This window comes from Limanda limanda, chromosome 13, assembly GCF_963576545.1.
Source record: "Limanda limanda chromosome 13, fLimLim1.1, whole genome shotgun sequence".
Taxonomy (NCBI): Eukaryota; Metazoa; Chordata; class Actinopteri; order Pleuronectiformes; family Pleuronectidae; genus Limanda; species Limanda limanda.
The window spans coordinates 9,635,613-9,779,791 of record NC_083648.1 but is presented as its reverse complement, the minus strand read 5'-3'; the positions used below and the strand labels follow the sequence as shown (position 1 = coordinate 9,779,791).

The 144,179-nt window shown below is 42.3% G+C and overlaps 4 protein-coding genes across 7 annotated transcripts; 2 read left to right on the top strand and 2 right to left on the bottom strand.

Annotated features, from left to right (window-relative positions):
• Window positions 1–18,675: 18,675 nt before the first annotated feature.
• gata6 (GATA binding protein 6) lies at window positions 18,676–26,027 on the top strand. Of its 2 annotated transcripts, XM_061083754.1 has the most exons (8): window positions 18,676–18,755; window positions 19,198–19,262; window positions 19,377–20,292; window positions 20,862–21,028; window positions 21,828–21,953; window positions 22,070–22,157; window positions 22,266–22,363; window positions 22,820–26,027. In XM_061083754.1, exons 2-8 carry the CDS (start codon window positions 19,212–19,214, stop codon window positions 22,979–22,981), a joined length of 1,608 nt encoding a protein of 535 aa, XP_060939737.1. In that variant the 5' UTR covers window positions 18,676–18,755; window positions 19,198–19,211; the 3' UTR covers window positions 22,982–26,027. The 2 variants fall into 2 exon arrangements, with proteins under 2 accessions (XP_060939737.1, XP_060939738.1); XM_061083755.1 differs by lacking the exon at window positions 19,198–19,262.
• A 30,824-nt stretch (window positions 26,028–56,851) lies between these two features.
• Window positions 56,852–77,651, top strand: cables1 (Cdk5 and Abl enzyme substrate 1). 3 transcript variants are annotated; one of them, XM_061084744.1, is made up of 10 exons: window positions 56,852–57,570; window positions 65,212–65,283; window positions 65,437–65,529; window positions 66,791–66,868; window positions 70,463–70,568; window positions 71,149–71,305; window positions 71,454–71,557; window positions 74,605–74,711; window positions 74,815–75,022; window positions 75,878–77,651. In XM_061084744.1, exons 1-10 carry the CDS (start codon window positions 56,966–56,968, stop codon window positions 76,016–76,018), a joined length of 1,671 nt encoding a protein of 556 aa, XP_060940727.1. In that variant the 5' UTR covers window positions 56,852–56,965; the 3' UTR covers window positions 76,019–77,651. The 3 variants fall into 3 exon arrangements, with proteins under 3 accessions (XP_060940727.1, XP_060940728.1, XP_060940729.1); XM_061084745.1 differs by lacking the exon at window positions 65,212–65,283; XM_061084746.1 differs by lacking the exon at window positions 66,791–66,868.
• A 2,511-nt stretch (window positions 77,652–80,162) lies between these two features.
• On the bottom strand, window positions 80,163–95,901 carry npc1 (Niemann-Pick disease, type C1). The gene is made up of 25 exons (XM_061084047.1): window positions 95,764–95,901; window positions 93,777–93,905; window positions 93,532–93,638; window positions 92,255–92,400; window positions 91,859–92,026; window positions 91,473–91,722; window positions 91,246–91,328; window positions 90,791–91,161; window positions 89,929–90,155; window positions 89,250–89,350; window positions 88,803–88,905; window positions 88,530–88,719; window positions 88,143–88,325; window positions 87,858–87,972; window positions 87,514–87,641; window positions 87,178–87,312; window positions 86,946–87,035; window positions 86,523–86,713; window positions 86,225–86,340; window positions 85,821–85,950; window positions 85,510–85,695; window positions 84,760–84,991; window positions 84,266–84,379; window positions 83,468–83,630; window positions 80,163–83,367 (listed from the first exon to the last, which is right to left on the bottom strand). The coding sequence occupies exons 1-25, from the start codon at window positions 95,839–95,841 to the stop codon at window positions 83,285–83,287; spliced, it is 3,819 nt and encodes a 1,272-aa protein (XP_060940030.1). The 5' UTR covers window positions 95,842–95,901; the 3' UTR covers window positions 80,163–83,284.
• A 2,004-nt stretch (window positions 95,902–97,905) lies between these two features.
• egfra (epidermal growth factor receptor a (erythroblastic leukemia viral (v-erb-b) oncogene homolog, avian)) lies at window positions 97,906–138,251 on the bottom strand. Its single transcript, XM_061084804.1, has 28 exons — window positions 138,061–138,251; window positions 117,280–117,431; window positions 116,372–116,558; window positions 116,129–116,260; window positions 115,947–116,015; window positions 115,362–115,480; window positions 114,825–114,966; window positions 114,045–114,161; window positions 113,357–113,483; window positions 113,178–113,251; window positions 113,002–113,089; window positions 112,717–112,916; window positions 112,453–112,585; window positions 111,901–111,991; window positions 110,910–111,067; window positions 109,755–109,793; window positions 109,517–109,661; window positions 109,148–109,270; window positions 108,199–108,297; window positions 106,628–106,813; window positions 106,018–106,173; window positions 104,876–104,951; window positions 103,896–104,042; window positions 103,441–103,538; window positions 103,183–103,350; window positions 101,292–101,339; window positions 101,094–101,187; window positions 97,906–100,247 (listed from the first exon to the last, which is right to left on the bottom strand). Exons 1-28 carry the CDS (start codon window positions 138,137–138,139, stop codon window positions 99,910–99,912), a joined length of 3,585 nt encoding a protein of 1,194 aa, XP_060940787.1. The 5' UTR covers window positions 138,140–138,251; the 3' UTR covers window positions 97,906–99,909.
• Between the last annotated feature and the right edge of the window lie 5,928 nt (window positions 138,252–144,179).

The window sequence follows — 144,179 nt, the reverse complement described above, 5'->3', positions numbered from 1 at the left end:
TTTATTGTCTCCGTTTATGGAGCAGCTGAGCAAAGTGCGATGTGGGATGTCTGGACAGACTCTATGAGGACCACAGCAGAGAGGGGGGGTAGGGTGTTTTTGATCATGTCTCATTTAGGGACAGATTTGAGGAATTGGAGGCAGTGAACTGTTGGTTTTAGCCAAACCGGGGACAAACCCTGGCTCGTTGACATTCAGCAGACGAGTTGTGGATTTGATTCAAAGTTACTCTGGGAATTTCAGCTCATAAGACTCATTGGTAAAAACCCATTTAAGTCATTCATCTCTAAACGTGGTGTAACCATGTGTGTTGTTGTGTGTTTGCTGGATGTACCTGGGAGCCGCAGCCCCACCTCCCACAGTAAAGCCATAAACTCAGCCGGCCTCTCTCACAGATTTTCTCCTCAAAACACGCAGCGCCCCCTGACATGCTGATTGCTTTATTGATATTGATCAGGGCAAAGTGTCAAACCACTCGTCCATCACCCTCCCAGTGGTGGGCGATTGTTATTTATGCATTTTCTGCATGTGGAGGGCGAGTGTTAACACAAACAGCCCGGCGACCGGAGCCGACTGCAGCCGGTCGGTGTGAGACGAGCATTTTAATAAAAAGAAAAAAGCCCCCAAAAATAACCTTAATTGTATTTTTTGCTATTTTGATTTGTTATGTCACATCCTTTATTTTTTTTTTGTCATTAAATAATAATTTATTGCGTTTTATCATTTTTATCATATTGCATATTTTTATTGTGCAAACATAAAGCCATGTGCATGTGTTGTGCAAGTCGTCCACTTCTCCTTACACAACTAATCCCAGTTCAACGTTTAGGGTTTTATTGCATCAACTTCATTCTGTTGTTTCTGCTTATTATCACTACAGTTAAGTGACCGTTTGGTTTGAGACGCCCACGGACATTTATCCTTCCTTAAATTTAATTCAATTATGTTTGTTTTTTAAAGGATTTTAACAGTAAAACTCCGCTTTTCTCCGTCTCCGAGCCAAACTGTTTTGTGACTTTTGACCTATTAGCTGTATCCCAGTCAGTGCCGTCCTTATCACCCCGGCATGATTGGAGGCTGGAGCCTGCGAGCCACATTTACAGTGCAAATGTTATCGTTCCAATGACACTTTAAACAGCCTTTATCAATATATAGTCATTCAAGGTTTATGAGCTTTGATAAAATGCCTCCAGCCACGCAGGGTCATTGCAGCGTGTGGATGCAGGAGGTTCACTCTTCGGATACAATAATCACTGCCTTCTGTGGATCTTTGAAAATGCGACAGGAAGAATAAACACCTGGGGAGGACAAAGTGGCCCGAAGTGTAAAAAAACAGATATTGATTTTCTCCTCAGGAAGAGCAGCGTCAGGGCAAACTACAGAGCCAGTCTGCCAGAACCTTATCATCCTATTATCTTTAAAACAGTGGGTTATCATAATTGCTTACTTAATAATTCTATAAAAGCTGTAGAGATGCAACCTTTGCCTGGGCCGTAAACTGTCAAGTGCTTTTGATGCAGAGATTGAACAGATTCCCTGACTGGGCTAAGAAACACAGCGGCCTATTCATTTTATTGGGCAGATTGCAAACACAACCACAGCAGTGATCTCTAGTAGAGAAAAGACGTGTTGAAATCTGAAGTAAGTTGTATTTAAATGGGTGAAATCACACAAAAAGCAAAGTATTTTCACATTTTCGGTGCATTTCTGTGAGAATTAAGCTTTAATCGCTGCCGTCGTAGCCACTGGTGAATTCTTCAAATAATTAACCAATAGCACTGGAGGTCTTTTTTCGACGTGATTGGTTTCACACCACGACGAGTATGCAGAACAATGAGGTAGACGTACTTAATCAACGAGGGTAAACTGCATCACATTCACCACACTCAGCAAAGCAAACAAGGCGGCGTTGATGATTGTGTCGTCCTGCGTTTCTTGCCGGCTCAGGATTTTTTGTTAAAACAAGGCCTCTTCTGGGGGGGGGGGGATCAGTGTATGAGAGTTCAACAGTTTGTAATCCTTGTAAACCCGGAGACAGAGATAACAAGGAATCTCCCCGAAGCCAGAGTTGTCTGAATCCCCACCACCACCCTTCCCTGAGTGCTCCTTTTTTTATTTTTGTTTCTTTCCCTCAATTTCTTTCCGTCACTGGAAGAAAAAAGTGTGTTCTGTGGAGACAGCGAGCGCCACAAAGACACCTTGTGTAGCAAAACAAGCGTCCATCTGACAGGTGCTGGCCTCCGCTGAGCCGGCAGTAACCTTGGAGGGAGTAGACGGGAATGTCGCAGCCCTATCTGAGCTCAGAGGGAAACACTGACTGCAAAGGCCCTTTTTTTTTTTTTGTTCCGAGAGAGAAAAAAATCAATATTCCAGAGTCCATCACACGGGCAGGCATTTTTTTTTTTTTTTCCAGGTGTGTTCCATCTAGGCTATGTGAAATAGGCTCAGAGTGACCCCTGGAAAAAAAGAGTTAATGCCTAACTTATTTATCTTTGGTTTACAGCCGAGGGTTGTACCTCCAAATCAATACGTGATACACAAATATCCCAGGGCTCCATGTTCTAGACAGAGCGGATGACAGGGGCTTGAGAGTTAGACAGCTTCACACCACCTGGCCGAGGGAGACATGTTCTTTCAAAGCTCCCAGTCCAGTGGAAACATTGAGGCCGGAATTTTAAAAAAAACAGTTCTCCAATAGAAAGCAAAAGGCAAATCTAGCAACATGCAACAGTTTCCAGTCCAGTTTTAATTCTTCCCAGGGTGAATTGCCTGGTGGTTGAACGTTTAAAAAATAGTTTGACAGTGATAACACTTTTATATACTTTTATATCTGAACAGTGAATATATACATCTTGCTAGTTATCTTAGCCAACTTCATAGTAAAGCTCCATTTTGTCAAACTATTCCTTCAAAGGACCAGAAGCTTCTAAAAGATTATTAATTCTGTCATAAATTCCCAATATCTCAAACTTTCTCACTCAGCTGCTCATAGTTCATGTTTGAACTAAATGCCATGAAAGTGACGTTAGCATAAAGTGAGAAAGAAATAGTTCAGCACGTAACATCCTTTAACCACAACTTGTCTACACTTTGCTCTTTGAATGGATTATGCAAACAAGATTTATGGTTCTGACCAAGTAGGCCCAATTTTCGGTTAGAGCTAGCTGTTTTCAGTCTTTATGGTATGGCATGCTATGCTAAGCTATGCTAAATCGCTGTAACGTCATTATTTATTTCACAAGTTAATAATTAATCTTCTCGCATAACTCTTGGCAAAAAGGTGAAATTTCTCCAATCAATAACTAAAATTAATTAAATTTTTTATTGGCTTTTTGCTTTGTGTCTCAGTCAGAGAGAGAAGTGAACATATTGATTTTCATGGAGTATTTTCAACCTGTGCTGGAGGAATTTTTTCATAAAGAAAAAAACCCGACAGTCAGTTCAAACCCCTGAAGGTCTCGGCGTGCAGCCTGGGAAAAGCAGCATCTGGTACTTGATAGCATAGCTGCACTATTCTGTGCTGTTATTCCAAACCTCTTGTTTGGGCCGAAACTCGCTTCGTGTTTACAGCAACAAGTTTCAACTTCTCTCTCCTCTGGGTTTTCTGCTCGGCCAGGAACGCTACCAGACAGATAGAATGTCCCATCAGGGTTTCGTTATGGTGAGAGAAAGGAGCGTCCACTTAAAATGCCCCCCCACCCCCCCTTCTCCCCGATAGTAGCTAGTAATCTCTGTCGCCCACGTCCTGGAGACTGATGACGTGAGGCCCCTGATAGGCTGTCTCCAGCGCAGGAGACAGCAGCAGCCGGGCCGACCGAGGCTGCTGGGAGAGAGAGCAGGACTCAAGGCAACGTATACAGGGCGGCCGGGGGGGGGGGGAGGGTGGATGAAGAGAAAGGTGGGTCGGGGAGGTGGTGTGGTGTGGAGGAGGAATGCCAAGGCGGAGAGGTGGGGGGTCATGGAGAAGGTCTCCTGATGAGCAGAGAGACATTTCTCTGCTGGAGACTGTTGCGTGGCCCGACAAAGTTTACTTAACACCAACAACCCCTGGGATCCCGGGTCAGCGGGGGGGGAGGGGAGGGGAGGGGAGGGGAGGGAGGGACCCTTCTCGTCTCCAGCTCGGCGAGTGGGATTGTTGTCACAGCAAAAGATCAGGAAGACACCGAGAAGGTGGAGGGGTCGACTGATCCAATTGACCAGTTCTTGAACATGCCTCCATCTCAGCAGCCATTGTCTTCAAATGAAGTCAGTTTAGAAAGCAAATTAACTTACAACGATTCCCATTGAGTCTAATGGTCGTGGTCAGAGCCGATGATTTGTTGGTAAACGTCTAGAAACTCCAACGTCTGTCGTTAAATGACTCTTGCAGGAAATGCATTCAAATTTAGGCCTGATAAAGAAGTTGTTTATCATCCAGGTTTGATTTCCTGTCACCGTTGCTCATAAACTTTTCTTTTAAATCCCAGATGTTGGAGTAAATTACAAAAACACAGAGGTGTTTTTTCAAAAACTGCTTCTCGACCTAACAAGAATGGTGACACATGAAAACAGAAGTAGTCTCAAAGCCGACTGCTGGAGAAGTCGTCTAAAGCCTGAGATAGATTTTGAGCAGATAAAGTTAATAGCTTTCACACAGAAATGGGAGTTTAGAATAAAACATTTAATATAGGAACTGAAAATATTGAGGTTAAAGTCAAAGACTCTGAGGTTTAAATGAGTATGGTTGTGGAAATGAAAAAACAGACTACTGAGAATTAGGTCTGAGTAAAGTTAAAAGACAAATTTTGAAAAAAAATAGAAACAGATTAAAATAGAAAAAATAGGTAATTCCAAAAGCAATATTAAAAAAATATATATAAATCTCCAACATCATCAAGGAGGATTTTTGATCAACTCGATAAAAAAATCATCAAATTAACTTTATTGGTCGTTCAATTACTAAAAATAAGTATATCTACAAATTGTATATTGTCACCCGAAAGAGAAGTCAACATTTGAACCACAGAACACATAGTATTCCACTGTGTTGCACCTGCTGTGTTACACAGATACAGAGCCACTACTGGCAGAGGCTATCAGGATCACTTCAATATGTCAACAAATCCAAAGTAATCCTGAACGAGCGGCGATAGCCATTTGTTTAATGTAAAGATCGAATCAATTCCTACAAGTTGACAGAGTTGGCTAAGGTCTTTAATGGGACTGGATCTTCCCCTGGGCTCAGGGCGGCAGACGGGATTCCCTCGATGGCAGCCGCTGCCCAGGACTCCCATTAGATTACAGAGGAGATTTATCGAGCTGGCTTCCGCTTTGCAGATAGGACGGTGACAACACTTATCTCCTGATATTCACTTATCAAAAAACAATTTCGAGGGAGAAACAGACATTAGCCTAGATTCTTTTTTTTCTTTTTTGGCACTGCCGACTGCTCCGGCTCGGTCTCCTCAGTACAAGGGTCTGTTTGCACTGTGCACACACACCTCCATCTGCCTGGATAGAGAAGCATTAACATTGCCTTAGTGCTCTGTTGATGTCACTACATTCGCATCAGGCTCTTGGACTTTGAGACTGGAGATCAATGCCGCTCGGACGTGGAGAATACTAAAATAAAAAAAAAAGAGAAGCTCTCTCGAACCAATGGGAGGAGAAGGGAACCTGGAAGCTGAAGCGTCTCAGGGCGTTGGAGGCTTTCTGTGGCTTTAGGTGCTGGTGAGCGTGGTGTGGTTTGGTTGGCCTGGCAGCAGGGATGGGCCTGAGCAGGTGCTGGGAGAGGTCACTACAGGAGATGGAGCCGGTGGGTCACCACAAGGTTAGCCTGACCCGAGCTCGCCGGTATCTATCAAAAGCAGAGGGAGGCATGTGTTTGTGTGTGTGTGTGTCTTTTTTTTTTTGTTTTTTTGTACAGATATGGGGCCTGCCAGTGCACGTTTGCATGTGTGTCCGAGAGAGAGAGAGAGAGAGAGAGAGAGAGAGAGAGAGAGAGAGAGAGAGAGAGAGAGAGAGAGAGAGAGAGAGAGGGGGAGCGGGAGCTGATCCAGAAGCAGCTACAAGACTTTTTCTTTTTTACAACAGTGTTTGTCAAAGATACATTTGTTCTAGAGTGTGAAGCCAGAAGGCCTTGTGTGTGGGAGAGAGAGAGGGAGAGGGAGAGGGAGAGGGAGAGGGAGAGGGAGAGGGAGAGGGAGAGGGAGAGGGAGAGGGAGAGAGAGAGGGAGAGGGAGAGAGAGAGAGAGAGAGAGGGAGAGGGAGAGAGAGAGAGAGAGGAGAAGAATATAGTTAGCAGTAAAGTTGCACACGCCAAATGTTTATGGAGCTAATGGCAGAGTTTGAACTTGAGTTATTAACCTCGTAAACCCCAGATCTTTCTTTTTTCCTGCAGACTTCTCTCACCAGCCACCTGCTGACTGAGGAAACGATGGTTTGTGTAAAAGCGATGTGCCCAACAAGCATTCAGACTATTTGTTCTCTCGGTGGATGATGCCTGTAAAAGGGGCTGCAGGTGCTTGAGCCAGGGGCACAGTGTCTAGGGGCCACGTTAACTATTAACACAGCCATATAATACTGTTACTGATTAGCGCCTCTCGCTCATGAGACTCCCACTGACCTGAGTCACAGGTAGGAAACCCGCAAAGGTGTGTGTTTGTGTGTGCATGCTCCTACAGTGCGGCTTTCACACACACCAGCCTTCACCGTGAGTGGTGTTGGAAAGCAGCCTCCCTTCCAGTCGTAATTCTTTCTCCTTCTTCTCCTTCCTCTCCCTCCCTCTATTCATCCCTCTGTGCTTCCTTCTCTCCTACGCAGACTCTGTGCGCAGTTTCGTCCTCTCCCTCCCTGGATCTTTTTAAACGACCTTCGTGGTGACCTTTATCCTTCCTGCCATAAAACGCAGAGACGTAAAGATGTCTTGTACAAAGTTAAGAGGAACCCTGTTTGACATGTAGTGCTCCAGGTACTTTACTCTGGGGCGAAAGTCCGAGGTGTAGGGGACTCTGATGAATGACTCACATGTACAGCAGCACATGCTGCTACACGATGAGGTAATGTCAAGGTGTTGTTCTGCAGTACGAACACGCAGCGTGATAAGAACTCTGCTCATGCTACATTACACCTTAATGTGTTTAACATAGCGGAGTAAGATGCGTCTCACATCATCTTGTGTTTTTCATAACACAGACAGTGTAGGTCCTTAAAAAGAATTGTTCAAAATTTTGTGAAATAAATTAATTCAATTTCTCTTTGAGAGTACAATGAAAAGAGTGATTCCTCTTTTTGACATCCTGCCGTTAAGTTGAGTGCTTTAGCCAGGAGAGGATTAGCCTAGCTTAGCAAAAAGACTGGAAGCAGAGGCAAACAGCTAGCTTCTCCACAAACAAGACCTTCCTACCAAGCTCTCTAAAGCTCAGTAATAATCTAGAAATTAGTACATAAAGCTTTAAGTACTCAAAAGGCACTTTTGGCAAGAATGAGTGTTATAATATGGGAAATGTATTTAAGTGTGTATTTACAGACGTCAGTATTCATGATTGAAAATCAGCAATTACTATTTATTACAGTAATTGTTAAATGGGAAGTTACATTACATTCCATGTATCATGAACCTCCCAGTAAAGAGAAAAATGTTTAAATGATCACGGCTACAGTCATTAATCACTTAAATGGGTCAAAAAGCTTGTGAGAGAATTTTTCCCACTCAAATAAATGTTTAAATAGTTTGCTCATAGTAATCAAGTAGTCTGCTTACTGTGTTCACGTGACAATATAAGGAAAATCTATATAAATTGTCGCCTATATACTGTCACATGCTCCATTCCCACCCATAGGAAGTTGAAGGCCTAGACCAGTGCGTAACCACCATCCCAGAAATCATTGTGTGTGCGTGTGTGTTTGTGTGTGTGTGTTTGTGTGTGTTTGTGTGTGTATGTGTGTGTGTGTAACAGCAGCAGGTGGCCTATATTACACGAGTGGAGTTTGATGCCTTCACACAGGTCGTGCAGTATCCACCTCTTGTTTGTGCTAAGCTCAACACTAATTGCCTTCTATAGTACCAGTTCCACATTTAACACACAAGTAAGAATCGTATCAATCATCTTTTCTAAAAGCAGTAATGCAAACATGCATTTTGCCCCAAAAAGATTCTGCTTCTTCCTGTGATACGTCAATAAAGATAACCCACCCAACATAACCATATCAATCTTTCCAATGTCAGTAAACTGTAAATAAAGACGTGGTTCTACATTTTCCTTTGTGATGGATTATGACTCATGTCGTGTTGAAAGTATATTTGTATTTTATATGTTTGCTGAATATATTTACTGAAAGAAATTTTAAGTAAGTTAAAAGGTTATTTCACTGAAGTTACAAGTTCCAGTAAACACTTTCTACTTTCTACTGAATGAAAACTTGACAATCTGTGAATTTCAGAAGAATGAAAACACTATTTGTGGAAAAATACATTCTGGTAATAAATTCAGTTCCTAGAAAGGAAATTGCATTCACCTCCTAGAAAGAGATTTCAAACCCTGGTCAGTCGTTGTTAATCTACTGCAGCAGATAAACACAAAAGTCAGAAGAATTTAAAAGACAAAAGTTAAGTATCGTCTTATTCCAACCTTTTTGTTTGAATAATGTCACGTCGTTGTGCTTTAGATAGCAGCTGGAGCTTCAGCGGCTTTATCATGTTGTGTTAATCATGTTGGAAGGATAATATCCCTCAGTCCAGACCTCAAGCCTCAGTGATGTCTGGCTGCCTGGATGCAACATCAAGAGGCTACAAGGTTGTGTTCCTGCAGATCTGTAAACACTGGACTTAGTGGAGCCTAAGCACCTATAGCTGCTGACTGGCTTCTATCACAACACACACACACACGCACACACACACACACACGCACTCAGGCCAGGGTTCGTCTTTGTGTCAGTGGGGATAACGGCGGGGGTCAAGCTAGGGGGCGTCTCGTTTTGAAAAGAAAGATTTGATTGGATTTTGTTTTGTTTGGGACAGACTCAAATTAGATTTTTAAGATTTAAATTCATAGATTGATAAAATTGTCCCTTAACATTTACAGGTGCGCCAGAGTCTTTACATTTTAAAAAAGGGTTACACAACTTCAGTTTCAGATAACAGCATTCTTGAGAAATAACTGCCAATGTGGACGTGACTTTGTCGCTGAGCGGAAGTCGTGCCGGTTCGAGAGCTGAGCCGATGGCCGGTCAGATCGGTCTCGGCCTCCTTTTGTTGAAGCGTACGGTTCGAGTCACAATGAGGGATTTGACTGTACGTGCTGCAGATCCCCCTGATATGGCCTCTCTCTTTATTCAAATAGGAGACCCAGTGGTTGGCGGTCAGGGCTGAAACTGGGCATGTTTGTCAGATACCAGCAGAAGGCCAACACTGCTCCTGTTTCATTTCGCTGCAATATTCACACAAGGAAGTTCTGCATTTGAAACCAATCTGTTACCGTCAGGCAGGAGGGATTGTGACACATTGTTTTTTCTTGACCGAGCCGTGTGTGTTTTCTGCCAACAGGGACACAAACCAGTCTGGGATATTATACTCCCACCATGGGCAAACACGCAAACACGGCGAGCCACTGCTCCGCATGGTACAGTACACACCGTTAGAGCGGGCACAAAGGAAGGCGCGTGATTGGTGTGTTTGACAGCGATCTGATAAAACCATAATTGGAGCATGTAGAATGCATATGTTTTGCAGGCAAACAAAAGCCCTGGTCACGCCATAGAAACTGCCTCTCAGTGTTTTCATTGTCTGGCAACTGACTCAAGCGGAGGAGAGGGCGACAGAAACCTCCAAGTCAGACTGAGAGTGTGTTTAATGTGTGCGGAAGGGGAGCTGTGGTGTGCGGGTGCGCGTGTGTGTGTGTTGAGTGTGTTGAGTGTGTTGAGTGTGCACGGCTGAGACAAGGGGAGGTTGTGCGGTCATGGAAGGACAAACGCCGCGCAAAGGCGGCCATGTCTGCTGGCGCTCCAGACCCATTTGAGTGAAGCTCAAATCTTATCAGATCTCAGAGGGCTTATTTGTTCTTCTAACTGAAAAGCTACAGACGCATTGGAACACGTTTTCCATGTAGAAGGAAACTTTAACCGTAGCTATAGAAGGTCACGGCCCAACTTTTGGCACTTCCTAATTGGAGAAACTGTTATTTTGACACATACATATCTTGTTACCACCTCTGCATTTGGGCTTATGGGCAGTTAACCGTGTGCTCTGTCCACACAATGAGTCTCAGGCCCGAGTGTCACCACCACCACCTCCAAACCTGTCTCTGTTTTGCTATCAGTGACGTCGCCGCGGCCCCAAGGCTGTTTTCTCTCGGCCCGCGGCTCCACACAGCTGATTCAGGGAAAATCACAAAGTGTACTGGAGGCCTGACCTTCTCCCCTGAGACAAAACACATAGAGAGGGGCTGGCTCCACAGGATGGAGACATTGGTGTGGAAACAATAACACGGCAGCTGAATCTACGCGAGTGATGAGGCACTGTTTTCCAGAGACGCAGAGACAGGGAGACGGGCGGCCAGACGTCTTCCACTTGTCGAAATCTCGCGCTTTGTGTTTGATCTCAAATCAATTGTTGTGCGGTGGCGGACGCCAAACTTCAGGACGCAAGCCAGACATGGGATGAAACAATCTGAAACCCAAAAAGTATACAAAACTATATCTTTTAGAGAAATGACCAACAAAATTTGGAGTATCTATGTAGTTTATTTCTTTCAAAATAGTGGATTCGGGAGTTTTGCTTATTTGCTTTCTTTCGAAAGAGTTAAATTAGTCTACATCCACATATGTTTGTTTTAAGATGCATCGATACTGTGATGTTTCTGTTTTTGCTTTTTACAGTACTGAAGAGTTTCCGAGGGCCTGAAACTAAGAAGTTTGGAAATGCTTCTGGTGCCGTTTTGGTTTGAAAACACAGAAACGGAGCCATTTGGAAACAATGACCCAGACGCCCCCATGTTCACTTCCTGGTTGGTTCTTATCAGCCACGACTCAGCGACTCAGTCACAGTTCCAAATCATCGTCAGTCCGAGAAAAGAAATCCCTGCTCGTACTTTTCACCATTGCTGTTTCTTATTCGTATTTTTTGTAACTACGCAACCAAACCCAAAGTAGACAATCTACTTCCTGTTTACACGTAACGCACATGCCCGGTGTACATGAATGATCATGTGCTTTTACTATTTCATGTCGGCTATGTTAGTATGAAGGGGGACAATTACTGATAAGGAGCTAAAACGCTTGTGTGGACGATGATAGCAGAAGCCTATGTAGCATCAGCTAGCTTAGCTTCGTACAAAGACTGTAGAAGAGGGAATCAGCTTCTGTGAATCTATCCAAAGGTAACAGCCAGCTCACCAACTACCATGTTATACCTTTTTTTTCGAATCCATTCAGAGGCAAATTAGCTGTCTGTCTTTCTGTTGATATAACCAAATTAACGGTTGGTTTGAGCTTTATATTTGGCAGCGAGACATAAGAGTGTCAGTGTGTTATTGATTCAATGTTGCAACGAATGATCAAACAAACAGTGAGAGGAGAAAAACCCCTGACTGGTGAGCAGTGTGTTTCTCCTTCGTACAGCAGATATGACCAAAATAGAACGTCCTTGAGTAAAGTTTGGGATTTCTCTGAGATTGTTGGAAACATTTTGTTTTTCACAAGTCAAGAAAATATTTGACATAAAAATATATCTTCAATTCATTTCATGAGCCCTCAGATTTAGCTTGTTAGCTGCTTTAGGCCCGTCTGAAAGTCAGATTATATACAAATGTCTTCAGAGTCTTTTTTACAAAACACATTAGTCATTTTTTAAGAGAACAGAGAGGTCACCCAAAAATAAACCTGCAGCTATAGACTGGACTTTTTCTTATTGTTTTTATTTTATTACATCTGTCATTACTGTAACCCTGTAGTGGTCCCACCGTAAATGGAATTAGTGGCTAAGTGTGTTGAATTGTGCACCTCCGCCTTATCTTGTTTTAATAGCTTTTTAAACACTTGAGTTTTATAGGTGATGGATGGAGACCTTATCTGACTACTGGCTTTTTCCAGGCGGGGTTTCTTTGACGTGAAACCAAAAGTGGCAGAAGTTATCACCACTTGTTGAAATCCCCTAAATGCTGAGGAGATTCGGCACCTGACTTAAAGTAAACTACATAGAGGCTAAGTTACACTTTGAAACATTTGAAATCTCCTGCTCTATGCTTAAATTTGGAAACATAACAAATTTATTTTCGTATATGTGTCATAAAAAGAGGTCACATCTCTTTAATGGAAAAATAACAACACCAGGGGAGCTGTATGTCAACAGTTCATAATGGGATATAAAATAAAAGTAAAAGGACTTAGGTCTTTGATAAATAACTTGAATTCTTCATCAAAATCGTAGCACAGCTTGAAAAGTGTACAAATTTATTTTATTAACAAATGCGGAAAGAGACTCTCCTGCTTATCCGCTTGATTCCACATCCAATATGACTAAGCACATCCTGAAAAAGTGTGCAAATGAATGTGATAATTACACACAGCTCTGCTTTGCTCTGCTAATCCTCCTAATCCCTGACATCACACAGCACCGAGCGCCGCCTCGGTTTGTCCTATCAAAGCTGCCGTGTTTGAATCTGAACTCGACGTGATATCAGAACAAACTGCATCTTGTATCACATCTTAAAGTGTGCACAACAACACTTTTATTCTTTTTTATCTTGGTGCCACTGGGATAGTCCTGCTCGTATCAAAGCTCCTTCAAGGGAGAAGACACACGGCCGAGACAAGAGCATCACAAACCGATACACACCGAGTGTAAGACAACAATATGTGTTATAGCTGATGTGTGATTGGAGTTAAGACAATAGGTCAAATGGACTCAGAGTCCTGTGTCAATGAGATATGACAGCATGGCACCAGGCAGTGATAAACTGGAGCTGCTGGAGACACAAATAATAACCCAGTGTGACACGTGCATGTGCCTCCATCTTTCTCAAGGCACAGCCGAGCCTGAGTCTATGGTGCAGGAGTGTGATTTGTGGATATTCGCCTTCTTGATCTTTATGCCACAAACCTACAGACTTTACCTTTCATTCATCACATGCAGCTGACAGGGAGCGGGGGTGGTGGTCCAGCCTCAAGGCGCCTGCACAAACTCTGCTTCTAGCATTGTGGTTCACACACACACAGTCACACACACTCAGTTTAAGCAGGCAGGTGAGCAGGGCGTTCCGTGTAGTGGGCGAGCCGAGGAAGCAAGGACGCCGCATGTCCAAAATGACAAAGGTTGCTTTTACACCTGTCATGGCCCCGTTTAATCATCTACCACTTCAAACAGGAGAGTCTGACGCTCGAGGCCTCCCAGCAGCCTTTGCTCCAGCAGCTCTGGACAGGCTGCCAGTCAGCAGAGGACGAGGAGACACTGAGCCGCGCAGGTATAAAACTTAACTGGGTCTTCCATAAAAAATGAAGGCAAATAGGTCAACGATCTAAAGCCTCCAGCAGCAGGAACGTGGGACTAATACACAGGAGACAGCAGATTCAAGGATTAGGACAAACTCACTATTTATAAGTACATTTCTATCACAATTACACCAAAGGAAGGAATTTGTGCAATGAGCCTGATGCTTTATTCATAAGTTGTCTTATCTTTTTTTTTTTTGTGGGGACTAAACTGCTCAAGATTCAATCTGTATTTTCTTTGAGATCGTTCTGTATCTCAATAACTTGGGATATGGAAATGTCCAATTGTTATACCTAAGTTATATAATACTTGAATAAATGGGCCCACATATATTACGTAATATTCCATAATCCATTATTGTAAGAGGCCGTCTATTATTCATTCATTCCTTAAGAGTCTATACAAAATGGATACCTTAATTAGAAAGTATGATATTTGTTTTGCTTTTAGAAAATAACTATTGCTTTAAATTGTCCTGTTAATATATATTGAATAGACAGTTACAACCTTAAACTACCGAAATGTTTTATAATGTATTTTTACAGCCTTGTTAAGTAAATTAAATATTTTTTGTCTTGTCGGATACAGGCCCTGGCTTCCACATTTTTTTTAATGTAATAAACATAAAAAATCTTTAGCATTCAATTCACAAAATAAAGAAAACTAACTATTGTGTCACTGTATAATACATATTTAATTCAGCTGCAGTATAAAGATTTTGAATAGTACTTTAAAATAAACCATATGTAGACAGTTACAGGAAATGTATTAACAAGTCAAAGCACAGGAATTTCGCTATAAATCTAAATATAACAGTACAAGCTTTTCTCTCATAAGAATCAAATATGTCCTCAAATCAACATTTAAATGTGAATAAACATTATAATTAAAACGGTATTAAAAAAACGCACTGATTTATTTAAATTTAAATGAAATATTGAAAATACAGTGATGATTAAAGAGATGAATTATGTCTCTTCCCTGCGTTTTTCATGTGTCCAGTCACCTCTCATGAATCATAATGGAGACATCTGCAGTTAAACTTTTTTATTAAGCTGCAGATAAGAGAAATGAAACCTGGATCTCAGAGGCTTCTCCACAGATTCACAGGGAGACTGAGGAGCGATGTGACGTGATTCCTTGTTTCAGGTGACGAGTTTGTAAAAGTTGCTGCTCCATGTTATCTCCGTGTAGCATCATGCATGTCGCAGCAGTGTTGGCTCATCGGGAGCAAGCTGCTGGAGTGCTGCAGATAATCATTATCAAGTCGGTACATAAGGCACTGACACCTGAAGAGGGTCCATCACCAGTCTGTAGCTGCACCTCCTGAAAGAAACAAGATAAAACCACTGGGGCCATGAGAGGGAAATCAATTCACCAACAAGACTGAGACAGTTCAAGTTATTATAATTTATTCATATGCAATAAGCACATACTCATTTGACCTGAATCGTTTTTATTTTGCATCGTGTGGCTGCTGACGAGAGAATGTGTAGCTGATGTTTTTTTTACATTTTAATTGCACTTAACTTGAGGAGTATCTATCTATCTATCTATCTATCTATCTATCTATCTATCTATCTATCTATCTATCTATCTATCTATCTATCTATCTATCTATCTATCTATCTATCTATCTATCTATCTATCTATCTATCTATCTATCTATCTATCTATCTATCTATCTATCTATCTATCTATCTATCTATCTATCTATCTATCTATCTATCTATCTATCTATCTATCTATCTATCTATCTATCTATCTATCTATCTATCTATCTATCTATCTATCTATCTATCTATCTATCATTAGTATTATCTACTTACAATGACAACAATAATAGGCTTATTTTATTGTACCACAATGTATATTGCCATAATATTTTTTTTATGTTATTCAAACAATATTGTGAATAGGACTAAAGACAACATTTTAATGAGTCATAAAAATGGTTATTATTACTGTTATTATTTTTAACAACAACAACAATATAAAAAACAGTCACATTTTAATGTAACACAACGAATATTGCTATAATATTATTCTCATATTATTTTAACAATATTGGGAATGGGACTAAGGGCTTTATTATTATTATTATTATTACTATTATTATAGGTAATTTGCTGGTTTATTACTATTATTATTTACAACTATAACAATAGGCCAATATATTCTAACGAAAATATTGCTATAGTATAATATTTTATAATATTGGGACCTGGTGCTCTATATCATTATCATTATTATTATTGATTAATGATTTACTGTTATTATTATTTTTAATGTTATTGTTATTATTATATTCCACTGTTATTATTATTATTGTTGTGCTGTCAGTCGTGTTAGTGGACAATTAGACGGGAAACAGCTCCGTCTGAATGGGTCTTTCCCAGTTAATCCTGTGATAAAGATAATTAGATTATCGCCCTGCGTCTCTTCACCGGGACGGACAGGCCCGCGGGTCCGCGCTCACTGTGACCGAGGCTGTGGATAAACCGTGGAGACAGGGCGGCGTCCTGCCACTTCTCCTCTCAGGCCCGTGTGTCACAGCCGCAACACTTTGACACGACTGAGAAAACACCTCATTCATCAACCCCGGCCAGAGATAGAGGGGGGGAGGAGGGGGGGTGGAGGTGCAGAAAAACAACTGGATTCTTCTTTTTTTGTGATCCCTGACAACTGCACTGCTCAGTGAGAGGATGGCATGTGGAACAGTAGCACAGCTCTGGTTTACTCCCTCGGATTTAACTAGAAGAAAAAGACACATCTGCAAAACGTCCTTGGGTTTTTCGAGGCAGCCAGATGTTGATCCTGAGTAACACCTGACAACTCATGAGTCTCATGAGAAGAGAGTCTAAATGCCAAGTTGAAACTTCTCAGATTTGCATCCATAGCCGAACCCGAGAGAGACTCACATCAGAGCTGTGCTGCAGACGTCTGGTCGAGCAGCAGCAGCAGCGATAATATGAGAACTAGGCCTGGCTGTGCAGCTGGAGCAGAAATACACACAACAGCATTTTACGCATAAACAACACCAACACATAAACAGGCACAGTTACAGTTACACCGAAAGAGATTCAATAATAAAGTTAGTGTTAACAGCACAGTTTTACTTTCAATTACAAATATTGGAATATATTAATATATATAGGCTGTAGAGTAATATATTAGCTATTGATATCAATCTAGCTCTGCAGCTTCAGGTACAGAATAGAACGTAGTACTACTAATAGCAATAGTAGTAATATTAGTAATATTACTATTGCAGTAGTGGTATTATTATTGAAAGTAGCAGTACGAATATTAGAAGTAGGAGTATTAGCCAGCATGTGCAGTATTAACACTATGAACAGAAGAAGTAGTACACGCAGTATTAACAGTAATTACAATGCAGTTACAGTAGTAGTAGTAATATCAGTAGTAGTGGTTGGTTGTTGCCTAATAACAGTGGTGCTGTGCAGTCCAGTGCTCTGCAGTGCTCAGCTATCTCTACTCCAGACCCAGTGTAAACACACACACACACACACACACACACACACACACACACACACACACACACACACACACACACACACACACACACACAGAGAGAGAGAGAGAGAGAGAGAGAGAGAGAGAGAGAGAGAGAGAGAGAGAGAGAGAGAGAGAGAGAGAGAGAGAGAGAGAGAGAGAGAGAGAGAGAGAGAGAGAGAGAGAGAGAGAGAGAGAGAGAGAGAGAGAGAGAGAGAGAGAGAGAGAGAGAGAGAGAGAGAGAGAGAGAGAGAGATACCTGTCTAATGGTTGTGAGTGTGATGAACCGGGAACTATTAGTCCACCTCTGTGAACGCATACGATGGAAGAGCTGCGAACGAGTGAATGATTCGATTGACACCTCTGGTGACTTTTGATCACTTCACTGAGCGCACATGTATATTCAGCCTGAACCAATCACCCGAGCTTCAAAGCGACGCTGCTCCCAGTTTGTGCCTCCGCATGTTTAATCCTGAATGAAAAGCGTCTGACTTAAATAAACTAATTTGGAGGAGATTCATGGATCAGTGCGCATGAGTCGAGCGAATAAACAAAGAGGAAGAAATCAAGACTTTACACCAGGGCCTTAAATAAACACAAATGAACCCTATGTTTTTGGTTTATTTTGTATTATCTATTAAAAATAAATGTTATTAGTTGTTTAATATCCTAACATCAAAACATGTACTGATCCATATCCATACATCAAAATACATTTAAATGGTTTAGAGATAACACTGAGAAACAGTGTTAGAAAAGCCTAATATTAATTGAAATTATCAGACAGAAATGGAGGAAGTACTCAGATTATTCACCATAATAAAATTAGCGATACAATAGTGTAAATAAAGAGAACAACTTTAAAGTTTATTGCTTTTGATATCTGGGGTATGAGCGATTACAAGAAAAATATATCTAAAGTAAAAGTACATTTCATGCAACAATAATTAGTTATATAATATTAATGTTGTTATTGATGTATTAACTTAGGATTTGGGTTGTGTATCTGAGGTGGAGAAATACAAGTTTGAATTTAATTGAGTAACAACTGATGAATTATGGTTATTTTTAAATTCTCAGCTGCAATATCACGAAATAGAAAAATAGGAACAATTTAACATTCAGAGAAAATACAAGAAAAGAGACAAGTCACCAGAGTCTATATATTAATAATAATGATAATACTACTAATAATACTGACGTGTATATAAAATATATAGTACAATATTATAAGAAGATTTTATTATTACTACTATTATTGTTATAACCGTTACTAGGAGACTATAATCAGTTTTTAAAAAAGGGTAGAAAAATGAAATGGAATAAAATAATGCATAGGTTTTATTTTGAGTCATGTATTATTAGTAAATGATCAGAAATCCCATTTGATGAATTTAAAAAATATAAGACAATTAAAAAAGAGGTGGAGCTCCATCTCTGTCCAGAATCACAGAAACATGATGAAATCTGCATGGTAATAAAACTCTCAAACTTGATCAGGTCTCTCTCTCTTTCTCTCTTTCTTTCTTTATTTCTTCCTCTTTCTTCCCCTCTTTCTCTCTGTTCCTCCGTGTGTGATTGATTGGAGGAGTTCATCAACAGACTCGCACCCCCCCACCTTCCTGATTGGTCGGCCTCCTGCAGCCGCGGCACCAGGCGCCTCCTCTCATAAACCGAGTTGGAGCGCACGGACGTTTCCCCGTTACTTCAGCCAGGAGACGCAGCCACTCGCCTCAGAGGACTCACACTGCGACCTATGGCTCACAACTAGCAGGTACGTGGCGAGAAGACACAAGTTTTTTCCTTCTGTGCCTCCTCTGGTTTCTCTATTCCTCCCTCATGGGAACGCACGGTCGGGTTAATGTGCGTAAATGTGGGACCGACTTTTACGCGTCAAACCGGGGTGTCGTTTTTCTTTATCGCTCGAGTCTGCCCCTCGGTCCTTATCTGTAGCGGGTCTTATCAAATGGTTATCTCTTTTTTTTTGCTGTGAAGACATATTGCGTTTTGTTTTTCCAATCTCTTCTGTGTGTGCGTGTGTGTGTGTGTGGGAGGACAGGGATTTGACACGGATGGATCCAGGCGCTCTCGTACATGCGCTCTTAATGGGAATATGACAGCCACTGTGGACTGAATGGTGTTTGACTGGAGCTAGAGATGATCTTTTAATTTAGTAGATTCTTGATTTATCCTTTTTTTTTATTTTTTAATTTCAGCCTCTCCTCTAAAGATGAAATCACACTGTCTGCCCGAAGTGGACTTGCGTTTTTCCACAACTTTGGCGAGTTTCTGTCTGGATGCATTTTGTTTGCACATTTTCAAACTCGCTCAACTCGAGTGTATTTTCCTCTAATTTCCCAAGTGCTAACATTCCCTTTTCTCCATGTTCTCACAGGGTAGACAACTCCCTGAGCATTTTTTATTAACCACCCCTACGGTGTATGGAAAGTGCTCCTGGATGGAGCTGGGCGAAAACAGCTGGTCCATGGTCAAGCGAGAGGTGTCCAGCAGCCCAGGGTCCCCGGCGGAGCAGAGCTACCTGCCCGGTGACAGCAGGAGGAGCGGCCCCACCTCGGAGGAGCTGAGGACGGCTCCGGGCGAGCTCGACCCGCTGGGCCACCGCCGCTCCGACGGCAGATCACTGCACTCCTACGTTCACTTCGGACACCATAACAACACCCTGAGCGCCGCCGAGGACATCCCGCTGTTTACGGATCTAGACCAGGGCAGCAAGCTGGTCCTGCCCAGCGGGGCGCACAAGGCGAGCCTGCTGCTGGACTCGGCCGACATGTACCAGACGCTGGCCATCGCCGCTGCAGCCCAAAGCCAGACTGGATATGATTCCTCCTCTGGTGGCTACATGCACTCCAACCCCAACTCGCCCGTGTACGTGCCCAGCTCCCGGGTGGGCCCCATGATCCCCAGCCTGTCCTACCTGCAGGCCAGCGGCTCCGCGCAGGGCAGCCACGCCGTCTCCGGTCACTCGGTGTGGTCGCAGTCCGCCCCGGAGAGCCCCTCGTACAGCACCGGGAGCCCGCACACCTCCAGCCGGTTCCACTACCCTCCAAGCCCGCCCATGAATAACGGAACCCCGAGAGACACCGGTTACACTAACACGCTGAACATGAGCAACAGGGACCAGTACGGCCTCTCCCGGCCCCTCGGTGGCTCCTACGCGAGTCCCTACTCTCCCTACGCGACCCCGCAGCTCTCCCAGCTGCCCTCGCCCTGGACCGGGGGTCCCTTCGACAACACCATGCTGCACACCTTGCAGAGCAGAGGTGCGCCCCTGATCCGAGCACCAAACGGAGGTAAGGAAAAATAACCAAAACTGCAAATTACTGGAGGTCATGGCGATGGAAAAGTTTTCATTCTCACAGTCTGAGATGGAGAAATGTTTTGGTAACAGGACCTGATGGAGGCCAGAGGTTATAAAATTCAAAATGACTCTGTTTTGACAAAGTACTCAACCGCAAATATATTCCTTTGTAGAACTTTGGCACAAGGCAGCCTGTTTGTGTCAGAGCTGCGAGAAGAATCAGGCCTGTTTCTGTGCGTAAACCTACGACGACTGGCCAAAACATGAGCATTCAATATAAAAATAAACCCCCATGGGTATGAAAGCAGCAGGATAAATATATGGAATGTTTGTCAGATTTATTTAAGTCGTTATTTGAATACAATGATACAATATGTGTGCTTTAAACCATATTTTTTCTAGACATACATGGAGTCTATGGGTCAGATTTAATTCCCCTTCACTTGACAAAGGATTTACAAAATACTACTTACAAAATAAGGCATATTTCAACGCATTATGATTTAACATTTGTCTGATTTGTTGTTGATTTGTTGTTGATTTGTTGTTGATTTGTTGCAGATATTCTCGATGACATGGGGGAGAGCCGGGAGTGCGTCAACTGCGGCTCCATCTCCACGCCGCTGTGGAGGCGCGACGGCACCGGCCACTTTCTCTGCAACGCCTGCGGCCTGTACAGCAAAATGAATGGGCTGAGCAGGCCCTTAATTAAACCACAGAAACGGACGGTAAGCAAAGGGACCACTTAAACGCTCAATTTCCTGCCTAATGGCTGCAGGTTATCAGCCATGATATCCGTGGTTAGCCATTAAATATTACAGCTCCAGACGATTTAAATCAAACAGATATTATCCCACTTTATCTGTGGTGTATCTTGTTAAATACGCAGAAATGAGCTTATAAAATAAATCACTCATCACATAATAAATGTGAGTTAATGACATCATTCAGCACATGATCCAATTTAAAAGAATCACTCAACAATCGTAGAAATTAAGTTGATACGGGGACCAGAAGAAAATGTGTTAATTTCTTTAAAAATTTGGTTTGAATGGAATCGAAGGCGCTGGTTTAATTGGATTAAAACCACATATGCATACACACAGAGGACAATTGTTAGCGTAATTAATCGGGCACTTAATCAGCCACTCGGGGCCTTTTCATCTTGGGTAATTTAATCTTAACAGGCGACAGAGACAAATCTGTTCCTGGTGCCATTACGCAGCATTACGCACGGCTTTGACCAGGAAAACCCAACGTCACGCATGGACACTCCTTGCAAAGTAACATCCTGTAGAAAGCCGTGTGTAAAAGGCCAGTTACATGGAGATCATAATGGAGCCTTTATTGTTCTTAGGAAATAGGGTGTGAATGGTTGGAGTGTAATGCAACTGGTGGAGTGTGGCTTTCACTTGAAAAACACTCCCCAAATGACTGTGACAAATCCATGAATATCCTTTATTTTTTATTGAAAAAGCTTGAATCTGACTTTGATACTTATGTTTTATGTTTTATGTTTATCTTCAGTCGACGTCAAGAAGAATCGGCCTCTCCTGCGCCAACTGTCAAACCAGCACGACAACTCTGTGGCGCAGAAATGCAGAAGGAGAGCCAGTGTGCAACGCGTGCGGCCTTTACACTAAATTACACGGGGTGAGTGGAGGTTTAATTTCATATTTTTTTCCAATTTCACAAAAGGGATATACACAAATAACCACAGCATCACAGAAAACTAATACATCTTTGTCTCCAAATGATCCAATCTGCAGGTACCTCGGCCGCTCGCCATGAAGAAAGAGGGAATTCAGACGAGAAAAAGAAAACCCAAGACAATGAATAAAGCAAAGGGATCCTCTGGTGAGTGTTTGCTTATTTCTTATTTCTCTGCCTGTAAATAAATATAATCAACAGTTGTCTTTTCCTAAAAAAAACCCTGACCTTAATAATATACTTTATGTTTTATAGGAAATAACAACTCAATCTCTATGACTCCCACATCCACCTCCTCATCCAATTCTGAAGATTGCTCAAAAAACAGCTCTCCCTCCGGACAGGTGTCAGGGGTAAGACTTTAATTTATGCTTTTCTAATTTATGTATTCAAATTGTTCTTTTTGTATTACAGTCAATTATAATTGGACATCTGTATCATATATCATACAAATTATAATTATAATAAAAACATGAAATACATTTTATGGGACTCAATAATTTGAACTTAACTTGACTTAAATTTATTTTAGATGTGGAATACGATGAATCCTCAGGGTTAAATGTTGTGTAATGAAATCCTTGTGGCCTCTGATTCAATGCTTTTTAAGTTTAAATGGTTGACAGCCGTAAAATTCACATTTCTTTGGATGTGATACTATTCTCCTTCATTTGTATCATGCATGTAGCACCTCAATTTAAATAAAATGTGTATCACACTCCACAAGCAGCAGCAGGTGCACTTCTATAGAAGAAGAATTTCTATAGTCAGATTAATAATGCAGTTTTTATTTTGCTCTGTTTCTGCAGGTCAGTTCGTCTGTGCTGTCCAGCTCAGGGGAGGGAACAGGCTCGGCCTCAGCGCTGAAGTACCCGGCACAGGACGGCCTGTACACCAGCGTGGGCTTGACCCAGCCATCAGATGTAGCTTCAGTTCGGGGTGAACCCTGGTGCGCCATGGCTCTAGCTTGAACACCTAAATCTGTGTTTGGGAGGACAGCAATCCCTGGCCCCTTCTGTCTGGATGCTATGTGTTGTGGAAGTATTCCGGGGGCATTGTTTGTTTCCTGATGCAAGAAAGAGTCGGACGTTGGGGAAAAAAGAATCGTGAGACCACTTCAGGTCATGCTGCGAGCTTGAAGATTGGAGTATCTGGGATTTGTTTCCAGATCGGTGTGTGGGGATCTTGTTGCCTTAAAGAAAAATAAAAACCAAAAAGGGAGACTCCAGGCCTGTGATCAACCAGGTGGCCTGCTGCGGACGGTTTCTGGACCTGCCGAGCACTCGATATCTCACCCGTCCGTGGCACAGAACCTGACCCGGGGGTCAAGAAGCAAGGCCATCGTGTACATAACGGATTTCCTCTCTGAAGAAAAGAGCTGTTGATTGGATATCAGTGCTTCATAAAGCGCTGAGCTCTTTTTAAGTACATTTTAGATTTTCCTTTTCTTTCCACAACTGGAATCATGCCACACGTGCCGAAACAACTTTAATGAATCAAAAGAAGAAAGAATATTTATAAATCTTCCAATGTTGAAAACATGGCTATGATTGTTAATAAAGATATCAATATAGAGTAGAAGTTAAACCTTTCTGATGTCTTCTTTTCCTATTTTTATTTCTTTACAAGTGGTTGTTAGTAGCAGTAGTGTTGGATCTGCACATGTTTTCCACTGAAAGCTCTTACTGTATTTGACTGAAACTTGTTTGGTTTAAACAGGGTATAAATGACTGTGTCATCTAGTGTGTTTGTTTAATTCATTGCAAATATCGACTCCTTCAGACTAATTTTTTGATACTTGTCGGCTGTTGGCTGTAGCGTGATGGTACTTCTCTCAAAGCAGGGCTTCGAAAACACTATTTCACATGTGAAGAGGTCGGACGGCTCGCTGGAACAAAGCACACCCAGAATAGCTGTGAGCCAACCTGACATTTATGTTACACGACTGTTGGCTTTGCAACCTGATTCATTATAGACTGTGTAACTTTCACAATACAAGTTTGTACTGTTGCATCAATTTTTATACCACAATCAGAACAGTGTGGAGAGTGAGGTCACCTCTGAACAAATTCATGTTACTTTCGATGACTCGTCCCAGCGAGGATCCAAAGGAATGTAACGACCCAGTAGTAACGTGGCGAGATGTTTAATGAGACAAATAAATAAAGATGCAAACAGTTCATATCACAGTTTATTATTTTTTATTTCTAAATGAAATGGCGAAATCACAGCAGAATGGGTGGCATGCAGAATTCGAAACAATTTGAGAGGTATGTTTGATTCACGCCTCCTCTGGGTCGTGGTGAGGGTGGAGTCTCAAAAAGCCATTCCAGGCCCCAAAACAACCACAGGGAGATTTTTAAAGATGAAGACAATCTATTGAGTTGGATATTGTGTAAAGTTATTTCTTTTTTTTATGTTTTATTTTATTCTTCCAAAACTCACTACATTCAAAAAGGGCATGCCATTCATTTTGATGGAGTTTATTTATTTTTCTGAAATATAATGTTTTTCATTTGTTTGTTTGCTCTATTTTTTTTTTTTTCTTCCTGGAAATTATTTTTATTTAAATTCCGTCCAATAAATTGTTCTGGTGATGCAAAAATGAATTGATGTGTTTTAAACAGAGCATGAGTGTATGTCAGTTTCTATGAGGCGATCACAGCCATGATTTAACACCCAGAAGAGAAACTTTTTAAATCATAAAATTTGTCAAATCAGCTAATTCAAAGCAAATATTTCCTGGAAACACTGAGACAAAAAATAAAAGTCATGCCTCATTTTCACAACATATTTCACCTAAATTTGAAAACACATCAGGACTCAATCATTTCCTGTGTTTTCTTGATGATTTGCCTCCAAACTTTTTTATTGAAGCAAATTTTATTCTTCTTTTTATAAATTTTGACACCAGAGTTTTTCTTTTCTGCCATTTAGCCCCGGTGGGTCTCAGTGCACGGCCCACTTTCCTGTGTCCTCTTGAACCAGCAGCTCAAAGTACCTGTCACAATGTTTACTGTACTTGAGCGGGAATGGCCTGTGAGTAGCAGCACATGAAAAGATTTTTTAGAGATGGTGGAGATTTATGTCTCGGCTTAGCGTTATCTGTCTGCTCTTTGACGTATTGATTCAGCCGGGTTTATTGAGTGTGGAGGAATGTGCTGCTCTCGGCACAAAGGCCACATCCACACTTGTGACGTGAACACTTATTGTTGTTGCTTGTGTTGTTTTGCGGAGGATCAAACTTCTGCATTTAACTGGAATCAGGCAGACGGTGCTATCCGTTTCAGCCATTGAGTCTTCATTGTACTGGTGCAGAGATGGGAAGGTTCGGCATACTTTCGTTTTGCACTAGGTGTTATATAAAACTCAATCTGTGCCCTGAGACCACCGGGCGTTCAGTGCTCCAGCTTCCTGGCAGATAAATGACAAAACCCACTGTCGGATTTGTAAATGAAAACCAGTGTTCAACTCAGAACAGGGCAAAATATTTATAGGTTTCTTAATTTATGATGTGGTCCCACCTTGGCACTGGCTGACTGGTATCCATGGTGCAGCGAGGGAGGACACGTAAACACAACAGAAATCCTCTCTGCAGGCATTGGCTCTCATCTGCAGAGATGTGTTCACAAAGCTGAGGGTCACAACAACCACCAGGTGCACCAGGGGCATACACAGACATTCTGAGAGGCCATTGCTCTTACCTGAAAAAAGCAACAACCCCCCTAACCCTCCCTCCCTTGTGCTAGTGCTAGTTAAACCTGTAGTGCAGATAGGTAAAAGTTTCCTGTAAACTAGCTGAAGCAGGGATATGGTTTTTGTATTGTGAGCCGATTGCAAACCGCAATATTCAAGTGTCGAAAAATAAAATTTCAATAAATAAATTCCGATCATTATGAGTGGACATTGTGTGGGAACTGTTGGGGTTTCTCTATAATTTTATAAACTATGTATAGGGCCTTGAGATAATGTATATTATGATTTGGCGCTGTACAAATAAAATTGAATTGAATTGAATTGTGTTCATCGTGTAAAACAAAAATTTTGAATCTAGAATATATTTATAGAATATACATTTTGCAAATTCAGACTGACGGCAGCAGCAGTTTGGACAGTGTCACATTTTGAGGAGCATCGCTTTGCATCATTCTTTTGTAAATTGATGATATTGACGTTTAATTTGTTCAAACTTTAGCAGCTGTTACGTTTCTCATATTAATGTAGCCATATTGATAATACAAAGTTTTTTTCTCCAGAGGAGCAGCTCAGTCAAAGATTGTAAATGTGCAGTTACAGGCAGCTTCAGCCCCACGCCTTGCACGTCCATGATGTCTCACAAAGAGATACAAGCCACAAGGCGACACTTATAATCTGTGAGAGTGATGGAGGTGCAGCCATGGAACAGAAAAGGGATTCTGTCCACATTAGCTGGAGAAGTTGGGCCGAGCAGATAGGACGGCTGACACAGACACAGACAGCCAGAGAGGGAGAGAGATCTTGATGGCAGCTCAGGGTTGAAAGTCCTCCCAAAGTAAACAGCGCAGGGCTAACCCAACAGCAGCAGCAGACTCCAGGGCCCGGGGCTGTTTGACCACGGGGCCGCGGCGCAGCGTGGCCCAGTGGCTCCCTCAGGAGAGGCCTGTTGATCTTTCCATGCTGCCTTTCAAAGGAGAGCACCGCTGGCCCTGCCTCCGGAAGAGATGCCATCTCTGACTCAGCCCTTTTGGGTTTCCTCGACAGACACGGGGGCACATTCTGGGAGAAGAAAACAAAACAGCTGTAAACACCATGTAACTGTACGGCTTTAATATGTGGAGTGTCACCCATAGATCTCTGATGGAGAGTTTTGTTTGTGAATGTAAATCTTTAATTGCTCTGGAATATGATTGACTCTCCTCCTCTGATTCATAGAAAGCCAAACTGTGCTTTCAGAGCTGTGTCCACAGAGCGTAGTCAGCTTTAGTAAACACAGCCACAAGTGTAAAGGAAAGAATAAAGGCGCCTCCTCCTCCACCCTTGTCAAACTCTCAGCCTCTTACTCACAGGAAGTTTGTTACACACAAGGGAAACATTGGGCTCAAAAATAATGAGTAATGATAAGAAACTCAACCCTTCCTCTTAATAATTAAACATCAGTACTGTTGTAATAAACTAAGGGACAGAGAAAACGGATCCACGCAGCAGAAATGACGTCATAAAGCAAATCTTACTTATTACACAGACAGTGGGAGTGTGTTCAGGGAAGGACTCGTGTTCGAGGGGAAGACACTTCTCGTGAAGAAGAGTGAAAATGTCAGTGTGGGACAGAATATCACTTGGCCTGATTCTGAGTGTACGTAAGTGTAGCCTGTGTGCATGTGTGTGTGTGTGTGTGTGTGTGTGTGTGCGTGTGTGTGTGTGTGTGTGTGTGTGCACGTGTGCGAGTGTGTCGTAAAAAGATTTGCCAGGAAGTTGTCAGCCCTCAGGATTAATGGGGAGGAAATATTGAACACTGGAGGTGCAGGAAAAGACGAAAGCAAAACGCTTTGTTTGGACGAAAAAGGAAAAAAAAAGTTCCTTGACAAGTGACAACCCTTTAACCTGAGAGTGGAGCTGCTCCAGTTCTACCTGGAGGAGATTCAAAATGTCTAAATCAAAACCTTTATGTACTTTCTTTCTTATTGAAAATGAAATAAAAGACATGATTGAATTTCCATTGCTCATAAAATTCAGCTACAACAGACTAATAACAACAGACAGACAGAAAAAATGTTTACCACACTTTCTTAATTCTAAATAGTTATTATTATTAAAATAATATCTGAATTTACAAATCCCAATGATAACATCTCATTTATATATATGCTATTTATATCATGGTGAGAAATATGGACATTCCTGCTATTCTGTCTCACCCATTAAATTTTCTTAAATTCTGCAGCCTATAGCTTCCATCATCAAACAATGAAAACTTGATTCTGCAGAGAAATTTTAATTTAAAAACATTTCTCTATCTGCTTCTGCAAGTTCTCTGCGCATGTTCAAGACAAATGAAACAGTGTTGGAACTTGGGACTGAATGTTTGTCGTGCTTGGAAAAAAAGCTGCTCCCATTTTGTGTGTTTGTCCAAACTGTTGTTCCCACGTGAAGGTGCGAGCTGCTGGGAACTTTTCTGAAGTGCACAGTGAGCCAAACGTGCACTTACACAAGTTCCTGTGTTAATCAGCCGGTGACAGAGAGCTGCACAAAGTGTGTTACTACTATTGTTAGTGAAAGAAACATGTGGGCTGAGGTACAGTTGTGTTTAAAAAGGGACACCTGCAAATTAGCATTGCCACTGTGGCCATGAAACCACATGTAGCTGCTTCTCTGGTCTTGTTACTCATCAGCTCTTCAGTAAACTCCCCCCCCCCCCCTCAACTGTAGAAACTGTATTTGCAGGACGAAGGCAGCTCTGACCAGGCCGGAGCAATTTGACTATCAAATCACCTCCCGTTTCCACACAACGAGTCGCTGCTGTCGTCCGGTGAGAGTTCTGTTTCTCTCTTCTAGGGAAAGTGAGCTGCAGCCCCTCTGTCTGAAGGAGTCTGAGCTTTGAAACTCAGCCACTAAATCATGTAACATGGTGTAAGTTTTTTTATGCTGCCGCCATCCCAGTAGTATGCAGAGATTCCTGTGAGTTCAATTAAAGGTTACAGCTATCTCTCCTCTCCTCTCCTCTCCTCTCCTCCACCCGCTTGCGTCCAAGGCGTTTCGAATTAAGCTCGGCGCGCTCTCGTATGGGAACCAGAGCTCGCCGCCAAATGCAATACTTCCCCGGGTATTTCTGTCTGAAGCGCGGCCTTTTAAAACAAAACACGGTGAAATCACAGCGGGCCTGTTTTAATCAATTAAACATGTGTCAACAAGCAACATGCTAATCATTGTCTCGACAGGGAGAGAGAGCGCATTCTCTCCCGGTGATGCATGGTCAGGAGTCCATCATGATTGTGAGAGGACGCGCAGACAAAACCGAACCCTAACCCCCGAGCGGGTCCGGTTTCACTGCTTCTCGACAGATGAGAAATATACTGCGTTGATTACACTTTGTGAAAGTAAGTGGCATAAATCTCTGCAGATCTGTCTCGGCTCGTCACCGCCGCTATCTTTATCGAGCAGGTCTGGTGTGAAACAGACAAAACAATGCAGTGAGTCAGAGACGGGTGATTTCCAGGCTCCATCACTCGCAGCATGTTGCCTGTTTGTGTTTTTGTTTCTGTGTTTGACTTGGATGAGGAGGGAGGAAGAGGCCGGTCCCTCCCAGCCAGGCATCAGAATCTCCAGCCTTCCACAGAATCCTACATGGAGCCATTGCCTTACTCATTCGGGTCGACCGGGGAGGATGTAAAATTTCGACAGGATTCGACCGGCCCCTCCTACCCAGAATGCAACGCGGCTTCTGAGACCTCAGCACCCACACTCTCTCAGAAACGAGGTATGCTTGTGTAAACACCATTTGGCTCACCGAAGTCTTGAAGCGTAATAAATTTTCATCTAGAGCTGGAGATAGCAGCGGAGCCTCATAGTGAGGACGGGGGAGGAACTGCAGGAAGCAGCGGCCCGACGGAGGAGACCAGCGAGGCTCCTGATTGGACGGCTCTCCGCTGGGGCCTCTGACCAACGCTCCTGATAACCAAATGAGCCTCTCAGATAAATAACAGGCTGTCAGGGCAGGCTCCCAAACAGAAGATACAAACCGCCATTCAACTCTCAGCTCATTTCTGTTCTTGTTTTTTTCTCACTTTTTATGAATTAACAAAAATACTAGGCTACCTTAAGACCAAAAACATCGAGATCAGTCACAATCCCGACCATAGATATATATAAAGACTAGATGTCTCGTTCGACGGAGCCGGACGTCCGCACATGGCGGCCATCTTGCTAGAGTGTGCTCGCTCACCCATAACATTGTGTTGTAGTGGTACTTACTTTTTAAATAACCATAACTTGCTAAATTTTCAACTGATTTTTAAACGGTCTGGTTTGTTATAAACGTCAGAGATGTAGTTATTACACTGCATAAATTATTGAATCTTTTAGAAAATAATATGATTATTCATAAGTATGCAGTGTCATATCTACATCTCTGACGTTTATAACAAACCAAACCGTTTAAAAATCGGTTGAAAATTGAGCAAGTGATGGTTATTTACCACTACCAACACAATGTTATGGGTGATCGAGCTGCCCCCTGGCAAGATGGCCGCCATGTGCGGACGTTCGACTCTGTTGGCCGGCAACGCAGACGAGACATCTAGTCTTTATATATATCTATAATCCCAACCTCCTCCATGTTAGCAGATTAACAATGGGAATTTGAGCTCATCGATGGAAGCTTGTCGACCGGGGGGGTTACAATGTGTTCAATAATGACGAGGATAACTATATGAAAGATATGAAAGGAAAGATTTGCATCAAGTTGGAAACATCCCAATTGTATTAGTCTGCAGGTCTTGACCAGGACTAATTCCCTTGATTGCTCGAAATAATGTCAATTATCTGCATTGTTAACATTAGACAAGGTGAAAACATATCAATGTAATGATCATGATTCTCCTGCTCACGTGAAAGTTAAGTGGTTTGCATTTAGGGCAAATTTGGGCTCAATTATAAAAGGAACTGATCAAGTAGCCTAATATTCAGTTCCAGTAGTTCTTACGAGAGGCAGGTTGTTTGCAAACAACACATCAAATGAACCAAACCAAAAAGTCACGTGAAGTACGTTTTTTAAAAAGGTTTCTGTCATTTTAGATAATTCTTAACACAATGATGTTTCTAAGTTAGTTGGTTTTATTTGTTTTTTTGACGCTATAAAGATGGGTTGAAAAGTCTGATCAAGCTCGTTGATACCTGAGAGTTTTGAAATGACATTCAAGTTTGGGTCGGGTTCAGTTGCGTTGGCTGGGATATCTATTTGAGTTTTTTAATGCTGCACACGCCTGTATCAGTGGGCTCACATCAGGTTGGGTTTGGACACAAAAACTCAATCCCTGTCGGCTTTGGGTTGGTCTCGGCTAATTTTCTCTCGGGAAAGAAAATGCTATTACTCTAGTTTACTCTACACTGCCCAAGTGGATCCGAATGACAGCACCAGCATCAGGGATATTTTGGGTTCATGTTCTGTTCAGTGGGAGGAAGTGGAAACACGTGGTCCTTATTTATTTACAGCCCACTCTCCCAACGCTTGTGTTTGTACCCATGTTCTTATTTTATCTATGTTCTTATTGGTGTGAGTTCACTGTCATCATCAGAACTGATAGCTACTAGAATAACGCCCAGGTTGTAACAGGCTGTATTTTCCCTTCTTGTCCTGTCAGAGGCACAGTCTGTCTCGAGTCTGAACCCAGTGACTGAGCACAACAACAGAGCCGCTTCCTTGTGCTCCCCTGACCAGGCAGACCCTTTGGCTGAGGCGTCCAATTAATTATAGACATGACTTTAAAACTTCCTGTTTTTCGCCCCCTTAATTAAGCCAATCTGCCCCGGCTGCTCTGAAGAGAGGAAATACCTCAAAATAGTTCCCGATTTCAGCACATTCAATTACTCCGTGCCCGGGACAGATTGCATCAGGCGTGTTAATGCACGGATCAACAGTGTTTGATCACGGGGGAAATGATGTCTGTCATTTCTTCCTGCTTCGCCCCCCCGGATAATGTGGGAATCGCGAGGAGAGCCGGTGCCTGAGATGGGCACGAATTAGCAGTATACGTGCCCGGAGTCAGGCCCATCCAGCATCAATCTCTGCCTGACATGTTTATTATTACACTCATGTGGTCACTTATTCTGAGGAGGGAGAAAAAGAAAAAATTCCTGATTTATGCGTCCACTGTTACCCTTTCCTGTCCTCATTTGTGAAAACAAAATTCCAGTGAATTCGCAGTTATGAGGTCAAGCTTTCACTTACACTGCATAAAATTCAACTGGCCGGCCTGGGAGCGCTGGATGTTGTGCTTCTCGGTGCAGCTACGGCTTTGCTATTGTTAGCAGAGCGAGGGAGTCTGCACACAAACGCACAAACTGACCTTGACGGCAGACACACTCCATATCTGTCTCGGCCTCTTTTTTTTTTTTCCACTGAATCTACAGGCCGCTTTTCAAGAGCACCCAGTCGACTCGGCCGTTATCACAAACGCTGCACACTTGTTGAATACCTGCCAGTGGCCTTTTCAACCCTGAACTGAAACTCACCTCCAGGCTTCACTGGGAAACAGGAAGAAGGAGAAAGTGAAGAAATAACGTGCAACGGGGAGGAATTTATGTAAAGTATTTCTGTAGAAAAACCTGGAGTTACCCGAATTCACGCACAGAGCACAATGGGAAGTGACCAGTTATTTGAACAGGTTAATACCCTCTATTGTTCTCTGCTGTGGAATCTCTGTGTCAGGTAATGGTGAGTAATAATAAAAGTAACACGCTTTATTTATATAGTACTTCCCTAACAAAGTGCTTTTCATATGAATGAATCAACGGTCAATTCATTAAAATTCACACATAACTGAAAGAATCAGTGTGTGTATATATAACAAGTTCTCTAGGTATGTGTGAATGTGACCTGATATAGGATTCAAATACTTTCTATTATTATTATTAAAATTATTATGATTATAACTATTACTATTATTATTATTATTGTGGTAATACTGACACATTTACCTGTCCGTTATGTATACATGCAGTAAATATTACACATTCCTGTATAATAATGTGTATGAGGTGTGTGACTGAGCAACAGCTTTTAAACAATAAGTCCAATAAATAAATAACTATGTGGCTTTTAATCAACCCGTCTAAACACAGGTTACATGGATGTGTGAAGTTGAATGAGCCGGGTGGTTTCCTTTGCCAAGGTGGTTTTACTTTTATCAGCGTTTGTTTGACTGTCAGTTAGTTAGCAGGATTATGCAAAAACTACTGGATGAGTTATCATGAAACCGGTTGGAAGGAGGTGTTTTAAATATAGAACCCATTTCATTTAGCTGTTGGATCCGATTAGGGGGCGGATCCAGGAGTTCATTTCCATTTGACCTCCATATGCCCTTTTCTTAAAGTGACTGTTCAAGTTTTTTTGTGGTTTTTCCATGTTCTCCCATGTGTTCGTGTGTATTTTTTGCTGCTACCCAAACTTCCTCCCACAGTCCAAAGACATACAGGTCGGGTTGATTTACCACTCTGCCCATAGGTGTGAGTATCTGTATAAATCAGCTCTGTCCAAGGTGAGCTCCGCCTCCCGCCCATCTGCAAAGCATGGACCACCTGACTTCCACAGAGGAGAGTCCATGTATGTGCTCTAAAACCTGCACATTTGCAATTGTAATTAAATACAACGTGGAATTCATATCGCAGCTAAAACGTGTTGGTTTCACATTGTTCCTCAAGTGGCTGAACTCCTGTCATTCATCGCAGCCTGAGGAGAATGCAAACACACTTGTTGTAATGTGTTAGTTTAAACAAAAGGGAAACACGCTCGTGACTTCTGACTTATTTGGCAGCACCGAGAGAATCTTGGCCTTGAATAAAGACTCAATCCAGGGTTGAGCTACAGTCATTTTACATCAGCTGTCATAATGTACATGTCTGCACATCGGGACCCGTCACAGCTGTAAAGAGCCAAAGCTCTGAAACCCGCACTGAACATCGTTGGCTTTCATTTCCTGCATTAGCATCTATGCATTGCCGTACAAGTAAAACCTGTCAAACGTCAAATGATTTCCTTCCGAATTCAGACATGTCCGAGGACTGATGCAAAGCGGACTTTTGGTGGACTCGCCGTATAAGTGGAAACCCGGGCAGGCCAGCTCGCCGTCCCTCTGGAGGCCCCTCAATAAACAGGCTGGTTATCACATCACTAACATTTGTTTAACCCCTCTGCAGAAGGTGTTCTGTTGGAGAGCGTGCAGGAAGAGGGAGCTGTTCCCAAACCTCTCCGGCTGTCTCGTTACCGGACCTCACTGATGTCCGACGTCCTTTCAAACCTACGTTACAAAGCCCGGGAAGACTCATATATTAAAAAAACGCAGTGTAGACGCAGCGTTTCTGTCTCCTCTCTGCCATGAAGTGTTTCAGACTTCTCTCAAGACCCCCCCCCCTCTCCCTCTTTTACTCCCTCGAACTCCTCTACTCCCCGTCTCCCGCTTCATCCAAGTGCTCCCAAGTTTGGCCGTCTCTCTGGGACAGAGGACTGAAAACATGACTTCAGCAGAGAGGAAAAAAGGTTGTAGGGTCAAAAAAAGAAAAGAGGGAAAAAAAAAAAGAAAGGATGAGAGCATGAAAGGATGAGGGAACGCTCCTATCCTTGGATACCTCGCACAAACCCCCACCCTCCCTTTCCCCGACTCCATTCCTTTCCCGTTTGCAGTGAGACGGTGCACGCAGCACTCTCCCACACATCTCCACATCCCAGCGCCAGGGCCCTGTGTTTTCTTAATTCATTACTTAAAGGAAAGAAATGTAGCCCATACCAAAATAAATACGGCTCTGCTGGATCAGACCATGTGTCATAGTGCGATAGCTCCTCTTGGAAAGGCTGTTGTTTTAACCGGAGGAGGATGGAACATTCTGGCTCTGCGGAGCGTCTGTCACTCTGCTCTCTGTCTTCGTCACACGGCGCAGAGCAGCAGCAGCGGCCTTATCGCATGATTTAGACCCAAATACATTGTTTTAAAGTGGGGCCGGCTGCAGCCGCGGCACTCAGGGGTGAAACCAGATTCACTCAGTGCCACTGTGAGGTTAATGACCCCAGACGGAGCTTTTTGCTTTGTGTATTTATGTGTTATATATATTTAGGGGCATGGGCTCTAGGGATGGCACAGTCAGCTCGGTGATCGGTCAGTTGGTCGGTCAATTCACTTCCATCCGGACGAGTTTCTCTTAAAAACTATCGGATAGATTGCCGAGACATCATGTTCAGGGATTCATTGTCTCCTGAGGATGAGGCCTAATGACTTTGTCGATGTCCTGACCCGACGTCTAGTGCCACCATGAGGTAGATATGTCTGGTTTGTGTGATTGATGCAGATCCAAATCACAATCTGGATCTAGTGGATTTAAAAGTGGTTTCATCAGGGTACTGTTCGGTCCTGCAGAAACATTCTAGTGTTATATATAAGTTGGAGGAGATTTGGGAAATTTGTATATTCAGGGATAGTCGTCCTATGCTCCTTAAAAAGTTTGTCCTTCTTCATGTCTTTATGAATATGACACAATCTTGAACTCACTCCTAAACAAACTTCAAAATCGGAACTCTCACTTTACTTAAAACTGGCTTCAACGCATTAGGATCAGAACTTGATAATTATTTTCTCCTACTAACAATTTCTTGCTGTTTGTTCGGGTGAAGCCTGAAGCACTTGTCCTGAGGAGGCCGTAGGTGTCTCCACACAGCGCTCACTTCGGGTGAGGTCTGTTACACGGCCAATTGAATGCTCTGTCAAGCAGAACCTTCCTGTGACCCTTACACACACACACACACACACACACGCACACACACACACACACACTCACACACATGCACGCACACACAAACATTTACTGCTCTGGCAAAGTCGAGCACAATCCTTTGCTAGAACATCAATAGTTTGTTTATAATTAGCCCTGGCACCTCTTGACTACTTAGAGAGAGTGATTGTTTTTGAAAATGGCCCCTGGGGTCCTGTTGACTGATTGGCCTGAGGTGGTTAAGGAGTGGGGGGGTGGGAGGGGGCGGGGCGGGGTGTTGAGGGTCTGCAGTTGCAGTGCGGGGTCTGTTGCTGGCCCACAGTTGTAAGCTGCATTCCTCCCAAGCTGCTCTGGACCCTGGTCTGACAGCCACTCTGATAATATCCCAGTCAGATAGAGTCGCAGGGCCGGCGCGTCTGAGCCCTGTTCTGAATCACTCAAGGAGGAGGAGGAGGAGGAGGAAGATCTGAAATCTCTTTGTTCTCATACTAGCAACACAGAGTCGTACACAAACAGCGTGAAGTCAATTAATAGCGGCAGTGTTTATGCAGAGAGATGCAAGGTGTAAATACAGTTTGTGTGGTCTTGTGTCGGACTCTGCGATGGTGGGAAGAGGTGTGTCTGTGTGTGTGTGTGTGTGTGTGTGTGTGTTTGTGTGTGTGTGTGTGTGTGTGTGTTTGTGCTGAATCCGGCTGTTTATAGAGAGTAACATCACCTCCTCACTTCTCTGCACATTGGTGCCAACACCTACAGTGAACTATCTCCCAAATATGAAATTAAAAAATACCAGAGTCTGCATCTGCCTGACGGGAATAGATAGAAAATTTTCTATTTACAGTGGAACCTTAAACTTCGTTAAAGTGAATTTAACGATGTAAAACCTTCCATCAAAACATTGTAATAATATTTTGTGAGAAAATTAAGCCATAACAATATTTATCTATAAATTATTCACTAAATGAATACAATAGTGTAGTAGTATGTTTTTCAGTAATTCACAATCTTAACTTTCCCTCTTTCTCTAATTTTGTCATTCTTATCTTTTATAACAAAATTGCGCCGTGTCTTGAAACACAGTGACATCACTCCGGTTAAGTTAAAATTTAACAGAGTTAAGGTGCAAGAAACAAATGCAATCAAAAGATCAGTTCCAAAGAACCCCAGACGGTTTAACCATTTTAACTTTAACCGTTAGATAATCTGGCCGATATTTGTGTTGTAGGCAATTGTTGAACCAGGGAGTTTTTTAAAACTGACGGTTTAAAAGAGTTTTACAGTTGATCATTTATTTCTATTTCGACAGAAGTTTGATTGGCCTGAGCTTTGTGCTTTTAACTTGATTTGGAAACCAACCTCTTAATACTACCTGAATGAATACAAACAAATATAGTAGGAATCATGTTTACCCGTCTTTAATTTCTCCGAGAGGTGTTTATGTGTATTTCTTGGTCATTGTCTCATAGTGTGCTTGTGTTTTATTCCTCTGCAGCTTTATTTCCTACATTCTTTCGTCTGTTATCTTTAGTTGCAGAAGCACAGAACTCTCATGGCCACTGTAAAAAAGTCCCAAGTTGTATTAAGTTGTCATTTATGTTTACATGTAGATTTTAACTGAGGCATGAAAAGTTAAAAGAAAGATTTTAAAAAGAACAATTTGAAGAGAAACCAACTACAATGGCACTAGAACCCACACCTCAGTCAAGTCAAGCTGCACCAAATTTCACACACTCATAGATATCAGTTCCCTGAGTGTGTTTTTCAGTGACGTCTATGTATTATCAAAATTTGATAGGAAAAAAAAAACTCCCTATCTCGAAATTTTAAAAACATTTCCTGGATTGGTTCCTTTGTCAGATTCCGTGCACAAAACTTGGTGATTCCTTTCTTGGCTCATGTCCCATCCAGTCACCAGAATTCACTGCAATTTGTTCAGAGTTTTCAGTGTAAAAACTTGATGGCGGTGAAAAAGTGCAGGAGAGCTATGGAAGCAAAAGCTTGTTTCATTAGTCTGTGTATTGTTGTATTTGTTGACATCACAGGCAACTCAAACGGACATAAATGCAGTTTACAGGCTTTCCGTACAATGTGTACAAGTGACTATAAAGTGGAGACTTTCTTTTTTTCTTGCCCGTTAGACAAACACGTTCCAGGAACAGCGTCTCCGACTCGCAGCCAAACCTGTGATGAATACGTTTTATCCACTTCATCGGATAATGAGACGCGGCAGTTTGCGCTGGGTCATTCGTCATCGGGCACATTGGGACTATTTGGTTTTAAAGGGCAGCGGTTGAATTTCAGTTGAGGCGAAAGAGGTTGCATAAGAATGAGTAAAAACTCCAAACCATCTTTCTTCTTCACGGCTGCTCCGGTCGCCTGTGAGCGACCCCTCACCTCCCGCCGACCCCGTTACCTGCAGACACCCTGTGTGCGGGCCCTTTGATCTGCTGTTTGCTCTCCTGTACAGTAGGGGTTAATCACACACCTTGAGAGAGCAGCCAGGAATTCCATACAATGGCTCCGCTGGCCTGTGTTGTCTGAGGGCTGAAGGAGGGATTAGGGATTAAAAGGCAGCGAGTGTGCGAGGTAAACAGCAGAGAACAATATTTTACCTGCTCCACGTTTGGTCAGCGGATGTCGTTGTCAGTCGACTCTCTTTCTACTTCGTATTGAGTTGTGACTGAAAGGCGGCAGCCTGCCAGCACCGGGTGTTATCACTTTGTTCTCTCCCTGGTTTCACTTTTGACCTGGAATCGCTTCCAGTTACATATAAAGTGGAGGAAAAATGGAGGCTCTGCAGAGACACAATTAAGAATACACACAACCTATAGACTGTAACAGATTGTTCTTCATCACTGTTGGCATCATAACAGCTGCAAGAGTAGAAAACCATTATACAAATATTGTCTTATAGGAACGTTTGCTAGCTAAAGCTGGGATGATGGGAACTTTCAGGTGTGGTAAAATCAATATATGAGGCCCTGGAGGTTTTTTAATAGAAGTGTAGTATTTGTATCTTTTGCAGGTGAGGCCCGGCGGCTCAGATAAGGACGTTTTCACCAGAGCTTCCTTCAGTTTATTGGAGGATGGCGGTGTTTTATTTCTACTGAAACTGGTTGTTAAACTGGTGAAGTTAGACATCTACTGTCTCTACTAACTGTCTCTCAACAGTCACATTCCTTCAACTTCCAGCTTAACTTCACCTATTAGTTTCTGAAGGAAAACAGTTCTTTGTTTGTTTGTTAGTTAGTTTGTTTGTTTCTCTGTCTTGTCTGTGTCTGATGACTTTAAAGGAACAATTACAATTATTTTTCTTCTATGAATTATGGTTATTCTAAGAGTCCGAGTCCGAGTGTATAAAAATTTCATAAAATATATTTTGTGAAAACATGTGCATTTTTCATGTTATACAATTATTAAGTAGAATCTTTTTTGACTGAATTTACAAGATAATTCAGTCCTTAATTCAGAAAAATAGAGTAGATTTATTATTTCTCAAGTGGATGCAATATGCTTCCATAGGTCAGGTTTGTGCTGCAGCCACCCAGTTGAACTGCCTTACAGTTTTATATGTTCTTAAGGTCGTCGGCCTTTAAAAGGATTCTTTCATCCAAATCAAATGAAACCGTGTTTCAGTGCAACAAAGCAAAGCTCAACCTTAACCACAGTAAATATCTGTCACACTCATGTTCCTCTCCCAGTCTCAGCAGAGCTTTGGGGGGAAAAATAACTTCAACATCATTGATCTTCTAATCTGGGAAGTGACCCAACATTTCTGTAATATTCATTCAATCTCTTTGTTTTGCTGCAAAGACTCGGTTCTGCTGAAAGACAAACTTTTGCAGAAGAGAAAACATATTCCCCCGGACCAATGAGCGCCGTGAATTAGTGGAAACGAGACACCCCCCTAAAGAACATGGTCATTCACATGCTAATTGAAACTGAAGCGCGTGAGTTATGGCATTGCATATTCTCATAAAAAGCACCATTCATTTTTGTGACAGCAGAAAACAAACCCGACGAACAGTAGACGTCTCACGGGAAGATATCTGCAGCACACAGTGGATGCACGGGGAATGTTGAACCTCGCAGAATGTCGGATGAAAGAAGGTTCACAGTGCTCTCTCCGTGATACAAAATAAAAAACTAAACCACACAAGCAATTGAAAACAAGTGAAGGCCGTTGATCTTCTCAGGGAGATTCTTGTTGTTGACTAGCACAATGTTAATTTGGCACGTGATGCTATTTAGCTAAATGGTGAGGACCTCTGTAGCCAACCACTTGAGAGACCGAAGACTGAAGGCGCTACCTCTACCCAGACCCCCCCGAGACGCCCACCCCTTAACATTGTGGAGTGGTCCAGACGGAACTTTGCCACATCACAAGCTCTCTCAAAAGCGATGGAATTGATTGGTGCTCAGCTCCTCAGTGAAGTTTGCCTACGACCTTGACAGGATACGGGATCAATAACAAAAATAAGAAGTATAGTTCGACACTGGCAGTGAACATTATAATTCTAGGGAGAATCATGTTAAGACAATATTGACCCTTTCACTGCTTCTTTCATGTGTTGCAATGCAGCAGGAGGAAGTGAGTTAAAACATAAATGGATAAAATAAAAAGTTGCTGCATTTTTCGGGAATTTCCCTTTTACACTCGTGTGTATTGCAAATCCCTTTGGAGATTTCTGTGACTGCGTGGGACAACACTACACATTATTTCTGTCTTTTGAGACGGTGACTGTCTCCTGTGATCACAGAGTTATAAATTCTTGACACTCTTGACCAATAGCATCTCTCTGTTCATCACGACTTGTGCGACTTATTAAAGTTACTGCACCGGAGGGAGGGGCCGGGAACAGCTTTCCCTGCTCCGCCTCACAGCAACAACAATGAATCTTTACAAATGTAAACACGGGTTTATGAATCAATCGTTGGTGAACTTTACACCCGCTGGCCTGTTGGATGTTACCAGTTGGTGGGAGGCGGTTCAGTTTGAATCATTAAAACATGCAGCCGGACATTCAGAAAACTGGGAGGCTGTTTCTTCAAGTTGGTGTAAAAGCTTCAAGCCCTGCTGAGAAATAAGGGCACAAAGCAGAAGGGAATTTAGACCACTTGTTCTGATCTAATTTAATTCGTTTTACTTCCTGGAAATCACACCTTTTTTTTTAAATACAGTTGTTTGTAAGTAAGTGAGGTTAATATGTGTTTCTTTTGTCTGTTATCTCTGCTAGAAACAAACCACATGAAGTCAGGAACCATGTTTTTTAACATTTAGGGAAACACAGTTATTCCCTTTCTGTCCCGGAGTTACATGAGGAGATTAATACCACTTTCACTATCTGTTCATTCCATATACATAGACTGTCACTGTACCAAAATGAAGCCACAATAAATAAGATATGTGTGCTGCTATCTTGCACTGGTGATGTCATAAGGAGTCGCAATCTGCACAGAACAGTGATGGAGCCACATTATCGACGTCCTGTCTATACACTCACTCCACCAATCAAGAGTCCGTCTCGGCTGTCAATCGTGTTCTTTCACCTTGTTTTTCATAGCATCAAATAATTAACCAAACTTACTTAAAGTTACTTTGATAAACATTACAAAAAATAACAGTAACCATCTCCAGGAAAAACATATTTAACGTGTACTTTTACTTTTTAGTTTGACCCAAGTCCCATCTGCTAACATGGATGGAGGCAGAGTTTATGATACTCCCGCCAGCCACCAGGGGGTGATCAAAATGTTTAGGCTTCACTTTTGGGAGCCGACACGTCGTCCATCTTTGTATACAGTGCATGCTCAATTGAATATGATGCTAAGTTGAGGAGAGCTTTGCTTGAAAACTAGAGAAACGCGGTAACATTCTGCGTATCTGCACTTCAAAGCCTCTTTCAGTAGTATATGGGCCATTCTACCGAATTGGTGCAAAGTCAGGTTGGAAATATTTTGAAATTTTGTATGTTTTATTCCCAAAACTTTTTCCGTATATATATTGTACCATATCTAAAGTACACATATCTAGTAAAAGAACCGTCAATTTTTATGTTGTATTTACAGACTGTGTTGGAATGTTTTTCCTCTCCCAAAAATTGTCACTACCGAAACATAGTAATAAACTATAAAAAAAAAGTATTATTATTAACCTGTTAAAATTGTGTTTCCTTCCTTTCTCTGAAGAATATTTTTAAAAATATTTCTTGAAGTTTTTCACAATTTAATCAATAAAAATTAAATTTTTACCAAATTTTAAAGTTCAATTTATACAATTCATCAAAATCTAAATGCAATATCTCTTTGTAAAATGCATAATTCTGATCATATTGATTCCAGAGTTGATGATTGATGAAATTGAACATACATTAAACCAATCAGTATCATGACATTTTAGTTGATAACTCAATATACTTAATTTTTTACAAAACATCCAGTGTTTCGGTAGTGATTGCACTGTTTTTGTAGTGACCACAGTATTTTGTTTGCAATTTTGTATCATATTTCCTCAACCCTATTGCTTAATCTTAACTCATAACATGCTATAGGTTGGGAATATTAAAAATACAAATGTTTTGTGGTCAATAGAATTATTTGATTCTTGAGGAAATATTGTTCGTCCAGAACCATTTAAAGTACAAACATTACCCAAGTGGGTTCATTAAAATAGAAGAAAACATTGACAAATAACTGATATTATGTTGTACTGTATGTTTAAGGGGGTTCAGTGTCAGACACCATCACAAATCCATTCACAAATTTTAACTTTTCACATACTGCAGTGAACACTCTTGGTGTGATCTGGATATGCCTCTGTGTGACGTTTTCTGGTGGTTTCGCCCAATGTTGTGCGTGAATTTTGATCATAGAATTGGAAAAATTGTATAATGGATATGTCAAAATGGTCCTGTGAGCAGTTTGCAGCATTAAAGTATTTGTGCAGAACTAGCATCTCATGAGTTGGCAAATTGCAGCAGTGAGATCGGCTTCAGACTGTTGAATAATGTGCAGTTAAACTAGGCCTGAAGTTGGAACTTTATGTTTCGGTAGTGACGGTATGTTTCGGTAGTGACTGTTTCGGTAGTGACAATTATAGCTAACTTTGAGCATAACTAAAGAATGCTAGCAAGCACATGGCTAGTATACACATCTTTGAAGAGGTGTACACACATACAAAAATAATACTTTGCATAAAACCCCCAAAAAGTTTACTTAATTGAAGATAATATGTGTTTCGGTAGTGACAATTCTTAAGGTTACACGCTGATTTTCAGACTTTGGAACACATTTACATCAAAACTATGGGATTTAGCTGCTTACCATTCAGCCATGAGGGACAGGGATGCAGTGTCACTGCCTGGTCAAAAATGCAGGGGTGTGGCTAAAAACCAGGCTCAGCCAATGGACTAAAACTCTTTTGTTTCGGTAGTGACATGAAAACTGGGGACATGATTTTTTGAGTATAGTTTTTTAATTTAAAAATTAAACCCACCATAAATCTAAATCTTCCAAGTTCTGTTTAAACTTAATCATAAAGATCTTTGAAATAATCTAAAAAATTTAAAAAGGGTTATTTACAGATATTGAAATTTAGATGTCAGGGTGGGGGACAGCTACTTCCCAATAGAAAGTACCCTATAAATGATGATTTTGTATATATTTAGCTTATCCCTTTCTCATTTAATGTCTTGGGTTTAAATAGACCATAACACATTCTTAGTAAATATCTATGTCTGAATACTTTAATTGTTTTGTTCTTGTTGGGGGACCATACTTTGCACCAATTCGGTAGAATAGCCCATATCATATCCCATAATGCTATGTCGGTTTATGCAGATTCAGATCATATGTTAAGTTAAGCTAACTAGCTTCTGGCCCCTTCATTCGACTGATATATCGACAATGGCATCAATCGTCTCATCTCACTGACAAGAAAGTGACTACGTCCAATTACCTTTGAAATTGGTGTTTCGATCAATTGCTCACCTTAAACCAGCAACAGCTTAATTCTTTCCACATAAATTATGGGTGAAGACAGATGCTCTTCACTAGCCGCACCAAGTGTTTATTCCAAGCAACAAGAAGAGGAGTAGGTGTAGCAAGATACATGAGGCCTCTGGTTTCAAAGGGGATTTCTGACGTGGTTTCCTAGAAGAGGTGTCAGTAGGAGTCAGATGTTGCCTGTGAACGGGCCTGCTTGCTCTTTGCACAACGTCTCCATTCCTCCCTCCCACTGGAATCTGATGACAAACTAGGTTTAACCTTCCAGCTATGAGGAGCTGGGTTCAGCTTCTTATTGCGCTGTGCGGAGGAGTCGCTTGTCTGTTGAGAGATGGATGCCGGTGGTAGGATATGATTCAGGACAGAAAGAGGTATGCGTTGCTCCTTCCAGCGCGCTGTGGTTGGAGCACCTTTAGTCAACCGAACAAACGGGGAAATATAAATGACTCTGCAATTTTTTTGAAATATGACTAAAATTCAAATGAATTGATCCTGCACTGATTTTTTAAGTTAAACCTGCATGGTTTTCCCTTTTCACGCGGTGGCAGCAGAAGAGGTTCTAAACAAAACTCTAAAGGCTCCTTTATGCTTCTGCGTATTACGGACACGGACAGATAGGACCGCCCTATCGAGCGCCTCAGAGAGCTTTTCGTGCACCTCTGATTTTTCTAACTGTCCGTGTTTATTTCGGAGACCCCACGGACATCCCTTGGCTGTGATTGGTCCGCGAACGACATCATTTCCGTACGACGTCATTTCCGTATTTCACATTTCCGGACCTCAAACTTCTGGTTTGCTTCCAGTTTTCTTCCGTATATCATAAGACGGCCACGGTAAAATCCAAACACAACTACCATACGAATATGGATAGCAACATTGAAGAGCTTCTAGTGGAGGAGGTCCAGAGGTACGAGCACCTGTACAACCCGTCTACGAGGTAAATAAACACACGTGGACTTCTTCTTCCCAGAAATGGGGTAGGCTTCTCTGAGCTCGGCTTCTGTTGCGCCACCTACTGTTTGGCGGTGAATTGTTTTCAGAAGGACGGTCGTCGGAGAAGCAAAAATCAAAAAGACTTCCTGGTACCCGTGCGTCCCTCTCCGCGACACGGATACGCAGAAGCATAATGGAGCCTTTAGGCCCAATCCCATTTCCCCCCTTGGCCCCTCCCCCATGTTTTTGAGGGTTATCTTGGCCCTTGAAACAGAGTCATAAGGGGAAGTGGTTGAAAACTTAACCTACGAATTGGGACAGCCCTTCAAGAAGCGAGTATATTATCAGTAGTCGTCGCGGAAACCTGACACGCCATTAGTAGTCGATGTCGCAAATACGGGATTATCATGCAAAAAGCTAATTTGCTAACGCTAGAGCGATCGCAATCTTTTTTTTGAGGATTGTTGTGAAAAAGTAATCATAAAAAATTTGAATAATATTAATCTAAGATATTACAATCATTATCGGAATTTTTAAATCCTTATTAATGGAGAAAACAATACATTTGTTGGGTCTCTCTCCCAGCTGGCAGCTGCAACACAAAGGCAGTGACTATATTGTTATCTCATGGGGAAACCGCGACAACCCATGAAATGTCCTTTAAAAATGCTTTTTTATCACTCATATAAATTCAAAATTGTTATTAATTGTTGTCAAGTGAGTCAATTTATACCTTCTCATTTAAAAACATAGGGTCCAGGTTGAACAATACCTGAATTCCCCTAAAAACCATATATTCTTTACATTTATATTTTCAAATGCATGTCATGCACTAATGTAATGAATGTCTTTTCCCAGACTTCCTGACAAATTCTTAATGATACAAAATGTGTGTTAACAGATAAGTTTTTTCTAATCATGTAGAAATATCATGATCATGTGTAATCCATTTATATTTAAATTTTTCTTTTCCTATGTTGTACCGTCAAAATTGCGTGGTTGTGCAGTTTAAGCACAAAATGTATCAAGAAGTCTTCCGTGAGTTTCCTCTCAAAAATAATGCAAACTGCATCTGTTATTTTTTCATTCCATAGAAATAAGAATAGAAACTGAATGGCTGAATTTGACATATGATGATAAAGTAGATTCAAAATTCTAAACACAATGCAGACTGCAAAAAGCTGTGTTCTGAGGTAATTTGGTTTAAATAATGCTCTCTACATGATCTGTGTTTACACAGATCCGACCACTGGTTTGTTGGAGAGACCTAAATGACGCTGTCCAGGGCAAACTGGTTTAAATATAGTCTGAGCCGCAGATAAAAAAAACAGTGAAAGCTCACTTATCTGCACTTCAAAGCAGCTAAATTATCAATACTTCCCTGTGGCATTTTAAGTTGTGCCAGTTCTTTCATCTCGTGGTCCTTGAGGGCCCGGCACTTAGACGGAGTCAGGAAGTCATTGGTACTGCTTGGCATTCTGGGATGTTGGGGGACCGGCAGAGCGCTGCATGATGCACAGAAACAATCCTACTGGTTGGTGCTTACATTCATTGAGACGCTGTGTCGGTACTATATGAGTGAGTGGTGTGTCTTTGTCAGAGGTGCATTTCCTCTCAGCGTCGCTGATCCCCTGAATTAATGGCTTTTGACAAGATGAAATCCTGTTGTATATTAGGGATGGGGGAAAAGCTCTGACAATTCAAAAATGTAAGCATCTTTCTCTTGTAGTATTGTATTTGCCGCTCGGGGCCTCCAGCTAGCTCTCACATGACAAATCATCCACATTTCCAGTCTAGGTGTTTCCTCTGAATCCAATTCACGGACAAAAGAAAGTAAAAAGTGCTGACGTAGCATGAAGGATGGTGTTTTCATAAGTGTTTCAGCATCTCTGTCACACAGCCTTCCACACACAGCTATCCATTATCTTTCCATGGGACAGGGGAAGTTATCTTGGGGACCTATTGTGTGCCTGGTGGAGTTTTGACTGTTTGTGTGTGTGTGTGTGTGTGTGTGTGTGAGTGTGTGTGTTTGTGGCACCTCCATGGCGCATACAGGAGGTGTCGAGGAGCCTGTGGCTGGAGCCTGGGATCCCAGAGGAAAGTCTTGGCTCCAGGGGCCCTGTCCTCACCTCTGGCCCCTGCTGGGCTGCCGGGGAAGCCACGCATGGAGACAGTAGGATGGGGAGGGAGGGAGGGGGGGGCGGGCAGTGTGGAAGCAAATGAGCAGAGGAGGTGCTGGGCCGGCTCTTGCCCTCTCACTGACAGGATCTGGTCAATGTCCTGCCGCGTAGGGTCGCGGCCCAGCTTACGCACACAAACTTATCTCCAGTGCATCTGCCGGGCTGCCTGCGCAGTCAGGCTGTCTCCACTGCGGGCCACAAGCGTTTTCCTGCTGGGGGTGAGAGGAGGATGGTGGGAGGACAGAGGGAGGAAGGGATAAGGGGTGGGGGGAGATGCAAGGGGGAGAGAGAGAGAGAGAGAGAGGAGCATGAAGCAGGGAGGGATGGGAGGGGGCTCAATGTGAAACTGCCCCTGCGGAGGCCTGCCAAGTCACTGAACTATATGGAAAACACGAGCCGCCTCCAGGGTAACGGGACCACTTTTACATTTCTACAAACAAAAATAGCTCTGATGTCTGGCTGCGACCTCGCTGTTCTCCTGCCCTCATCGCTCTCGGCGTGTCTGTCACGTTCAAATTTACCACAGGAAGACTAAGCTCATGTTCAAACCTAAACAAACCTCGAGAACAACTTCATTTACGATTGGTCAAAGAGAGAAAAGGAAAAAAAAAAGAGCACAGAAATGTAATAATTGTGTGGAGCCGGGTGTATTTATCATTCCTTCTCTTCTCTCGGATGGAGATGACCTCGTGGTGACCAACTGTGTGCAGCTCAGTCGAAGTCCCCTTGGTGAGACATTTCATCATTTACACAGCACCAGTTCCAATTCTCATGACCTAATGCGTTGTAGAATGCCTGAAATCTGCCGCTTGTGTTTTCTCTTCTCTCCCTCCTTCAACCCTTTTTTCATCAACAGCAGCGAGGATCCATAACAGGAAGAAGCAGTTTTAAGTTCTCAGCTGTTAAGACGACGTGGCGAGCTCGCTTTTAAATACTGAACTTCATTTGTGGATAAAGAGGGAATCATGTGCATGTTTTACAATTTTAGCCTTTCCTCTTGATAGATGACAGAATAGAAAGAGACAGGAAACAAGAGACAGGAGATTCCTCAGCAGAAATCAAACATTGCATGAGCATTATATAGTTTGCATGTAAACCGAAGTAGGTCACCAGAACACAGTTGGGGTAAGAATAGACGATAAGGCTGTAAACGAGGCACGGGATAAAACCAGAGGTAGAATGAAAGTGTGTCATTATCTGTAATAATCCCTCTACAACTACGACGAGTACACAAGGTCAAAGTTGAAACAGGAAGTTGGTTCTGTAAAATGTGATGGATACTTTACGACAATGTGGAAAACCCCTTTAGCTTTGCTCTTTGTTTCCTCTTGCAAATACGTGTCCAACAACACAAAACAATTCTGCAAAATCCCAAATTACATGTAAGCTTTTTGTATCTGTTCAGTTTTAAATGTGCAATGCCAACGTTTTCTTAAATTTTCACTTTTTACAAGATCTGCCCATGAGCAAAAGGAATAGCTCGCCATTTTAGGAAATAGAGGGATGGTCCTTTGGCATTGAGTTATAGATGTGAAGACTGACGCCATTCCACAAACTGTTTCAAAAGATGGATGACATGATTGCTCCCCATAAGGGAAGCCACGACATCGTTATCGCCCCCTGGTGGCTGGCTGTATGTTAGTTGTTGGGACGTTGAGCAACTTAAAAAGTAAACGTGAAATACATTTTTCTCAAAGGCAGTTTCTGTCATTTAGGGTCGTTCTTATCACACTGATGTATGTGCAAGTGATATTTTTTCTAATAGGTTTGGTTTTAATTACTGATTTGATGCTAACACTGTTGCTACTGCACAGACTCCAGATGCACAAGATGGCAGTGTTCGTATCCGGGATATTTTGGCTTAATTTCTGGAAAGTGGGAATAAGTGGAGATGTTTTGTCCATCTTCTACTGGATATAAAGCTAGAGGCAGAAGATGATTGAAATGGCTAATCTGGCTTTGTTACTTGCCATGTAAGTAACGCAATCCATTGATCACGTTAAGCTGAATAAAAAGGTGAAAGTGGTTATAGGATTCAACCTCCAGTCTCCTGCATGAAGGTCTGTCTGGCTATGAAGTGCAGAGAGAAGACCCAATGTGTCTGTTCTCAAGGCAAAAAGATGCTTGGCTCTCGATGCAGTCTTTTACCTACAGGGCTAACGTTACACATTTTGGCTGTAAAACTGAGCCTGTAGTAAAGTCCCAAACCCTGCAGTAGATCCTCCAAGTCCGACATGACAGCCCACCCGACACCGACACATGCACACCTATAAACCTTATACCCACACAACTCCCCTCATCTGCTACTCATTGGGTGCACTGTTAAAGCAGGACCTTTAACACAAAGGTAAAACCCAGCGATGGGTGTTTACAAGGCAAAGTTTAGCCATGTGACCTCCAACGCTAAAACAGTTTGACACTGAGTGAAGGAGGAAGGGAGCAGCAGGGCGAGGGCTTGATTACACGCTCTTCAACCTTTACACGCTCTCCACGCGAAGACGCAAACATTGCAATAAAATAGTAGAGGCGTGAGTTCGGTCGCATTTGATTTCAGATGAAAAACCCGCTCTGATATTTCACTGAGTGTATTGTGAGGATAATGGGAAGTAATAGAAATGAGGAAGAGCTGGAACAATTAGTTCTTCTCTACTTTTTAGAGTTTAGGGAACTTTTTTTTTTTAAACCTCAAAATGTAGTTAGAAGAGAGGGAGAGAAATAAGAAGAAGAGGAGAAGAGAGACGACCTTCTTTATGTACATTCTGTTCTGCTTTGGCTGTGATTCACAAGGTTGCCTGTCTACTGTGTGTGTGTGTGTGTGTGTGTGTGTGTGTGTGTGTGTGTGTGTGTGTGTGTGTGTGTGTGTGTGTGTGTGTGTGTGTGTGTGTGTGTGTGTGTGTGTGTGTGTGTGTGCGTGTGTGTGTGTGGCGGTGCCAGGCACAGCGTCTCTTCTGGCTCACACAGTGTTGACCCTGCCCTGTACTCTCCTCCTACTATGGGCGAGGCTTGGTGGTGCAGCACGTAGCAACAGTGTGCTAATACTGATATGTGCCTACACAGAGAGGCGTGTACACTCGTAAGCCAGCAGACAGACACACACACACACACACACACACACACACACACACACACACACACACACACACACACACACACACCACAAACATACACACCTACACACACTCAGGGAATAAATACTGGGATAATAAACTGCAAAGTTCAGAATTTTGCACAAATGAAATCTGGTTGGAAATGTGTTTAGCGAGCAGCAACCACCTTTCATCATGCTCACAGTTATCTATGAACTTGACAATGGGAGCAAGCTGCCAATCAAAACAGTGTAGTAGGTTATTAATAATGAGGTGTAAAAAGATAGCACAGGTCACATTTATTTTTTGTTTTACAGTTAGTATGGATGGACTGCTTTATGAGAATTCAAATAAATCCTTTTCTTCTCTTTCATCTCAGTCCTCCACGAACATCACCCAACACTCTCCACCCCTGATTTTATAACTGGAGCAAATATTCCCATGTGAAATGAGCTGCAAAAATATGTGCAAAGTGCATTCCTGCAAACGTGTGTTGCCCTGATTTTTTACAGTTTTTTAAAGCTGGTTTGAAACCTTCACTGGGTCCCGGTCGCAGAGCAGCGCCTGATCGTATCTCGCTACCAGTCCACTTTGTCTCTCACCCACTCAATTCCAAATGAATATAAATGAGTGTTTTCATTGCGAGACAGAATGAAAACAGCAAAGTATGTTACCGAAAACACTGAGTAATACTCTCAGAAGGAGCAGAGCAGTCGACAAGGAAAACAAAAGTAGGAAATTCTTGCAACAAAAAAAAAAACGTGTTAAATTGTTTTTTGTGTCTGCGTTTAACTGCAGACGAGCTGGTGGAGAGAGGAGAGATGAGGAAGAAATATGAGACATTAATGTTCACGCTGCATTCGATGTTAATTATCCAAAGCATCTTACAGCAGTGAAACAGTCCCACATTCTTGCACTGAAAACATTACAAAGTGACTAATAGAAGGGGGGGCAAAGGTCAAAGCAACAGGAACAAGTCGCTGGATGTGACACAAATTCGCGAAAAAGGAAGAAAAGCGGCTGAAATTTTCTTGTAAGAGTTTCACGTAAGTTCCCAGCTTAATAAATATGAAAAAAATAACTGACCTAATGTGATGCCGTCATTACTGTGGAATCCTGAGGGATGCCAGGAACATGTCAGAAATATAAAGGAGGTTTTGAATCACTTTTACCCGGCCTGCCTCACGGTCGCACAGAAACTATTTGCTAATGTGTTCGTATCTACCACAAAATCACATAAATGGATTCTTTATCAATCAGTGGTGGACAATCGTGATGTGAAAATCAGCGAGAGTGTTTTCACTAAACTGTGCGATTTAACACAGACGTCTCAGACTTGTGTTTCTTCTTCTTCTTCTACATCTTCTTCTTCTTCTTCTGGGTCTGACTACGATGTGAAGGTCATCTCAGTATAGATCTGTTAGTGCGGGACCTGGGTTGACCCCCAGATTTAGCCTTTGTTTAGCAGACGCCTTGGCCCCCTTTAATCTTGTGAGGAGATAAATCCTCTGGTGGACCTGGCCTGCATCAGTTGAAAGTGCTGCCCGGCCCATCTCCATATATCAACGTAATACGGCATGTTTGATGTTGGGGGGCTGCGGCACACGGGTGGGCTCCTTCTCCGCGACCTGCGACGGAGTCATCAATCCCGGGTCACAACCGCAGACCCCCATCACCTCTCCACGCCTCCTGTCCCCTCCCTCCTCCTCCTCCTCCTCCTCCTCCTCCTCTGGCGGTGTACTCCACCACAACCAGCCCTGCCCTCTTGACCACGGAGCACTAACACTCAGCCAGGATAAGCATGTCTGTCTGTGTCAGGCACAAACAGACAGGAGGCGGCGGCGGTAGCGAGTTGTTTTGACACACAAACACAGATTCTTCACTCAGTGGAGCTCTGAAGGAATTGTGCAGCATTATTGGGTGAATAAAAAAAGTCTTCACGCCAGACCTCTATGAAATGTTCACCCCTGTAAAACCCCACCGTGTCATTTTTTGCACTTTTTGTGGAGATTAAACAAACAAGATACGGCGTCTTAATTAGCGTGTGGGTTAATTTTGTTATCTTAGGGCCAGTCTAGCTTTCCGCCCCTGTTTCCTGTCTTTGTGCCATGCTAAGCTAACATGCTGCTGGCTCCAGCTACATGTTTAATGGACAGACGGGAGAGTGGTATCTCTGAGCAAGAAAGCCATGGTGTGATGTAACAACGTATATTTACTTTGCTATTTGAGAACATTTATCATGTATCTGTGCGTTTAAAAGGTTTTTTTCTGCGAACTGTATCTGTGCAAAGAAAACTGAGACTCATGTCATATTGATATAGTTTGAAGGCTCCTCAACTTGAACCACTCATACTTCCAAAAAAAGAAAAAATCATATACCATAAGCAAACAAGGGTTAAAGCAAGAAAAGATTTGTGAGTTGAAGAATTGGAGGAAATATGTACAATGCATTGAATGAAGTATTCTTAATTTAAATAAGGCCAAAGGTGGGGAAGGTTTTGTTGCTCTGCTTCATCCCCAACTTCTTGTCACGGACACATGCACTTTTATGTATGAATAATTTATAATATATGATAATATAGTAGAAAGTACAGATATTTGTGTGAAATTTCGTGAGTGAAAGAAATACGCTGTCACAAAAACATTATACTCGATTAAAGATGACTGAAAAATCTACTTAAGTTATCAAAGTATTTGTACTTTGTTTCTTCCCTTGTAAAGTATTTGAGAAAGCAGGTGTATTTGCCTGTAAATGCAGTGCAGATAAATTCCTCAGAGATTTAATGGACCGTTGACTCGTCATCTCTCTGAGCAAGAGAAAACACTTTGCTCTTTCTCCATCTCTGAGTCACTACCGTTATTTCCCATGATCCTCACTGTTGTGAAAGTGAGTTGGGGGCTCACCAGCGAGTACATCAGCGGCCTATCTAAATGTCATGTGAAAGCCTGCGCTTAAACCGAGGTGAACTTCAGGGAGCTCTTTAGATTCCTCTGATAAGACCCCCCCGGTCCCATTAAGACGAGCCATCCCCGCGTGGAGAGCCGAGCCGCCGGCCTCACACACTCCTCCTTATCTTAATCCTTCATCAACACACACCTAATCTGACCACAGCTGCTAATGTTGATAGATTTGATTCTGCACCAGGGAAACACTGGGGGAAATTCAGTGTCAAAAATCGTATGATAACATTTCCATCTCATTATCCTCGAGGTAGATAAGAGTAAGTCTGATGTCTCTGCTACATCACTGTCTACTGTACAGTGTGTCTGTGTGTGTGTAGGGGGGTTGGGAGCAGGTGCAAAGGCATTTTATAGGTGATGCTGTGTGTGTCTGTGTGTGTCTGTGTGTGTGTTAGTGTCTCAGCAGCACCAACTAAGGCAGGCAGTGACATTAACACCCCTGAAATAGCTTGCTAGGCATTTTAATTGCTTCACCCTGCAATGTCTCAAAATGCTATTGGTAAAAGAAAAAGGAAACTTTTCCCAGGCGGAGGATTATCCAAAACATTACCGTCCGTCACTGATGGGGGAGTTTTTCTTAGTAAGTGCTAGATTCCAGGACTCAAAGGGAATAATAAATACCTGGACGGCTACGTTTTTATTTCCCTATTGTTGGATCTGATCTTTGCCCTCTTCCTTCCTCGTTCCCTCCTCTCACCTTCATCCCATTTTTCAAAACTTCTCCTTTCATTTTCTAAGTGAGACCACAGCTACAATGCTGCGTCCATTAGCCGATTACAATAAAGTCGTGGCCGTGCAGGGATAATTTATGATGCATGCTGGCGTGTTTGTCTTTAATCATTGTGAGCGTAGTAGCCGAGTCATGTGCACGGAGCCTCACAATGAGGTGCTGAAGTACTTCATGAGTAGGAAACTTAACACAAACACAGGAAGCTCAGTGTTTCTCACCAAGGCCAGGAGTCTCTGCTGCGGCGCGGCTGGGGCTGATGGGACGCTCAGATTAACCGGGGCCAGAGAACCTGCAGTTCCTACACTTTATTGTTACCCAGGCAGAAAGGCATTCGAGCACAGATCTGCTTCAGCCAACACCAAATGTTACATGTAGATATATTGTATAGTTCTGAATTTGAATGTTCCCTCTACAATAAAGACACAACTGAAAGAATAACACTTTGTTCAGGCCTTTCTTTGGAAGCAAAAGTAAATTCAAATCAATATGCTACTACTATATATAAAAGTCGGCAGATGGAAATTAATGGGGTGTCTATATCAGTAACCTTAGAGGATGAGTGATTACAAACGTGGCAGAGTCAATATCATCGATCATTCTGTCTGGATCAGTGTTAATAGTGTTACAGAAATAATGCACAGTAAGGGTTTCAAGGCTTTTATACACTTAGCCGTGATATTATGATGTACATCCACCCTGGGGATTCATAAACATCAGGTCCTATGTGCTTCTTGTGAAACACAGACCCTCAGCATAGTGCAGATTCAAGGTCCAACAGAGAACTCTAGTGGTAAGTTAAGGTTATAGCAGTTTCTGCAAAGCAAACTCATGTGCCAATTTTCTTTGTATGCATTAAAGATCATTTAATTTTGACAAGTTGAACATATTCTATACTTTCCACTATTTAAGACTCGCTCTGGACTAATGGTTGTGTGGCCAGGTGGATGAGATGTTCATTTTTATCGTTTATAAATGATTGTTCTGATGCAGTTTTACATCGTAAAGAAAATTCTATCCGTACAAACAGTGATTGGTGATTGTTACAATCTTTTATCAGATTGACCGTGGTTGGTGCTCACAGGATCTCTGATAATTTCACACATGTATTAAAAGTGTTCACACATTAGATCCATAGATTAGAACCGAAGTCCGACACAAGTATTCTGGCGGTTCTGCCACTGATTTCTTCATTTTCTATCAATCAATCGATCAGTTGCAAGAAAGGCAGCCATAATTATCGTTAAAACTTAAGTGAAAACTGAGAAACTGTTAGAGAAAAGAAGAGGAACACTGCATTGGCTCAGTGGTGCTGTTGCGCTTCCACACTGCTTTTGTTCACCTTATTCAGATTCTACATTGATTATTGATCAGTTCTGTGTTCTTTGGCTGAAGGTGTGAAAACCATGCACTGGAACAGGCCTCTGCCGAACATGGCTGCAAACTAATGCGACCCTTTGGTGGTAACAATATCCACCTTATTTCCCTTAAAATTAGGAGTGTCATGCCAATTTTGAACACATCAGTCTCTTCCTCATTTTTGTTTAGACATTAAATCCTACATAGTTAAACTAAGGCAATGGTTTGCACTGTTGCTTCATGGTCAAGAAGGTTCTGGGCTCAAATCCAATGGCCGGCCAGGGTCTTGTGTGGATTTGCATGTTCCCCCTGTGTCAGGGTGTGTTCTCTCCAGTACTGAGCTCCTGGTCTCCTCCCACAGTCCAGAGACATGCAGGTTAGGTGTGAGCATGAATGATTCATTATCTCTGCATGTCAGCCATGTGTCACGCTGGCAACCTGTCAAGGGCGTTGCACCAGATCGCAACCAATGTCATCTGGGATGGGCTCCAACCTGCAGCCCAGGACAAGTGGTATAGAGCTGATTGATAGATGGATGGATTCATAGATGGATGAATGGATAGATAGATAGATAGATAGATAGATAGATAGATAGATAGATAGATAGATAGATAGATAGATAGATAGATAGATAGATAGATAGATAGATAGATAGATAGATAGATAGATAGATAGATAGATAGATAGATAGATAGATAGATAGATAGGTAGGTAGGTAGGTAGGTAGGTAGGTAGGTAGGTAGGTAGGTAGGTAGGTAGGTAGGTAGGTAGGTAGGTAGGTAGGTAGGTAGGTAGGTAGGTAGGTAGGTAGGTAGGTAGGTAGGTAGGTAGGTAGATAGATAGATAGATAGATAGATAGATAGATAGATAGATAGATAGATAGATAGATAGATAGATAGATAGATAGATAGATAGATAGATAGATAGATAGATAGATAGATAGATAGATAGATAGATAGATAGATAGATAGATAGATAGATAGATAGATAGATAGATAGATAGATAGATAGATAGATAGATAGATAGATAGATATGTTGTTTAACTAATGTCTCTGCAGGGAATGAAGCATTATTTCCACATAATCAAAGCTGGCAGCTACTTGGTTCATTATCTGTAAGGTCAAAGTCATTTGATCAGTGGTGAATCATAATGTTTGGCTCCTTTAGCATTTTCACCTAATCCTATTCCCAGTCTTACAGAGTTCTGTTTAGATTTTTTCCATTTCATTCACACTTTGAAACTGCCCAAGGTTGCTTCCACTGTTCTTGATGGGAACTTGGACACAACAGGATACATAGAAGGGATCAACACAGGGTCGGCTGAGGCCCTATTTGTTCCCCTGAAGGCCTCTTAACACTTAAACCCTGGGAGAGTTTAACATCACTTTATTTCAGGACGTGAGAGGAAGGACTAGGAGACACAAACACCTTCGGTTTGTCCTGTAACTTTCTGGGTCCATTTTCCCACATCCCTTTTAAGGTCATTAACTGAAGGACTGGACAACACCTCTCTCACAATACTTGAATAAGCTCGTAAAGTACCTTTCCCCTCCCAGCTCTGCCTCTCCTGAACTAGTCACACCACCAAAAAACCACTAGATGGCACGCGTCATCGGGATGTGGGCCCCGGAGCAGCAGACGCGATGCACGTCACGCAGACAGATGGCGCAATTGCTGCAGAAAACGCTGACTCAATGCAATCCAGAAAAAAAAAATGGATCTATTTTCTCCAGACAAACAGAGACCAGGGCCCCATTCTGCACACGGCCATACATCATCATGATATTGCATTATATAGCTGCACCCTGGGGGGGGGGGGGGGGGGGGTGATCTGAAAGTTGCTCACTTCATCTTGTGGAATAATGCAAACCGATGGCAGCAGAATGAAAAGTGTCGCTTGTGCAGATTGATGGTTCTACAGACGCAAGGGGGGGTGCTTTACGTAACGTGGTCCTGCTCCAGCGGCCAGGAAAAGGTATAAAAAAACAACACACACACACACACACACACACACACACACACACACACGTATTCCTCACAGCCCATTGGTCCAAATTTTTCCCTGTGCTGCCACAATACTGCACACACGTGACCTCCCCTGTTTTCACCCAGTTTCACGCATGCACTTAAAAGACAGGACACTGGGCCACTCGGCGGCACCAGCACGATTCCCCACAGCTCCCGCCATGACGTCCAGGTGAGACCACTGGTGCTGCTGGTGCTGGGACCGGGACTGGGACTGGGGGACGAGGACCATGGCGGCGGCTACTAGCAGCAACACCTCCCAGCTGCAGATGAAGCACCCGGGCATCGAACACACAAGGAAGCGCATCGACCCGCGGAGGAGACAAGCGGCTCTGAGCTTCCTCAGCAACATCTCCCTGGACGGCCGCCCGGTGCAGGACGAGGCGGACTCCCGCAGCCAGGAGGGGGGGGACAGCCCGCTGGAGCCGAGGACCGGACCCAGCCTGGGGTCCCCGGAGCGGTCCGGGTATGGAGGAGCAGCTGCACCCGGAGCTGTGGTGTCTGGAGCTGCTGCTGCCGCCGCGGAGGCGACCACTGCAGCCCAGGCTCTCGCCTTCGCCAACCAGGCTCTGCTCCCCGGGAACCGGACCTCCAGCTCAGGGTCGGGTCCCGGAGCAGGTCTCCCGGCCGGGGACGTGGAGGGCGACGCGTTCCTGCCCTCCTCCTCCTCGGCGTTCAGCTCGCCCTTCTCCGGCGTGCCAGGCTCGGCCAGGGGCAGGCTGCAGACGTACACTCAGGGAATCCTTCCTGCCTCCTACTCCAGACAGTCCTCCCAGAACTACTGCCTGGAGGGCGGACAGATCGCCAACTCTGCCATGGAGCTCCAGAGGTCCAGGTAACTCCACTGCCTGGTGTTTTAGGGGGGACGTGTTATTACAGTGTGGTTCCTGCTGCTAGGAGCATGTTAGAGATTCAGCTGTGGGCTGCAGGACACTGCTGGTAGACGGATGTTTTCATTTGCAAACAAACAGACACGTAGTTTTGTGTGCCCCCCCACCCCCCCCCCAGGGATTCCATGAGTGTGCCACTGTGAGCATGCACATGAGCAGTGAGGCTACTTCATGTAAAGTCCCGCAAACAAGAGTCAGGGTTTCCATTTGTTTATGCTTCTCACGCATTAACACAAAAGTATTCCACTGACACACCTCCTACTGGGTTTAATTGTTATTCTGCTGCAGCCATAACATCACAGCAGCCTCATTATTACATCTATTATAGTTTAGTAAACCAGTAGTTACCAGAGCATTGCTCAACATAGCAGATGCATCGCTTATTAATCATTTAGTTCAGTAAGTTTAAAACTTAATCTGCACATTGCATTTGGATCTTCTACTGGGTTCAGTGCTGGTGATTGTGTTTTTCCACTCAAAAACACTGTGGCCCTGAATGAATAAATAAATGAATGAATGAATGAACGTTTGAATGAATGAACCGAAGCGTTTTCTTTCAGATTTCTTCCAGGCAGCTGTTGTTTTTTTTATTTTTGCAAAGGTACTTATCGATTTCCCAGCGTGGCATTCTGCCTGGACACAGCAGCAATACACAGCAGGAGGAGAAAGTTCGTCTGTGTGTGTCTGTGTGTGTACTTCACGCAGATGGTTGCAGCCTCATGACTTACTGGTGTGCAGGGATACATTGTGTGTGTGATCCCAGGTCCAGCAGCTGTGGAGCTGGAGCCCAGTTTCCCAGGAGAGGAAACAACAGCAGCACACCTCATCTGCTCCTCTCGGTGTTTCTTGCTCACATGTTCTAAAGCTCCACGCCAATTTTACTGCACCTCAAAACTTATTTTTAGTGGATGTCATTCCTGAAGCTGCCACGCACCTGCCACCTCCCTCTTCTCCTCTGCGTAACAAAAACATCCTGTAACCCTACACCCCCCCCTGTTCAAATGCACATGCCCTCTTTGTCAACTTCCCTTGGGATGGCACCAGGAGAGGTTGGAGGGTCTCGCCTCACAGCAGGACAGCTGTCAGTAGCATTCGTCTCGTGGCTCTCTCACTGTCAGAACCTGCTGTCGAATCCCCTTCTGCCGTGCCGACCCATTCAGAGCCCCTCGCTCATCCTCCCAAAATCCTCTCCTCCCTCTGGTGACTCTGCCAGGCGTCTCAGGAAACTCTGCTTCGTGGTTAAAATGACTCCATAAGCATCTAGTTCCCCTTCCTGACCCTTGAGGAAATTGCACTGCTGAACAAACAGCTTCCGAAATGTCTTAATCTGAACTTTTTTCCTTTTTTTTAATAGAGAAAGACGTGCATTGAAGAGGTTGCATAACACCCAAGGATCCATTAATCAGTCTTAAACGACAGAGTATTTATAGTAGAGGGAAGGAACCAAACAAAACACGATGCAGTGCTGCGCAGTGCGTCTTCAACTGCAGCTTCAGGGACAAATAGAGATTAATTGATACACACAGGCCCATAATATAATTCCTACTAGCATATTACACAAAAATATAAATGTGAAAGTTGTCATTGTTTGTTTGATTGAGCACTTCCTGTTCATGTTGTTGTGTTAAAGTTAAATTCTTCTCATTCCTGACACTGGAAACAGCAGTTGACCAGAAGGTCCATTTGGCAGCTTTGAACTTTTGATCACACATGGACAAGGAGTCTGTTACTCTGAAAAAAAAACCTTTATCTACAGTTTCATTAACAGCTGTGCAAAGCTGCTGTGCCGAGGAAAACCTGTGTGATTAAGTAGAAACCTGCAGATCAAATACTGAATGGACCTGTTGGTTGAATTGTTCCGTCTACTCTTGGTTCCAAGGTCAGGGACGACAATGAATTGCATCTAAAAGTGGACACGCATCAATCGGAATCCAGCAGATTGCATTATTATTGTAGGGGATCTTTTCAGCCATTTAAGAATGCAATGCTGCTTTCCCCTCTAACCTTATAATATTGTATTTTACAATTAAATGTAGATAGCCTGTTATATATTTGAAGACCAATGTCGTCTGTATGAATATGAAAGAACAAGGAAATGTTTTGGAAACCTCTGAAGTGGTACATAGCTGTTAATATTGAGGTGAGATAATATATAGTAATTGTTGATTTTCAATCATAAATACTTAAATATATTTCCCATATTATAACACTCATTCTTGCCAGAAGTGCCTTTTAAGTATTTAATGCTTTATGTACTAATTTCTAGAATACATTTAAGAATAAAATGTATTAAATTCTAATTTCCATGGTTTTCATGTCCTCATGTCAACCATGTGTAGTATTCTTCAGCCTAGGTAGAGGTATGCCCCCTAGTACAGTTTTAGTTCAGATCAAAATCTAAAATACACAAGTTCAAGTATTAACGGTCAGTTTTAGTACTTGACAGTTTTCAGTACTTTGTGCTTTGGACACATTTCACTTCAGAACTAAAACAGTATTGAGGTTCAGTTCTCAGTTGTTTCTACTTCGCAGTTCTGTAATAAGAACAGTATTATGTTGTCAAACCCTGACTGTACCGTTTGGAATGTCTTTTGTAGGTCGACCACAAAAAAAAAGAATTCTAATGTTGAGAAGTAAGCAACCTGTTGATAGAGCGCCGCCATATTCCACTGGCGCGGACAGACAGGCGTTCTGCACAGTGCCTGGTTTGTTTTCCGAGGGCAGCTGGTGGAAACGTGTCCAGAGGTCCCTGGCTGGGAGAGGCAGGATGCCCAGGCGCTCTGAGAAGCAGCCTGGCTCCCAGCTCTGTGTTTTCTGTCCTCCACTTCCTCTCTCAGGGGCATAAGAGACACACTCTCCCCTCAGACTTTTTGGACTTCACTCTCGCTCCCATTCAGGAAGTCGAGGAGCCTCTGATGTGCCGCCAGAACCGACTGCGAGAGGCCAGAACTGCTTCAGACCACATCCTAATCGGAGTCCAGTGCATGAAAATGTTGTGTTTTCACATTCAGCTTTCCTTTCCCACCTCAGCTTTCATCTGTCAAGATCGAAAGGAATTTTCGGTAATGGCGTTTGTGCTCCTCTCACTGCAGCCATACTTTTTTTCCCCTCTACCAAAGAGGTTCATGTTTGTCTGTTTATTTGTTAGCAGGATTACACGAAAAGTACTAAACCGATTTCCACCAAACGTGTTGGAGGGATGGGGGCGGGGCTAGGGAGTTTTGGTGCACATCGGATAAATCCTCAGCTTTCATCCATCATGAATCAGCACGACAACAACAGTCCCTTGAATAGAACATACCTCTTACCATCTGGCTTTGTCTCCCCAAGGCTTAGAACTATTTTCATTTCATCATCCACCAACACATGGACACGAAAAGTGCAGAATCATGCTCTTCATAGTATTTGTAGAAGATCTTTTTTAAGCATGAGGCAGCAGAAAGCCGTAGTTTCTGAGGCAGCAGAAACTACGGCTGGAAAACAAGCAGCATGCAACACTATTCTGCTTCTGTGGAGTTTTTGTGTGATTGGATCACGTACCCCAGGAGGAGATGCTGATTGTTGTTCGCTGAGGTCATGGTTGGCATAATCACAGGCCTGTAAGAGAAGGGTTTCTTTTCCTTCACAGAGTCTCTCTATGTCTGAGCTGTCAACAAATGCACAGTAAAGCCACTGTGAGCCGGACTCGTACCAGTTGGAGGCTTTAACTGCGATGCTGCTCATTCACTTTGAGTAGGGTGATGTTGTCGAACTGCATTGTTGGTCTGTTGCCACGTTGCTCTTTAAGTTGACTTTTTCATGCGGCGATGGAGGCACCAGCCGATCAAATCACGTTAATGCAAAAGAGGAGGCAGACGCTGAACCTGGAGTGTGTTCGTATAATTGATTTTAAAAGCCTGTGATGTTTTGTGTCCCAAGCATGACACGGATTGTCGTTGCCTAAAGTCAAGTGTTAAAGAAAGCACACGAGCAAGTCCAAAAACCAAAGGTCACGAATGCAATGTTCAGCATTCGTTCACCTCAGTTTGTTACGTCTTGTTATGTTTCTGTTTCTTAACTTTTTTCTTTCATTTAGTTTTCAAAGCTGCGGATACAACCCACTTTCCCTCCTGGTGCGTTCCAGGATCAGAGCGGCTGAAAAGCTCTGACACTGAGATTTTGTTTTAATCAGTGTAATCACTTTTCTAATCTGCCTGGTTTTTATTCTATGTGAAAAGAGCCCAGGACATTTCATTTATTTCCGTTCTGCGACTCTCCGGTAAAACGGAAGCGTGTGTCCCATGTGGTAATCTGCCAACACGTGTATGTGTGAGGCTGTTTAATCTCCACATCTAACTAGTCCACCTGGGTTTTAAAGGTTTATTACACGGCACCATTGGGCAGGATTATAAATGTGATTTTTTTAAACATTTCAAATTCTCAGAGGATGGTATGATGGTTGCAGTAGAAGAAGCTTAATGATGAATTAGTGTCCCGTATGTAAATGCACTAAAAAAGACTTAAGGCAACAACAGCAGTATTTGTATCAAAGACACTGAGAGACTCTTGTTGCTTCTTTGCCACTGATTCATACGGAGGCTTCCTTTCTAAGCTTCTGACGGAGCCAAACTTGTAGAAACTGGTTGTTCTCCCTCTAGTTGGTATCAGTGGCCTGTTTGGTGAATGAGTGGCCGGCGCCTGATGTTTCCATGGTTTGTACCAGGCTTGGAAAACATCTTTTGCACGAAAAACACATCGTGCTGCTGCCAATGTTCAGCTGGATTCACGGATCAAAGTTCTCTCAAGCTCCGTTCGCATGCGTCCTCACGAAGTGGAAACATGCCCTTCGGCCAAGTGGTGAATGATTTTTTTAGAGGAATGTAACGATTCATTGAGAGTCCGACTGGAAAAATTACACAATGGAGACGGCTGGACAGGTGGTAACAATATTTAAGTTCTGGGGACAGAGTGATGATCCAGTGAAACCCTGTTTACTGAGTAACCGGATAGGTTTGGATTCTACTCAGTTCAGTTCTCATTCTGTTTGTGTGTTTACATTTATACATATGAGATATCAGCTTCCAAAGTTACAGGCCTTTTAGTTTGAAATTCAACCTTTGTGTTCCTCTGTTGCAGCTCTGCAAGGAAAACACTGGGGAGTTACAATCCTCACATTATATCAACAACTGCTATCAACCAACATTATATGTGACACATCTGACAACTGCAGGATAGTCAGTGTGTTTACATCGGTTATTTCAATGTAAAGTTAGTCCTGTCCAAACAAACTTCTGCCCCACTTTGAAATTGTTATAACACTGGCAGATGAGGAGATTTTTGCTTTCTCATTCAAAACCGTTACCATGGTTCATATCAACATCAGATTTGTACAAACAAACCAAAATGAAGTGGTTCACCATCAGAGCTAATTAGAAGCCTTGTTTTCTTCGGTGACGTGCAGTCATCCTAAACCAGCCGATCCATCTCCCGGGTTGGTCATCGGAGGAGGATGATGTCAGACTGACAATCATGATCCCCCTGGTCTGACCTTCAGGCAGAGGTCAGGGCCCTTGATGATGAGCCTTTGAGCTCACGGTAGCACAGACAGAGCTGACGCCAGCTGCTATTGTCTGAATTTGACCATTCGTGCCCTTTAGCGGAGCTTGATGTTTCTTCCCCCCGGTTTATGATCATCCCCCGGGTCCTAATATACAGCGCGGAGGGTCAGCCGGGAATAATGGCCCTCGGTTTCCCGTCTGCTTGGGCAGGTCTGACTCCTCATGTAAACACTTATCTCACCCCATCTCTTCCAGTATACAGAGTTCACTCAGCTCGTGTTGGTTTAAACCCCGGGAGATCCTCGAGGGCCGAGTCATCTTTTGTTAATCTGTCCTCATGCTCTGTCACTTATTAACCAGTCCGCTCTCCGCTTTCTCTCCCTTTGGCCTGAGATGCTCAGTGGACAGGGGTTGGGGGGGTGGGGTCGGGTTGAAGTGTCATCTGCTTGTCTTTATGCTGCGGCCTCGACGGCATTACAACACATTTTGATTTGTGGAAATAATTAAATGGTGCAACATGATTCAGGGCGGTGTGAACAGTCGCTTGTTTTCGCTCTGACTTGGCGTCGCCGGGCCGTAACACAGCTGCTGCTGAGCACTTGGTGACAGACAGAGCCTTTTGTGAGTCGTGTTTTTCTTGTTTCACAACTAATATTTTAACTTCCACTACTTTTGTTGTAGCCACTTTGCGAGGCAGACTAATGAGTTGGATTAGGCTGTTATTGTGGTGCTAAATATGGAATTACCACCTAGTTTTGGAACAGCTCAGGCTTACTTCACACTCACACACGGGTTTGTTTCTGACACTGGCAGCCAATCATATCGAAGCGGTCCAGCAGAATTAGCCTGTTGAGTTAAGTGTGAAATAAAGGCCATCTGTGACTAAACGTGTTACACAAAGTGCTTATGGAGCCAGCTCGTTATCCTGGAGGCAGCTCAGATCCAGGGGAATTCTCTGTGACCCACACTGGACTGAGGAGCGATCATTGACCACACCGGGTGTCGATCGATGGATTTCATAACTTGACTTTTTTTGTAAATCAACCACAGAGCTTAGAGAAACAGGTGATGATTTACCTCCATTGTTTGACCTCCTCAGTCCCCACACGTTGTTCCAGGGCTTGGTTTCAAAGATCATTGCTTTTTGAGCAATGACAGAAATAGTTGATCAAGCAGCAAAGATGTTTACTTCACTACACTTTGATATATTTTGTCCCTTTTAAAAATGGGTTAAACATGCTTTTATAGCTGAAACCAAGGTATCAACAAAGTTTCTTTATGACATTTTTTATGAAACTCACTGGAAAAATAAGTCACTTCTGAGAAGCATGAGGTAGCGAACAGTTTGACTCATTTTATTCAATTGAAAAAATTCATCAAACATGCGCCTAACCCTAAACAGATTTTTTTTAAAGGTCATATGGAAACCCAGGCGTCATATTGAACAACATTTTGGATAGTTCACGGAAAAATTAATATTCACTTATTATCTACTCACCACTATGATGATGGAGGTGTGGGTGAAGTGTTTGAGTCCACAAAACTCTTTTAGGAGTAAACAATGTTTAGCCAAGGCAACTTCTTCAGATATAATAAATATACAGGAAAAAACACACCATGCCTCCATACTGCTCGTGTGGTGTCATCCAAGTGTCAGCAAACCCCGACATTCAGATTCGACTCGAAACAAGGTAATTTGCAAAATGTTTTAAAGACTAAATGTCCGCTATAGGAAGTCGTTAAGCTAGCAGATGTAGCCATGTGATGTTGTGCCCGAGGGTCCGTGAATGCCCCTCATAGGAAGACATCAGAGGACATTTAGGCTAAAAACACAAATCAGTGTTGTGTTTTTCCCTCAAATTGTTTGCAGTACAATTTGTTCATGAAAAACAGGCACGAAACTGAATATTGTGGTATTTTTTTCCAGAGTTGGTTCATTTAAAAGTTGTTTTGCCTGATGACAGTTGGTCCTGTGAGATTCTGGTGTGATACGTTTTCTCAATCCCCCCCCTAACTTCCAACTTCCCCTCTGTCTGTCTGTCTCCTTAGACGAAGACTAATCTCTCAGCGCTCTTCGCTTGAAACACTAGAAGACATTGAGGAGAATGCTCCTCTACGCAGGTAGTAAACTGCACGTTCACATTGTCCCCTCCCGTATGTCTTGTCTGTCTAAACTGAGACTCCCCGGTGTAATGTATCCAATTGGCACAGTTTCTCTGTCTGTTGTTCGCCCCCGAGATACTGATGATGTGTGTTTGTTTTTTACGTTTTCAGATGCCGAACCCTATCTGGTTCCCCTCGACCAAAGAGCTTCAAGAAAGTCCACTTCATAAAGAACATGAGGCAACACGATATTCGCAATGGAAGGTATGAAGGCAAACAACCCCGTCCCTTAGTCAATACAAGTCCTCAGTGGATAATGGCAGACTGCCCCAGTCAATGAACTGCAGTTTGGATGTTTCTCACATTACAGGCCACATGGAGGCGAGCAGGCCAGCATGTTGTCCTCACTTATTAAGAACATGTAACTGATTCAGAATCTGTAGAAGTCTGTACAGAATTATACATTTCTATCTTTATTTCCTCACAGTTGGAATTTTTGAATCACACGAAATATCTCTCATCTATGAAATTCTAAATCACACGCGCACACACAAAGATTTATCCAGAGCACAAATCCCTAAACACAGACAACCTTTGGCTCAGTGGTGTTGATGTTCTGCTCAGTGTGCAGAAAGGAGCCTGAGAGGAGACGCTTGTTAAAGGTCGGCCAGGAGACCAGGGGAGTGCGTTTCTGAGTAATAACGCTCTGGTGATTTTCATCCTTTTCACTGTCACATTCTTTGGCTTTGAAAGGTAATCGAGTTAGTGTTTCTCTCGGTCTTTTACTTCGCAGAATTCTGTGCTTTTTTTTGGGAGTAAATAATCCTCTTTCAGCTGAATTGCTTTTAAAGTATATTGAATAAATTGAAATAGTTCATTATTTTCAGTTATGTGATTGACACGGAGAAGCAGATCTCACTCTGTAGTCAAGTACCTCTGGTTTGAATCAGTTCACCGAGTTGATGAGATGAGTAAATAGGTTACGTGGTTTTCTCTCATTTCCAGTAAAGATGTGGGATAAAACTGAGCTGAGTCCTTCACAGCATTAATAACTTGCTTGTTGATTAACTGATGCCAGAACAATTCCCTTTCTGTGACTCACGTGCCGCTTGTGACATTCATCATGTGTCTGTGAGTCGCGGCTATTACCAGAAGTAATTTCGAGGTTGTTCATAACGTTAAAGTCAAAAACGTTCCTTCCAGCTGGATATCTGGTCACTGGGAAAATATTTTTGATTGGATCCTGTTCATACACAAGTAGAAGCCAGTTTAGTTTAAAAAAAATGACTCAAGTTTGAACTGAAGTTTTCCAAGATTAAGACATTGCAGAAAAAATGCATCATCGTTTCTTCCAAACCACAGACTCCATGCTCCAGCACTACACAACAACACACACTCTCTGAAAGTGAATTCTCAGTTCACTCTCCTCATTCACTCCAAGTGTTTACTGCACACTTATTTCCAACTTTAACCTGTGGCTCTTTTTTAGATAGACTGATTGATTAGCTTGTTTTTGTTTTTATAGGATAGTCCTTATCAGTGGCAGAAGATCCCTCTATAGTGTATTTTCTGTCCTGCCCTATCGAGATTGTAGCCAAGCAGGGTATGTATCCGACAGCATGCCGAACCCTAAAACCTCCTCCAGCCTGTGCTCCCTCTTTGTCTTTGTTTTCCCATCCCTCTCTTACTTTGGATAAACTCCTCTCTGACTGGTCATCATCTAAGGGTTGGTTTTGGTGGATGCATCTTTACCTTAAGGTTTAAAAACCCATTAAAGAACCATTTGGCTGAAATGGGCTTTAAAAGATGTTATTTGGTATAAAGGTTTAACACATTGATGCCTAATGCTTGTTGCTTGTGTTGCTGTTTTCACAAATCGGCTCTGGTGGCTTTTGGGGCACTCATTCTTTTTGGTTCAAATCAACTCATTTTTGTCTGTCGCTGGCTTTGCTGCGTAGCATTTAAGGCTTCATCCATACTACCACATTTTAATTTGAATTAAACCATCAACTCTGCTTCAGATACGCCTGATGTCCACACTGCTCTGGAAATTCAGTGGCACTAAAATCGAGAAGTTTCCAAAATGAAGCCCTGCTTTAGTTTTAAAACACCGCGGCTGTGTTTTAGTCTGGACAGGCTTAAAGGGAAATGTTTGGGAAAAAATGATGTAGACACTCATATCCGCTAGATTCGTCCGGCTGCTTCCCGAAGTAAACAACCGGCATCAGCCTTGGCCACCAGTGTAGAACCTAACATGGATAGTCAATGGCATGCCCAGTGTGCCTGAGTGTTTATGTGATATTCGTTTTCAGGCGAATTTAAATCTATACAAAGAAAGACATTGTTTTAGTTTGAAAATGCCAAACAAAAAACGTAGTAGTATGGATGCAGCCTAGGATTCACCTCAATGAGGTTCCTCCTGTCTCTAGATTATTCTAATGCCCAAATTAATTGTGGTCTAATCATCAACAATGCTGCTCGACTGGAACATCTGTTGTGTGTCCCAGTTGTTGCTTTTAACCATTACAGATTATTCCATGTCTGGGCTCCGAGTTTACATCAATGGAACAGGACTCATTTTACCTCCTAGATGTTTTTTACCCTTTTTGAAGCAAAACAAAGGTCCATGTAACGGGAACCCACCTGTCCTGCGTGGGGGAGTCTCTGGTATGGGCATCGCACTGACACCCCCCCCACGCCCAGTCACATGAACCGGTGTGTTTTGGAGGAAGTGAAAGAGAAAAGGGACAGATAAACACCAGAGGACACAATGCGCAGAGAAGAAAAAGCCTCACACCGGGGCTTAGTGAAGAACATAAAAGGCTCAATCAGTTTGTGGAATTTCCTAAGCCAGCCAATCAGTGCAAGGTCAAGGGTAAATAAACCCCCCGCGCGCTTTCGTGAATTTGACAGCTCACTCCTGCTCATTGAGAGTTTACAGTGAGTTGTCAAGTCAAGTGTAATAACTGCAAAAACTACTTTTTTTTAAATTGTCTGGACTTATTGCATGTCGTTTTTTCCTCTTTTTTAATCTCCTTTCTTTTATCTTTAACTCCTGTCCCTTAAACAACTAATGCCCAATTTCACACAGTAGACTGCTCCCAAAAAACAACCACTTTTATATGTCTGCTAAATATAACAACCAGGAGATGATTAGCTTAACGTAGCATTAAGAATGGACACTAGGGAGGAACAGCTGCAGCTTGGGTAATGATGGGGGCTAATTCTTGGGCAGGAACAGTAACTTCTTCCAAGATGATGATCTCACATCAGGAAGTTACTGGTCCTGGCTGAAATAATAGTTCCACACTTAAAACAACAACTTGTTATTATCACTCCTTCATCCTCAAATCAAACAAGATGAAAGTTTACCCTTTTGGACAGAGCTGTTTCCCCCAGTTTCTGACGTAATGCTAAGCGTTGCCAAATGACTTCTGGTTGTACCTCACATTTAGCAGACTGACATGAAAGTGGATTGGATCTTACCATCAAACATTTCCCCACAATGTAAAATAGCGTAAACCGGACATGTGTGTTTATGGGAAGATGCCCGATGATCTTGCGTTCCATCTACTCTTGGTTTAGCCATAACTTTCCCGAGTGGACGTCTGCATGTTCTTCTTGTATTGGCATGAACTACACATGTTTCTGACCCTTAAAGACATGCATGTTAGGTAATGCTCCTGACAGTGCAGCCTTGTCGCAGTTGGATAAAAGGTTAGACGGGTCAAATGCAAAGGGTAGATCTCCTCATTGGGAATAATGACATGCAACCTAGTGACGCCAACTTTTAGTTTAATGGGTGAAGCTTAAGCAAGACCGGGGTAAGATTACTACAAATCAGTCACCTCAACACTAAAAGCCCGAGTAGGAGCAGGGTTCAAGATTCCTTCGGTCATGTCAGTATTTATTCTTTGTCCATCGATTGATAGATTTAGAAACATTTGGATATAATGAGCACGAATATTATAACACGACTAACATCCAGAGGTGTAACGCCAGTGAATCCTACTCATGCATGTCACTGAGCAATTCCAGCTTTCTTTATGATTTCCTTTCATACCTCCTCATCCTCAGCAGACCGAAGCTTCACAGCAAAGCTCTTCTCCCTAGAAAGCTTTTCTGTCTCTTGTGTTTCCCCTCTTGTTTTTAGTGTAATCTTCCCTGTTGCTGCGAGATGTCTGCTGCCTGGGGATATCCGTGTGTCTATGATGCATCTGTCAACATTTTGTCCTTACGTGCCTGTCTGCCCGATAACACTGTTTCCATTATAACAGATTGGCCCCACATGTCATCGAAAACACTGGGAGAGTCATGTGAGGACCCGCTGTGTCATTTCTTTCTATTCGTCAGTGCTCCGCTTTAAACAGGAAGCAAGGCCGAGCTTGGGAGGGTAGAAAAACAAGACAGCGCTGCAGCTCACACAATATACAAATTATCAGCTAAAATAAGGCTGGAGTAAATATTTAAAATGTACAGGTGCATATTTTTTTTTTTTAAAGTATTCAAATTTTCCGGTGATCTTTTAATCTCAAACCTTAAATCAAGTGGAAACAAGATCATCCTCAGTTTTGCGTTACGTCATCCAGTAAGACCGAGTGCGTGTCATCATCTTCGTCAGTTAGCACACGCTCTGCATTAGCCTTCATTAGCACTGACCTAAAATCATCCAGTGACGTTAATTCATAGCAGTAACTACTGTTTACTTTCATTAGCCTATTTTCCTCTGTAGTTTCCTTATGCCAATTAATTACGAGTTTAAGGGCACATGGTTTAATTTTCATGTGATTGCCCCTTTCATTTGTATCATTTTAGCAGCACAAGTATTTAGCCCGTCCCGAAGTATTTCATTCAATGGCGACTGATTTACTCTCCAGCCACTCGGATCTGCATATCTCCCACAGTAGATTGACTTTCCAGGCACTGGTGAAGCTGCAGCTGAGTTTGAAACTATTCTCTTCCTCCATCCTCCCTCCCAAGGGGGCTCTTTATCTCTGATTGCTCTGAGATGAACCCACGGACCTTTACAGAAACTAGGCCAGCTGATAGGCGCAGATCGATACAAGCCCTAAATCTGTGAATCTCTGAGTTAGAGAGGCAGAGGTGAGATAGAACAGGTCCCCACCCACAAGAGAGGACACTAAACGAGGCACAGTATTGTTTGTATCCTGAAAACGAATCGTGGTGTCATCATCAGGGATGTGAAGCTGGAAGGGGGGCGTCAGCGGCACCCGTCAGGAAGTGTCAGTGCCAAGGAGATGGTGATTGGACTGGAGGGGGTGGAGCTAGGAGCAGATGGAAAGGTGAGACCTCAGCGGAAGAATGCACTTGTGAAATGTCAATTTAGTTAGCTTGTCCTATAATGTCTTTATATAACCCAAGAAATCTTGTCGATGGAAAATTTTAAGATTGATAAAAAAATGTGATATTGATGTTGGTCTTTAGTGAGTAGAGCTGGATGTTGCTATGATAAAGTCAGCTTTAACATGTGAAGAAGTATTTCCTTAAATAAGGAGCCTTTTGCTTTTTTAACATTTTTGTTGAAAAAAATTTTTTTTTAAGCTCCGTGTTAAAAGGTATAACTGCTAGAAAAATGTTCAGTGCATATGGAATGGCTGAAAATGGCCAGTTTTTTACTTTTGAACATTACTGCTTATTTGCAACTGTTTTTTGTTTAATAATTGATGAAATGTATATAAAAACATTGTTGTTGTTGATCAATTAATGACAACTTTAATCGATTTGGGCAACATCCGGTTAATGTGCTGATACGCTGGGAGACTTAATGAAAATGTTACTTCCTGCAAAACATAATCTCACAGCTTGAACAGTGTTTTTTTTTAAGGCTGAAACAGACATTACCGTTTGTGCCTGTGTCCACAGACTGTGTCCTACACCCAGTTGCTGTATCCCACCAACGCACTGGGAGGTCGAAGAAACACCATCGACTCCACCTCCTCCTTCTCTCAGTCTCGTAACGCCAGCCACCGCAGCCTCAGCCTGGGCCGAGCCAACAGCAACCAGAGCAGCATAGACACAGGTCAGTCGCCCGCCAGCCAATACTCATAATGTTGTGTCCTGCTCATCCACCAGCTGTTGTTTCTTTTAACGTACGTGCATTGTAAAAGAAATGGGTCAAATGTTAACTTGTGGCTCGACCTCTGTTGCTGTGTTTGTGCTCACGGCAGGGAACGATTTGGCCGAATTCCGTGAGTACGACCCCAATCTGCTGGATGACCCTCAGTGGCCGTGTGGAAAACACAAGCGAGTCCTCATCTTCCCCTCGTACATGGTGAGAAAGTTCTCCAGCTGCGTCTTAACACGTTTTGAAATGTTTTATTGAAACTTCCTGCAGAATCTCATCATAAATGCTTTTTTGAAAACAGTAATTTTTGGCGCTATGGACCTTTTGTGCTCAGTTTTCCCACGAAAAAAACCCCACGAACAATAACCAGGGAGATTTGTTTGGCTGTAAAAACTCCTCCTGAATTTTATCAGCTGTTTGTGAAAGGCAGCAAGGAGGATGTTTCAGACGGTTTTAATCAGGAAGGTCATTGGCTCAAGACTCTCTCCCACCTTATAAAGCATATACATACATTATTCTCACGTAGAGGCCAGTAGCTGTTAACACAGCCCCTGTAGTGTTCACGTCTCTGCACTAATCACTGTCACTTTTCCAGACAAGAACGGATGTCTGATTGTGGTTGGACGAGCCGGTTAAAAAAAAAAGAAAAAACCCTGACAGACTCCCACCTCATTCTTTCCCGGGCTCTGTTATTGTTACGCAGCCTGGCAGAATGCACAACAAGGACGGACATGGTTGAATGTTCAGTCAAGGCCAGGCTATGCTCCCCCCCCCCCCCCTTCTCTTTTCCTAAAATTACAAAACCTGGCATCTCACAACAAGGGCTATTGTGTTTGCTGCAGGACTGGAACCAGTAAATTCTCAGCATTTCAGAGGGAAAGTTAACTGAACTTTCAAATTCAGGCAGGAGATACTGTATTTTTCTTTCATCCTCATCGCACCATTGAGAAAATGACCATGGAAATTACTTTATAGGTGGTAAAGAAGCATGTTTAGTGGCGGGCACATTTGTGAGTCATTATCCTCATGCTGAAAGCATGGAATAATGAAAATGTTTTGACATAAGTTAGTGTAGGACGTGATCATAGCTGACAGACGTGAGCCTTTTTTAATGTTCTCTTCCGGAGCTGACCATCGATAAGCATTCGTTCTACTTCACGCTTCATGAGCAGCATCCCGGCGTTCAGCAAAGTTGCTATTATTCACATTCCATACGCTGCCTGCATTCAGAGAGACATCCTTATATTTTTAGAGCCACTGCAGTGTGTCCTTATTACATTGCTTATGCTTAGTGGACACTATAGTAAAGGATAATCCAATTGATTGTACAACTCAAGTCTTTCATGAACAAGAATGCAGAACGTGTAAATCTGTATGTTGTGTATGTTTAATTTAAATTTGAAATACTGATATATATTAATCTGAATGAAATATCTCGGCAAGTGATTCAAAAAGTTAATTTCGGACCCTCAGCAGTATAATATCCCTCAGTCCAAGGTAATCTCTTCAGTTTGCTTGTTTCGACTGATCAACAGGAACATTATTTTTTTGTGGTAAACTTTGAGTAAGGTTTCTACACAGAAGACATCACTAACAAAACAAAAGTTCAGAAGTGCAAGACGATATCTACACTTCAGCTGCAGAGTTGTAACAGTCGCTCAGCAGGTTAAGGGTCATGCGTGAGCTGGGTGGAGATAAAAATGTGTGCGTGTCAATGAGCCAGTGTAATAGTGTGATAGGCCAGTGTGTGTGTACATGTTTGAGGCTGAAAACAAGAAAGACAGAATGCAGGAAGAGAAAAAAAAATTGGTTTAGAGAATCTGGCCAAAGTGTTGGTAGTAATCCTGTGGTGGGTCAAAGCTTAAGGTACTAAGAATATATTTTCAAGCCGATATATATATTATTTAATGAAGTGCCACATTAGACATTATATGACTTTTCTTTTCCGGAAAAAATCCAAAGGATGTGGGGTCAGTGCTTTCTTCCAAGTGATTTGCCTCGATGCTTCTTTCGCTCCGTTGCAGCATCGACAATGTGCAACTCCAGTCAACGTTATCTTAGAAGTGCAGTCCACCAACCACAACAAATGACCACATCCCATCGCAGCACAACACAACAGAACACACACTCTATCACAACTCCCAGTTAGTCAAACTACAGTGTAACGTATTCCAGGCCTCACGCTCGGTTCATGTCTGTGTTAGAGGTGATAACAGTCCGACTTCAGTTACATCGTTTATCAACATGATGCTGCTTAGTCATGGTCTTGCTTTATGTGTCTCCTGTCGCCATTTTGGCCGACGCCTAGAGTTGGGTAACATTTGAGTTTTATAGATTCTGTTTATAAAGTTATTGACTGTGGGTCTTATCAATTCTGATTTTAAATAACAATAATAAAAATCTGGGTTAAATGTTAAAGGTTCAGTGTGTAGAATTAAGCGACACCTGAAGTTGAAGTTGCATGTTGCAGCTCAATACCCCTTCCAAAAGAGAACCTGTGGTCGCCTTCATCTGTCATGAAAACTCAAAAGTTGTTTAGTTTGTCCACTCTGGGCTACTGTGAAAACATGGCAGCCTCCGTAGAGAGGACTTGCTCCCAATGTAAATATAAAGTAGATAGTCGTGTTTTTGTTTGTTCTTATACTGGCTAATGACGTTTGTACATCGTCTGTCTTGGAGATTTAAGGAATTATTTTGGTGCAATGCAATATTATCTTTATTACTCGGAAGAATTATCTATGCAGCGAGCAGCAAAGATCCCTTTTACCTCATCTTTAATCTAAGCTGTGAATTTAACGAGGAGCTAGAATTGCACTTTGCTCTACTGGGATTATGTTTCCAAACCCAGACTCTCAGACCCTCGTTAAACCATCTCGACGTGACTCACCCACCTCAGAGCGTGCTGTGACAAGCTCTGAGGATTGTTCAAGAGGAGCGTGACGAAGGCGTGGACACCTCTGTACGCAACTCAGTGTTTTTCATGTCCTCTAGGTTTTTAAATGAGAAGACTGGTGATCATCTGTCTCTTTCTCGCTGTCTGCTAATCCCATTAAAAAAAAGTGGCTGGATACACAGGAAATACCTGTTTTGGTCTGTTGGTGGAATTTGTTTACTGAACATCACCTGGTCCTTTTACGTGACACCGGGTAACACCAGTGCTCAGTGTGAGACGGTGGAATCCAACACGAGCGTGCGAGGATCCAGTCGCCTGAAAGTGAGGTCACTCTGACACTGCCTCTGGTTTTTCTTTCCAGACCACGGTCATCGAATACGTCAAACCATCTGACCTCAAGAAGGACATGAATGAAACCTTCAAGGAGAAATTCCCCCACATTAGACTCACGCTCAGCAAGATAAGGAGGTAAAACGGAGAGAAAGTGTTGATAAAGACAAATTCACAGTGTCCCTCCTTCATTTACACCTTTCTCCTTTCTCATTCTCTCTCTTTGTTTCACCCTGTGCAGCTTGAAAAGGGAGATAAAGAAGCTGGCTCTGTTGGAGTGTGGTTACGAGGAACCCACGGTGGCCATGGCTTTCGTCTACTTTGAAAAACTCGTTCTTCAAGGCAAACTAAACAAGCAGAACCGTAAACTCTGTGCCGGAGCTTGTGTCCTTCTGGCGGCGAAGATCGGTGGTGATCTGAAGAAACATGAAGTCAAGCACTTGATAGACGTGAGTTTCTCCACACATCTGCAATTCTCAAGACTTTACTCCTTTGTTTTTAATGAGTCCTCAACAGGTTAAAAACAGTGAAAAACTTTCCACTGTGAAGTTTCTTTGTTCAAAATTTATTTTTCTGTGCTGCGAGCATCAAAAACAAAATTCCACTTTATCTGGCAGCAGCCGCAGACGTCTCAGAATAAACCGTAAAACCAAAACTATTTGCACGGCTGGACAGCACGATGAGGCATGTGAAGAAAATCTCCTGACCTGAAGGAAGCAACCTCAGGAGATCTCAGACGTCTGTTTGTTGAATCGACGCATCTAAGAGAAAAAGAGAGGAGCAACACAAATATTAACAAATAAACCTGTGGCATGCCGCCTAAAATCTGAGGCCAAGACTCATTAACCCACGTGGAATTATCCCTTACATCCTAATCTGGATATTCTTCATCGAACAGCATCATCTATATTTGTGTAAAGATTTTTTTGCAAGCCCTCAAACACAACCTCACGTTTTACACGACTCACGTTGTAAACTCTGTGAACCCAAATGACCTTGAGGCTTCACCGCTAACACTGATTTTCTGAGGGCCCTCGGTTGCTAAGGTCACAGCTGATGGGGAATTAGAAGATGCATCTCAACAGCTTTAATATCTCTTATGTTGTGAAATATAAAATGAAGAGAATCTTATCCGCATAAGGAAATAAATTGGTCTGATGTCATTTTGTCCGTGGCAGAGCAGGGCCAGCCCTCTAAATGCTAGTTCAAAATGAGCAGTTATCAGTCCCAGAAAAGTATTTAGGAATGCAGCACGACATGTATCTGTTTTCTTAATCTTCATCCTCAATTATTATTTTTGGCAGAAACTGGAGGAGAGGTTCCGGGTGAACCGCCGGGAGCTGATCGCCTTCGAGTTCCCTGTCCTGGTGGCGCTGGAGTTCAACCTGCACCTGCCCGAACAGGAAGTCATGCCCCACTACAGACGCCTGCAGCAGACCACCTAGCATTGGTGACCCATCAGGAGGACGACCACCATGTTCTCCTGATCCGCATCCCTCGGTATCCATCCTCTCACCTTCCTCCTCCTCCTCTTCCTCCTCCTCCTCCTCCTCCTCGTCTTGACAGCTTCAAGGCGCCACTTCAAGGTTGTCACTCAACTGCGGCAGGTCCTCGCCTTGACAACACTCTCCTTCATCTCACAGACCTGGAATCAGCCAAAGGGACACGCATTTTTAAAAGAGACTTTTTTCCATTTATCGACTTCTACATTCATAATCACTACATGGATTTGTGAAAGGAAGAGTTCAATCGTAGCTCTTTTTCTAGTTTGACATCTCTTCATCTTCACTTTGTGTATTTTAGACTTCTCTTGTTGCTTAAGGGAGCTGCTTTTCATTTGAATCTTGAATTTTTCTCTCACAGTTAAAGCAACCAATGATTGTAGGTATTTTTTTTATCATCTCGTCATTTATCTCCTTCTTGTAGACTTTGGTAGGATCGGTTGCCTCCTGAGCTGCATCGAACCTGAACTCAAGCCTTTTAAAGAGGCTGGTTTTGGCTGGACTGTTATTCCTCAGAGATTGTTTTTGCAAGTCATCGTCTTAAAAGTGCACTTTTTGAAAAACTGCGAGTCGTAGGCCCAACGGGGACATGATATTTTCTCAGACTTTTAATGAGCTCGGGAACTAACCTTGAAAAATAGTTCTCGAGCGCCACTCGCGTCATTCCGCCTTTGATTTGTTTTCTCCCTCTTCTGTTGTATTCAATATTTCTTAAGCCACAAGTATCCGCATGATTGTTGAGATGGGACTTCTCCTCTTTTCCACTCATTTTCTACCAGTCAGACGCTTGCCACGGACTCACAGAGACCAGACCCACTTTGATCAGTGTCGAATTTCCCGTGCTCTATGTTAGAGTGTATCGTTAGCACGTTTACGGTGCTACACTGGGGTCGAGACAAACGCAGCCATGGACCAGTGATGAGGATCGGCAGCAGGGCGCTCTCGTGTGGAGAGAGAATGTCCTTAACCCTGTGGATGCGGGTTAAGACCCTGTGCCGGTAATCCTGCTGAAGTGTCCTTGAGCAAGACACAGAGTAGCTCCAGGCTTTAGGGTCACTGCTCTTTGCCTGACCTCTGAGGAGGAGACAAATCTAAACGAGACCCTGAAAAGGATCAAACATTTGCATAGATCTTTGAATATTGATTGTTGTTTAGGAAAATAAACAGAGAAATTAAGGGGGGGAAATTGTGCCAATATGACCAATTTAGATAAGTATTATTCCATTTACTTGGCATGTATCTCAACTTGATTGCTTTTTTTATTTCCTTGAAATCTTCACACAAAACCACAGAGTATTGAGCAGCCACCAGATCAGGAACATACAGTCCACCTACTGGTATTTGCCGCTGAAATTTGAAGGTATTTGAGCTGAAATGATCACAAAACCAAATTTTGTAAAGATGAACGCATGGATTGTGCTGATTGAAGATGGGAAAAAAATTACCGAGCTTCTTTCTGATTGCAAGCCCAAAGATTCCGCTGTAAGATGAACTCTGACTCTGTGAGGAAACACTCACGGGCGACACTCACTACCTGTGTACGTTTGTAAATAAACTGCTTTGCTTGTTCAATCAAACATAAGACTGGGGTTTCCTTGTTCCTGAATGTGATTTGAATCTGCAGCCTAAAGACTTTAAGGAGGTTCCCCTGTCTTTTCCTCTAGCGCCACCATCAGGTGACCATCATATAATGTGTATAAAGATGGGGTCTCTCAACTTTCTCCCACTATCCAGTAGTTAAGCTAAAAATCCCAGATACGGGGCTGCCATCTTGCACATTTGTAGGCGGAGTCTACACAGTAGCAATCAGCTGTCATTCATAAACTTACACACTGTTTATATAGCTTCATATAACTAATAAAAACCAAACTTAATGTAATAACAAACACTATTTTTCAAGTGTGCACTGATTTGTTTTTAGTTTGATCCGTGTCCTATCCACTAACCAAGAGGAGGTGGGATTTACTACATAATACTGCAGCCAGCCACCAGGTGGCGATCAGGACACAGTCATGTCGTCCACTTTTTTTCCAACAGTTGGCATTTTGGGTTTCAACAGTTATTGGACAGATTACTAAATGCTCTGCGATAACAATATAGTTATCAACCTATGGCTGTGGCCTCACAACAACTGAGATGTTACCTAAAAACTAAAATAGAATCGACAGAAACACACAGGATTCCATCTATGAAAAATGCAAGTGGTAGACGTGTGTTTTTAAGCTAATTCAAACCATTGCACATTTTCTAAAAAACAACACAGTAGCTAAATCTAACTTCTTTAGCTCTTCAGCACCTTGACAATTCAAATGATCCTATTACTATGTGATAAATAACAAATCTGGGATCATATTTGATGCTTTGATACGTCTCATTTATGAATTTACAGTATCTCTTAGCAGTGGGTCTGTTCATTTATCTGTCACTATTTGCTCCATATTGAATCTGAAATGTGAGCTGCAGTTTTTTAGGATTTCTGCTCGATGTCTGAAGCTCATGTCGACTCTTAAACCAGACATGACTCTGTTTAAGACTGGATTCTAACCTTTATCCCTTCTTGTTTGGAGCCCCCTTCATCAAACACACCTCATAACTCATGTTTCCAGAACGCCAGGTCTGATCAGGTCAGCACATGAGACTGCGGCGGCCTTGACTGGAAGCGGCCTGCACCTGTGGCTCTGATGCAATCTCAGAGGTCTGTTTCTCATGGAGGGGGCGGGGGGGGGGGGGGGGACACACATCCAACGTAAACAAGGCCCGCAGCCACGCCGGTCACGCCAGTCTCGTGCTGCCATCAAAACAAACAGAGCAGGCCCGAGCGTGGACACATGGCATACGTGGCTTAGTCCCCTCCATTGACGGCCTAATACCCCCCCCGGCGACTCATAAAGGGGGCTATTGACAGCCCTTCCTGAGCCCTGCTCACACATAAGTGACCCTCATTGTGAAAAATATGTGTACCATCGTTTGGGGCAAGCTGCAGTCTATTGCCCTTCCCTTTAAAATAACTTTTGGCTGAAACGGCATTTTGCCCCTTTTCCCTGTCCTGATGCTGTGACTCAGGACTTTCCCGTCATTTACAGTAGTTTGTAAACAAGGAAGTGTGGCCGCTGAGGCTTGTGGTTAAAAAGCTGCAGGAAATAACAGTGTGAGAATTATTATTATATTATTATTATTTGATTTCCTTCATTTAGAGTTGAAGCTGAGTTTTTGTTATGGTAAATGGTTAAATGGTTTTGAATTTATATAGCGCTTTTCTAGTCTTGATGACCACTCAAAGCGCTTTACAGTACAGTTTTTATTCACCCATTCACACACACAGTCATACAGTGCATCTATTCGCAGCACTTTGTTATTCTATGAGTTATGTACAAACTGATGGGAACAATGAGAGCGTCCCTCTTCACTGACTGCACCGTTGTGTTGTTATCCCAAACTTGGACTGGGAGAGCTCTGCGGGTGGACCTGAAAATCTGATCCTCTCCTCGTGTTTGACAACGCTACCTAATCCCTTTTGTTCCACCCCAAGAGTCTATTTCAGAGACAACCGAGACCAGTGTAACAGAAAACCAGTGACGCAGGGGGGGGCATTAAATGCTTCTTACACTTATTTATTGATGGATAACGTAGATCCACTTTTTCGTTTTAAGTTGGAGCGCTGGAGGTCCCGGTGTGAGTTCCAGGAAATCTGTGGGAGGAAAACACACGGAGAGGGTGGACGGCAAAGACAGGACCAGGTCTGGATAAACTATGTGGTATATTTTATATTGAAAAACTAGTTTTGAAACCTGTACTAGGAAGAATGGCTGTCTCTTGCACTCATAATAAAAATGTAATAAACACCATGAGAGCCTTTTTGGGGAAGTTTGGATTATGTGTTCTCAATACATTTCCCTGTCGTCCATGTTCCTCTATTTAACAGAAGCGAAATCACACTGCTGCAACTAATTCTACACGTGCTCTCTTTTTTTACATCCACCACATAACTATTAAATTCAACATGATGGTTGTAATTAGAGCTCCTGAGCTGTATTAGTTAACAGATTACTGCTGAGAGACTAATACACATTCATCTGGCCCATCAGAGGCAATTATACAAAAAAACATTTTTATTAATAGATTTATCCCAAGATTAGACAAGTAACTCTTTTTTTTACGTAAATGAAACCAACATCGAGTGTGTGTGGTATTGAGAGAACTATCAGATGAATATCTGAGTCTAACTGAGCATGTGTTTTTGTGTGCTCATATAAATAATTTGGGAATTAGGGCATTTCTGTGTTACACTCTGATTGCTTTCAGCAAAAATTAACTTGATTTTCTTACATTTGTGAGAATATTTCCCCCCAAAAATGTTTCTCACCCCCTCATGAACTACAATGAGCCTTTCTGTACAGTATGTACGTGTCACAGGACAGGGGCAGGTCAGTGTCTGGTGGAGAGAGAGGTGAGCTTTGCACGTCTTACATAATCATGCGCTCGCAACGCTCTCCCCCGCAGAGGAAATTAATATTTTAATCTCTCAGCTTGAATCAAAGAACAGTCCCCGGCTCTCGCAGGGCAGCGGATAAATAAGTTATGAGCTGGAGGTTTGTGTGACAACAGGGCTGGACGCACAGTCACAACAACACACAACAACACACACTGAGGAAGCAGACCCAGCTCCGGGTTTGGCAGCTGCTCTCAGATGGGATGTGAGTGACCGACAGCCTCTGAAGTTATAGTGTAAATATCCAAATGACGCCAATTTAGAAGCTGACCAACCTTCTCCATTATGCTCAGAGTGACTCTGCATTTGGAAAAAGAGACAAATAGAAAGCTTTGCACGGCTGCATATCTTCAAGACATGGAAATTAGGTCACTCAACATCTACATGACTGAGAGCAGGATGCAGTCAGAGCTTTGTGAACGGAGGACGCCACACTGTGGTCGGTCTGAACAATCTCATTCTCAAGGTGCCAGAAGGGTTATTCCTCTTAAAAGTAAATTACTGTACATTTTCTTCATATAGAACCTCAAGGATAAGATGCAAGGACAATACAATGTTAAATCAAACGTACATCTGATCAAACATTAGTATAGAAACAACATTTTGAGACGAGACATTATTTCATGGAGAATATATTGGGAAATTGTTAAAAACCTTAAATATTCCAGTGCTTGGTTCAGTTTTTCATCGTCAGATATTATTTTTCCATCTCAAAACACAGAACCGTTAATAAGCTCAACTCTTCCTCAGTCGGTCGCTCATGAACATTTTTCTTTTACACATTTCATTCTTACATTCCATAAAACTCAACTGCATCATGAGGGGAAAACAAAAACATTGTTTCAGAAGATTGAAAACAAGGAATTTGGTTCCTTAAAAGATTTTTTTAACACTTTGGTTAAAACGATAACATCCTCTTCGTTTAATGTCTCAGTCCTGTTCAAATTCAATAAGTGGGAGCACACAACTGGGATTAAGGCACAATGAATGATCAGTCGCATTAACCAACACCTCAGACAGGTTGAAGCATAGGTTGTTGGGTGTTAAGTAAAAAAAAAACTCATTGAAAATCCAACATTTCATTTTTCCAGTTCCCAGTTTCACATTGTTAGTGGTTAACAAATTAAAATAATATCATTATTAACTTAAATGTGTCGTCTATAGTCTTTATCTAGTCAGCATTCAGTAAAACATGCTCTAGAAAGTCTAGTTGACCAGAAATCTAAATCAGTCCCGTGCATGTTATTTACAGTTTAATGGAAAGTTTGATCTCTCCAGCTGCAGCTGTACCTCAGAAACTGGAAAGTGTCACAGTTACACTTCAATGTTAAACCATTATTAGCATTATTTACAGCACCCTTCACATCTGGCATGAACATGTATCTTGACTCGGGGGGGTGTTGGACTAACAACCTCAAAAAAACAATTAAGATACATCAGCTATCACTGAAATGAAATGTGGCGCAAGAGGTAATCGATGCAAGAATAAAAAACACGACAGGAGCAACATACTTCCTGTTACGACTTTGCGTGTAAACTGAACGTGAAATGAAACAGTGACCGTCAAGTTTAAGCTTTGAGGGTGTTGATGTTTACTGTTGGTGCCTTCGTCAAAGAGGTGATGTTTTCACCGCTGTCCGTTTGTTTGTTAATTGGTTGGATTGTACGCAAGATTACACAAAATCAACTGAATGGATTTCCTAGAAAACTCGGTGGAAGGTTGTGGTCAGAGAAGAACCCGTTCAATTTTGGTGCAGATCAGGGAATTTCTTTGACTTTCATAACATTGTGAGATGGATCAATCTGCCACATTTAGAGGACTGAAATCTATGAGTGTGGCCTCGGCAGAGCAATGTTCTCCAGTGAGTGCCATTCTAATACCTTCCATAGGTAAAAAGAAAAAAGGCCTCATAGATGTGAACAAATAGAATAAAAGCAAAAAAAGTAAAGCTAAAACACACTTTTAATTCAAAATCCAGTGTACTCGCGTAAAAACATGACTGTCTCAGTACCTACAAGCTACTCCCAGATTCTTTAGGTGCACAGGAAACATATTATTGCTATGGTGAAATGAGCCGTGCGTCTTTCTGATGCAGTTTGCTCTAAAGAGGATTCATGTTGATGCCAGGTATTATGGGGGACTTATGATATTGCTATTGTTATTGGTTAGCTCCGGTGAGCGCTGTGCTACAGTCAATAAAAGGTTAATAATATCAAACAGTTCTAACAAGTTAATAAAAAAAAGAATGTCAGATCTATTTTATATAGATTTGCTTCAGGCATAGATTTAAAAAAAAAAACACATTAAAAAAAAACTGACCACTTTTACCCTTTTACGTTTTCCTGTATCAAAATAGCTAAAATAATCTGTCTGTAAAATGGTGTTGGGGGGGGGGCGGTGTCTCTCTGACGTCCACACGGTCAAAGTGTTGAACTCTGTCCCGCGGCACGATGCTCACGCTTCAAATACCGCGAGGTCGGGCTTGTCCTGTAGTGTGAGGAATGTTCGGGGGTCTGAAGTCTGCTGCAGAAGTCGATACGAGTGTGCAGCCCAACAAGGCCTCTGGCAATCCCAAGTGTTTTCCTGAGTGAAATCCGTGCATAGTAGCGGCAATGACGACGAGTGTGTCAGTGGTCACAGAAACTGCCTCGCGCTCACCCCCCCCACACAGTCCCTACCAGACACACAGTCAGGGGCATTGTTCATTGTCCGCCGCCTCCTAGTAGTTGAGGAGCCGCTCCCTCTCTGTGCCGACGTTGCGCTTGTTAGCAGCAAACACTTTTGCTTTGTTCACCGACGGACCTGCGAATGGAGTCGGAACACAAACACTTGCATTAGATCTGCGCTCCAAGCTTCTATGTTTCACTCTTAATGTGCGACTACACCACTAAACTCTACTGACCGATATAGCTGAGCAGCACGGGGAGGAAGATGAGGCCGTGAGTGGCCCCCAGCAGAACGATGGCCAGGTACATCCTGAAGTAGAAAACCTGGAAGATCTGAGACTTGGACATGGCCAGGACTATGATGCCTCCGAACTTTGTGAGCGTGATTCCACTGAACACCTGCAAAGAGGGAACAGTTCAAGAAAAATAGAATGTAGGAAATAAAACCATATATTAAACTGCAAATATTTTGAAGATTTGCCAAAGGGGTCGTGTTCTGTCTCCATTAGTTGGTTTGTTTCTCAGCAGGATAAAAAGGAATGCATTTTAATTGGCAGAAACATGAGACATGGGACAAGTCAAACTCGACATGATGCAGACAAGTGGGCAGATCCAGGACATTTTTTTAACCTTGAAAATTTGTTATATTTCTAGACATTACATTACATTTCATTTAGCTGACGCTTTTATCCAAAGCGACTTACAATAAGTGCATTCAACCCCGAGGGTACAAACCAAGACCAACAAGAATCAAGAAAGTACAAATTCTTCAAAAATAAAGCAAAACTACAAAATGCTATAAGTAAGTGCCATTTAACTGCTACTAAATTGTTAGTTTAAAAAATTTCCACCAATTTCCTAAGAAATAAGTCATGGATCGTAAAGAAAAAAATCTGCAATATTTAGGAAATTGATGAGTATGAGTGTGTTCATTTAGTGGAACTTGATTGATTTGAAGTGGACTGCTGTGCTTTGGTGGAGGTGTACGCTGAACAGCCACTCAAGGATTGAAAAAGATTAAAAAAGAGACTTACAGAACTGCCCATGTGAGCCAGAGCCTCCTCCGCCCGCTCCACTCGGTTCTTCTTCACGCTGATGGAGAACGCTCGCACGATGTGACTGCAGAACTCCACCGAGATTCCACAGGTCTGAAGCAGAAGACAGGGAACAACTCCACATCAGACACATGGAAATGTTTGCTGCCTTATACTGAATATTTATACGTGAGATTAAAGAAAAACTGTCCCCGGCTCCGGTTGCTTTAGAACATATTGTAATTCCTGGTATTTAGGGACATGGGGAAATTTGTAGATCAAAGTCCCTGAGGTTGAACAAGGCCAGTGCCAGACAGAACAACATCAAATGAGGACAACATACCGAAAGACAGAGAAAATAAATTTCTCTCTCAATTTACAATATGTTTTCTAAAGTTGGAATGACTTTCCTTAAACCTTGATTGTAAGAATCTTGTTATCGTGGCTTGGATATTATTTAAGTGTTCAACCAGCGTCTTTTTCCTTCCACTCACCATGACCAGGTTCACCAGGGAGACAGCGTTGAGGCTGATGCCCCACAGCCACATGACTCCAAACATGTTGACCAGGATCATGGCGATGGTGAGGCAGACGACCACAGCCGACCACAGCTCGAAGCCCAACAAAACCGTGGTCACCACAAATATGGCCGCCAGCGACACGCTCAAGTTCAGAGCCGTGTCGTACACGATGGTGAGGTACTGCTCGTAAAAAACGTAGAAGATGCTGTAGAGGAGGAACAAGAAGGAAGTGAAATAAGATGCTAAGAAAACTAACATTGTCCGGTGGCTTTTTTACATTCACAGAAAACTTTATGGCTAGGCTTCACTATCACTTCCTTTTTTTCTCTTGTTGGTTGATGTTTAATAATTGAGATACATTTCCGTAGTGACGACGGTAACCATTTATTGTGAATACCCAGTAAATCTAGTTTTGTATCTTTTTGAGTATACAAGACAAGCCTTTTCTGTTATATAGGATAAAGTGGCCAGAAAGTTCATTCAGTGCATTGGGTCAAACATCAGCTTTGTTGCCATTTACAATGTTTTCTTTGCTGCCTGCTTATCTATGACCTACTTCTCCTCTCTGATGCTCTTGAACCTTGAGACCTAAACAAACACAACTTCCTTATCTCAGCTTGGAAAATCATCCACAGAAAACTCAAAAAACACAGAATTACAGATTAGGAATCATAACATTCAGCATATTTAACAAAGATCCTTGAAAAGAGCAAGAGGACCTACCTGTAGGCAAACACTTTGTGGTTTATGGACTGACTGATGTTATGAGCCAGATTTCGGGCCATTTTTAAACCATTTATGAAGTCCGGGGATTCCTTCAGGATGGTGTGGTAGGTCATAAAGTAAGTGGCTCCCACGCCTGCGTCATTGGGATACAGGTCCACCGCTGTGCCGTAGGCTGCGTGGCCGCTGGAGGAGCAGGAAGAGATTTGAGATTGAGAATTGCTTAACTGTGAAAAGTACTACTTCCATTGTGTCTGTGTGTCATGTGTTTTCAATAGAAACCTAAAATATTGACAGAGATATTAAATTACCCTTTTCCACACTTGACGTTGGGATTGTCCGACAGGAACATGGGTAGAAACCGCATGAAGTCTTCACCTTCTGGCCTCTGCTTTCCACTCGGAGTCATGGGCCGGCAGTGAACACACGACGAGTTTACCACTGGAAAACAGCAGGAAGTATTTTCATCCTCTCAATGCAACCAGGTATTTGACATATATCCACCAAAACCATAAAATGAACAAACATTGAACAAATTCAAAATAAGAAATATATTAGAAAGTCTGTATTACAAGCTGAAACATACAACTGCTTTACTGGGATTCTACCTCAGAAAACTGTAATACATGATACTAAAATAGTTTCACTGCAGTTTATGTTGAACATTTGACACAGATATCATTCATAGCATGTTGACACTTGATAAAAAAAGTACCTGATGCATTGCAGAAAGCCCCTGTCTCGTTGATGTATCGACAGCATGTGGACTGAGGCTTCACCCAGTCGAAGTAGTCGTCCAACCAGGAGGACGGTGTGAGTGCTATGGTTGTGCTGGAATGTGAAAATTTAAGAGATCGTAGATTAGATTAAATTAACTTTCGACCTTTCATTACCATTTGAACTCACAAGTTTCTAAGATAGTTAATTTAAATAATTTCCAAACAGGTTCTTAGGCACTTCATGTAGCTAATGTTGGTTATTCATGATCTAATTTGTTTACAGCTCAGACTCACTAGTTGCTGATGAGTGAGGCAGCGTAGACCTGCTGGACCAGAGAGTCGTTGTTGCAGCCCACTCCACCACATACAGCATTCTGACCTTCCAGGCTACCGTAGTCCACACCATCCTCCACCACAAAGTACACTGGAGCTCCAGTGTGGAGATACTCGCCCATGTTCTTAAAGTAGTCCAGCACGTACGAGTCCTGGACGGACAAACAGAACATCAGTAATGTTACAGGAATTTATTTAATCACACGGCAAGATATGCACATGATTTAGCTTCATGTTGACTGATAGGAGCAGTATAAGCAAAATCACAGACTATATGATGTAACAAATATTCAAATCATTTATAAATGTGTTATTCCGTCTGTAAAAAGGTTCAAGTCGCGACCACTAGAAATACATGAACTTTGACAAACTGCAAAGACTTACATCAGGCATGGATAATTTCTGGTCCAGTCCAATCTCCACTTTGTTCATGACAGCAATACTGAAGGAGAGTATTCCAACAAACACTGCCACCTAAAGAAGGAAAGATAATCAGCATGATCATGATATGCAGACCAAAAATATTCTACTAAATTAAAAATAGGATTCCAACTCAATCTATCCTCAAGTTGGAGTAATACACAACAGGAGGAGCAAGTCTCACTGAGGTACTTACTATGATTGGTCGCACCCACTCTTTGAGGATGAATGGGGCATAGATTTTCTTGAAAAAGCGGAAGAGGAAACCATCCGTCTTTGTTTGCTGACCTTCTGGCAGCTTCACGCAGCAGATGATGTCAAGTCGGTTCCCCTTTTAGACAGAAGAGACAAAACCGGTGAGTGGAACTTTGACTGTGACGAATTTTAAGAGTGACTCATGAAGAGCGAGTCGTCAACTGTGTGTCACTGAGGCCAAAATTGTTAAATCTGTAGGGAAACCCTGTCACATGACCATTTAATACCCCCCCAGTATCACTGTTAATGTGTCACCACAGTTTTCCCTCACACTCACTTCCTGTCGTTCTGCGTCCAAGCCGAGGAAGCTGACAAAGCAACTGATCTGCAACAGGAAATCAATAAAAACAGCCAGGCCAGCAAACAGAGAGAAAGTCCTCACGGCAGGCATGTTGGTCAAGGCTCCTGCACGAGAGGAAGAGACCACAATTTCATCAGCATGTGACCAACAGGAAATCACCGCATTTGATTAAAAAGCAACTGTATCAATATTTTCCATTAGAAACCATTTTCTTAATTTGAGGTGAACCACAATCATTCTAAATACACATTTAAAGATTAATCCACATTTATTTTCTGTGAATATTTAGAGGAGTCAATTAAATACATGATCCAACTTACCCAGGGAGAAGGCCACCGTCTCAGAGAGCGAGGAGAGGAGCATGCTCGGGGCAACGTCACCGAGGATACGACCGATCTGCTGGTGAAGCTCCTCCTGTGGCATCCGCTCATCTCTCTGTGCAGAAATCACATGTTGCAGAATTAACAAATATATAACTGATAATTAATATTTTTTTCTTCTTTTTCAACTTGATAGTAGAATTTCTCCTTTTTTAATTTATATGTTCGAAATAAATTAAATGGATTATATGATAGTTTAATTGACTGAGGGGAAGGAAACGTTACCTGGTACGTCTGCACTATAATAAAGATGTTGTCCACTCCGACAGCCAGCACCAGGAAGGGAATGACCTCAATTACAATGAGGGTGAGAGGGATACCAGCATAGCTGAAGATCCCCAGTGAGGAGGACACAGAGCTGAGCACAATCAGGATACCAGCTATACCCAAAGAAATCTTCGAGTCCACCTGTGCAGAAAAAAATAAGTAGAGGATGAGTCATGTGCCGCCCTTCAGTTGTTTCCTTTAACATTCAAATGCAGGTAGTTGTCAAGCGTGCTGTTCCGGTTTTGTATTACGTCACAGGGAGGATGGATGAGTGACACAGCAACAGCTAAACTATTCCATGAATGGATTGTTGTAGCAACACTGAGTCAGGACTTGGTCTCTTACCATCACTCTCCTGAAGCTGTGGATGTGACCCAGGGCCAGGGAGATGTAGACGAACATAATAGCGTAGCTGATCACGATGGTGCTGATGTCACTGTTGCTCTCTCTGTTAATCTCATCCTCAATACTCCTCTCTGCCATGAACGATACGGTCAGGTTGGGGCTTGTGAAGTTCTTCATGAACTTGATGAATCTGAAATGCACACAAACAATCACGGTGGTTTTAAATGAAATAAAACTAGTAACTAGTAACAGATTTATCTTTGTTGTTCTTACTCTTTCTCCCAGGCCAGAGCTTTGTCCAGCTTGACTGAGTCGTTCAGGTAGTTGTTGAGTGGAAAGGTGATCACTAGAGCGGTGGCATTGTTGTAGTTGGTCTCTGTATTGTGACAAATAAAAAGAAAAGAAGAAGATTCATGTCAAAGTGAGGCAATCGCTAAGGAAATCGTTGACATGGCAGTTGGAGCAGAACACTCATTTTGGCAGAGAGACGATCACAGCACAGGCAGAATTCACTGGAAAAATCTTAGCTGCCTCTGGTGTTGAATTTTATTTATCCGTTAAATCTTTTATACGACTACACAGTTGTAATCTGACTGCTTCCCCAAAGTAAACGTACTGTATATATCACGTAGTAAAGATTATTGCCGTCACGTTTTGTAAAAAGAGATCCAAATCTACTTCCTATTTCTCTGCACATCAACAGGTGTTAATCCAGCTCACCATCGTAACCCCCGAGGGCGAGCCATGGGAAGACGGGACCCCCAAACGTGCCCATACAAGGGTCGTGGAGGGGGGTGGTGTCGTTAAGGGATGCTGGTGCACTGCAGGAAAAAAAGAGAAGCAGACAAACTTAAAGGTTTGAAGGAGACTCGCTCCAGTGTCACACAAACAAAGAAACACCAAATGACAACCAATGAGGAACTAGTGATGTGCTTTTTTTAGATAAAGGAGAAACTTTCTATCATTGCAATTTGGAGAAAAGGTAGACAAATGTTCCATATCTGAAGCAAATAAATTCTCGTGAACTGCAGGTGTTAATTTAGACACAGGTGTGGTTTCTTGTTTTACTGTATTTATTGTATTTGTCATTCAAGAGAACTTTGCTGGGAACTAAAGGAACAACATAAAGACGAACCTGGATCTGTCCAAAAGATCAAAAGACTATTCTCCCTACCCTGTCTAGTGCCCCTGAGCAAGGCACCTTACTCCCCCAACATCTGCTCCCCGGGCGCCGTACATGGCTGCCCACTGCTCTGCTCTGTGTGTCTGTCCAAAGATCACACCAGATGGGATAAATGCAGAGGACTAATTCCCCATTGCATGAGTGTGTCTGTGCATGTTTGTGCATGTGTGTGGGATAAACAAAATGTATCTTCTTTCTTCAAAATAATTAAATCACCTGACACAGTAGAGGAAGTGACTGTGAAATTCAGCCCAGACAAAGAATTCATCTCCCTTCTGGTGGTCCAACTGAGCATGGCTGTTCTGGAAGTAGTTGAGGACACTCAGGATGGTACAGTTGTCGTTGTAGGGGTCCAGAGGGGCCAAGCAGATGTCCTTCAGGGTGACGGTTTGATCCTTGTATGGAGCCACAATGGCTTCGATGTCAAGCTGCAAATCCAGCACCTGGTTGTTCACGGTTAGAAACGAATGAAAAGAGAAAAAAAGAGAACAGCACAAATAAGTCGTGGTTTCACAAATGCGGCGGCTCTGCATATTTCTTATCTGGTGAGGGTTGCAACCATAGACATATATAAAGGCAAGATGTCTCGTTCGACAGAGCCGGACGTCACCACATGGCGGCCATCTTGCTACGAAGCAGCTCGCTCACCCATAACATTGTGTTGGTATTGGTAAATAACCATAACTTGCTCAATTTTCAACCGATTTTGAAACGGTCTGGTTTGTTACAAACGTCAGAGATGTAGTTATGACACTGCATACTTATGAATAATTATGTTATTTTCTAAAAAAATTAATAATTTATGCAGTGTCATAACTACATCTCTGACGTTTATAACAAACCAGACCGTTTCAAAATCGGTTGAAAATTGATTAAGTTATGGTTATTTACCACTACAAACACAATGTTATGGGTGAGCGAGCTGGCCCCTAGCAAGATGGCCGCCATGTGGTGACGTCCAGCTCCGTTGGCCGGCAACGCAGACGAGACATCTAGCCTTTATATATGTCTATGGTTGCAACACACGTTGGCTCTTATGACAGCAAACTGATCAAAATGAATACTTATGTTAACCCACCTGGTGCAGGATGTCTTTAGCCAGGATGGAATTGAATGGGACGTCCGCTCCTCCAAAGTATGGGGAGTAAGTGTAAGATTCATTGACTGGAGTGGTTATAATGAGCTGTACGGTTCTGAAGAAGGGGCCGAAGTGTTTGTCAAAGTAGTCCTTCTCTTGACGAGCCTGGCTGGTGGGAGCCGACCACAGATCCACGGGGTCGGTGGTGATGCGCATGTAGACCAGCCCACCGGAGGAGGCGACCACGATGACCAGGCTCCCCAGTATGACCACAGAGGGATGTCGCACGCAGAAGGAACCCCAGGAGCAGAAGAAGATGCGCAGTGCATTCTCGAAGCGTTCGCCCAGACTTTCACAACATGATGCATTGACTAAGGAGAGAAGGACCTGGTTTTGGTTTCGGCCGTGCAACAATGACATAAGGCGTATAGATGACAGATAGAAACAATTCTCACCTTGGTCAGGATTATCACTGTTGAGAGACAGCGGGTTATTGCTGTCCAGTATGGGGCCATACTCGGACATGATCCTCCGTCTCCTGTTAACACAAACCAACAAATAAGGGTCTTAACTTCAAATGCCAGCAAAACCAATATATTATTGTCCTGTTGGGTGAGTGGCTGCAGATGCACCGTGTGATACAATTCCCAGCAGAACACACCACAAGCCAGAAGTCCCTTACCTGTAACACCACGCGATCAGTACCGCTCCGAAAAAGATCAGCAGGAAGGCCATGTACGAGATCCACATGATGACGGCCATAGCGTCGATCCCAAAGATGGTCCAGGGTGGGGGGAGAGGGGGAGGTACGGGTGTGGGCCCACAGGCGTTGGTGCAGTCCTGACAGGAGCAAGGACCAGAGCCGTCGTCCAAGCCCTCGGTGCAGGCGTACGTCTTGTTGTTCATGGGAGTGAAACCAGACACCGGGACATCTGAAGCAGCACAACACAGGACGATTGTTTAACCAATATGAAAAGTAACAAATGTAGTAGACAGTTGTTAAATTAACATATTCTCTGCAACAGGCATATGATTAAATGTAAAAAATTACAACAAAAAAGGATTTACCTGAGAATATTGGGATGATAGGGAAAGGAGACTGTCCATTGTTGATATCAAACATGTACTGGATCCAGTTTGTCGCGTTACAGTCTTTTGCATCTTTGCCACACAGCAGCGATAAGGCCTTCACGTTGCTGGACGGTGCCTGGACGTCCTTACAGGCGTTATACATGGCTGGAAAAGTTCAGTTTAATTATTTCAACTGAGCTAATCTTTGTTTTTTGATGACGATAGCAGTAACTATGACCACGAGTTACCCAAAGAATTGCGCAACTGAGAGCATGACTTCATGTTGATGGGGGTCAATGAAGTTTCATCTGCATTTTTTGACATGCAAGCGCAATGTGTCTATATTTACTTTTTCTCTACATTTAGAGGAACCACTCCTGGATGTGAACTCACCGCTAGCAAATCTTTGTCCGACGTAATACTGCACTTCAATTACACTGGTGGCGTTGATCTTAGAGGCATTCATGAACTGACTTTGGTGGGGGCTGCATGTCAGCTCACAGAAGAGGTTCATCAGGTTGAAGAAACAAGCCGGACACCTACGCACAGAGGCAGCGAGCGAGTCAGAAGCAGAAGACACAGACTGTTGCACAACATCCACATAAAAGGTCACATTTAAAAAGTGTAACACAGCTGCAAACAAGGTAATACAAAAATGTGGGGGAAAGGAATTAAAATCTATAAAGATTAGATAGATAGATAGATAGATAGATAGATAGATAGATAGATAGATAGATAGATAGATAGATAGATAGATAGATAGATAGATAGATAGATAGATAGATAGATAGATAGATAGATAGATAGATAGATAGATAGATAGATAGATAGATAGATAACTTTATTCATCCCCGAAGGGAAATTAAGTCGTCATAGCAGCCGGTATATTTAAATACAATAATATACAATACAATAGAATAAAAAAAAAAAAATTGAGGTAGAAAGACTAAAAACAGAACACAAGATAAATAGGTAGATAAGGTGCAGTGGCAAAATGATGGTAATAGTACTGATGATATGATGGTAATGTTATTGTTAGACAGTATATAAAAATAGTACAGTATATATAGTATATAATATAACATAATATATATTTATATATGATAGTAATTATACCAATATAATAGCAGTATATAGTAATAATGGCAGCAGCAACAGTATATATAATAATAATAATAGTAAATATAATAATAACATGTACACATGTATAATTATGTGTATATAGACTTATATATACAAAGAATATACAGAGAGTATGATATAATATGATATGATATATAGGAGAGGTATAAATGTAAGTATTTGACTATACAATAGATAATATAATATACTATGAGTGTGAGAATATGTAGACAGAGTGTGCAAAAGACAATATTATTGTATAAAATGATATATAATGTCAATATGGTTTATATTAACACATATCACATATGATGTGAAGTAAGTGTATATGGAGCGGAGTGTTGTACAGATTAGATATAAACATGCAAACCTCTGCAAAGCATAACACAGTCTCTCTATAACCAAAGATGATTTAAGCACATGCAAAACTTAGACTTAAGACTGTGTAGTAAGATTTGAGCAGTGTTAAACATGTAGACTGCCCTCTCTTTGTGTTTATAAAGCGTGTCATGTGTTTTGATAGTTAATGTTATAACCGTAGTGCTTACCGAGACAAGAACTGCAGAGGCAGCTGGAGACTCCTTTTGAGAGTTTGCAACTGATCCACATTACAGCAGAGGCTTCGATTGTCATAGTCATATCCGGGACAAAGTTCCTGCACGCAAACACAGAAAGCAATGACATCAGGTTGATTCTCAGTTATAGACTTGTTTTTACCACTGGGGAGCAGGAGTATGTTACAAAAACATTGGATTCAGCAACGAACATCAATAAAAAGCATTTAGAGACATACTGTGAGAAGCTCAAACCCCTCAGGCTTGAGAGGTTTGGGAGGACCGGTGTAGTTACAGTTGTACTTTTTGCCCGGCACCTGCTCGGACTCCCCACACTCCCCATACCAGACACAGTGCTGTGCCTCAACCTGATGATGGGAAAAGAAAAACACAATGATCATTTCTGTGGTGTGTGTTCAAAAAGAGCAAATTTATTTTACAGCATTTGTTTTCTTCGTGTTGAAGAAGTATTTCTGCAGGTTTTTCCAAAGAGTCAAAACACAGTGGAGCATGTGACTGTTTAGGAGGACCATAACTATGTTACCTTGAAGCTGTTCCCTTTTACCATAACCTTTTATGTTGGCATGATTAAAGCTCTGGTAATGTTTCCTTTCCTGTATTTCAAGTGTCTGGTACTTTGAATGCCAGAAAAGAAAATTTCACTTCTGCAAAAGTACTCCTTTACATTCCAGCGCCTGACAGAGAACCCTTAAGTTTGTTCTTATATCATCACTCCGTTATCTTGACTATTTCGTCGGCTATATTGATTGTGTCATTTGTTATTAATGCTCCATTCGGATATATTCCATAAAATACAAAAACATACCTTTACCATAAATGCTTTATGGATTTTATCAGTATTCTTACAGAGGCAGTTCAAGTTTTCCGTTGAAGTGTCTATTCAGCATCAGAGCTCTCACATGCTCTTTGTTGGGGGGGGTGACTTGGGGAAGTTGATTCACTTACTCCACAAACTGTTCCATGAATAAGCCCAGTGTCACACTATGTCCTACTTGGGCCTTGTGTGACTGAGTTCAAGGGCAGCAAACATCATTATTTCTTCAGTCGGACTTGTATGCAGCTGCAGACCAGCCCGAGTCTCTAAATCCACAAACTATTTGTTCAAAGTCTCTCAACTTGAGACAAGAGACTTGTTTACTTAGATTGAGATCCAGAAACCTGCAAGGTTTGTTTGAAACCTGATGCACGACCCCCAACCCCGACAGAATAACCTGGCAACGAACAAATTCTTTCTGATGAATCCCTAAAGAACAATCTCCAAAAAACATTCTATATTTTAACTCGTCCCACATTCATGCTGTTTTCACCAGGGTGTGTTATCTGGAAACTGTAATGATTAATCAGATCCCGGAGAGATGCTGCAGCAGAGTTTTAAAGCAGCTTCATGCATTTCAGTGGACTGACCTGATTACCTCATGAATACAGGTGAAAACAATGAAAGAGGGTGAGAGGACAGTCTGTGATTAAATAATGTTCCACCAACTTCATATAATTAAATCAAATCTATTTGTATTACACCTTCATGCCAATAATTTCTCTAATCTTGTGATCATCAATATTATAAAATACACACCCAAATGATTTAGTTCTCCCTTCTCTTGCAATGTATTTGTTTTATAACAATTTAAGTAATAAGGTCCCTAAAAAATGTCTTTTTCTTTATTGTTTGGGAGTTGTTATTTGTTTGCTTCCTTACTTTTCTTTTTGATTTTGGATCTCTACATTTGAAACGAGATTGTATTAATCTGCTACTTGTCTACCAGCACCAGCTTGTGTTTCCTTGTTTTTATTTACTATTATGAAACGTGCTATACAAATAACATCATACTTATTGTTATAACGTTTAATACAGATGTTTACTCTGTCAAGCTTCCTTGGTTCTTCACTGGGTTAAAAACCTCAAACTGAAAGTGAGTTCTTCACCTTTACAAAAGCATAACATGTCCATAAAGGGACAGGAAGAGAAGATCTTCCACCCTCCTCTCGATCGTCTGCTCGACAACTTGCTCACGTTGCAGAACTCACGACACGTCCAGTTCCAAGCAGATTAAAATGGATTTTATCACGCTGTTATTTAAAACCTGGATGTAAACACTGGGAATCTCTTTAATAGCTGAACTAGCAGTTTCGCTAGCCGCATCAACATTAGCACAAGCTGAGTCACGTTTGAGTCACGAACACAGGGACGTAAAGAGTCTCACTCACCAGTCGAAGACATTCCTGCGACAGGAGGACAGTGAAGAGGAGGAGACACAGAGAGTGTCTTCTGTGTGGGGGACACATGCCGCCGGCGGAAGGGTTCGAGTCCGAGTGACAGCGGAGCCCGAGTTTCACATATGTTGTGGATGCTCTCTTCTTCTGCGGTTTGTTTGATGGCGTAGGAGACAAAGTGTTCTCTCGGTGCTGCCACCCAGCGTCCTCCCCGGTTCACTGCATCTAGACTTGACACCAGGAAACGCTTTGTGTATATTTAAGAAGTCCCTAAAAAATGTATTTTATTAACCAGCTTCTCCCAGATAACTTGTATCATGATAATATGCATTTATTTATTACGTCAATTTTTTCGGAACATGTAAATTAAACAAAATAAATGATACCAACTAGTGAAAAGAAAATAAACACAAATTAAACACTTAATGATTTAGAGTATATAATATATATATATAATAAAGTTAAGAAGTCCCTGAAAATGTATTATATTATATAACTTTGATCATGATTACGTATTTATACATTTATTAATTACGTTGTTTTTTTCATTCATTTATTTATTTTGTAAACATTTACATTAAAAAAATTGAAATATACAAACTGGTGAAAATGAACAAACTTTATTTTCAACTGAATGAGGAAAAATAATGATTAATGATTTAGCATAATATTCCAAAAGGAGTGAGAAGTAGTACAAACTTATATCAGACTTTGTGGGGTGAAAAGCATTGATAGATTTTTGATTCCGTCCATTGGACCCTAATGGGACAATGTTTCTGTCCCAAAGCTGACTGTTAACATATATTTTAGTTATAAATATAAAAAGTTTATGGTTTCATGTTGTTTATTTTATTTCTGATCCTCCGGAGACCTTTAATATGATATAAACCATAAACCAAATCAAATCCAACACTTTTCTTTATTGCTGTTTTAATTCCTTTTTTATATGGAATAGTACACAAGTCCTTTTATATCACACTTCATTGACATATTTCGAACTTTCTTCGATGGTTTCAGGATTTTATTCTACTTTATCAAAATTAAGTTGATTAATTCTTATTACTTTCCTCACTCTTGAATCAAATTGCATTCAATTCATAGTAACACTGGCAAATCAACAGCCACAAATCCTTTTACCACTCATTACATTTCATGCACTAGAATGAAATGAGCCAGCACAATGACACGGCCTCCTCTTCAAACATGGACGTGATTAACATTCAATGCATCTTTTTAGTTGTTGTCGATGTTGTCATATGAAGACATCCTCCTGGTCTCTGTCACCGTTAATCATTTGTTTCTCTAAATAAAGTTCAAGTAAACTATTAGTCAAATCTGATCAAAGCAAAATCAGCTCTGATCAAGCAGATCAGTTCCTCCTTATAAACCTTCCCAACTTTCAGTATTGATTTAGCCACAAATATTTGTATTTATGACATGAAATAAATATGGTTTTAAACTAGGCCGTTTACATTTGAACTCAAAAGTATATAAGCTTAAAGTTACGGCTTTTAATCCTTAAACAAATCACATTTAACCTCATGGTAAAATATAACAATTTGATGTTAAAACTAATATTTAAACATTTCTACAACAATGTAAAATCATCCCAATCTGTGACATTATTTAATAAATTTCAAACAACAAAATAAGTTACTACAATTTTACCTATTTTATTTTAATTTGCGTCCTCTTAAAAAGGAGTTTTGTTACGTTTAGGAAACTATTTCTTCCCCTCAGACAGACATCAACAGGAATAAGAAGTTAAACACTATAATCAGCATTATTAAAGTTACTTTGATCAGTTTTCATTAACTATTACAGTTTTACTACATCTGCTCGTCACTGGTGGACAAACAAACTGAAGGATCAGAGAGGATTCACTCGTCATCTGCTGATTATCTGCTTATTCATCAAACTGTTACTTGAAGTGCTGAAAACATCAAGATAAAAAAAAGAAACACTGAGTAAATGAGTGAATCATTGGGCTCTTTCTCCTTCTTCCTCCGTCTCTTTACTTCTCATCACTTGTTTCAGCTGTGAGGGAAAGACAAAGCAAACAAACAAGATGTGTTTCCATAGAAAAAAAAGATTTATTCATATTCACTTCTGAATGAAATAATTACAATTCAGGAACAAGTGCATATTCACGTATGATGTGACAAAACGGTGTACTGATAGTATAAATTATAGGTGACTTTTTATGGGGGTATATTACAGCAATATCCACTGTTTTCTGTACATGTACCTGTGTAAAATCTGCAAAAGTAGGTCTACAGGCTGCTACAAGAGGAGATTCCTTTAAAACTAGGAATGATATTCGCAAAGTTCAAGCCCTTGCAAGACTACAAAACTTTAAAGCTTTAGGGGCAGGTTCACAGAGACGGTCTCAACACCCTGACTGAAACAACAGTCTAAACGAAAAGAAAAACACAGAGAAGGAAAAGTCTCCTGGGAATGATACTTTAGACAAAAACATCAGAAACATCCTGAGTTTCTAATGCGACACAGAGTCATTCAAACAATCGCTAAGATACATCGTGTTTACAAGGAAATACCACTAGTAATGGCAGTTAGTTAAAAATTCAAACAAGTCGCTCAGTGACTCTAGGACAGTTCAACCAGCATATTAAACAAGTGGAAACACACACACACAAATAATAACCTCTATGGGAACACATCTGGAGCTACTGGAGTTTTTCCCCGGTTTTTAAGTTAATGGTCGTCGAGTCGACTGTAAAATCTTGACAACCTCCTTAAGTCAGGAGTGTTAAAAATAAACCATTGGAAGGAAATGATCAGTGACAGGGAAGGAAAACAGTTTCCTGTGTGAGCGGAGGAATACTCCACATTCATACACAGCCCAGAGTGTAGCGAACTTTGTGGGTCCACACAAATACACTTCACTCAAGAGAGCTACAACTACGAAACAGACCCGCCTGAATATGACCACAAACACATTCGCCATATTTACCATCACATTCTCTACATAGTTGCTGTGGTAACACACATCCGGGCACTGACAAACACACACACACACACACAGTTGGTTCGCATTGACTTCCATTCGTTGTTGACAGCCTCATCAAAACCTTATCCCTAAACTTAATGAATTTTATACATTTATCATTGCTGTTATTTATTATTAATCATTATTTATGACACTTCTTCATATTAACATGTCTCACCTTTTTTGAATTAACAGCCATAGGAGAGGTCTGGAGAACCTTCACCACCTTTGTCTATGCTCTTTTAAATCATCTCTTATTTTATTTATTTCATCCATCTATGAAGGGTTTTTAACCAATTGATTATGGGACTTTTTAAGTCGTTAAAATGTGTTCTAACCCCAAGTTAACCCTAACCACGACCATAAAGAGGCAACAAAATCAATCACACACACATAGAACTGTCTTAGAGCAGAAAGGTTAACATGTTTCAATGATATCATTCACCAGTATTCCCACTAAACAATGATTTCTATACGTTGTGACGTCTCGCCTCCTCGTTGACTCCTCCTCCAGGAGGAGTGTCTTCAGGCCCCCGAGGGCCCCACCAGTCAAAGGCTTCACATCAGTGTCGACCGAGAACCCGACCGTGTGTGTGCGTCAACCGTTTCTATTCAAACTCATCAATACTCCTTTGATGATTGTGATTCTGTGACGCATGTACCTTAAGTTGTGTTTTGGGCTGAGCTGCCAGTTTCTGTCCTTCTGCCTCCCAAAGACATTCAGGCACTTACCTCCTGCACCGACACATTAGGATCACACGCAGCATTTTCACTTCTGAGACATTGGAAAGCGATTTTCACTTTCTGACGACGCATTGGGACGGAGCGCATCTGCTCCACAACCTCAGGTCGACTGAGTCACGTGTGCTTCGGCTCTCGTCCAGCTTTCACCGAGTAAAAATCACTTATCCTTTGATTTGTGAGGAAAAAAGCTCTTTGGAATGAGACAGGTTTTTATAAGACAGTTACGACAGCATGCAAACAACATGGAAAGCTGCACAGTGTCACCTGACTTCATGGGACAGGGTACAACATATATGATAGTTGATGGTACCAATCAGGTGTGCTTCTCCAGCCCAGACATTTCAGGAAAGAAAGGAAAGTGTCTTGTGTTTTTATCCATGGCGTGGTCAGTCTGGACCCAGGTACTCTGCGTTCTCCGCTGCCGGGATGTGCCCGTTGGCGTGGCTCTTGAAGAAGGGGTTGAAATCCTGTTGGTAGTCAGGGTTGTCTATGCTGTTCTGGGGGTGGTATTTCTGAATGCAGTGGGCCGAGCCGTTGGAGGTGAGCGGGAGGATGGTGCGAGGCGCCAGGTCGTTGAGGTACTCGTGTCCGGCGTCGCCGTTCTTAAAGCAGTTCAGGTACTCCGTCTCCGTGTCGTCTGAGGAGATGGTGGGGAGGAGCGAGCGAGCCGGGTGCTTGTAGATGGGATTCATCACATCCGAGACTCCGTTCTGGTTCATGTAGTCTGTAAGGAAGGATGGCCGAGTGAATATGTGGGTTATCTGTAAAACATACTGGACCATAATGATGGTTTGGCACGATTGAATTACTTTTGGGGGCATTTTTACGTATTTTTTAGTCACCAGGGGGCTCCAAGTTTTACATTTACATTTTCTTAGTACATGACTCCTAATCATTTCCTCAAGCTCCAAGTTTGTGGATCGAAAGTTCCAGACACAAGCTGTTTTGTTTTATTTGCTGTATTTCAGTAAAATTCATCCTGTGGTGCTGCAGTGGTGAGCAAGTATAATAAAAATAAAACTTTACTCGAGTGATGCATTCACTGGTGTTATAACTTTGAGGTTTTACAGATGGCTGATTTAATACGTTGGGTTTATGAGTGACATATTTGAAAGAAGGATCAACCTGAAGAAATGAACTAAAATGTAGTATATTGAACTAATTATATTTGTATTTCCATTTTCTTGTTATTTTCTTAAATGTGTGTATTGAATCTTATTGATGAGTAACTACTTCCACACATGGGAGTCTGGAGCCTCCTGTTTGCTCCTTAAAAGCCTAATAAAGTTGCTTTATTATACACTGATAGTTCTAACGTGTATTTGGCGTTCTGATGGTCATGTGCAGCTCTATAGTGTCGCCACTGTTTATTTTTAGATCCTGCCTCTGTACCAACAGTGTTATGAAAGCAGTGAGAATAAGTGGAGCAGTAAGCTTCTTGTCCACTAGATGTCTCTATTCCTCTCTGAATCACACTGAGACACCATAGAGGAGTTTGACTGGTATTTACTGGAGTGACATTAAAAAAGAAAAAGCCATCGGGGGGCTGTGGAAGTCGGAGTATGCTCACCTGGCGCCGGCAGGAAGGCGTCGTCTAAAAATTTGTCCGTGGGGTCGGGGATGTACCGGAGAACCAAGCTTCCGTCCCTGCTCGGAAACCCGTTCTGTGACAGAGGACAGAGAGTTTTAGAGCAAACAACACACGTTATTCAAAGTAAAGTTCACAGAATGTTTATTTAATGTGCAAAGTTACAGGATTTTCACACACCAGTAAACCAGTTCTGCTGTTGCACGTTCCGATGCTGCTGTTGAGGCTCTGCAAAGGGGAAAATTTAAACTTGGGTCAGTGTTTCTTGATGTGAATGCACAGCAGTGTTCGATTGAGTGATTTTAATGAGCCGATGTTATCAATACAGGATACATAAATAAGAAGGGAGGGTAACATATTATCAAACAGGCATTTTCAGAGCAATGCACAACGCTGTGCTCTGTTTCCGACGATTTTTATCATCTTTTTGTTATTTATAGCCGGTTTGACGAGTGCGTAATTCTTCTGGTAATTGAGATTTATTTTAAAGCCTCTCTGGAGACAATAAGTTTCCTTTGAATGGTGATAGTAACGTTTCCTTTTTTATGGAGCCCGAGGAACCGTAGCTGTCATCTCGATACAAGCTGATGAGGATCAAAATAAACGTCGAGAGCAGCAGATTCATATTCATTCAGGCAAACTGACAAGCTTTGCTGTGTCCGTCAGACTTTTGAGACGGAGGACTGTGAGCGGCGTTTAAAAACCGGGGGAACCGAGCGAAGAAAGCCAGCGAAGTGACAGCCGTGGCAATGCAATTACTTTCAACAAGAAAAGGAAATTAAACACGCTGAAGGAGCGACGGAAAAAAAACCACCCGACCCTTTGGTGGGGCCATGGCCCCAACAGTGATATTACAAAAGCAGGCTTGTGCTGAGTAAGATTTCACAAAGTTTGCCTGCAAAGGTAATTAAACTTGAAAGGTTGACCAGGCTGCTCGAGGCCCGGCCACAGTCCCAGGTACGAGAGCCAGGCCTACGCGTTGGCCTTCGCTGAACCTGAGGTAGAGGAGTTCACCGGCTCCAGCTCTCATCAATCACAGGGCACCTGGGAGGAAACGTGGGAGCGCGGAGGAGGAGGAATGGTCCCCGTGGTGAAAGTTAAACACACCAAGGGCAAGTGGGGTGAGAGGGGTTCAGGCCAGGTACGAGCCGCCGTTCTCATGTTAGGAAAAAAGAACTCAACCGTCCTGATTCTCGTTCATGATCACTCACATTCACTTTAGCAGCTGTTTGCTAGAGCTGATTGCTACGAATAATAAAAATAAAGGAAAACTGACTCTGCAACTGTTTCCGTTCTGACTCACAGGCTAATGATTTATGCAGAAATCCCATGTCCCAGAACAAGGTTAAAATAGCACAAGGAAATGTTCAGTTGGGTGAAGTGTGCTCTGCTCAGGGGTCGGCTGCTAATTCTGAATCAATTAACGCTGCTTTCTTTCGGGGGGGGAAATGTTGGCCCTGCCTCCAGAACACATGGTTTTCCTCTCTCCCTGTTTATAAAGATGAGGTCCGTGTGATTGAATCTGGCACGTGTGTGTGTGTGGGTGTGTGCGTGTGTGTGTGTGTACTTAAGGTACCTGAGCCTCACCTCATGCATCCGTTCACCTTTGTTCCCTCAACTCTGCAGCAGCTTAAAGTTCACCGCATAAATACCATGACGATATTCCTACTCTGGATCTCTGGATCTTTATGATTAGAGGCACATGTGGTGAACCAGGTCGGCAGCTGCTACAGTTTAAACGTAACTAATTGTCCAATAGTATTTTCTAATATATATATATATATATAGTGGGTCTTTTGTTCATGTGAAAGTACTGAATACTTTCTGTTATTTCATTTAGTTTTCTTCTCTTTTATTGCCGGCATAAACTCTGAAAAAGGTCAGATTGGGTCGGGACATTTTCCAGAGTTTGTCTTTCACATGTGAAGAACTCAGCAGGAGATTCTCTGGGTCAGGACTGTTCACATCAACAGGAACATTTCCTGAACATTGAGGTGATGGGGAGGAGGATGTCCCTCGAGACAGAAAAGCCGAGGGCACAGACACACGCGACCTCTTTCATGTTACTTACCGCGGAGTGGAGCATCGGCCTGTTGAACTTGCCCGGACTGCTGAAGAAGCCGTGTTGCGGCACCAGGTACTCGTCTGCATCCACAGCGTCCTCCATGTCCTCGCCGCTGATCAGGCTGCGGTACAACCTGGTGTCCGACGGACTCGGTAGGTGCATGCGGTCATCCCCCTGGAATAGGCAGAGAATTCAACTCTTCAGCTCTAATGTATCTCATGAGTTACAGAAATTCAGTTGCAGGCTTTTTAAGTCAAATTGTACCTGAATGACGAGATACCGTGAAGGATCCCGAGCCATCTTAGTAAACTCGGCTATTAGTTCCCGGAAGCGAGGTCGGCTGTCGGCATCGATCATCCAACCTGTACACACACACACCAACAGGAAGGAGGGAAGATGAGTTGACTTAATAAAATTAACTATTGGGAATATTACGTTTGTTTGACGTTTTTGCCAGGAAATTCTTTTTTGATCGTAATAACTGCTGATTCATTTCTGTTGAACACCAATAAGATAGTTTCTTTATGAGAAACAGATGTTACTGGTGTACAGATGTTCATAAACAGAAATACTCATTGCACAATAACTGTACAACAAGACCCTGCGGTTGTACGCCTCCACCAACCAGTGCAGTTTCAGTCTACAAACATTTCCTCTCATGTAGGGTCATCGTGACCAGGAACGTAGATTTGTTTTGGGAGGTTTCCCGCTGAGCTTACATTTCACCATGATCATGTAGACGTCAATGGTGCAGATCGGTGGTTGGGGCAGTCGCTCCCCTTTCTCCAGGACCGCAGCTATTTCACAGGCCGGAATCCCGTCATACGGTTTGTTCCCGAATGTCATCAGCTCCCAAACTGTCACACCTACAGACAGAGAGAAGAGTTAGCAACACGTCCGTCTGATGAGCTGCTGTTCAACCTCTTTCATCCTCCACCATAACAGAGAAGAAGTGAGAGAGGCAGAATGTGAGCCTTCTCAGATCCAAACTGTTATGTTGACAAATTGGCTCTTCCTGCGAGAAGTGGGAGTTTGCAGGATGCTTCTCATCATCGCTGGAGGAACTGAAGAAAGGGAAAAGGAGGAAAGGAAGCTGCCAGGGTCAGTTGATGCTTTGGCCATACTGAGCGGAAGGCACGATCAAATACTCGAGAAAAGAGGATTTGGAGGCCGGCCTGCTGAGGCGAGCTGTGCTGTGTTTGGTTTGGTGTGTGTGTGTGTGTGTGTGTGTGTGTGTGTGTGTGTGTGTGTGTGTGTGTGTGTGTAGGCATGTGTGCATACAGTTTGTGAAACTGTTTATGTGGGTGGACGTAACAATCTCTTCTGACGTGATATTGTCCATCTGGGACTGCTGGTGTGTAGGCGTGTTCTACCTGCGTGCTAAACTCGCAGATGCTAACAAGATATTCTCTCCTTTCGAAAATATTGACAAGCCTTATTAGATCCAACAACAACATCCTTTCCGGAGCCTCATAACCACTGTCCTCTCCGTGTCTCACTCGCTGTTAAAACACTTTATTTAGCGAGGAATAAATATTTCTCCTGCGAGACTGTCGCCATCACTCAGGAGTACAGAGGCCCAGCTGTTTTACATATCCAACATTACACAAGGATTCAGGCTCAATGTGGGACACGGTGAGCAGGGTTCATGCTGAGTTAGAGGCTGAGGATGTATTGAAAACATAAAGGTGAAACTTACCGAAGCTCCATACATCACTCTGGTGCGTGTACGTCCTGTTCAGGATAGATTCAAGAGCCATCCATTTTATCGGGACCTGTGAAATGAGAGTTTAAAAAGTCAAAAAGTGAAGAAAAACCAACATAAACTATATTTTTAATTCAATTTTTACAGAGTGAAGAACAGACGTTTCTCCCTTTTGCAAGTCAGTGAATTCTAAGGTCAGAAAGTTAGGCAGTGGTGCTTAAAAAAAAGTTTATCCAACATGCTTAGTCGATTTCTTTTCTACTTTCTTGAGTTTGCAGTTCACAGGAGACGAGAAGCAGGGCGCTGTCATCACACAGAGTGCGTCACACACAGAAAAAAAATGATTTCCTGCTCGAGGATTAAGTCTGGTCCTGCACAAAAATATGTTTTTTTCAAATGGCTGGCTCCACTAAATTTTGTATTAGGCGAAGACAGGGCCTAATCCCCGTCTGGAGAAACTGTCCTGTAATATTTAATTAACACCATGTTTCAGAGCAGCAAAGCATTTAATAACTAGAATGGACGAGGGGGAAATCTCGGCAGCTGCAGATGTGTTTGTTCGAGTCCAGCTCTGCCCGGATGAATTGCAAAGAACTGACCTCAACATCTGTCCCTCTGCAGGTAATAAAACATCTGGGTTGAAACGGAAAACTATCACCTTATGGGTCCAGGTTATTAAAAAAACAATAATATCAGAAACCTGTTCTAAGGATATTTTACATTTTTATATTTTATGTTATTAGGGTTTTGGAGTTAAGCTTAAGAAAATGGGTTTTAATATCATGCGGGGACCATTGTTGGGGAGAACACTCACTTCCAGTTACAAGGGAAATGTAAGTTATTTATACGTTTTCTGTGAGAAATTGTGTGTTTTCAGTTGCAGAAGGAAATGCTGATAAGAATCTGATTCCATCATTTCAGTCTGTTTATTGACACGAGATAAAAATCTAGAGAAAAACTACAAATGCAATCTTTCATGATGCGGAACAAATTCACTCCACTATCGAAAACATCTGTCAAGCCAGCACTAACAGACTAAATATATAAATGCAAAATCAGGTGGAGGATATTTGGGACAACAAAAAGAAATTTGGTGTGTGCGGCACAACTTTAACTCTTGATATCGTGGCACCAACCTTTCCTCCATCTGCATGATACTCCCTCTCATCTGCATTGAGGAGCTTAGCCAAACCGAAGTCTGTGATCTTGACGTGCTGAGGAGTCTTCACCAGAACGTTCCTGGCTGCCAAGTCGCGGTGCACCAAGTGGCGCTCCTCCAGGTAGTTCATTCCCTTTTGTCAAACAAAGGATGAAGTGCGGTTTATTACATAAGAGCCGTGCTTCTTTCACAAGACGACTAATGTGTCGGAACGTGCAAATATATCGCTTGATCAAACGCGATAAAGGATCCGACCGCTGAGCTCTGCCAAGATAAGCTTGTCACCATCACCTGATTTCACTCACCGGCACAGTGTAGGTGAGACTGTGTGCCGAGGAGCTGATGTTAATCCAAACACATAACATGCATTGCAGAAATGCTCAGTTTCCTTTGTTTTAATCATGTGACACTATTTAAAAAAACCTACACATACCAGGTACAATCTGTATTACTGAACATGCACAACAAATACAAACAATCAAACTGCTCCACATCCCTGTTACATCAGCAGTTAACACAACAACAACCCCCGGTAGACACGGAAGCTGCCGAGCAGACCCTCCCATGTAACTCGACGCCGCTCCTACCTTGGCTATCTGCACACACCAGTTGAGCAGGTGCTGGGAGCCGATGTTGTCCTTGTTCTCTTTGACGTAGTCCAGCAGGCAGCCGAAGGGCATCAGCTGCGTGACGAGCTGCACCGTGGAGGTGAGGCAGATGCCGAGCAGGCGGCACACGTGGGGGTGATCCACACTGGCCATCACATACGCCTCCTGCAGCGAGCATGGGGACACACAATCCATCGTTTTGTCAGGTGACACAATCCACAATACAAGTCTTGGAATAATGAGATACATTCATATTGGATTTCTGTGTCTACTTTCTATATCTTGTCTAGTGCATGGGCTGAGGAAAAATACTGGATTTCATATTAATGATGCAAAGACAAAAAATAAATATCTCTGCTTGAATCAAATGTTTCACAGCCTGTTCAATTATTAGTTGAAGTCTCCATATTTATCCTGGAAACTGGCAGCGCACAACGTATGTGGAAATAAGTCTCTTAGCAACAGGCCTACCTGCCAAGCATATTTAACACGTCTCAGCTCAGAGTGGAAACACAGGGATAAGCCACACGGCTGGCTTCTCACAAGGAGGTAAACAGATTAGATAGATATGTATATCTACTGTGGAGTGCATTGACTGGATCACCAATTATTTTTATATATCTTGTAGCAAGATAAATCAGGAAATAACCACCTGATTGCTCAGAGCTCTGTAATTCTGACAGTGGAGCACATACCTCCGCCCAAGGCCCAACAATCCCCTTAATTCAATCAAGCTGCACCAAATTGCTCACACTCATAGAAATCAGTCCTGTAAATATGTCTGATTTTATCATCAAGATCCAGGAATTATTCCCCGGGGAAATCAGTGAAAAAGTGCTGGCACCGTTATTTTTAAAATAACGTTTTCAAGGATCCTAAGCCGGAGCTGCACCAAAATTCACTGACTCATTCCACATCCTTGTTTCCGTGGAGGTCAGAAGTTTTATTGCGTGTTCTTTTACAAACAAACCATCCAACCAGCAAATGGACAGGGCAGAAAACACAGAGTCAGAGTGACGGAGCAACACGACCACAAAAAACCTCCAAATCACAGGATCTGAGCTTCACTTTCAACACTTTGTATCCTGCAGTTTAAACAGGCGGATTTCTCAGTACAGCTTCAGGGCAGCGTCTCCTTCTAGAAAACGGCCCGGGCTCGGATTACACAGCAACACCCACACGTTGACTTCCGAGGAAGTAATCCCATTTCCAGCAGCCACATTAACGGTCACCGGGCAGAAAAAGGACACGTTTTCCATTACAAGGAAAACAAGGGGGGTCATTAGTTTCAAATCAGCTGCATGTGTTATAAATCACAGGCACACAGGCAGGCAATAATTGTCACTCACTCTGTGCAACACATTGAGGAACTTGTCAATCCTAAATGTTGTGAGAAGCACTTATATATCCTGTATTTTCCCAACAGCAGAGCACAGTTCACTGAATCAGTTTTTGGAAATAACATTTTAAATGAATCATCGTTCTAGTTCTGACTCAGTTTTGCAGAAAGCATATTTTAAAAAAAGGACCACATAAAACAGTGAACCTACGTCTAAGATTTCTTTGTTTGCTTTTGGTGATGTGGCCTCTCTTAAAACCTTGATGGCCACTGGGATCTTCACGTCCTCGCCCTCCGGAACCCACAGGCCCTGTAGCAACACAGATTCGTTATTTCACAAGCTTTACTCGCACCATGAAGTGTACAAGTGCATATAATAGTTTAATACAATATAATCACACAAGTTCACATCCATATAGTGTCAGCACATGCTATTCTTGTGAAGGCCCTAGTACATCACGTACTGCACCCAAATACAGATTTGAGGTACTTTTACTTAAAAAAAAATACAAAAAACTCTCAGCATAACTTCAACCTGATTCCAACTGTAAAAACGTTTCTTGAACCTTAAATAACACGTTGAAAAACAATCTTCCCCAAGGTCTAAAACCTTGAGTAGTCCTCTCAAGGACAGAAATCCAAGAGCGCGCACACACACAGACACACACACACACACACACACACACACAGACACACACACACACACACACACACACACACACACACACACACTAACTTTCTCTTTCTAGAGATTTATCCAAACCTTAACCTAAAATAGACTAAAGCTTATAGAAACCACTTCCTTTTCTCCAAGTGTCCCAACCCTGACACTGTGAGACATGCTAGATTCTAGCATCTCTACAAAAGCGCTTGTGTAGAGATGCTAGAATCTAGAACACTGTGATTGCAATTGGGAAGTTGTGATTAATTAATTAAGTCCATAGAGGGGGGGAGAGAGAGAGCTCTCTGACAGTGAGAATGACGTCACTCATGAACAGTTAAAAATGTGTATTTTGATTAAGAAACTGACAACAGATGTAGATGAAATAAAAACACACTGATAAGGGGTTGGTTTCGTAGACTTAGCACATTGTGTTCTCACTGCAGAGGAATTTTAACAACAATGTGTTTTGAAACACAAACCTGAGGCCTGTTATTACCTTATAAACTGTGCCAAACGCCCCGGACCCCAGCACTTTGATCTTCTTGAACTCCGGCTCTTTCAGGATCCGCAGCAGCGCCTGGTTCGGTGCCTCTCCGCTCGGAGTCAGAGGCTCGACCAACTGGAGAAACAAGGAACTGAGTGTCTTACACGCCGGCTCTCAAACAGCGCAAGTGATTGTTCACAAATCCACTGGAGAAAACCAATATTTTCAAGCTACAAACAAAAATCAAATCAAATATTGATGAATAAAACAAGACGAGTTAAAAATTGCGATCCCAGCATTCAGCGTCTCTATGATCCTGACACCTCTCTCCATATATTGACGTCTTGCTGAGAGCCCGTTGACTGGCCTCTCCCATCGTACCTGTCTCTCTTGGAGCAGCCTGCGCGTGGTCCTCTTCCTCTTGATGTGGCGTCGGCGAAGCAGCACGAAGACGGACAGGCCTGCGATCAGAACAGCCAGCAGCCCACCGACCACACCGGCTGCAATCATGGATAGACCAGAGGCTCTGAAAGGAGAGGAGGAGGCTGATTTAAGATCTGATTTAACATTTGTGAATTGCATGAGCATGTGCATCCTCAAAAAGCAGAGGATCCCTCACGTCTTGGGCTGGCAGCCTTCAGGTCCAGGACCACTGCATCTGCAAACAAATAGCAAAGAATCCGATGTAATTATAACGTTACTGTGTCCTCACACTAAAATATTTACCAACTCATCTACTAAGTCTACTGAGGGAAATGCAATGTTAACACTGGTTTGTGCACGAAGGAGGATTTCCAACGAATAGAAGCATCAAAGTTCACTGAATTATCTTGAGAGTTGACATGACTGAAATGAATTGTGAAAATACTCGACTTGCACAAGACGGGTGCAAAAGTTTCCCCAGAGAGTAACAGAGGCCGATTACACATTGTGGCTAGAATCATGGTATTAACCCGTAGACCATTTCATTACAGTAAAATATTGTTCTGTTCTCTTTTGCAGAAAAAGGTCAATTCTACAGAGAAACCTTGTAAAACACGGTATGCTTATGAGAATGGGGCAGAAATAATTTGATTTGTTTTAAATGGAAAAAATTATTATATTTCTACATTTCTTTAAAAAACTGCGTATTTAATTTATGATGATCAGACCACATTACATTCAAAACTTAGTAGACGGCAAACCTTTGCCCAACTTACAGACATCAGTCCTCTAACTATGATGTTTTTCATCAAGGCCCACAAATGATTCCCAGGGAAATCAGCACAAATCTCGAATAAACACCCTAATTCAAATGTTCAATAAAGTTACCAAAATTTAATGGATTCTTCCCTGACCCACAGCACATTGTTCCATCAAGTTTTATTGTAATCTGTCCAGTAGTTTTAGCACAAACCAAGAGAGAAACAAACTGAGATGAAGGGAATAATCACAAACTGGGACAGAGTAAGCTAGATCTTCACAGAATAACAAACCTGAACATCATTTATCAAACTTAACTGACACCAAAGCAAAACTTAATAAAGAATATATCTACTTCTCCAAACCGTAGCCTACCAGACTGTTGCTAAACAGTATCAGGCTAATAGAGATGTTATCTATGGAGCTCTGTTGTCAGGATGAATGAGTCAGACTCAGGTTCTGCTCGAAGCCAGAAAGGAGTTCTTCTTTTTGTTTACTTAAGTTACCGCATCAACATTACCACATGCAACTTTCTGTAACACAGGGAAACTGTTTAATACCAGGTGTCAGGTGGGCGGAACAATGTTTTTACCCCTGAGTGCAGTTTTTGTGGCACAGCTTGCACACTTTCTGCTCGTTGGAGTATTTCCACACCAGCGCTTCGTCCGCCCCTGGCACGCCTTGTATACAGCGAGACACACAGAACAGGCCGTCTTGGAAGTTGGCACACTTCGTACAATTTCCAGAACCCTGAAAGCAGAAAAAAAAGGAAAGAGAAAGACTCTGTTTAAAAGTCTCTTCAGAGGAGTAGTAAATTCTCAGAAAGTTTTATTATGAAGATGCAAATGTAACGGCGATGAAAAACACAAACATCCAGTCATGAAACATTACGATGCAACTCCTTCCTATGATCAAATGCTGGATTTTTATACTTTCTCAAACTAAACCCTCCTCGACTTACGTGGTCGGACGGAAGTTTAGTGAAATGTGGGACACAATATGAAACTCCTGGCAAGTGAGTGAAACTGTAAAAATAAGACAACAGCCCTCATAAAAAGTGTCAAGCCTCTTCTATACTTTTCAGTTGTTACTTATTGAAGAATAAGATTCTTTGTGTGTTTCTTTTAGTTTTATTTCCTTTTCTCTGAACGTTGTGTGCTTGGGGTGGGACGGCATTCATCTTTGTTACTGTAAGTATGATTGTGTTGTTCTGTCTGTGACAAAATTCTATTCAAATATTGTTTAAAAACAAACAAACTCAAAACCCTCTTCATCTGCAGGTTAAGTTCTACATTTGATCCTTTTCTTAGAATTTCTTTCAACAAACCCCAAACGAGGGTCTGAGCTTTTCAGTCAACGACCGGATTATGAGCATGTAAGAGAAGCTCGCTCGGCCACGCCCCTTCGCCAGAACTAAACATGTCTTGTGGCTGCGTTGCATTATGGTCCATTAAAGCTGCTGTTGATGGAGATGTGATTTCATGCTGAGTGACGGATACTAAAACAAGCTCAAAGATGTTTTTTTAACGAGACATCGGAGGTGTTGTGTATTTTTTTAAGACAATAACTCGGGTGACACATACAGGTGCGCTGCAGGTTGCCGTCCCGTTGATGCGTTGACACTCCCTGTGACACTCCACGCAGGTTCTATTCACGACCACCTCCCTCCGCTCTCTGCACACACACAAAAAAAAACAAAAAAAACAATGACAAAGCTGACAGGCTCTCGCCGCCGGCGCGACACATGAAGTTGAAATTCTTGATCCCTCTTTTCAGGGCAGAAGTTAAATTGTAAGCACGTCGAGATTCAATGTTTGACAGAGATCTGCAAAGATAAACAGATGTGAGTGAACGTGCTATTCCAGCTGCAGTGTTTGTTTTACATCGGCTGCAGCTTTAACTCCCAAAATACCTCGGATCATATTTAGTCTTAGCGTCACTTTCGGTAACAAATCCCCAAACTGGTCTAATGTCATCGTCTGGAAATGCTCGTGGTGAGAATAAAGACTTTGAAGGAGTTTATCTGCAGGACACACACGTCTGATGCTCGGCCCTCTGTTCTGTCCAAAATAAGAAATGATGCATTTACGAAATTAAAAGCAGTAAAAACTCTGTAAAATCCGCCACCCCCTTACCCCTCGAGGATGTTGCAGGACTCGACACAGCTCCCGTCGCGGCTGTTGTCGCGGCAGGCCAGGCACATGTCCGGACCCGGACCCCAGCAGCCCTCCTCGGTGCACTTCCTGTCACAGGTGTTGTTCCTCAGAGCTGAAAAACAAACACACAATCTCAATCTCTGCTGCACGCTCAACCAATATGGCTCGGCTCATTTCATCTGGCAAAAACAATCAAAGCATCTGACTAAATTCAGCGTTGAAAAAATTAATATTCAAATTTACCACATGTGGCAGCGTCAGCATTTGCCCCCACGTTGGCACTTTGCCTTTTTGATCTGAAGCGCCCGTCCCAGTGGCTTTTATTGGTGTAGCACAGGTTGTTGTTCTCTCTGATGTACACGTCTCCATCGCTGATTTCTTTGAGGGAGCGAAGGCCCAGGTGTTCGATACCGAGCCGAGTGATAACCAGGCTGCGGGCGCCACTACCAAAGGAAAAGAGACAGATTTAATTTGAATAATAGTCAACTCTTGAAAAACAAATGGGGGGGGTCTTAATAAGGAACATACGGCTTAGTTCGTCCTCGAATGATCTCCAGATTCTCAAAAGGACTGAGTGAGGTCATGTCCACTGGCCACGTCTGAATCCACAAAGATCCTGAAGCAACACATGGTTTGTTAATCATGAAACTATTATGTGTTGATTTAGTGTGTCATGCATTACTCAGGTTTTCATATAGTCTTACCGGTAATTTCTCTCACTGTCTTAAACACATTGAGCTGGGCAGGGTCCATCTTTGGTGTTTTGGTAAATGAATCCCTAAAAAAATAGGAAGAAAATAAATTTTTATGTTGTTAAAGAAACGTTCACAGTGATCCACAGAAGGGGATTCAGTTGATAGACACGGCCATGTCCAGGATTTACCCGTGAATCGATGTGTGGATGATCTTAATGTTCCCATTGATTTTCGTGCAGTTTATAAAGGAGTCGATGTTGGTGGCGTTGATGGACAGGATGTCAGTCATGTTTCCGGATCCAAGTCCATTACAAGCTGCAAACCGGTAGGAAAACAAATTATTTGTACATTTAAATCCCTGGGGAGAAGCTACTGGCAAAACCTTAGGTCACATCCAATCTCAGTGGACTGGAGGACGCGGCCGCTGAATTACGACACAGCTCTAATCTGCAGATAATCCACTTTATTTGATATGGACGGTAGTTTACAGCAATAAACAGTTACAACCATCAAATTTTATAGATGTTTAACTACATTTTTTTTAAGACTTATTTATTTATTTAGATGTATTTTCAATCTATTCTAAATGTTGTGTCTCAGCCTCCATGGAGTCCTAAGGTTGAGACCCCCTTAGTTCATTATTAGTGGTATTTTAATATAAGCTTTAGCATGTTTTAGTTGTTAACGGTGCAAATTAATGTACAATTCAACAGTTTATCTGTGATTGTTTTATAACTTGATTAGATGGTTTATTTGCTGCAACTAAAGCAGGTGACTCAAGTGCATGTATTCAGTCCCATTCCTCCTCTGTGGACTGTGTGGTTGTGCGTCAGAAAAGGTTCCCAGGTTGCTCAGGGTGACATCTTAACCTCCTACCTTTTGGACACAGTCCATCGCATTTGGCGCACTTCCTCACTCCACCCTCATCCACCTCATATGTGTTCCCACTGCACGCCCGCACGCAGGATCCGTCATCCGTCACAATGTAGTTATCTGGAATCATTGCAGAAATACAGCATTAATAACCTATATGAGACCACCGTCATCACCATAGGGGAGATTATAATGTGCAGGCTCTAAACTAAAGCATGGGCTGAGTAATACTGGGACAGTTAGCTAAAAGTTAAACTAAGAGAGAACAGTTCTTGCATTAACACGCCCTGAAACTCAATCATTTTCTTTCCTTGTTCATACAGTTTATGATTAAACTGGAACTGGGCACTGTGACCAATGAATGTCTAACAAAGCTGAAGGACAACCTGGACAACAAAACATAATGTGACTCTGCTCGTACTCGTGTATGATGTCTTTTCATATTCGCTAGAGAGGCCGACTAGTTTTACTCTATTTGATTGACTGTCAAGTGCACTGCAGTTACACTGAATGTTTTTGCACATAGTAATATATATATATCAGAGGACTAGCTACGATTCCTAGCAAGAAAAGTAATATGAATATGAAGAAGAAGAAGAACAAGAACAAGAACAAGAAGAAGAACAAGAACAAGAACAAGAACAAGAACAAGAACAAGAACAAGAACAAACAACAAACAACAAAAGAAGGTGAACACAAACAGGAATATGAATATAAAGAGGAACATGAATATGAATATGAAGAACACAAATACAAATACAAAGTTCGTCTTAGTTTGCTTACGTGGGCAGCTCTTGACACATGTGGCCCCGAAGTTGTACCTCCCGAGGGGGTTGGGTACCAGCTGGTGCAGGTTGCGGTCATAGCGCATGAGGCTCGGGCAGGAGGCCTTACACACGCCGTCATCCTGGAAGTCCCGACAGGCCTACAGCACAAACAACAGCCATCCAGTACACAGGGATCAAAACAGAGCTCCACACTAATGATAACACTGCATTCCTCCATCACGGCCTTGGACTTATCCTCCTAGCTGCTCATGAGAAGAGGGAGAGCAGACGCTGATACTATTGGCGCTGCCAGACGAGAGATTCTATCGCCACTTATAAGTCTCATTGGTACGGAAAACAATAACAATACTTCTGATCATAAAAACAGATGCTGCTCCCGAGTGAGGGGTTTGTTTAGTCGGAGGCCTCCCAGCCAAATTTAACGCAGGGATACGAGACGTTCAGTTTATTTTGTTGTTCCAGCTCGTCTGTTCCCCGGTTCTTTGATTGTATCTCCACTCCCCTCCCACATGAGAAGACGTCTTTCTCTCACCAGACAGTCGGTGGCCCGCGGTCCTGTGCAGCCGGCGGCACAGTACTCATTACAGCAGTCGCTCGGTGAAGGTCCTTTGCATCTCTGAGAGCACTGCTGGGCACAGTTCAGCTTTGTCACTGGAGACGGGAACAGGACAAAGTCAGCGGAGCGACCAGCAGCAGCACATCATTCTTTTAAAAACTTTTCTTTGGTTTGAGGGCTGTAAATAAAACCATTGGTATGTTGATGTTATGGTAGAAACTATGGAGAATATTTAGTAGTAGTTTCCACTTTGTGTTGTTGGTATACAGTAAATAACTGACTGAGTAATATGACTGCAAACAGAGAGTATTGGAACTATCTTGCTTTTACTGAGATTTTAACTTTATTCTGGTTATATCATGATTTATACAACTGTATTCTCATAACTTCAGGACTTTATTCTTGTAAAACGTTTTTTCTGGTATTACTACAACTAGATTCTCCAAATCTTGGATTCCTTTGGGACCTTATACTCTTGTCATACTACGTATCTACTGAATACTTTAATAAATGAATAACAAATTGTCAAAAAGGTAAAATAAAAACTCGGATGGTGCTTACGTGTCTGACAGTTTTGAGGACCAGCTGCCCAGCATGAACCGTTAGAGCAGCTTGAGTCACATGGTTTGCCTGTAAAAAAAACACAGGTAAAACACAAAAAAATGGTTACATCATATTCTTTACTCACACATGATGAATTAAACCTGACGACTCTTTATTTTGCAGTAAAGTGTGTAACTCACAATGTCGGTTTTTGCTGACTATGGAGAGCTCCATGCGGGGTTTGAGGTCGGCGTTGACGATATCGTACCACTGGATCGTCTCCATGTTGCAAAGCTGCTGGCTCTCAATCTTTACGCCTCCTTTGAGAATTTCTGCAGAATAATGTAAAGTTGATAAATATAGAATATAATATATTATTAGAATTTGTAAAATTGGAGTTAAATCATATGACATTAAATCTGAAAACAGAGAATTGGACTGACCCGTCAGGCTGTTCAGAAGAAGCTCTTTGGTGCCCTTAGCGGAAGGTTTGTCATAATTGGCGAAAACAGAAAGAGCAAAGTCTCCCACATCCAGGGTGTGACCTCGAATGATGCGCAGGTTGTCCAGAGGAATCCTGGGAGCTGTGTTGAGGGCGATCAGGACGTAGCCGCCCACTTCTTGAATCGACTGTGGAAGAAAAATTATGTATATCTGTATAAAAATTGACACAGTATGTTGAAACTATGAATGGTTTTACAAATCATTAAGCAAATTAAAGGATTTACCCCCGACCAGCCAAAAAACTAAAGCATTAGAGCCCGAGAAATAGAGACCAATGTTTATTGGTGAATAAATCCGATATCAATATGTCTGTGAAAGACTCCAGTCTGATATTATCGACCAAACACTAAGCACAGGTCATCAGTATGTGTGCGGCCTCACAGGTAAAAGTTAAACCGAAAAAAAAAGCTATTACGACAGCTGCACAGGTAGAAAGATGAACAATTTAAAAATTTTGAGTAAGATGTCTCCACGCCATGGCAAAAGAAAACCCCATCCTTGGACATTCTGCATGATATGTGCTGACTGTGTGTTATTTCTGTTTGTGGGTCAGTGTGTGTGTGGTCCCTCTTCACATCTGTGAGGTCGTTACAGCTGTTTTGAAGTTTAGAAGCGAAGCTCCGACCAGAGGGCTACAAACACCGTGAATCATCCGTCCCTCTGCGGACTCGCTCTCCATTGATTTTAATTATCTGAACTGAGGTGATAAGAGCAGTCGGGAGCGCTGCAAAGATCCCGGGCTCAGATTGTCTGGCAAACTGACTCTGGACCACCAAAGAGATTGAGAGGACAAAAAACAAATAACCTCTATTATTGCGAGTTGGCCTTCACTGTTAAGAGTCTTTACCCTGAGGAAGGACAGGTCACGGTGCTCCTCCATGTAGGTGATCTCCAGATTCTCCAGGACCACAGTGCAGTTGCTGTAGGTCTTCACCGTGCTCCGGTAGTGGTCATCTTTGGAACCCAGAAGGCTTAACCGGTTGCTGAGGCCTTGGCATACTGCAGAGAAAGATATTTTTGTAAGAGTTTTTCATGCATTTTTGAATGATACTTGAAACAAATGATGCACACTGCAGGTAAATCATCATGTGGAATTGCAAAGTCAGAAAAACATGAATCCAAAGCTCCCTGGTGCTCTCAGTCTGGAACATCCACTGCTTATGAAACACATTGGCTCAATTTATCGCTTTCCGTGTGTGTGTGAGTGTGTGTGTGTGTGCGGGTGTGTCTCTGTGTGTGCGTCTGTTTGTGAATCCGCTCCGTGCAGTCATAACTTGGCCGGCCTTTCATGTGAAAATAAGCGATGTCGGCTGCGTGTACAATGGGAGTCAAATCTCAGCGACAAAGCGAGTCCTGGCTCGTGTGTCAGAGCGAGCTGGCCGTATTTATACTGGCAAGGGCCGGAGTCTTTTCCACTGCTGCGCGGCGCTAGTTAAAAACAACCACTGTGACCAGCATCTCCAGGCGCGTCGTGTCATTTCGGAGAAAGCATTTGGTGTGTCACATATCCAGGAGATTTGTGTCTGGGATTCTTAGGGGAACTCATAACTAACAACTGTCTCTGTGAATCCAGCTTTGTTTGACGCAGATCCGATATCAAGTTCTCGATATATTAAATGTCAGCTAAGGGCTTGAATCCGATGCTGATCCGTGCACTTTCATTAGTTTACAGTTCACAGGAAGTAAAGGCACTGATAGAGAGATTCACAGGAGTATAGTTGAAGGCTGATACTGTGGCCTGTATCTGGTGTTATGCAACAAAATGTTTGTGTAAGGACGTCAGCACTACTGAGAAGTGCAGCAGACACAAAAGCCGGCTTGATGAATGTAGGTTTTAAAAAAGGGAAGAATGCGTGTCGGGTCGGTTTCCAGGATTCAGTCGTTCCAAGCTGGTCAGACAGGTTCTGACTGGCAGAGAGGAGAGGGTCACCTGTTCAACACCCGTCTGGCGCCTGCACACATGTAATGTTATTAAGGGAATAATCGATTTACCTCTTTTAAGTCTTGATTTATAGGTTTAGTTGGGTAATACCTGGAGAAAAAACAAAGAGATTCATCCCCCTGTTTATTTGAGAAGACATTACGGTTCTGGGGTAATGTCTCGTGGGTCACATTCCTCAACGTGTCGGCTCTTGACTGCAGGGAAAACCAAAGCATGTGCACGGAATTCTGGGACACACCTCACAACAACTCCGCTGGGCTCTATCGGTTCTTTTAACGTGACTGAGGGATTTTCGGATTCTCAGGACCGAAGGAAAGGAAAAGTTCATGATATCATCTCTCATGCTCTGTCAAACTCTGCATTTTCACTCAGGTTGTTGTTCAACACACAGCGAGGGTGCATCGAATCAGGGAGAATTAGGCACAAACAGCTGTCTCCCGCTCTCCCTCCTCTTCCTCCTCTTCCTCCTCATTAGTTTGTCCCTGAGGGATCTCCCTGATATGAACCCTGCAGTCCAGCGGCCCTAATGCCCGGGCAGCAGAGGCGGACGAGCAAAAGCAAGCTGACGGTTTTAATTAGAGGAGCAATGCGAGATGCAATTAGCCCCCTAATTATTACTTGGATTGAGAAACCAAACTGTAATAAACAAAACGGTTGTCATGACGGCGCAGCTGGGACTATTAATCAATCTGATTTGGAGATCCCAGATGACAGTTTGCTAACAGGGATGCTAATTATGCCCAAATGGTTTGTTGATATGCCACATACAGTATATCTATGTGCATATGTCTCGCGTGCATGGAGCCTGTTTCCTGTCTGAATTATTACCTCCACCAAGGAGGTTAATGATGTCATCTGTGTTTGTGTCTTTGCAGGATTGTGCAAAAAACTGCAGGATGGATTACCTCAAAATTTTGGAATTTGGTGCAGCTTGGTTGAATTTAAGGGGACTTCTCAGCCTTGGTGGAGGTTCGTGCTCTACTAGTTTGTTCTGTTAATATCTAAAACCAGGACTAAAACCGCCCGGCACAAGACCAGCTTCTTCCCGACTGCAGTGGGCCTTATCAACAAGGCCCGGGACCTCCACCTGTCTTGGACTTTTATTCCGCCCCCACACCCCTAAGATGTGTTAAATTATATTATATTATATATATTATACTGTATTTCATTGCATAATGCAATTTGACACTGTTCACTGTTTTGCTTTTTGCATTGTGCATTTCACCTTTTACTTCACTTTTTATATCTTTTATATATTTTTATATAGATATATTTGTCTAAATAAATGCTACCTTGTATAAATATTAGAAAAAGTGAGTAAATAAGAAGTTAATAGTGAGTAAATATATATTGTTTTTATTATTATTATTATTGTTTTTCTTATGTGTGGTGTATTTATTGTGTTATTATGTTTCTATGTTCATTGTATGGACCAATAACCAGAGCAAATTCCAGGTAGGTTTAAACCTACTTGGCAATAAATACTTTCTGATTCTGATTCTGATCTATGATGTTCAGTAAAGGCTGCACAAGGCAGGTAGCTATGCCTTTAAGTTTCCTAAAGTTCATTCTCGAGTTATGCACAAGGCAGAAAGAAAAAGAAACCGATTCTACTGCTCAAGCAAACAGCCGCTCGGCCACGGTAAACACTCCCGTCGTCTAGTTGCTGATTTCATCACACGTCTGTTGCAGGTGGGGAACGACCTGATATCCTGTGAGCATAAACTGACTTCCTCATTAGGCAGCAACACATGAGGAAGAAACCAGGTCAGGCCCTGGCAACACAAGTTATAACTGACAGATGGTGTCACAATCCGTCCTAGACGATCATTTTCCAAGTGATTCAAGTCTGGTTTCACATGTCTGAGTTAGATCTGACATAAAGAGTTTCATAGAAGGACAACAGCAGGTGAGCAACAGTTCCCACAACCCTGTACTTTCCGGGGCGAGTGATTCAAGTTTTACTCATCAAGCATATAAGAACAGTTTGCTTTGAATGTGAAGGGTGGAGCCTGCACAGACGCAAGTACGGTAATACTGTGACAAAGACCAATTACCGATTGCTTCACTTCCTCCAGCTGAATTGTCGTCACTAAATGTCCAGGAGATAACTCCAGGAGCAAGGAGTGGCAGGTTCATTATATCACTGCCTCAGTGCTGCGTGCATGTGTGTGTGTGTGTGTGTGTGTGTGTGTGTGTGTGTGTGTGTGTGTGTGTGTGTGTGTGTGTGTGTGTGTGTGTGTGTGTGTGCGCGCAACACCAGTAGTTCAATAAGGCATTCCCTGGACTGCACTGTGCTGATCGGCAGCCATGTCAGAGCCAAACAAAAGACTCGATAAACCCGATCATTACTCATCTGAGCATGTTGCTATGTTTGCTCGCGTATCGTTCTTCTGATGTTTACTTGAGGACTAGCGTTGCAAGTCAATTGTGTGTGTGTTTGGGCAGATATTTGTTTCTCGAGGCTATTGGATCTGCGCAACAACGTGAAAGCGGTTATTTGTGAGATAATTAGGTTATTGTTCCGGTTCAGAACAAGAATAAAAAGTGTTTACTGACGAAGAGAATATAGAGAGAGTTCTGTTAGATTTATAAAAATAATAATAATACACCATCAATGAGAATTTACAGGATACCATGAAGCTTTATTCAGACGTTCTCCTGAAGTTATCCGTAGGGACTGTGAGTGAGAATGAAACATTTTCAGGAGTTCATGTCTGAGAGAGAAGACTGGTAATTCTCCCCAAGATGTAAATCAGAGAACGATAACATAAATATTACCATTCAGTGTTTATGTTGTTTTTTTGTACGGAAATGTTAAAACCGCAAGAAAAACTCACAACGTAATGAAATCCAATCAAACAACATTATAAATTACGGCTTAAGAAGGTTCAGCCTCTCCCAGGAAAGAAGCATTTTATGCACTGGGTTGCATATATGCAATTCAAGCTGATTTGTATTACTCTGCACATTGTTGTTGGCATCAAACTGTAAAATCAAAAGCTTTTCTTTGAACTTTGGAACTGAAGAGAAATAATTTGACAGAGGACAAGGGAACGAGTGAAGCAGAGTAGAAAACCAAAGTCACGGCAGACGAAATTTACAGTAAACACTTTGGACGCACTGACTAAACATGGCGAGATCAAATGTACAACGTCGAGTATCAAACGCAACCAAAGAGGAAAAAAGGTCAAAGTGAACCATAAATTCACGTTTGGAGGTCTCTCTCTCTTTCTTTCCTTGTATATCTGGCTGAAACCTCGTCTCTGAGAGGAAATAGTGACTGTAAACCAAACTGAGACGATGGCTCCTCAAACCCATCTAATGGTTTCCCTCCGTGCGCTGAGCCATCTGCTATACATTGAAATCATCATGCTTCATATCGCTCCACAGACGGACAGAGAAGGCAATGCCGCGCTCGCTTCCTCTCATTCGCGACCCCGCTATTCAATTACGCTGTGTCCAGAGTCGGATAATTACGTTCCCTGAAATCTTAGATATAATTAAAGGGAAGTAACAATGCGAACTGACACGACTTGTTTGTTTCTCTCTCCGACTCAACGGCATTACGGCAAAGTCTCTTATGTAACACAATCTGCAGTGCTCCTCTGCTGATAACAAATCGATGCCGAGATTAATTCCCTTATTTAGAGGTAAATTATGGTTAACCCCCCTCATATGTCTCTGCAGACAGCAAGAGGAAGCAGATGAGAGATGGGGGGGGGGGGGGCACACTATCAGCTTTTATTGGCCTCAGTTTTAGACTATAAGGCTCCTTGGGGTTATACTTACTCAAATTTCCAGACCTCCAGATTTTCAAGGAAGCATAAATCTGCCAAAGCCTACTATCAGTGTGTTAACAAAAAAAAAACTCACTTCCTGTATTCTTTCTGTGCAATCAGCTCATACTTCCTACTCCTATATTTTTCTGACTGGCCGAGATTCAGCAGGAAATGAGGGATCAAATGTCCCATAAAGACAAAACCAGCAGAACAAGTGCTCGTATGTGCTCTCTGCATTCACATAAACACACTTTGTAGTTCGGACTTAGAAATTCCTGATATCCTGCTCCCTTCCTCTGCGTGGGAGATGCATCAATCCCTTAGAGAAAACATCTTGGGGCCTTAAAAGAGAAAAAGAAAAGAGGGTCCGGAGGATACCCCCCCCCCCCCTCCATCCATGACTTTCCCTCCCTATTCCCAGTGAATGCAACAACATAGGTCCCTCTGACATCTCAGGAAGTTGATCTCTGCGCCAGGGTCAGTTTCATGCATCTACCCCGGCCGATGCTGAACCAGATGGTAGCTGATTGTCGTCTCCAGGGGAGGAGGACAAGAGGAGGATATAAATCCTGCTCTATTGGAGAAAGAGAACTGATGGAAAGGAAGTGAAAGGGGTGGGGGTGGAGAGGGGGGGAAGAAAACGCGATGAAGGAAGGCGAGTTTTGCGGTTTGACTGACTGAGCTGGTGGAGGATGCAGCGGCTGGCCGCGGGGTCAAACTGGGGGGATGGGGGGGGTGTAAAGCTTCACACTTGATGTATGAATGTGGCCGATGTCTCCCTGGAGGCTTACAAAGGGGGACAAACCTTAAAGTGTCCAGCTGTAGAACGCAAGCAAACCAGAGCTTCCTGCTGAACACGTCACATTCGCCCCCCCCGGTGACGACGCAAGTCCGGCCCCCCCCCCCAACTTCAGTCGGATCTCAGTCTGTGAAGTTTAGTCTGTTAAGAGCAAAGTGACCAAATAAAGAGCAAGAAGCCTGGTGTTTACTCGCGGCCCCTGAAAAGTGCTCTCCAGCCGTCAGTGAGACACTCCAGATACCTGAGGCCGGGCCCATCATAATGTTTACTCTCCACCTCGGTGTGAGGAAGCCGTGGATTTAGGTTCTGCACAAACACAAGGATACAGCATGTATACTCACACTGCAGAGGACTGGGATCAGCAGGTTTGAGACCCTGAGGTGAAAAGATCCATCCAGAACCATGTCACATCAAGGAACCAGAGTTCTTTTAAAGCCATTTACTTTATTATTGTTATAAATATTATTAGTTTTTTTCAACGATAGGGTTTGCTTTCTGTCTCCAACCAACAAAAATATATGAAAGCACCATGACTGCATGATGTCAAGCTAAGATAAAGCAGCAAAATAAAGAAAAGAGAGAAAGAAAAGTATATTTACATACATAAGACACAACATATGGATTATGAATGTAGATGTCTGCTATTTTGTTTTTTTTATGTATTGTGCAATTTACCTTTTTAAAACATTGGATTCACCTAATCCAAAAAAGAATTATCTCACTCTTTGAACATTATGGTTTTACTGGCCTCAGTAAAATTGAAGAGAACAGTTTCTTGGTTTATGTTAATTCTAATAAAAATGAAAAACATTTTAAGGAAACGTCTCTAACGAGAAACCTCCTTGACTCTATATGATTCACAGACCTCACTGGCAACAGTTTTCATTGGAACTACAGTTCTACAGTAGAAAGCCGTTCCAAAGAAAACTCTTCAGACAGACGTGTGTCGACAATCCAGAGCAGCAGATCATTATCTCTGGAAAGAAAGTTGCTGGTACAGTAAATCTAACGTTCCTGCAGCTCTATTGACTTTTAAAGCATCTTTCAGCTCTTTTTCCTCGTTGCAGTCGTCTCCCACAGCTCATCAGCGTCGTTTCCAGCTGCAACAGACAGCTGCTTCCAGTGAAGGAGCTGTGATAAACCTACTGAACATGGCCTGCCCAGCATCAAATGGTGGACAGAAAGTTTTCTGCCAGCTGGTGAACACAGTGAAGTATTTTACTGTTCTGGCGTCAGACACTTGAAGTAAAAAATACTAGAACAGAGAGTGCATGAACTAATGTCTTTCTGAGTCAGTTCTATGTGTGAATATCGTTGACTGCATATCAAAATGGACTCGTCCAAAGCCAAGTGAAGCCAACAGTGGCCGCAGCATAAGTCATAAACCCTTTCTTCTCCATGTTATTAATGGGACACGGACCAAACGTAAATGGTCAAAACACATGTCAAATCATTTTAGATGACACCGATGTTTGTTCAAGTGCTACCTTTTCCAGTAAATATGTTTGATTATATATTTAATGTGACAAAACCAGTTAAACGTGTAACGAGTGAAACGTCATGACTGACAGCTGAGACTGATTCGCAATTGGTCGAGCACGTGTGTGGGCGGGACCTCGGTATTGCGGCCAATGTTGTTTGTACAGTTTGTCGCGCTGCTTTTGTCTCCCAAAGGAGATAAGTGAGCAAATGTTCAGAGAACCATGTAGAAAAATATTGATTTTACTGGCTGACATGAGGATCTTGTATTTGCCGTCACACTGGTTTTTGTTTTAACTACTGCCGTGAATCATCAACATACTGAACATATATCTCAATAGTCAATGTATTCCTGAACCCACTGTGACACCTATGAGATGTAAATATCACGAACGACAGGAGAGGCATTAACGTTTACGTGTTGCTCCTCACATTGGATGAATGTAAATATTTCAAACTGCGCTCCCACTCCTCTCCAGCTGTGACCAACATACATGGGGCTTCACATGATGGGGCCCACATCCTCACGCTACACTCATCATTAGTCAGACGATTCTCCCACACGCCCGGTTGGAAAGTCCATTAGCGCTTCAACTAATCCCACTCGTGTTACCCCCAAACTCACACAACCCCCGTTACCCCGGGACCCATTTAAATTCCTAATGACGTGCAAACAGTCGACCCACTTCCTCACGTCCACACATTCTCCCCATTGAGGACCGCTCTCGCCAAGACAACCCCCCTCCTCCACCTTTCCTCCATCTCCTTCCCTGTTAAAACCATACTCCTCTTCAATCCCACAGGAAGCCGGAGAGGAAGACGGGAGAGGGAGTGGGCGGAGAGCACACTGCTGCTAACTCGCTCGTTCAATGCCCCACCACCCCAGCCCTCTCCTCCTCCTCCTCCTCCTTCTCCTCTTTCCAACAATCGCCACTGAGCCGTGCATGGAAAAGAAAAGCAGAGGAAGAAGGGAGGCAAAAAGACAAGAAAAACAACCACCACCAGCAAAGAATCCCACACGTTTGACACATCATTCCAGCAGGAGACAGCAGCTGGGATTCGGGAATCAGCCTGTTGGTTTAAGCATTCCCAGCACAGAGCAGGTTCGAGCCCAGCAGAGATAGGACAGATAACTCTCAGTCCCTGCACTCCTCACTTCATCCCAACAAAGGAGATAGATGCTCTTTGAGGTCGCCTTTCTGCTTAAGGGTTTCTTATTTTAGCCCCGATTGCTGACAGGCTCATTTCTGTGAAGGTCTGACCGCTGCTCGACTCTGTTCCTGCCTTCGTCGGCTCTGAAGTGACTCTGAAGTCTTCGGAGAGAGGGATCCCATAAAAGGAAGATTCTACAAAAGCCCCAGGGTTTCGCGTTAGTAAGCTCTGTTGCTCATCCCTTACTCACCATTTCAACCTCTGCGTCCGGAATCAGCCGGCTCTGAAATCCACTGATGAGTAGTTTCTTCCTCATCCACGCTGGCAGAGGCCCAAAGTCAGGGACAAATGCAGCTCGGGGGGAATTAGTTTGTACAGCAGAGGAGCTCTCGTAATATTCGGCACTCAGGAAGGGTATTTTGTTACATGTTGCGTTGTCCTTGCCAAAAGCATGACCGATTTAATTTGCACAGGAAAGCTGAGAAAACTTCAGCGACGTCTTCCTGATGACACACCAAACTGAAATGCCTGAAATGCATCAAGGGGGCCACTGCCAAGTGTTCAGTTATAAACTTGAGAGTATATTCAGAACAACTCTATCTATGCTATAGTAGTGTGAACGGCGAGAACTGACAGTTTTGCATCAGACACCTCTCCCACAAGCCCACAGCTCAGATTTCTCCCATTGTTAACGTGCAGGGCGTTATCCGGTTCCTGACCAAAACAGCACATCACATATGGTTAGCAAAGCTCCCAAACAATGCGTTAGCTTGTTTTAGACCATTATGACTGAGGAGGGTGGTTGTTTCAAGGACGCTCCCTCACTGCGGAGACACAGAGGGGCTTTAGCACGACCTGGGGCCTTGCTGCTTTGCGTCAGTCATCAAACGCATCAGACTTGGCAGACGAGAGCCTTATCCTGCTATCGGCTGCACTGCTGAACACAAGGACCCTGGCTCCGAATCAGTGTGTGTGTCTCACAACACGGAAAATAGAGTCAACGTTAACTTTCATCAGTGGTTGTTTTTTCTGTTAGTTTAATTATTTGAAGACTACTGGAAGAAAATTGGTTGAAGGATCAGGGAAGAAACCATTAAGTTTTGGTTTGGGCCCGGATCAGGGGATGGATCCAGGAATCCTTTTAATGTTTTTCCTTAAACATTGAGGGATAGGGCGTTTCCCACATTTTCATTTATTACTCAAGAGAATTACGTGAGTCTTAATGAAAAAATGCAGACGTGTTAAGGGTGTTGGTATCGATAAGTATGAACTGTTTTGTGAAGATCCACATCTGTTTCAAGTGAATCTAAATGTGGTTTCATAGAGATTTAGCTTTTGCCGCAATATGGCAACAAATAGGTCTGGAACCCTGGGAAACGTTCTGTGAAACTAGGACTGGTTTTAATATAAGGGGACTGTTCGGCCTTGGTGTTGGTTTCCACTCTACTGAGTGCAGTTGTAGTTGCCTCATATTACACATTACAAATTGCCAAATGAATATTTTCAGATTGAAAGTTCATTCTAGAAACAACATGGGATGAGACGGTCTCACCGATGGGTTCTTTCTCTAGCGGCTCTGGAGCCCTCGATCATATCACTCTGTCTCCCTCTGCTTCCACTAAAGTTTTGCCAACTACATCCTCCAAAGTAAACTTCTGTGTCAACTTCTAAGCCAAAATGGATAAGAAATCCTTCGAGTGCTCAAAGGGCATTTGGGAAAACTCTGTTCTGTGATATGATTCAAAGCTCCGGAACAGCTACTAAATAGATCATTGTTTCGTCAACCCCTATTTCCAGGGTTGAGAATAAAGTTTCAGTCTGACCTTTCAAGCAATCGTTGACATGAGGGGCCTCGAAGTGCACAGACAAAAGGAGGACATTTTAAGATTTACGATTCCATGACAACTGAGCAAATCTTCCATGAAAAATTGTGCGATACGATCAAAAGCGCTGGAGCAACTCTGAAACAGACCTTGTGGTGAGATAGTTTTGTCCATTACAACCATGAAAAGCAGATTAAATGATGTTTCCAGCTCCAAATCCTGGATCTCATTTCGGATGTTTTTCAATCGACTAACAGGTGCCAAGCATTTATAACCCAGCAGAAGTCTTGGACAGTTCAGATCACTTCATTTGTTGGAGGTATTAGCACATAAAAAGTAACTCAAAATATACTGACTTTTCAAAGCAGAATTACAATAGTTTCTCTTCTGCCAGTTCAACATGCATATTTAAAATACCTCCTGCTAGACTGGTTTAAAAACAAAATCTAATTTAGTCGCTTGTTTTTATGTCCTTTTGACCTCATAACACAATAGGGTTTGAGCATTTTTAATCTCTTGGAAATGTTGAGGGTGCCTGATTATTGCAATAATACTTGGATAAAAAAAAACAAGTGGATTCATATTAAAAAAAATCTCTGCCTGTTTAATCAGCTCAGGAAGAGGTTGTTGAGGCAGTGGATATACTGCTGGTCCCCAGGGCTAATCCTTGCTGCCTGGCACGAGTTCAACTATGCACTCCAGGGTATTTCTACCAGGGAACCCTTTCTACTCCGAGCCACACGGATATGAAGCTAAAGTGGTTTGTTATGAATATGAAAGGAGAGAGCAGCAAATATTGATCATTTATCCGTGATGCTTTAAGTGTCGTGGGGCTGTGATACGATGCATTGCGAGAGCATGTGCTCTAAATATATGGCCTCCCTTAATGGTTAAGTGGAAAGAAGTAGAGAAGCAGTTCCGTCTGTTTTTTTATAGACGGAAACATTGCAAACAGAATCCCTTTTTTTACAGGCCTCTGGCTTCAATTATGAAAACATGAGGTAATGAAGATGTTACGCTCAAAGTCCCACCAGGAAATTAAATCTGGGCTCAACGAAGCGTTGGTGTTGTTGAATCTTATTAGGTAATTAGAGCAGGTATAGTGCACGAGGGGCGTTTTGTTGAGTGTGATGTTTTAGTGCTGGGGGAGTTACAGATCAAATCTGTAGCCGAGCCAAGCCTCGATGACGCTATCATGAACAATCATCTCCTCCCTGATAGGTGATGTTGGCTTTCTGATGCAGGAACACTACTCCCACTAGAGCTGGAAGGATTTATTGAAATATTCCCTGATAAACCTTTCATATATCTGTTTGCAGATATGATATATTATGTTTTTATTAAAAAAAACATGTAGCCTATGCATTCAAGTTAAGATTCATGTAAGAATGTCTATATTATTTTAAAACTCTGCATGTTCGGTTGTACTGTATATGTTTTCTTTTTTATAAAGGTTATGGTGAAATTGTAAATAGATCAAGCCTCACTTACATTTCTCTGTCATAAGGATTTGATAATGGCATCTTGGTAATCATTGACAACATTGTTAATTTAATTAAATAACGCACATTGTACTTATAAAACTTTACAGGTCAATGAAGAAACAAACATTTAGGCATAAACTAAACTACCTGATTAAGCATTTGTGATTATCTGAGCTGGCAGCTCAACACATCCAAAGTTACAGAGGTCCATGGTTCCAGATGTTGAATCACACCATTAGTGATTAGTGATAACAGTTTGGATTTTTAATGAAATTACTCCACAGTTGTTGGATAGACTGAGATCAAATGTGATACGAACATTCATGTCCCTTTCAGTATGAAATGTAATAACTTTGTGGATTCTTAACCATTCATATGAAGAAACCAGGGTCCATGATTTTGGCCGAACCTGAAAAACTAATGCAGGAAGTATATTGGAACAGTTTCCAAAGAACTGAACATATTTTAACAGTTTCCCATACAGTGATTTATTTGGTAAACTATAAACCCAACTGTGGCTCAAAAAACAAAGTCCAAACCAAACTCCAGACTCCATTACACCCTTTCTTTTTGCTACTTCAATGCATGTGGTATTTTTCTGATATTTGTATGTAGGATCAGTTGTCCTGAGTCAACATCAAGCTCAAAGACAACTTAATAGTTTCAGTTCCCCCCTCAGCCTTTATAACTTCCAGCGAACAGGGATCCTTTCTCCCCACTGTTGACACAGGGCTGTAAAGTCATGTCTACAAGGAACGTTAAGGTCAGGGTGGACAGATAAGCATGTGTCAGAGAAGACGACAAAGCCCCAAATAAAGAACCTTTTGTCCAAAGACTTAGGGGTTTCTGCAGGGAAGGAGACATTCATTCAAGTATGGCCTACACATTGGTCTCATGCATTTCCTCTTTTTCTTATTTCTCAGTCGTGTATGTTGTCCCATTATCTTATTTGGCACCCTGCCCCTTTCCCCATGTGCATTACCTAACTTCTAGCCTTATTAACGTTTTTCTCCTGTTAGGGAGCACAGGGAACTGAACCACAACAGGCACAGTGTATGCCAGGAAACTTCAGGCTTTGCACTCTGCAACATGTCACTACCAGGCACATTCTAGGATGTGACAGGGGTCTAGACTATAACCTGGAGGCCATACAGGTATCAGTTAACAAGTCATTCTGCATGGCTGCACATGTCTACATTGCTCGTGAGAAACTCTGCTCGGTAAAAGGAGGTTTTACCAAGAACCAATCGTAAGAACCTCATTCACAGTCAAATACAAGTTGTTCTTTCAACAGATCAAAAAAAGTCACACATTAGTCATGATAAGCAGTTTCATGTTTGGATTGTATTTCCTTATCTGTGTTCCTCAGAAAGGAGTCACCCTCAAACAATGCATGCTGGGAAGTTTGAATTTCAGTAGTTCATTCAATCCCCTGATGATTTCAAGAGTTTGTTTTAATAACAACTCATATTTTAGCTCACTTGAAATTTATTACAAAATCTATGCAATTGTTTTTCCTACTTGCCTTTTAAATAAATACCCTGCTGGAAAGTTATGTTCCGCTTTGCCACTCTGCCACACCCGTGCCATGAAGCATGTAATGCTATAATGACATTGGCTAAGAAAACACTTTTTCATAGGTAGCCGAGCAAAGAAAACTGACAGACAAGTCTGATCTGGCTTATCTCAAACCGCCGAAATAATTATGAAACAAATACAGTTCAATCATATTCACCCTAAACCTCAGTTGCAGTAAATCTATATCAAGTTAAGCTGAACAACTTTACGTCAATGACTCTTACACACTCCATTGTTGGCATTTGGAAAAAGTCAAACCTTTAAGCAATAGTCGAGAGCGGAGCCAAACCAAACAGCTTCAAGCTTCAGGTTAAAGAACTCCAACATCCTTTTAATCAGGATGTGAGGCAGGAAGCCCCCTCCTTCCTCCTCTCTTTACCTTGCAGAGGGGAATTACAAATTAAACATTGTGGATCTCCATCACAATAGCTCTTGACAAATGCAGGAATTCATTTGCAAAAATTGGACAAATGAACTTGCATGTACCACAAGGTCCAAACCATTAACAATGACTCACGGCACAGAGTGCAACATTTAGTTTACTGGGCCAATGGACCACACAGGAAGAGGCTGAGGGAAGCCAGCTTCAGAGATCAGCCGCCAGCCCTTCGACCGGCGCCCTCTTCTCAAATGTTCTGCGATGGGACGTTTGTTGATGAAGCTATTGTTCTTCTCCCTGTAGGGGATTCCTCCCGTTTGAAGCACTGCTACTCAGGCTGACCTGGGGGTCATTGGAGAAAATGCCACGCCTACACAAGTTCTTCAGGATGGTGCAAACAGGCTCTTGTCTTTTCTGACTTTTCGCACTAACCTGAAGCAGCTTGAAGCCTCTTTGATGAACAAATGAGCGAGGGCACGGATTCCGAAGTCAGAGATCTCTCTCCGTCCCTCTGATGTTTGTTTGTCTATCCTTGACTCTCCTGTTTTTCAGCCCTTTCCTTAGATCAGTGCACCTCCTCAGTCCATCTCATTGACATCTTTTACATTTGCATCATGACACGATGATCCGTACAGCTCAGCCCTGAAAACAAATGAACCAGCTATTTGTGTCTAAGGGGAAAAAGGGCCTCAGACTGAATGCTCTTGAGCTGGGTTCACAGTGTCTTAGATTCAGGGTTTTCATGCAAGCTGAAAGCCTCCAGGATGGAAACATGTTCAGTGCCCACTTTCCATCTTTACCTTTCGCTACTAGAGCCGACTTACTGTTTCAGCAGTTCCAGTTTGACAAGACGCGTTTGAAAACTGCTTCGTCAAACAAATGAAAAACATGAGGTTTCTTCAGAAGGGATTTTAACTGGCAAGAAATGTTTCACTTTCTACAACTGGCATGAATGTAAAGGAAAAAATACCACACCAGCCAATGAAAAGAGGAACCCAGAAATCAAGCTAAGTTCATGCATTTGCTCCATCCCTGTATTTCTGCTATTTCCAGTGGGAACTTCTCTTCAAAAACTGAAATAAAGTACACACTCATGGTAAATGAAATATGCATAAATATGTTTCGTCAAACTTACTTTACTTTCCAGATTTTTCCTTTTATATCAACACCTGACAGTGGGAACCTTTTCTCTATAATATTGTAAGCTCACTATATTAAATACCTTGAGATAACGAATGATATGATTTGGTTTGATTTATATTTAAAGTCATAAAACAATTATTTACAGAGGGTAACAGTTTAATCAGTTTAACTGATGTAGCACATTACATCTGAGAAACTTGAGCTTGGAAATGTTATTGTTGTTGTGTTTTTTTCTTTAAAAATGAATTAAAGGTTTCAATCTGCTTTCAAAAATGTAAATTAACTGCTTATTAAAATACTTGTGGATAAAGTTTCTGAAAAATACAGTAGCTCTCTTTGTTACTTAAAAAAATATTTTGTTGTTATACTGTGGCCAAGTTGATAGCTCCAATATAAAAGGCACTAATAAACACAGCTAATGATCCATCAATATCTTTGGCATCCATGAGAACGTGGGAATTAACAGTGACGGTCATGTTTTTTCCAAAAAACGGTTACGCTAAAGGTGAAACAACTGAATCTGATGAAATTATGTCTCCGACGCGCCCTCAGGTCAGATCAGTTTTAAGAGATAGACATACTTTCACAGGCTCGATTACTCAACTGGAGCTGTGGCCTATTTTCCCCTCGAACATGACACTGCACCTGATGAGATGGGAAGATATCAGAGGGCCTTTTTTTCCAAACTGAATTCCTGGGTCTCTTTCCACTGGAGACTCCACACGCGAGCGGTGGATCATGGAAAGGCCATAAAATCAGCGGATGACTTTGTCACCAGGCGCAAACAAAAGGACACAACACAGTTCAATGAGTAACCACATGCACTCACTTATTCCATGCTGCGTTCTCCCTGGATGTATACAAACTAACACAACTGATGTGAGTTGCTTCAGTTGCATCACCATAAACTGTGGTTCACTTTGAGCGGGAGGCCAAAACAAGGACTTTTAATAATTCATATCAATCATGCAACAGTCAGCATTTCTTAACCCATCAAATATTAATGTCAGACATGAAAACACTACATCAAATGTTATTGGTTATGGTTTGTTTAGACTCAGCAGAATAACCAGACACATAATTAACGCTGGCGGAGCGGCGGGGCCTTTTGATTTTTTAAGGTTACACAATAGATTTGCCGTTTTCAGAGTCATAAAAGTGAGACGAAGAACAAAAGCTGCTGCGCTGCTGTGTTCCCCCCCCGATGACACGCGTCTAGCCTCGGGTGCGTCTGCTGCGCGGCACAGATCTCGGTTGCTCTACAGATGTATCAGTGCAGCCAGATAACTCGCTCGCTACAGAGGCACCATTGTCCCAGAGTGAAACCAAAATCCTGCACCTTGCAAGTAGCTCCGTAAAAAAATTCTCTACCACTCAGACGTGGTGCAGTTTATCAAAGCTGGGAGGGAGGATGGTGAGAAACGATCCTCCGGCTCCCACGGCCTGAAACCCGAAAAACCATATTTGCAACAATGGCTGCAGCAGATGAAAGTCTGGGAAGGTCGTCAGAGCAGCAGCGAGCCTCGACACCAGCAGCGGGAGAACCAGGGCCACTCAGGACCCTCAAACGCAGACTGGAGATTCTAGGATTACACAGGATCACAACCCTTTATTTCACTACCGACGTCCATCTAACCTCGGAGAGTGGGCTTTAATGAAAAGAAAAGGCACAACTTTTTTCTGAAACTGATGGAAAAAAAAAGATGAATGATGAGGGAAGCTGACTTGTTAGATCCCAACGCAACACAGAGGGAAAAGCACTTAGTCAGAACACAGAAAACGCACTGCAGGAGTGAAATATTCTCATGATTCAGCTCAGGTTTTGCAGGTGTGCAAGCACATTTAAACTGAGAGGGGGTAGAATCTGCCTTCACCTTATATTATCTTCTAATCTCATTCTGTCCAGAACTTAGACTACCATTAACTCCGAAAAAAAAAGCATATTGATATAAGCGGGTTATCCTGTGCCCAGTATGAGCTGGGTAGCGTTGCACTGGGTATTAAGGATTAGGCCGTCGACATGTCCCTGAGATTAGTTTGATCTTTCACAGGTTAACTCATGGACCAGTTAAAGAGGCCGTTTCACCTCAGATCTGCATTTTTAAAGATTGCAAAAAGTTTAGAAATATTTTAGGATACAATAAAAAGCGTTAATCATCACCTCGCTGGTACAACTCCAGTCACACAGATTGATTCAGATACCATTTAGCATTTCCATCTGGGAAATAAATCAGAGCAGTTATTGCTTGTGGTTTAGCTGCTGGGCGAAGCTGCGGGCATTATTTACAATCTCTCCACACGTGATGACAGCTAATAAAATGAGCAAGCCAGCAGACAGGACAAAGAGCTTTTCTATTATTCAGCGAGTCCTGTCGAGCCTCCCGCAGGAGAGGCACCTTCCGAGGCCGCTGCCGAGCGGAGGACTGACAGGTGGGCTTCCTGTGGGAGAGGCTGCACTTATCAAAACTCAAATTCATTTCCAAATGTCGTCCCTATGACAGGAATGCAACTGGAGGGCGGCTGATTGATGGGGCGTAATGGCCACCTGCTTGTTTATTTTCCAATATGCGACTATTACCTCCAACAAAGTGGTTCTGCTGACTCCCTTGTCCATTTGCTTGATTGTTTGTTGGTTTGTCAGCAATAGGAAATGGGCCAAGAGAGAACCAATAAAAGTTTTGGGGCAGATCCCGACACAGGGACAGATCCATTTTCTTAACGAGTGTCATTTTCACCAATTTCCCAGGGACTGATTAAAACAAATCAGGCATTTTTAGGGCACTGATATTTATGAGTGTATGCGATTTGGTGCGGATCCAATTCCTTTCAGCCGCTGCCTGGTGATAGATTGTGGTGCAGATCCAGGAAATGTTTTACCACTTACTTCAGCATTATGAGATAGGCCTGTGGTGGACATATGTGCTCTACTCAGTGCTGTTCTATAGCTGTCTCAAAAGGTATGTTTAGTAGTCAGACAGACAGGCCATAACTTACACTTCTCCCCTTTTGCTCATGTTTTTGGTTTTGTAAATAAGCTAAGAAAAACAGAATATATACCTCCGTCATCGGAGCCTGAGCCTCATCCCAACAGTTCCCTTAAATTCAATCAAAGCTGCACCAAATTTCAAACACTCTCATAGACATCAGTTCCCTAAACATGCCAGATATTTCTTCATCTAAATCCATGAATTATTCCCTGGGAAGTCTGGGACAAAGTCAAAAAACACCATGTATCTCGCAATGTTGAATAAAGTGATGAATAAATTCCTTGATCTGCCTCCTAATCCGGATCCACACCCTGAAACTTACTGGCTTCTTCCCGGACCCACTGCAGGTGCTCCTGCCAAGTTTCCTCGTAATGGCTTAGGTAGTTTTTAGATGATCTCACTTATACAAACAAACAGACAGTGGTTAAAACCTTATAACCTCCTGTTCTACTGTGGCTATAAGTTGTTATGCTCTGATTTGGCCAATCACTATTGAGGTGAGGAGTTAAATGGTGATTGAATAGAAAATAAGGAATCTATTATGTCTGTGATAAAGTGAGCATGACTGTTAATGTCTCTCTCTCTCTCTCTCTCTCTCTCTCTCTTTCTATCTCTCTCTTTCTCTCTTCCTTTCCCTCTCTCTCTCTATCCTTCCCAGCTCATTGATCCGTTTTTGTTGAAATTATTGGAACATTGGAACACAGATTTATCTTTGTCCATCCCTGGTCTCCGTGTATTTCTAAGGTTTTCTCTCCTCGACAATCTTTTGTCACTTCCACGTGTAAACAGCTGAGCAGATGTTCTCACTTGGCTCCTAGCAACACAAACACTTTCAGGTCAAACAGACTTCGCTGAATTAGATCGAACGGTCGGCCGCCCCTGATAAACCGCACGTCTCGCGGATTGGAGATTCTAAAATAGGTCGAAGGATTACATGCTCCTTTGTGGGCTGAGGAAATTATCCTTCATTTTAAGGCTCATAAAACCCTTTGAAACCCTTTTGGATTATATCAGAAATGCTTTGCCACCAAGTTCAGAACAAGACTGTATTTTGAATCTTGTTTTAAAACCTTGTTTTTGCTGGAAAGAGAAGTTGTATTACTGCTCCTGACTCGCTCCTTTGATGACACATTTAAAAAAAATCTATTCTTACATCTATATTTAGGTGTATTTAAAAGCACCTTCAACAGCCGACGTCTGTAATCTGTTATTATCCAAATGGTTGTTAGATATTTATCTTTAATTGTCTTTATCTGTTAGTATTTAATCTTTTGGGGGTTTTGAGGTTCTGTGATTATGGGAAAGTACTGGAGTTTAACATCTTGTTGACACATATGAGCTAAGAAACCACGTTGTGCCACACCGAAACATCTGTCTCAGCCTCTGGCCAAAAACAAAAGGACAACAACAACTAAACCTGTCGGACCAGATGGCTGAACCTTGCATATCGCTGGAAATTGAATCAGTCTCAAAAAATGAGGTAATTAAACACAACTGCGCTGCGTACCGTAACTCTCCTTACAGCTGCTCAACTCCAAAATTCTCTGGACTTAGAAAAATTCCCATAATCCTTATTTACTGTGGGAGACCTGCTGCTGCTGTGCTCCGTCTGGTTTGTTTAGACGCCCAGAAATATTTAGGGACTCTTGTCTTTTTTGGCTCACAAACACTCTTGATTTGTTATGGTCCTGTGAAAACCAGCACTGGCTGTGGCTGGTCGGAGCGGACAGGAAAGATGCAACTTGCTCGTGCGCTGGTGGCGACAAACACACACACACACACACACACACACACACACACACACACACACACACACACACACACACACACTGTGCTCATCTGCTTATATGGAGGAACAAGACTTGACAGTGATGATTCATGAGAAGAGGAAGTTGAAATTCATTAGGGACTGAAGAGATGTGGTCACTTTCTCTGCCGACATCTGGCCTGAACGGAGTGCGACTCCCTCCGACGTACATGTGCAGTCAGTCGTAGTAGTTTTCAGCTTTTAATCTTACAACAACACTTAGTCTAACCACTGGGGTGCAAGGGTGTACCTTGCGGGTATAGTCAAATAGGAATGTGGGTTGTATAGTGAGGTGTCCGGTTAGAGACCCTGAAATCTCAGCTGCTCAGAGAGAAATTGAAGTAACAGTCAAAACACTGCTGTGCCATTAGAATAAGAGTTGTTTGACCTTAACGTCAGGGCCGAGCCAAAAGCCAGAGAATCAGAGTTCCCTGTTCCTCTGTCCTCAGCAGCTTGTTTTCATACTTTCGCTGCAGCCGCTCTGCTCTCTATCATCTGTGCAAGATGAAGAATGAAAGGCCTGTTCTCACATTTTCATCTAATTTCCTCTGAGGACCAGATGCACCGTGCAGCATCTCATCATGTCAAAGGATGCTCCGAGTCCAGGGCAAAAATAAACACATCATTGGGAAGAGCTGCCAGACCTCATCTCTAATGTGAGTCTGTGGTTGTGTGAGGCTGTGAGGATGAGAAAAAGTTACTTGTGTACTTTTAAGTGTGTTTGAAGGTGACAGCATGGCCCAGTTCTGCTTCTATTTTTGCCTACAAACGGGTCAGAGTATAAAAACAACGATATGAGGATGAAATAAAAACGCACAGCCCAGAAAGAAGAAGATAAATTGCACAATCTACACTCCCTCCCTGCATCATCTTCATCATCACCACCACCATCATCATCACCAACGTGGTGCGAAGCTGCGTACTTGAGTCACCGTGGCTGTGGCACAGATGCGTCTTTGCGCATTCCACCAATTAGCTAATTCAACATTTCCCACCCCCTCGAACCCGCGTCTGTGTGTGCACTGCTGGTGAGTCATGTGCGTAAAACTTCTCTGGAGCCTCTGTGGCATTTCTACCAGGTCCCGGCGAGACTGGGAGAAACTTTTCAGCGCCGGGATCATGTTTCCCTCTGAGCTTTTTCTGTTTTTCTTTTTTGGAGAGACTGTCTGAGATTTGTGTGATTTGTTAGAGTAAAGTGGGAAAGCGAAAGTCTTCTCCCCTAACTCCCGACCCACAGCCACGTACATGTCGTAATAATGTCTGGCGGACATACCTTTCTTTTCCGCCAGTGCGCAGCAGCCCAGCCACAGCACAGAGGTGAGACTGATCCACTTCACCAAACTGGTTTCCATCGTGAGGCTCGTCTGGTTCCCACTAAAGCTCCCCACCGGGTCCGGGTCACTCCATGTCCACCACGCAAGAGAGATATTCCGCTTGGTCACTACTTCCCAGTCTCCGAGTTGCCTCTTGGTTCCTGAGTGAGAGAGTGTTTCTGCTGCTGTGGGAAAGTCAAACTTTGACTGCTCCTCCTCCTCAGAGATCTGCTGCTGGTTCCCACTGCTGCTGCTCTGACGTCAGCAGGAGGGAGGACAGATGCGCCTCACAGGTAGAGGGAGAAACAAACATCATAGCATAGATATTAATAATAGTACAATTCATAATAACAATACAATTTATATAAATTATAGTTATTGTTATTATTATTTTAACAATAAGCCACAAAGGAGAAACGTTGTATTAAATTGGAAAAGTAACTACATATTACCACTACTACTACTGCTACTACTATTACTAGAGACCCACTACTACTACTACTACTACTACTAATAATAATAATAATAATAATAATGATACTAATGAAGCTCAATAGCAACAAAGGAGAAACTTTGTATTAAATTGGACAATTAACTACATATTACCATTACTACTACTGCTACAACTATTACTACTAGCACCACTAATACTAATAATAATAATAACAATAATAATAATAGTAATAATAATAATAGTTATAATAGTAATAATGAAGCTCAATAGCAACAAAGAAGGAAAATAATAATACAAACTGTTGTATGGAAATGTATGTTTTCAGGAAACAGTGGAATTAATAACGTTTGTTTTAAGGACTCAATGAGCTTTTATGTAATTAAAATTCCTGGCGCTATCCAGTACTTTGTGTTTTTTCGCAATTTTATTACAGTTAATGTAGTGTCTCTTCTTATACTGTACTGTAACATATAATTTCCATTAATACAGTAAAGTTTTGAAAGTTCCCAAACCAGTTGCTGTCAGTTTTGCAGAGAAATGCAGAACTAAGTTAATTCATGTTTCATGCTGAGATGCGTGATATTGTGTGACACAAATCAGGTACAGGAAGAGAAGTGCAAAAAAGCAGAAATACCTAATAACCAAAACAATCGCACGATATGTACATATTTCAATTCAGTCAAAATGCAGAAGATTATTATCACGATTAATGTCACGCCAAGATTTCTTATTCTTACTCCTTTACTCTCCTCTTTAAAGGCAGAGGATGACAAACATTTTATAAATCTGAGGCAGATTCTAACGTGGTAAACTTCCTTTGTTTACTTCTACTACTGATATATTTATAAGTAGGCTGCTGACTTACTGGATCTAGTCTGGATTCTTTTTAGATCTTTGTGAGTAAGAAAACACTTATCCTGTAATCAGAAGGTTTGATCAGATCGGTTTAACAGTTGTTTCTTTTTTGCCTTTAACAAATAGTTTGGGCTACATTTTAAACGTTATGGCTCCGTTCTATTTAGCTCTCCCATTGAGCCACTCAAATAATAGAACGTGCACAATTCCATAATATCGGACCTGACAAACTTAAATGGACAAAGACAAAAGCTTACCATCTGTTAAAAATGTTCTTCTTTAAAATCCAACCTAAATGAGATTCCTTCATCCAATTTACATTTTCTTTTCTTTATTTCATTATACTTACACTTAAAAAATAAATCTCAAATTATCCTTTATGTTTTATTTCTAATTCTAATGAACAAAGTCAATACTTTTGTTATTAATAATTACATTTCTGCTCTGCGATGAGTTGTCACTTTGGCCACAGCCTGAAGAAACTGCCCTGAAATGTTGAATTTGGGTGAAACCATCACAAAAATGATTTGAGATAAAGTTTGATTAATTCCTAGTAATCTTGAGCAATATCTTTCTTTTACCCTCAATCTGATGTAAGTGTCCCGTGGGCTTGAGGCGAATGATGAGAACTCTTGTAGATGCTGAAATTACGTTTTAAAGGTTTCATTGAATCGGTCCCAGTAAAAGCAGAGACAACATTGGGACATCTCTGCTGGTTAGCTGCTGATGTGGGTGCATCTGGAAGACAACCCTGGTATCAGTGTCATACAGGGGTTGAATGGACAATACGTCTAGACTGTTGACAGAGTGTCCCTCTGATCTCAGCCGAGTCTAATTGGATGTCAAGCTGCTTAAATGTGTTTGTTGTTGTGCACAGATCAGACTCTATGGGGACAGGAGTGATAGAAATCATTTTTCACACTGGTGTTTATTTCATTACCGCGGCTTAATGGCTCAGCAAATCGTCTTTGGTTGTTCTGTCGGAGGAAGAGGATATTGTGTGGGGGTGAAATTATGAGCGTTCGCTTTGAGGAGAAATTGCCTAATGTGGGGCTAACATTTCACATGAGAAAGCACATCGGCAAGATGGTTCCAGTGCGCTGTTGATGTGATGAAACTGTCACTGGGAAACTGGCCCTCTGTTGTTTAAAGGGATAGTCCACCCAAAAATCAAAATTCACTCATTATCTACTCACCGCTATGCCGATGAAGGTGGTGGGTTGAAGTGTGTGAGTCCGTAAAAACACTTTTGGAGTTTCAGGCGTAAACAGCGCTGCAGCCAAATCCTGTTGTGGTCGCAACTTACTTCAATTGTATTGGATTTGGACGCAACGCTGTTTAACCATGAAACTCCAAAAGGCATAGTGGGAGTAGATAATTAGGAGATTTTTATTTTTGGGTGAACTATCCCTTTGAGCACGTCAGGGGGTTAAGTGATGCAGATCCATTAAGTAAGAAGGTTATTTCCACCGTGAGATTCCACCGCTTTCAAATCGTCCAGTTCTCATGAAGAAAATCAAGAGTGGTCAAATGACGCAGCTTCAATTTCAGTGGAAAGCCGATTTCAGCTTCACCTCAGCGTCATGTGTTTGAATTCCACTCAGGGGCTGGTTTTAAATGTGTTGAAACCTAAGTTTACCACACTCTGAACCACATGGAGGCTCATTATAGGCGGAAACAGAAAGAAGTCGCTGTGACTCCTCACCAGCGACCGATTTCTACACCACTGGCCCAACGTCTGCGTTAGGAAATGTTCCACAGTGAAACAGAGACACGTCCCGGTTGACTCAGGGTTTCATTACACCACCCTTGGCCGTCCCGAAACTCTGAGCGTTTAGCAGAGAGAGCCTTACACCACCGCTGTCTGTCAGCCAAGCACAAGCGCAAAACAAACCCAGAATAATGGCCGGGGCCACTGGGAATTCAAAAGGGAGAGGATGAGAAAAAGAAAAGAAAGAAGCAGAGAGAGGAAGGAGGAAAGTGTGTGAAGGAGCGAGAGGAGGGAGGACAGCTGCTGGCTGGCAAAGTAAATACATAACGCACTCATTTCATCTTCAGAGATGACGGTAAACGGTCTGTATTTATATAATGCAAACTCGCCTTCCCCAAGGACACCTCCACACACGGAATGGAGGAGACTGGGATCGAACCACCGACCTTTTGTCAAAAAGACGACCTGCTCTACGTCCTCTAATAATTATGTATCCAATTAGTATGTTGCCATAAATGCAGCATGTATTTGAGACGTATACATTCTGTCAAGTAAAGTCAAGCAATATAAGACAGAACTTCTAAGGTCGCTCGATTAACCAGTGGATGCACAAGGAGTCTTATTAGGTGGTTCAGTGAGGCGTAAAGGTTGTGTGAACGTGAGGGGAGATGAGTTGTTATCCTGAAGGGCTGAAGTCTGATCTGCATGACAGAGCCCAGATGGACCGAGCAACACCGGCACGCACCCACCCCCACCTCCACCATCACCCCTGTCATTATTATCTCCCCGTCATGCACTGCATATGGAGCATCTATAGAGCAGAGAGGAAACGGTATGGGATCATATTGGATAACCGGTGACTGGAAGGCACAGCATCTGCTGCTTGCACCCGGACAGACATCACACCAGTTGGGTTTTTCCCCGAGAATGAATTTGCCAATAACAGCACCAGTGAAGGTGTTTACTGGAGTTGAAACACTAACATGAATGATTAGTCACTGGAAAATGTAATAAAAAATTTTTTTTAATAAATATTGTAATTATTTAAGCAAACAGGTCGAATAAACCAGCTTCTCAAACATGAGGATTCAATGTTTTTTGAAAAAAATATGTAATAGAAATAAGAGTTATTTATGTATATGTTATATAAAAAACAATATAAACACAATAATAATAATGAAAGAATAATGCTTAAACTTAAACATCGATGACTCAAAATCAAGATATCAAAAAGCTGTGATATAAGAGAATGGCTAAAGCTCGAACGAAGCCTCTAGCTGAAACTGAAATAGTAGTTGAATTGTTTTTGAACATTCTGTCCTTTCATTTCAATAGGAAAATATTCCTTCAAAAATGTTAAGTATGGCAGTATGAAATAGATGTAAAGCTGAAAAACTCTGATTATTGAGTGTTTTATAACAAAAGTGGAACAATAAACTAATAAAGACATGTAGTGTTGCGAATATCATGAATTTACTTCTTAGTTCTCTAGATGAACTAAATGAAATCCAACCAAAAGCAAAGACATTTCAAAGATCCATATATTTATCTTCAGTTTAGTTCCACCACTGCGCCCTGTGAATCTCTGCACTATTTCCGGCTGTCAGAGCCGCCATGTCGCTGGCATATAATATCAGACCTAGATTAGATGTGACTGAATCCATGAAAGCTTTATTTATAGCTTTGTAAATCCTGTTTTCAGCGGTATAGTTGAAAAGCCTCGGGCATTCAGAACAAACTGTCAAGTACCAATTAATTAGGTTTAATTAGAGAAGCCGCTGAGATTATATTGTATCTCGCCATCTGCCCCGCAAAAGGGAAATTTCCTAAAGCTCAACTGAAATAATAACGGCAAATATTTGAATGCAGGAGCTGCTTGTTGTTTTGTAATTCTTCACATGCACACTTTGTTTTCTCTTCCCTGGGAGAGCGATTAAATGTGTGCATGTGTCTCACATGTCTCTGTTTTGCCGTTTCCCGATGAGGCCTTTGGTTTTTGGCTCCGATCCACGTTCACTTGCCGGAGCATGTGGTCGTCATGGAAGCCCCGATGAGTTACACAGTAAACACCTCGAAGTAAATGAATGAACCTGTTTGAATAGGAATCCCTGTCTCAACTTCTCAACCAGTCACATCCTGTTTCAAAACATAAAAACACCTTGTTCACAGTTATGAGTAATGTGGGTGATTGCGTGAGGGTTCTGTGTGTTCACATTTCAAAGGTACAAGGTTGCTGGCGTTCATTCAATAACAATTTTGATCAATTATGTTGCACACATCAAGAGGAGGGAGTTCCTTGTAAAAGCCAAAATACACTAATGAGAGAAAACATCAACGAAGGAGTGAACATTTGAATCAAATGTAATAAAACCAGCAGCAGGGTTGATATCACTGTCACCTCACTGCAAGAAGCTTCTTGGTTCAAATCCGCCAGGTAGCATCGGGATTGTAGTGGAGTAGAAATATGAAATAGTAGAAAATCAATCCTCAAATCCAGTAAAAGATGTTCTCTTTTTACTATTAACTATTGAATCTCCTTGACTGTGTCTGTTTTTTTAAAGAAACATTATTGGTTCTGCTTTGTCGGTCCAGTAGGTGTCGCTATTTGGTCTGTGGACAAAGATTTATTTGGTTGTTTCGATCATAGATTTATATATAAAGTCTCGTCCGCGTTGCCGGCCAATGGAGCTGGATGTCACCACATGGCGGCCATCTTGCCAGAGGTTGCTCGCTCACCCATAAGATTGTGTTGGTAGTGGTAAATAACCATAACTTGCTCAATTTTCAACCAATTTTGAAACGGTCTGGTTTGCTATAAACGTCAGAGGTGTAGTTATGACACTGCATAAATTATAAATTTTTTTTGAAAATAACATAATTATTCATAAGTATTCAGTGTCATATCTATATCTCTGACGTTTATAACAAACCAGACCGTTTCAAAATCGGTTGAAAATTGAGCAAGTTATGGTTATTTACCACTACCAACACAATGTTATGGGTGAGCGAGCAACCTCTGGCAAGATGGCCGCCATGTGGTGACGTCCGGCTCCGTCGAA

Coding starts and splice junctions, on each gene's coding strand:
- egfra (XM_061084804.1), bottom strand. CDS start 138,139: ATGGAAACCAGTTTGGTGAAGTGGATCAGTCTCACCTCTGTGCTGTGG. Junction 106,174..106,627: donor GGTGTGTGCAGATAGCCAAG/GTAGGAGCGGCG, acceptor GTTTGACAAAAG/GGAATGAACTACCTGGAGGA. Junction 103,351..103,440: donor CACGGTATCTCGTCATTCAG/GTACAATTTGAC, acceptor TGCCTATTCCAG/GGGGATGACCGCATGCACCT.
- cables1 (XM_061084744.1), top strand. CDS start 56,966: ATGGCGGCGGCTACTAGCAGCAACACCTCCCAGCTGCAGATGAAGCAC. Junction 71,558..74,604: donor TCATCTTCCCCTCGTACATG/GTGAGAAAGTTC, acceptor TTTTCTTTCCAG/ACCACGGTCATCGAATACGT. Junction 75,023..75,877: donor AAGTCAAGCACTTGATAGAC/GTGAGTTTCTCC, acceptor TATTTTTGGCAG/AAACTGGAGGAGAGGTTCCG.
- npc1 (XM_061084047.1), bottom strand. CDS start 95,841: ATGTGTCCCCCACACAGAAGACACTCTCTGTGTCTCCTCCTCTTCACT. Junction 92,027..92,254: donor CGGACAAAGATTTGCTAGCG/GTGAGTTCACAT, acceptor GAACTTTTCCAG/CCATGTATAACGCCTGTAAG. Junction 88,906..89,249: donor CGCCCTCGGGGGTTACGATG/GTGAGCTGGATT, acceptor GTCACAATACAG/AGACCAACTACAACAATGCC.
- gata6 (XM_061083754.1), top strand. CDS start 19,212: ATGAAATCACACTGTCTGCCCGAAGTGGACTTGCGTTTTTCCACAACT. Junction 19,263..19,376: donor TGCGTTTTTCCACAACTTTG/GCGAGTTTCTGT, acceptor ATGTTCTCACAG/GGTAGACAACTCCCTGAGCA. Junction 22,158..22,265: donor TAAAGCAAAGGGATCCTCTG/GTGAGTGTTTGC, acceptor TATGTTTTATAG/GAAATAACAACTCAATCTCT.